The sequence below is a fragment of the Coloeus monedula genome, assembly GCF_965178545.1.
Source record: "Coloeus monedula genome assembly, chromosome: 4".
Lineage (NCBI taxonomy): Eukaryota > Metazoa > Chordata > Aves > Passeriformes > Corvidae > Coloeus > Coloeus monedula.
This window is the reverse complement of record NC_138784.1, coordinates 21,931,271-22,053,166: the sequence shown is the minus strand read 5'-3', so window position 1 is coordinate 22,053,166 and position 121,896 is coordinate 21,931,271. Positions and strand designations below refer to the sequence as shown.

General features: G+C 43.3%; 2 protein-coding genes across 3 annotated transcripts; both read left to right on the top strand.

The window, feature by feature from the left end:
- Window positions 1-506: 506 nt before the first annotated feature.
- On the top strand, window positions 507-8,913 carry CKAP4 (cytoskeleton associated protein 4; the record flags this gene model as incomplete). Its single annotated transcript, XM_082280100.1, has 2 exons — window positions 507-1,391; window positions 5,844-8,913. The coding sequence occupies 2 exons, from the start codon at window positions 507-509 to the stop codon at window positions 7,173-7,175; spliced, it is 2,217 nt and encodes a 738-aa protein (XP_082136226.1). The 3' UTR covers window positions 7,176-8,913.
- A 23,732-nt stretch (window positions 8,914-32,645) lies between these two features.
- Window positions 32,646-79,884, top strand: NUAK1 (NUAK family kinase 1). 2 transcript variants are annotated; one of them, XR_014226324.1, is made up of 8 exons: window positions 32,646-33,028; window positions 55,937-56,057; window positions 66,292-66,443; window positions 67,724-67,789; window positions 74,146-74,265; window positions 74,574-74,706; window positions 75,815-77,309; window positions 78,212-79,884. XR_014226324.1 is itself a non-coding variant. In XM_082279690.1 (7 exons), exons 1-7 carry the CDS (start codon window positions 32,732-32,734, stop codon window positions 76,966-76,968), a joined length of 2,043 nt encoding a protein of 680 aa, XP_082135816.1. In that variant the 5' UTR covers window positions 32,646-32,731; the 3' UTR covers window positions 76,969-79,884. The 2 variants fall into 2 exon arrangements, 1 of the variants encoding a protein (XP_082135816.1); XM_082279690.1 differs by having other exon boundaries at window positions 75,815-79,884.
- Window positions 79,885-121,896: the final 42,012 nt, after the last annotated feature.

Here is a 121,896-nt window from a genome sequence, read left to right as displayed (position 1 = left end):
TTCTCAACCTAAAATTTATTTTTATATGTAATCTATATATATGTAAAAGAAGAACAAACAGTAATCAAAGGGAAGACCAAGAAAAGAAAACGTCTTCCAAGACAGCACTTAGTTTAATTTATTGCTGTAATCAAATAGAGGAACAGATACATTCAGCGCCCCAAGCTCCAGCTGGAGCCCACGGCACAGGGAAAGGCCTGCTCAGCCTTTCCTTTCCTGTCCTGTGCTGGGACGCGCTCCGTGGTGAAGATGAAGGCAGCGGGCTCGTGTCGGCGTGGTGAGGCAAAGGAGCATGCTCGGAGCGGAAAGGCTCCGCGGGCAGACTCGGTGCTGAGCTCCCGGTCTCTCCGTCTCGGACGAAGCCGTCCGTGACCTGACAGGGGCTTGCCTGGAGCCAGAAGTGCTCCTGCCAGCCAGGGCAGCAGCTGTTGGGTCCCCCGGGACCAGCCCGATGCCAAGTCAATGCTTTACACGCACTACAAACGGGGTGAAGAGAGGGGTTACGGATGGAGAAAACTTTTTCTCCACGCTTTTCTCCCAGTCACTCCGGAGCTTGCTGCAGTCATTCCAGCCAAAATCACAACCAAGCAAAACAGAAGTTGCGTGAGACAGAATCCCGCCGCGTTCTGCCACCAAAACTACGCGCGGGGCTAAAAACTGGCAGAGGGACCGGGCTGGGTTGGGGGACGCCCAGCGCCGAAGGCTGCGAGGGTGGAAGGCGCTCCCGCTCCGAGACCCCCGAGCCGGCTTGGGATAGGGTCTGTCATCGCAGGGCTGGGCCGGGCCTTCCCCGCCGCCTCGCCCGCCGCTTCGCGATCCCACTGCTCCCCTGGGGACGGGGCCGGGCCCCGTGCGCCACGTCTGCCCCCCGGCAGGGACGGAGCCCATCCCCGTGTGCGTGGCGGCTCCCCGGGGCGGGGGCCGGGGCGGGGCGGGGAGCGTTGCGCGGCCCGGGCCGGCGCCTCCGCCTTCTCTCCATCCTCCCTCCTCTCCCTCGCCCACTCCCGCTGCTCCCGCTCTGCATACGACGGTGGCGGCGTCCCGCCATGTCGGCCGCCAAGCACCGGGGCGCTAAGGGTGGTAGCCCGCCCGTCGCCACCAACGAGAAGAGCGCGCAGCCCGGCGGCGCCGAGGAGCCGCCGGCGAAGAAGCCGGCGGCGGCGGGGCACGGCCGGGGCGGCAGGGCCGGTGGGGGGGGCCGCTCCGGCGCCGGCCCCCGCCGCGGCTGGGCGCTGCTGCTGAGCGCGGCGGCGGTCCTGGTCGCCGCGCTGCCCGCCGGCTGGTACGTGCTGCAACTGCAGGAGGAGGTCGGGCGCAGCGCCCGGGAGGTGGAGGCCTCCGGCCGGCAGCGACAGGAGCTGGCCGCCACCCTGGACACCGTGGTGCAGAAGGTAGCGCGGGCGGGAGGGCGGGCTGGGGACCGTCGGGGCGCTCGGTGGTGCTCGGCCGGGCGGGGCCAGCAGCCGCCCGTGCAGGGGCGCGGACACGGACGTTCGCCCCTTAAATAAGGAGCTGTGCAGCTGTCCCGCCTGGCTTGCGGGAAAGCGAACGTGTCCCGTTGCCTTCCCCTCCTCTTCCGTGCTCCCTCAAAGATGCTTTCATGGCATTAGAGGGGCAGATGGAGTCAGGGCCGCGGTATTCCCCATGCCTGCAAACGTGGCCCCAGAGCAGCGAGAAATCCCTGCCAGGCAGCGTAGAGCTGGGCGGGACGGGGCGGGACGAGACCCCGCGGCGGTGGCCGCAGCCCCCAGCTCGCTTTTCCAGGGCCTGTGCCTGAAGCCATTTTATGGAATGCAGCCCGCACGCTGCATTACGTGTTGGCAGCGATGCAGACCTGCCGTTCCGAAGGAGCCTGCTGCCCGTAATTCCGTATCTTCGAGGCCCGCAAATCACTTAACCTAGCGGGGCGGACGAGCTGCTCGTCGCTCCCTGTTGAGTGGGCAGGTGTGCACGCCAAGGGACATGGGGTGGCAGCGCTGTCAAAATGGGGCAGGATCCTGCCTCAGCGTCCCCACACTCTAGAAAACAAAACCCATGTCAGCTTCACCGAACAACAGAGCCTGTGCCAGCAACACTGCTGCTGTACCCTGCCTCCCACGTTCCTGCTGCAGTCTCTGGCCAAGGGAGTGAGACTCGCAGTGTCCAAGGCAGTCCAGGACCATGGAAAAGCTGTGAAGTTGTTGGCAGAGGTCTGTGGCTCAAGTGAAGTGAAATAAATGCTTGTTTCTCTAATTTTTTTCACTTAGGCCCTTATTAGCCTCCCAGCTATAGTTTCACAAATAGCACTGTCCACTTGGATACGTCCTGGCGTGCCTAAACCTTTAAAAATGGCCTCTGTGATTGCATATCATCAACATACAATTAAGCTAATTTCCTGGGAGTAGGTAAATTGGTTGGAAGACAGTATGTAAAGTTATGACTGAGTCAGATTAAGGAATAGGAAGTTCCTGTCTCAACTTGACTGCTTTCTGCATGGCAGACCATTCAGATTCTCTGTATTCCCCGCGAGCTTGGGCCTGGGCTGGCAATGAGGGGACAGGCACTGGCGAAGATCTTCTGGCTGTTCAGTGTTGCTTCCAGAAACACAGTGGCCTGCACATGTGGAGATTATATCGTCAGTCTTGGCGTTTCCTGTCCCATAGCGCAAGAAGGAAAAGGAAAATTCACATCAGCAGGGGACAAGAGTTTTAAACTTCAGGGCTGTAGGGCTGTTTCTGAAGCTAATTTTAAATCCTGGGGGTTTTCCTCACTGATGACAGGAGAGTGATTTGAACTAGCAAAGGTTGTTAGTTTTTACTGATTTTTAAGCCATTTTTATAGACTATTTGTAAGAAGGAAGAAATTGCAATGGCAAGATGTAAAACTACAATCCACAAATATAGAACTCAGATGTACATGAAATGTATAAACCCTTCCAGTCAAAGGAATGGGTACAATTTGCTGCCTCCCATCTCCATGTCATTGCAGAAAATCATGTGTTACATATTCTAGGAGAGGAGTATATAACAGAAGTTTATAAATAGTTGGTTTCAAAGACAACTGAAACTTAATTGCCTGTGTATAGCTGGTGGCTGCAAGAATTAAAGGTGGAGGAAAGAGATCACAGGGTTTCGATGTAACCCTTGAAAGCGTCGGCTGCTGTGGTTTGGTGACACAGGAATGTACTTGAGGGAGAAGAGAGCAGGCTGTATTTCATTGCTTTACAAAGGTGTAGGATCCTGCGTTGTTCTTGCAGAGCGCCATCAGCGCAGGCTGCTGTTGTGTGACTTTGCCCTTCGTCTTTGACTGCAGAGAGCTCCTGTCAAGAGTAAGCATTACATAAACTCATCTGCTTTACACATCGAGGAGAAGGGAAATGATGTGAAAGTTCAGTCTTTAACATAGCACCATTCTCAGGCCAAGGTCATTTGGTGTTTAAATGCAAGATAGTATGACCAGTTAGAGAAAACAGTAGTCATTGCCTGAAGATACATTTTTATGTACTATTTGTGATGTTAAATCTTCCAAGGGCTACGGCTTCAAATCTTACCAGCCATGTATGCCAAAAAGGCAAAGTCCCATGTAGGTCCACACACAAACCAACTGCTTTGAAGCTGTGAGTTTTTCCCCCTCTTATGCAAGGGTATTGCTTTGAGCCTGGTGGCTCTTGGTTAGGACAAATCAGATTAGAAGCTGGTATAATTTGAAGACCCCAGTCCTTTTTATTATATCAGAGCTCTCTGATAGAGAGCTGGCCCACATGGGGAATAGCTCCAGCTTACACCATGAGCATTGCCTGAATGCAGTGGAGGAGCAGGTATAAAGTACTTCCACTGTGTGAGGGGGAGGATCCATCTGTCAGTCATATAGTCGCAGAGACCCAGCCCTCTGGAGAGTTCTGGCTGTTTCTGATTTCTTAGACTAAGAAGACAGTTACTTGCAAATATGAATTTGGTGATTTGGTTGAAATATGTCACTGTAATAGGAAGGGGAGGAGAACTTTCCTATGTTATCCTGTTAGATTCCTGACCTCCATTTTAGTGGTACAGAAAAAGCTTTCTGCTCTCTGTGGAAATAATCAGAATGAATGACAGCTAAGATGTAATGAAAATGAGGTTGGTAAGTCAGTCTAATGACTGGTGCCCAGCTGCAATGTGTTTGGCAGTATTACCTTCTCCACCCCTTCCCCTTAGCTCATTTCTAATTTCCTATGGGAGCACTAGAGAATACAGGTATAGGGAATGTAAAGTCATTAGAAACCTTTTTGCTGAAGAGAGGGAAAAGAAGTCGTCTTTATAAGTATTCTTCAGACTGCAGGGATCTATTGGAGCAAGGGCAAGTCTCATGGCCAAACTCTACGATCCTTACACAGTGTAGACTTTCTTGAAAACTAAGGAGAATTTGGCCAGGGATTTGCAAAATTACATAGAAATAACTTGATTTCTAATTAGAACGTCTGTTAGGTCTTTTGAAAATAAGTTTTAGGTTCAGAGTCAGTCAGGAAACTGCTGGAGCCTGCTTCAGTTGAAAAAAAAGCAGCTCTGTTTATTTCTTTCTAAAACCATATAAAATATGCTTCATTCTATTTATAAAATAAAACCACCCCTCCAGCTGTGTATCTAATCAGTAAACATGGCAGCCCATGTGGCATGGCTGATTAATATACCCCTCTGATTCAGGGAGTAGTGTGAGGCAAGGCAACATGCATTACTCAGCACTTGCCATCCTGCCAAAGCCTTGAGGTATTTTCTGTGTGATGGATTCCTCTTGCAGTCAGTGGGAGGTCTTACGTTGCTTTACAAAGTTTAAGAAAGTACAACCCACACATGCACAAAAAGATTTCTCCACAGTCTTAAGACAGATACTCTGCTTGGCTTCAAAATTAAGTAATGTGTGCTTCCCTGGCCTGGATCTTACCTTTAAATGTGAGAGCAAATGAACGTGGTAGCCCCTCACCCCTTGACCTTTTCCCTCTGGCTGCTACTAAAACCAATTGTAAAGAGAGTTTTTCTAACTGGGAAGTTTCATAACGTACCTGATGCAGTGGTAGGAACTTTCTGTTAACCTGAGCTAGATGCAAGGCAGGCCCTTGGCAGCTGCTGTGCTTTTGTTCTCTCTGTGTACATGCATGCGCCCTGCTCACTGTGAGCGTGTGGGTGTATGCAGGAGTGGGAAAAACAAGCTGCTAACTATTTAGAACATTAAACACTTTCTAATTTTTTCTAGTCTTAAAAAATAGTTAACAAAAAAAAATCTCGTGTTTCCATTGGTGTCTAGGAGCAGCAAAATGTCATGATTACTACTCCCATTCTTCAGCCCATCCCAGCTCTCTTGTCCCCTGAGTTTTTCCTGTCCCTCTTTCTTGTCTACTACTAAACTTCTTTTTCATGGTCAGGAATTGGTCTTTGGTATTCTTCCTGATAAAATCTAATCCCAGCTTTTCTGTATTCAGAAGCTGATGGTAGATGTTCTTTTGGTTGGTTTCTTTTTGCCCCCTCCCTTTTCTCCCTTATGGACTTGTGGTCTTTAGAACCAGGAATCATATAGAGGAGGGATGGTTCAGGGGTCTGCATGCAGACTCTGGAGACCTGGGTTCCTTTTTCACTGCCACAGCTTTCCTGGATCATCAGTGGCAAGTCAGTGAGGCCAAGGACTCTTTTAACAGAAGATGTATGTACCATAGAGCTGTAAGGCTCTAGATGCTGGGGTTTTTGTGCCTCCCATAACTGTGTGCCACAGGGTCACTTCAGGTATGGGACATGAAGGATTGCAAGGTAATAATTTCGTTTGGTGACAAGGGCTATAAGGATCTTGGACAAAAAGGGTGAAATTACTGGTATTAACCATGTGTATTTCTGGCCTAGGTACGTTCTCTTCAAACCACATTTGGAGAATTTGAATCCATGATGAAAATTGTTCAGCAGAAGCAGGAGGTTAGCGAGAAGGCTGTTAAACAAGGGGAGAGTGAAATAAACCGGATCAGTGAAGTGCTTCAGAAGCTGCAAAATGAAATTTTGAAAGACTTGTCTGACGGCATTCACATGGTGAAGGATGCAAGGGAACGAGACTTCACATCTCTGGAAAACACAGTGGAAGAGAGACTAACAGAGCTAACCAAGTCTATAAATGATAACATTGCTGTATTCACTGAAGTCCAGCAAAGGAGCCAAGATGAAATCAACAATATGAAAGCAAAAGTTGGTTCACTAGAACAGGCCGATGTATATAAACATGAAATTAAGGTGCTAAAAGATGCTTTTGATGAGATGCAAGCATCCATGGAAAAGAAAGAAAAGGACATAGAGACCTTGAAGAGTACAATAGACTCCATGGAGTCTGATGTGTACACTGAAGTGAAAGAGTTAGTCAACCTCAAACAGGAACATGAGAAGTTCAAAGAGGCTGCGGACACTGAACACCTTTCATTAAAAGCTTTACAAGAGAAAGTTCTGAGAGCTGAGGATTCTATTATGCAGCTCCCTAGTGACATTAAAAGACTTGATGAAGATTTACTGCAACTTAAAGCCAACCTCAACAAATGGGAAGAGAATGAACTCTTCAGAAAAGCATTAGAAACTTTTGGGAAGAACAGTGAAGGATTGGAGTCTCGATTTAGGCACATAGAAGACAGCCTAGAGTCTCTAATATCTGCTGCTGCTCAAAACAGTGAAAAGTTGGAATCTTTCCTTTCTAAAGAGGCGGAGTATGAGAAGAAGCTCAATACCCTAGAACAAAGCATTACTGCTCTTCAGGGACTCTCAGATACAGACATAACTTCAGTCACAGATGTTCTGAAAAATCTTGGTGAAGCACAGACTTCACTGTACAACGACATGGAAAACTTAAGGAGAAGCATCAGTGACTTGCCATCGTCTGGTGCTCTCCAGGATGTCCAGAAGCAAATTAGCACTTTGTTGGATCAAGGAAATCTTCAGGCAGGTCAAGCACATTCTCAAGGCTACCTTGAAAAATTTTCATCTATGGAAGGCTCTGTAGATGAACTGAGATCTTCTGTTAGCCAGGTTGATTCCGATTTGAAAATGATAAGAACTGCAGTGGATAGTTTAGTGGCCTACTCAGTGAAAATTGAAAATAATGAGAACAGCTTGGAGTCTGTGAAGAGCTCAATAGATGACCTGAGGAATGATCTGGAAAGGTTGTTTGTGAAAGTAGAAAAAATACATGAAAAAGTTTAGGCAGTGGTACTCCTTGGGCAAATAATGGGTTAAGGAGAATAGCTTTTGTATGCCCTGTTTTTTACTCTTTTTAAAAGCAATTTGATACCTCCAAAGAGAATAGAGACAGTTCTGCTTATTTCCTTTATTTCTTATCTGTGTAGTGTTTTTGGAGTTTTTGTTGTTTGGTTTTTTCTTTCCCCTAAATTTTGTTTTAAGAAAACATGAGCTTAGTTGGGGGTTGAGTTTCTTAAGGGCTCATCTTCTCTATGAAGTTGTACCACTGTAAGTGTAGTGGTGTAACTAAGGCACTACCGCCTCGTTAGCATGGGCACATATTTAATGGCATGAAGGTGTTTCACACTGGCACTAGATACCCCACACGGAAGGGCTACAGCTGTTCTGGTACCCAAAGCATACTGCCGCACTCACTGAGGATTTTACCGGTATGTTTTGGTTTAAGAAACAAATGAGTGAAACTACACTCTATCTTAAGCTCTTCACTGTGGTGAACTTAAGAGTGGAGCAGGTGTGGAGCACCTCATCTGTTTCTGCAGTTTGGGACTCAGATGTGTGGTCGGTTTAGTAAGGGTCAGCTGAGCTGTAGTGTGTTTCTGTGAGATCCTAATCTGTACCAAGGAACTAGCAAGGTCTGAGGTAAGTGGCACTGCCTGGGGCTAAGGCCTAAGAGGTGTTCCACCACGTGGCTGGAGGGATTCATTCTTTGTGATCACTGGCTTCTTTGCCAGCATCTTCAGCTGCTGGTGTAGAAGATCGGTGCTTAAAAGGGACATCTGAAGGATGGGATTAATTTCAAGAGGGTACAGTAATAGTTTTGTCATAGTTTTAGATTGTTTATGTGATTAGGCTGTGTCTTTCTTGGAAAGATCTAATTTGGTCTTTGATATGGGATTTTTCTGTAAAAATGATCACAAATTTGAGGAAAGAGAAAGACCAAAATTGCACCTTTGTTGTGTTCCATATATAACAAGCATGCTAACAACAGCAATAATACGCTCCAAAACACACAAGAGGGAAAATCACCATGAAATCAGCAGAATTGCTTCTATGGCATATACATTTCCAAGTTTTCACACAGCTGACAGTGACCTGAACTTTTGTTATGTATTCAGGACTTGGTGCCTGATTCTTGTCCTATTTTTGTCACCAGGTGTCTGGCTGGGGCATTGGTAGCAAAGGATCCTTCTAGGAGACCCGCTCTAGGAGAGTGGGGGAAAAGTGTCATGATTCTGTAGATGGTCTTTTAAAACCACTTTCTCGTGGAGCTTCTTTGGTTTTCTGTCTTTTTGGAAAGGATTTCTAATATCCCTCCTTTTCAAATTTACTTTTGAACTTTATCCAAATAATTGGTAAAGAAGTCTGCCCTTGGATACCTTGGAAATAGGCCATGTGCATCATCCCCACCTCAGCCTGGACCAGACAGATCCTTGACTGTGTTAGATGAAAAATTCCTAGAAATAGCATCTCCCAGAAATGGGAACAGCACAGGTGAAAAGGAGTTCTCCTAGGTAAATAAGACACTGAACCATATCCAGTGTTGTTCCCACTGTAAACAAGAAAATTGCTGACAAAGAGGGAGTCATGGCATTAAGGCAACTGTTGTCACTGTTGGAACTGCACTGTTCTTTGTTGACTTCTCAAGTTCTTGAACAATGTTGTTTAGGTTACTGTGAAATGAACTGTATGGCTTATTTGCAGTATTTTTAATACATAATAAACATTTGGAATATTCTTTGCACCTTTTTTTTTTTTGATTGCTGCTTGCTTATTGTTGTGTTTCCCAGGGTGCTTCCAGTGGGGTACAAGGAAGGGCTTGGAGAAGCGCCAGACGTGTTGCAGCCCTGTACTTGTTCTCAGCTTCCATGGGGGAATGTGGAGGCTCTCTTGCCTGCTGTGGTTACAAGCCAAGTCTTGGAAGCAGGGTTTGAGTCACATCAAGGTGTTGCTGTTGAACAGTGGGCTCAGAAGCCCGAGATGGTGATCGTGAGGTGTGACATACTTGATCTGTGCCATGAGTGAGTTCTGTAGCAGACACTGCCAGCAAGGCCTCAGTAAGACTTCCTCAATGCCCAAAGCTTGTAGAGCAGAAAAAATGTGCAGAAAGAACCTGTGTAATATTTCCACGGTGGCTGCTCCTTTTGCTTAACCTGGAATGCTGGACCATCAACTGATACCATTCTCATGATGGATAGGTGCCTTTCAAGAGTTTGGGAAAGGGTAATTTCAGGAGTATAGGCGTCATCATATCCTGGCAATTCTTGAGGCTAATATCACAGAAATAGGTTAAAACTCTTTAATTAAACTACGTATGCTTGCCAAAGCAGGTGAGCACCCAAGCCCTTCTATCTAAAGATGCTTGATATAACCTATTGGCAGCAAGTTGGCTGGCAGCATGCAGTGACTTCATAGTAGCTGCGTGATGCTGGAACTTAGGCTATAAAGCCAGCAGTGCAGCTGGGCTGTATTTGATCTCAAATATTAAACAAAGAATTACTAATTACACTTCTAGTAACTGAATTTTTATGGCAAGCTATTGAAATTATTTATTTCACTAAATGAGAATAATAATTCTCTGTAAATAATAGCATGTCTGGAGGCAGGCACAAGAGACAAGGATCCCTTGGCAGGCCTGTGGCTCAGCTTTTATGTCTGGTTTGACATTTTCATCCAATACAAACATTTCCTAATTTCCTTCAACTTTTCAATAAAGCAACAGAGAAGGTCTTAGTGAGACAGACTGTGTTGCCAGTGTTCCACTACTGGTAGTTCATCAGTAACATGCTGTTACAGTAACAAATTTCAACATAAATTGTCTACCTGATTGATGAGGTACTGATCGGGCCTGTTCATTAACACTTGCCTTCATTTTCAGCTCTCATAAATGGAGAAGCCATTACATTGAGGCACTGGGGACTTGATCACTTGAAAGGACTTGCCCAAATAGCTCCGCTGGTAAATGTGATGGAGATAAATCTTGGGTTGCTGCAGAGACTTCTCCCCGTGGGAATTCAACCACTGTCTCGAGCTAAATTACCGAGAAGGGCATCTGGTGGTCTCAATGTGTGTGTTGGAAGTTTCATTAAAGCATGGGTTAGTGATTTAGTGTTTTTACTGCCTTTTTTGACATAGCTCAGCTGGTACTGTAAACAGCTGCAGAGAAGTGAAATGAAAAGACGGGAAAAAAGTCTGTCTGAGAGGTACAAACACCGAAGCAGCCAAAAAACACCCAGTGCGGACCTTCCACTTATCTGGGCACTGCCAAGGGTGCTCTCTGTCCAGTTTAGAGAAATGCAGGAAAGGAATGGCTGAGCTGGAGCCACTCTCGAAGACAGCAATGGCGATGATGGGAGGTGAGATGTTCCAGGAGAGGAGACTGAACAAACGGGCCTGTTCGGACACGGACAAGGGGGAGGAGGATGGAAGGGAGATCGAGCCCTCTCCGCTCCCGAGGCTGAGGGCGCGGGGCGGTGGCGGCGGGCGCCCCCCGGTGGCGGCGGCGCGGCGGCGCGGCCCGGGCTCTGCGCCCGTCCGTCCGTCCGTCCGTCCGTCCGTCTGTCCGGGCCGCTGGAATTCCCTCCCGGGGCAGCGGCCGAGAACATGCCCGGCCTGGCGCACCCAGCTGGCAAAGGCCAGGCGCCAGGTGCCCCCGCCTCCCCTTCCCAGGTCCCGCCGTGACACCGGCCCGTGTGCCCTGTTTAATGCTCCTCTGCACTACCACTGCCCCGAAAAATCCTTCATCCGCTGCGGGGCTGATTCTACAAGCAACTGCCACTTAACCTGCCCACTTCTGCCATTTGGCTAATAACGGCCCTGGCCCATTTGTCGTGTCACCACCTGCTTGGTTTATACGTGTTTATGGAGGGGGAAGCTGTGGCTCTTTTGGGTTTAATATCAGCTCAATGTGATACTTAGCACTGTGAGATGCTAATCCCTGTTGTTCCTCTGAGTACTCGTACATTACTGCCACCCTCGCCTTCCTGCATGCACTTTAGTCATTGTCATCCTCCGCCAGCCAAGAACAGATATTCACCAATGTCAGAGATGCTGGTTCAGAATATTTACACTCAGTACTTTTTGAACACCTATTTGTAAATCCTGGCATGAGGTTAAACACCAAAAAAAGTGATTCTCTTGGCAAGAACCTACTTAGTCTAACACTAACCAGGGATGCTCAAAGGGCAATTCTGCCTTGGACACCAAAGCAAGAAATTTATTTTCTGCTTGCTCACATAGCAAAACCTCTCCAGAGTCTCTAGTATACTATCCATTGCAAGTTCCCAATATAATGTAATTTGTCCAGAGTCAATGCTTGTTCATGCACTCGGAAAGTGAAAGAACTTGGAAATCTCTTTATGTGAGCAGAGCTCGGTAATTCCTGCATTTATAATGCAAATACTAAACCCCAGAGCTATTCAGAGGTAATACAGCATCACAGTTGTAGCTTGCTAGACCTCAGACAAAGAGATGCTTTTTTTTGCTAATGGAGCAGGTGTTCCCTTGGCTGCCATGGATTTGCAAATAGTACATCTCAAAATCTATTCCAAGATGATGCTACTAGATCCTGTGCTTAGCATCAAGGGGACAAATCTTTTCTCAAAAGACAAATCTTAAAGTGATTCCAATTTCACTGCAAGAGGAATAAAAGCCAAAGAACCAATTTCTCATTTTACTGCATATCCTGTTTAGAAAAAAAAATACTTTGAGGAAACAGTTACTACACAGTTAACTCCTGTGCCTCACCCTGGTGTGCATTCGCAATTCTAGAGGAAGAAGCTAGTTCAAATAAGGGTGGCTTTGTTCCACTCGGAAAGACTTTCCTTTGGCACTCTCTAGATGTAAATATGTCAAATTCCAGTGGATAATCCTTTCCTGTCAATACTGCTTAGGTTGGGGTTGGGATGGAATCCTAGAGTTATGAGTAAGGATGGAAAACATAACAAGTGGAGAAAGAATCAGGGTTACCTTAAAACTTTTGAATATTTTTATTACTCTGACTTTCAAAGTTCTGATAATTTTTTCTTTTTCCCTTGTAACTCCCTTTTCACCAAACTTCTCAACTGTATATACATAGCAGGGGGATACAGAATATTATGCTTAGATTTTAATTGATTTACAAGTAAAAATTTAAGTCACAAACAAAACCAAACCTTAAGATGAGAGCTACTGAAGAGCTACTTGTTTAGAGAGAGCACTGCAGGTGACACGATCTAAACATAGGAATTGACATCCTTGTCAGTGGCAGGTAAAACTAAAACTTTGCAGTTCCCAGAGTGTGTTTGAATAGTTCACACTTCAGTGTCACTCAGGCCAAAAATCCTTACTGACAAGTAGTTCCCTGCCCTGGAAACTCAAAATGCTCTTCCAAGGGAGTGAGATCCAAGCTGCAAGGTGGCATGCCTGTGAACCGGAGACCTGGGAAGGGCAGCAGACTACCTCTAGTCTGCTCAGCCGGGGAAGCTTTTCTTGGATAGCCTCTGCTGAGTGTGCAAAGTCTGTAAATTGAAACAGTATGGTCAAAAGAAAATTTCCACCCAGATGGGAAACTTATACAGAGTGACAAGGGACCTGATCCAGATCCCACTCAAGTCAGTAGCTACACGCCCCTTTTTTTTCCCTACAATATCAAGGCCAAAGCACTTCACCCAAAGTCACATAGATAATGTGTAATATACCCAATAATTTCCAACACCTCAAGTTTGAAAAATCCTCTCCTTTCCCCTGAGTGCATCAGAGTTGCTTACCAGAATACCTAATAGCTAACAAATCTTCCCATCCTGAGCGAGGCTTTCCTTTTTCAAGATCCTTTCTCAGGGTCTGGACACAGCAGCATAAGAGGAGGTAGTATTGGCTCATATGGTTTATGGATTAAAAAAATATGGTTTGTGGTGTTGGGGAAGCAGGCTGGGCCTCAGGGTGTGTTTATTAGCTATTTCTGTTCAAAAGATTAACAAGGTAGATAGCCCAGTGCTCACCATTAGGCTTTTCACCGAGGGACAGCCCTCTCCATGCTGTTGTTTCCAGCTGCTTGAAGTTTCAGGCAGAGCAGCTACCTGGTACATGTTCAGCTGATGCCTTCAGAGATGCCATCACAGCCCTCAGAGCTGGAAACAAAAGGGACATTGATCTGAATGTGTGCCCTGAGTGAATGAAGCTGTTGTTATTCCTATATCATGCGTATAACACCAGTGTCCAGAGGTTTGAACAGGTGCTGGATGAGAAAATTTATGTAGGCACCTGTCAGCTGGAATGCTCTGGGCACCAAACCACTCTCCCAAGGGCATATTTTTTAGGATTAAATGTGGGCTTCAAGCACCCCATTCTGATAATTTTTGCCTCATCCCCATACCAGATTTCTAACATCATACATTCACATCTGAAGATGGTATTGGTCTTAGCACATCCATTGAGGATTCCACATTCTTAGGGTGGTTTCTAAAAGGGGGAAAAAACCTCTCGGTTCTGGCTGATGTGTTTAGCATTTAAAAATAAGATATGCAACAAAAAGAGCAGCTTTTCCATTCAGAAAGGAGATATTTGTATTGCTAAAAATAGCCCTACTAAGCTTTTGTGACCTTGAGATTGACAGAAGGATAATTAAGGTTTGCCAGAGTCTGAATCCTTACATATAATTAACTGAGGTGATAATAACCTCTTAAAGCCATGCAAAATACCTCTGTAGTTGAATGCATTCAGTGATCAAACTGCATTACAGCATCCCAAAAGAATGTCACAGCCTCCCAGTGACTGCAGTTTGGGGACACTACTGGAAAAAGCCCTGTACCTCCTCCCTAAGTCACTGGTTTTAAAGCCACAGCAGCTGTAGAGACAGCAGGGTGACTCCTCATGGCCTCCTTTGGGTTCAGAAGAACCTCTTTGATTAAGTCAGGCTGGGAGACATTGTAGACCTTTCAGAGTGTATTATCACACAAGCACATTTGGGTTAGCCGGTAACAACATGGGGAAAAACTTAGCTGTGGAGCTGTAGGAAGTGAGGGTGCAGGCTACAGTTCTCCTTTGTGTCCCTGCTCCTTCCATCCACTGTACAGACACCAGACCCCCTGCCCAAAGGAGCTGATCAACCTAAGAACAGAGGAGGACAGAGATGAGGTGTGCCAAAGCAGTGAGGCACACAGCAGAGACAGCCACCAGCCCACGTGGCTGGTGGCAACCACAGCACCCATGACATTTTTATAATCTTAACCTTCAGGTGTTTCTGCATCCTCTCCTGTCTCCTGTAGAATCACATCTTTCATGTGATATGGTCCAAGGCATACGGACATAGATAGATCCTCCTCTGCTGATTTCTATGGTCATTGGAGTAGTGTGTGTGGGACAGGAAGAGGGGTAGGTGAAGAAGTACCAATTAGAATAGATACCTGCTGCTTTCCAGCCTTCAGCCCCATGATATATTTTCCAGTGTTTGGGGAGCTTTCTTAGCTTATAAACCTTCCCAAGGCAAAGAATCTTCTATTTCTTCTCTCCATTCTTTTAGTATGGGTAAGGAATACTTATAACGAAGCTGGCAATAGATAGTGGTGTTATTTGTTGCATATAACCCTTAAAAATAGTTTTTGGTTCAGGTCAAGGAGTAAGATCAAGGACTTTAAGCATTGTGACCAGAAGTGCTGGTAGCTCCATAAATGCAAGACAGAAATCACATGTTTGGACTGCATAGAGTTAGTGTATTTTCACCAAGATCCACAGGAACCGCCAAGGGTAGGGTGAGGGGTTGCATTCTCATCTGGTTCAGGGGATCACTACTCACATGTAATCTTGCTGTTGTTGTGGATCATCTGCAAGTACTTTTGGCAGAGAATTGCATGTCTCACGTGACATCTTAGGGACCTGCCCGTTGCAGCACACGTGCTGACTCTCTGCTTATCGTGGCTCATGAGCCAGGTCTGCCCCTAACCTCAAACAGTTGGAGTAAAGGCTGAATCTATCCAAGAGCCTTACTACTTTGTCCTTTGTTCAGATCCTGATTTGCTTTCACTTGCCTTCACAAAGCTCTGCAGTTTCCTCAGGTTTAATACTTCACATTCATTAGAACTGGTATGATTTACTACTTTACCTATAAAATTAATTAAACAGAGCTTCTGTTTCAAATGGTTGCACAGAGCTAAATTCCTGTTTATAAAAGTATGTGATATAACTATAAAAAGTATGTGATATAACTATAAAAAGAAGCACATCTATTAAAAAGAGTTTTTGGAGTGCTGTTTATTGTTCCTTTCAATTTTTTTTCATGTAACCTTAACAAAAAGTTCTCCTGCTCCTGAAGAGCAATGAAATAAATCTAAGTTCTTACAGACTTCGCAGCACAACCCACATTCAGGACTAGGTGTGCGTTCTTTCACTGGCAGAAGAGAACTGAGAAAGGATGTACTGTAGCAAGTGAAGTTCAGTGTTAGCATTTTTGCCTGAACTATTTAGAGGCAGCCCTGATTTCAACATTTCCTGGACAAAATCTGGAGATAAATTTATATTGGGATGATGGCTGAGTCTAGAGATCAGCACTTGATTCCTGCAGAAAGGAATCAAGAGCACAACATGAAAATGTCCATCCCCAGGTGAATCCTGCTCACCTCAGTACTGCTGCCTGCAAAAGGGAAGAGAGTTTTGGAGGGTGCAGCTATACTGTACCTTGAGTGTGAGCCCAAATTTCCTTTATACCTGAACCATTTGAGCAAAAGCCTGTGCTTGGGAGTGGGATTAACTACAGATTTGGGCAGAGGAACCCAGAGGAGCTCTTTCCCTCTCTCCCAGTTTGCATCCAGAAAGCAGAAGCAGGGAATTACTATGGGTTTATACAAGCAAAGAGAGGCTTGAGGGGTCCGGCTAGCAGCTAAGTCTCCCAGCATCAAGACAAAACTCCTAGCCGAAGTGCTGACTCCCAATTCAAAGTGCTTAGGTCCCTCTGAAGTTTGTACTGAGTAAAGATAAACACATCCTGAAGTGATTTCTTAATACCACAGGGACGGGCTTGACACAGGGACCAGGTCTGAGAGAGGAGTTCTTCACTACAAATGAAAAAATCTAGTCACTGGGTGATTTATTAGTCTCTCTTCAATGATACTTTTGTTTTAAGAGGGCTTCAGTTACCCTCTGCTGACTGGAATTTTTCATTTTTGTTGGAGAAGTATTGCTCCTTGACTTGAAAAATTACTTCCAGTGAGCAATAAATGCTGTGGGCCTCATCCTGTGGCTTTGGGCATGACAGCTCACCACCGGTCACTTTGCCACGGGATCCTTGCCATTCTTTCTCTGTTTTCTTTTTCTTGCCTTATGCTTTACACATGTTTGTAATTAACTCTTCTTTTTTTTTCTTTTCTTTTTTTTTTTTAAGTTGCCTTGTTACATCCCCCTCTGTTCCAGGCTGTCAGCTACGGGTTTCCCTGTATTTAAATCCCAGACATTCCTCATCAATGTGCTTGCTGAAATGCTTTTACTGCTGGAAGAAATCCTTTTTTCACATTGTTTCCAGTACATGTGGTAGAGTGAGTCCTTACAGTTACAGAAAATTCCCTCTGGGGAAAGATCCAAAGTGCAGTGAAAGGCTCAAGACCACCAATTAACCTGCTTTCAAAAATAACAGCAACATTTTAGGTGTAGCTGAAATTCTTCTAGTACATTTTGATCTTATTTGCACATTTCTGACAATGAAACCTCTGTCTGGCTGTATTTTTGAGTCTCCTGTGCAGTTATCAAGGAAAAGGCTGGATGTTTTGGCAGATTTCTAATGTAGGTTCTATCAGTAAGCTTTTTAAAAACAACTGTTTCCTTTAATACGAGTCCTGTCCTTGTGGAGAATCTTAATATTGCTCTGCTTTATAAAAACCCTTGGTGTAGGGATCTGTGGGGTCTGTTTGTTCTTGCCCTGCCATCTCCTGCTCCTCTCAGTAGGCACATTTGGCAAAAAAAAAAAAAAATCTGTATTTCAAGGCAGTTCAACTCCACTTACTCTTTTCAAAGTCGAAATGAAACCATTTTAAAGTAGGGTTTTTACTTAACAAAGCAACTCCTTCATACTTACAAAGAAGAAGAAAACAGCACATTGTTATGATGCTCTAATTGTGTAAGGATGTTAAATGTCTGTGAGTAAGCAGCTGTGTGGGACACCTTCCCAGGGCACTTGGGTACAGCAGGGTGCAGAGCTTCACCGCTGCCTGCTCATCCTCCTGCACTGCCTTTGCAGCAGATGGCAAAGGAAAACTGTGGCACCCTTAGGACAAGGTGTATTGCCGAGACCCCTAATTCTGCAGTTTATTTTGTTGAAATCAGAGCCCTCTCTCATCACTGACAGTGTAAATGTACTTTAAAGGTAAAACAATTCCATAATAAGTCAAGAACTATTGCTGAAGATGTTGGGTAGAACAGGTCTGGCAGTGCCTGTCTTTGGGCTAAACATGTTGGTTAACTGCCTCTTGCTTCTCAAATGCCACAGTGTTCTCAAAGTGGGGCAGAATTTCCTATTTGCTGCCCTAGCAATACATAGGGAAACCAGCTTCTGTTGACCAAGCTTTCTGTATAAACATGTACAAATCTTGCCAAGTGCAGTTACCTTTCTAGCTGATTTTCCTGTAGAGATTTGGACAGATCTTCAACACTTTGATAATATCTTCTGACAATGCCTGGAATTCTCCTGATTTTTCTGAATATTCCCTTATATCCTTGTACAGGATAACGAGAGTTGTGCCTGGGGATCCTTCCACAGCATCCAGCTCAGCTACTACAATAGCAATGAGCAGTACTCACTCCTGTGGGAGTAAACTTGCCTCTTGCTTCATGCAAGATTTAGGCTTCAGCTTTCTGCTGAGCCTTCTTCAAAGGCGGCCAGGAAGAGCAAGGTTGCCAAACCTCACTCCAACCCTAATGGGATTCAGTCATCCAATTCCTCACAGCAGCTGTGAAATCCCACTCTCAGCTCCATATCTTGTTCTTTGCATAATGTTCATACCCCCATGCTGCAGTCTGGCTAGTCAGTCCCTAGGCAGCAACTTGTCTTTGGTTGTCTTAAAGGGCTGCAGTTTAGGTTGATGTGCCCAAAGGAAACATAGGAAACAGATTAAAGAAGGAAATCAAGAGAAAATCAGATAACAACACTCATCCTCATTACCCTGAAAGAAATGAGACATAGAGAACAGAAAGAAACGAGATGCAGAGAATGGAAGGAGCAGCCACCAACTAAATAGGTCAGGTTGCCAGCATGAGGCTATTTAGACAGAGATAGCAGGAATGGTGATCAGATATGCAAAGCTTTTGAGATGTAGATTTAAATTCCCCTGGTCAATGGCTCCAGATGTTCTCTAATGTAGCAGGGCACAATTTTTTCCAAAGTAATCCTGATTTCTCCTCCAGGTTTCACTGACCATAAACTTTTCATGAGTACCCTTAACATTAAGCACAGAAGTCTTCAAACTAACACCTGTTGCATCTATTTTTATCAGCTGTGGGACTGATCAGTTCTACAGGGGATTCAAGAATAAAACATATTTAGTAACCACAAAGGTTTTCTATTAACTTTATGTTTCTTTTCCTTTCAAAACTTGGGACTATATAGCCTATATGTGCCACCTGCTGCTGTTCCTGTTTGACATAAACCTCTCTTTGTTTTGCTCCTTTAAACTCGGTGCCAAGATTCTGCTCATGCTTGTGCCCTTGTAGATCCAAAATAACTCCCTGGGTACTAATGGTGCAATTCCAGGTTCTGTCTAGGGTAACTGAGAATAGGAGCTGGCCTTTGTCGATTCAAATTTACCCTTGATGCAACTTCATTGAGGGTGAAGGAGCTGCCACGAGGGTATTTTGGCCTCACTGCCCCGTGACACTGAGTGTTTCCTGCAGGCAGCAAATGGAGTGCTGTCCAGCCAAACGTGGTGAGTGCAGCAGGTCACATACCTCTCATAAAGCTCTGGAGCTAAACTGGGTCAGTGGAGGCACGACAGTCCATACCAGCCACAGAGGGACTTGTGTTGTTTACGTGAAGCAAGAAAAACATGTGCGAACGCATCCATCCAAATCCGTAACTGGAACTGACAGAGGCGAGGGGAGTTCCCCGCTCCACTCTCACATCAGATATCCTCGGTAATAACCCCTGACAGAGAAAGCCTCTTCCTGGGCAGCTGCAGATTTAATTTTGGTCTTTGTCCAGCCCAAGCAGCTCAGATCTCTAAAGGAGTGGATTTTCTATACAATAGAGGTGGGATGCACCGAAGCGTGAGGAGGAGGCGGGATACCAGGTGTCTATGAATGAGCTAACCAGGAGCCTGAAATGCCTCTGTAGCCCTCCCCTGCCCCTTGTTCTGCCCTTGGACTGTAACACGGAGCAGCACAATGAATCAGTATTAGCCCTGGTGCAGCTGCGAGAGGTCAGGCCCTGCGCTTTTGTACCAGCATCTTTAATTTAGGCTCCTCAGGGACTAATTTTTAAACTGAGAAGAGGGCTAATGCTCGAGCTATCAGGGGAAATTACATCAGTTGGTGAGAGGACAGGCTTTTAGGAAAGACAGCTTGTACTTTAACCTCTCCTGCCACACCCTCGGTGTGATGCTTAGGTAGCCTTTTCTGCCTCGGTCTCTTTTAAGTAGCCTGTATAAAGTCAACAATGCAGATCTGTTCACCTATTCTTCCACTGATCTTCAGAAATGCGAAAGTTAAAAAACTTAAAGGAATTGCTTTTGGTGGCACTCAAAGCAAAGTTAAGTCCAGAGACACAAAGTCTGACACTAAAAGAGGCAGGGGTAGATGTGTGCTTTTGCTAACTGCATCATAGGGAGAGTTCAGATTATCTTAATTCTGGTCTACACTCCTGAATAACGAATATGAAGCCCTTTACTTTGGCTCTGATGCTCTGCAATGCTGCCTGCAACCCAGACTCTACTGTGTCGTACCTAGTTTTACTCACGACTCATGTTTTTAACTGCAAGCTGTTTCTCCAGGAAAAATAAGGTTATCCAGTCAACCCACAAGGAAGAGAAGGGATGCCTCATGCACATGAAACAGGACCCCTCTGTCTCCAGTCTTTGAGCAATTAACAAGCAGCATTAATGAACTTCTGTGGGGGCAGCCCTTCCTGGCTGGAATGGTGGTGGTTGCGACAGTGGCAGGAGGGAAATTCTGGTGAAGGCAACATGGCGATCATTAGCAACAGGAATGGGATATGCACTGGGCAAAAGCATTCACTCTAAGGAGCAGGTACTGGATGTGGGCACTGAACACCTGGTTGCCTTTTGTTTGAGACTATGCAAATGTAAAAATGTAAAATCAGAGGAACAGCACCTGCAGAAAAAGTGCAGTAGGCTAGGAAAGGAAACAGGCTATGAAAGTTGTAATCCACCATCTGCGCTGAAAAGCAAAAATACAATTTTTTGCCACTTACATAAATTAGTATTATTCCTACCAAAGTGGAATTACACTGGCATAAAAACAAAGAAAAGGGAGATCTCATAAAGAACAGCAGTCCCTGGACTAAATCCATTACTGGTGTAAACAAATGCATTCCACAGACCTCAAAGGATCATGCCTGCTTGTACACACGGCGAATTTGGTTCATTTTCCCCAGAGGCCTTTTTCCATTTTAAGTGTAGTGTGCATGCAGATGGCCAGAGCTGCAATGGGGTGTCCAGCTTTGTACTATAACAGGCAGCTTGACTTCAGCTTGAACATAGTGCTGTGCTCTGCTGTGATTATATTTTTAAAGTTACATGGGAACAATATTTCAACTCCTCCTGAACTTTGACTTTTAGATCCTCAAGCATCAAGATAAACATAAAAGGGCTTTTAATATTGATGGCTAATGTTGACAGGATCCCTACTATAGCTGTTCAAGCAACGTGAGCTTGCATATGTACATACAGACAGGTATGTAGATATTACCAAACACATTTTTATGTTTACATATATTATATAATATATAAATTTTATATAGTGAAAGATATTATATATATGTTTATATATATTCATATATGCATGGATTTGGTGTATCATGGACACACCTGCACAAATGCAAAGAGTTATTAATGATTATAATCCCTCAGAAATTAGACTCTCCCATGTGTTTTGCCTCAATTTATCTATGTGCCCTCAGGATCAATCTAGCCTTCTTTTCAGGAGTGCTGAATAGCCACTGCTCCCGAACACTGGCAGCCATGCATAATCACCTCCTCTGAAAACCACACTGAGTTCTCACAAGCCTGCTTATGATGGGTCCTGGTCTGTTGGTGCTTCTCTTCAAATAAAAATACTCCCATTATTTGTCTGCAGTATCATACTGGAGGACGAGTCCAACAACCATACCACTGGCAGCTGCTGCTTTTGAAATGGAGCTGTGCAAAGCTTCACCTCAGGTCCCTTTCATCTTTGCCTGTCATGCTAAGAAATGTATTTTTGAAAACATATCTCTGTCATTAGGAATGCTGAGTCCTTCTGCTGCTTTTCCAAACAGCGGCACCTCAGACATCTCTGGCTGTGTTGCAAGTTTGCAGGCAGGCAAACAGAACGGCCAATAAGCACCTGCTTTTTTAATTACAGAAGCATTAGCTGGTACAGAAGAAGGTGGCCTTTTATTCCTACTGGGGCTCTTTTCACTTGGGCAGCCCCCATGAAGGGCAGAGATACCTTTGGTCCCTGCCATTCCTGGAGGTAGAAAGCAGCTAATGCTGCTGTGGCACTGCAAAAGGTCAGTGGTGAACACAAGCCTCAGTGTCCTGCTTTTTGGCCAGAAAATGAGTAGGGATCATTGGCTGAGACTTAATGATACCTACAACTGATGAATGCAGCAATTAAAGGAGGACATGATAGCTGAGAGGAGAATTACACATGTGCCTTTCTAAGGGCTAATCACAACAGACACAAAGGTTTTGCTCCTGCATTCAAACCTGCTTAAATCCATTTTACATGGATGCAGCCTGATGGTCTGATTCCAGGAGCAGTACTTTTAGTCTTTCCACAAGTTGGATTTGTGGGTTCAAAAATAACCTGTGACCAGGACAATGCCAGTGGCTTGGGCTCCTAAGGCAGATGCTTCTTTGCTCCTGACGACCATGTTGGGAGCCAGGTTTTACAAGGGACATCCAAGGCAATCCCTTTGCCTGGAAGTCTCTTTGTAGTGGGGGTGAGCTTGAGCAACCAAGCTGTTACAGGCCTCTCTCCATCATAAGAAGACTCAAGGCAAAGGAACCCTCCTTGAGTAGCAACCCTGAAGGTAGAGCAGCAACAACTTATGTCGTATGAAAGAGTTTTCACTGATCACTTATCACTGGCAAAGGGCAATTTTACACCAGGAGTCTTTCATGGCACCAGGAATCAGCCCCCATCTTTATTTGTGATCATACACCTTTCATAGCTGTTCGAATCCAATTTATAAATTCACACAATTTTTTTTTTTCAGAAGAAAAGTAAATTCTGCTAAAAAAGACATTACATGATCTTGCTTACCACTGATTCTTAATACCATTTCCCAGTGAAAAAAACTGTTGAAGCGAGACCTGTCTCTCACTCTGTTCCTGTAGCACTCCTAATACATCCCAGTCCTGGTTTTCACAGCTCAAGACATCTGCTCACCCACACAAACACCAGATAAGCATTAAGGTTTTGTCAGTCTTCTCCTGACAGCTTTGAGTGCAAGATATCTGATACTGTCTTCACCCACACTCTGGTCAGCTTCAGTGAGGACAATCTCAATTTACATCCAGGTTTACAGACCAAAAATAATATTTACCACTTACAAGACTGTAAAGGAGTTGGAAAATGTTGCTGTGAGGCACTGCTGAGGCTGGTTTTGCAGACAGGTTTTTCCCAGTGAGGCTCAACCACTTGGTGGTGCTACAGAAAGGGGCTGATTCTCTTTCTAAAGCAAAGCAGGTTTCTTCTCTTTCATCAGCAGTAACCAGAGATCACACTAGATAAAGCTGTGGCAAGAAGCACCTTTCTTCCTTTCTCTTTTCTCATTTGAGTATCGTCATTGCAGTGGTCAGGTTGAAATCTTAGAAATCTAGCTATTGTATTTCTCGACAGAACGTGTGTGTAAAGTTACAACCTCAGCCAATTCATTTCCCTCCGTTGGACATTTGATCTACATATTTCCAATGGAGCTGAAAACTGGAGGAGAGGTGGTGCCCTGGGAGAATTCACCCATTTAAAAATGAATGTGCCCCACACTACGCTTGCTTTTCTTGATGATCCAGCTCTAATTTTTCTTTTTCTCTGTCACTACCACTGGCAGGAATCAAGCAGATTCAAGAACTCACACCTCAGTGACACAGAGCAGAGGATGTGTGCCACTTGGTGCAAAACCAATGAGATCTGGGCAATGACACCCCTTCGTCTCCTTGGAATACCCCAGGCATACTTTTAGGTGCCAGCTTGTACACAGGGATGAAAGGTGAAACCCTTCTATTTTATGAAGCCAGGGCAGAAAGGTGATGAAAACCCTAAGGGAGCAAAGTCTAGGTCCTAAGGGAGGAGATGTCTTCAACAAGCCTGCTGCATCTGTCCCAACAAGTGAAAGTGGGCTGGGGACTGAGGGAAGGGAACAGAAGGATGAGACAGAAGACTTCAGACAGTATCATGATGAGGGGGCATGCATATGAAGGGAGAAGATTAGTAATTTCCAGCTGTTTTGCAGCAGCATCTGGTTTATTCTAGGCAGCGTAACTGGGGTCATCTTCATAAGCTTCGGTGCTGGCAAAGGCTCCTGTGTGTGGAGCCCTCATGGAGATTAGTACAAGCTAAGGTAAAGTGAGAAGGATTTGGTCTTTCTAAAGCAATGGTAAGTATGCAGAGGTCATGTTGCTCCTCTTACTAAATTTGAGTACTTTTTTCATCTCGGTAACAGACCTTCAAACATGCGCTTTGAAAATAACTGTCCTGTTCCATTAAAAATAAATCTCTTTCTTCCTTATAACACAATTAGTGTCAGCAAAGCATTCTGCAGATCCAGGAAGATTTATTTCTGCATAATTCTTGGGAGGCAAGAAAGAGTACTCTAGTTCTTTAGGAGAGATAAGGAGACACTAGTTTAAAAGTGTTTTTAGGCCCTGGGCCAGATTTTCTGATTGGCCACAGATCACGAACAAGATGGAGGCATCTCCTCAAACCTCTGTGGACTTGCTGGGGAGGGTGGCTTTTTCCTACAGCTAACATTGCCCAAAATGTTGTGTGCTCTGCATTGACACAGGCAAGCTGGTGGCATCAATGTGTTGTCTTGCTTCTCCCTGGGGGGTTGGGACTGTATCTTAAAGTCTGCGTTCTCTTTTTGGGGTTGTTGGACTGTGACTGTGGTTTCAATGCAGGCTGGAGAAACCTGGGGGTGGCTGTCACGTGGCACTCAGCTCCAAAGAAAATGACCTGGCAACATAGCAAAAACACATTCTCCCACCCTTAAAGCCCTCCACCCCGGGCCTGACACTCACCCTGCTGTGGGCCCAGCAACGAGGACAGTGCTGGAGTCAGAGGGGCTGTCACTGTCCTCTTGGATGACAGTGCACGAGGAGATGGCATCCTCTGCTCCCCTATGCCCACTATGGGGATTTTAGAAATTTGCAATTCCCTTTATGCTGTGTGAGAAGCACAAAGGAAACACAGAGAGTCACAAAACCTTCCCTCTCATGATTCCCTAGCCAGCAAAATGAAATCTGCACGCATAATGAGGCTTTGATCAAATTTGTCACTTAGCCAATTTGCTATTGATTTAAAGAGTCCTCTCTGCTAGCAAACAGGCATAACGAATGGGATTTTAAAAAGATCTAATAGAAAATTATATTTGGTTCTTGGGCATCTATACACAAACAGATTCATTTTCCATTTAACTGCTCTTTGTAGTTTGCTGCCTGAGAATTCTGGGTATGTCTTTTTCCTGTGAAAGTCATGCTGGATTGTTGATACACATCCTAAAGCCATAATACTCTGTTTACATCTTTCTAATCACTTGCCATAAAATTATTATATTGCCATTAACATTTTTTTATTATTTGACCTAATTTTTTCACAAGTCATAGAAAACACTATTTTTTAAAGCCAGGAAACGGCTGCAGACAAATGAAAAGTAAGCAAAATAAAGCTAAAGGAAACTGGCAGTCTCTGTGCTGAATCTGTTTTCTAATTTAGTATTGTTTTGACTTTGACAAATTAATGATCAGTGAAGGAAAAATACAGCCAGTCTTACAGCTATGAATTCCAGTATTTCAGTGGGAATTTAAAGGGAGGCGGGGAGGAGGAGATGATTTCTCCATGTAAGGTTGTATCCCTACCATGGAGCCTGTGACAAGGGTGTGGAGTTGTCCACTATTCCCTAAAACACCTCCAAAAGGGGAAAGCACTGCCTTTTGCCTTTTTAATTCAGTCCTTGCTCCCCTTTGTCTGTGGAGGACAAGGAGGTTACCACCCAGCCTGCAGCATCTGTGGGCAAAGAGGGAATAGAGAGCCATGTTGTCATCTATTCCCTACAGATTTGTCTCCCAACAGGAGTCTGGTGGCACACAGTCCCCATTTGTCCACTCGATTTGAACTGCATACACACACTGCCAAGGGAAGTGATGCATGTTATCAGTCAAATATAACAAATGCTGCTCTGTCTGATGGGGTACATTGTATATCTATCATAACATGGTAATGTCTTGGGGTCCATTTCTGGTAACTGGGCAGGATTTGCTGTCATTATCCCTGATATCTGCCAGTCAGTGACAGTCTCGGGGAAAGGCTTGTTCAGGTGTATTCAAAGGTATGAACATCTGGTAACTCACTGGTGTCACCTGCAACGTGACTTTTAGCAAAGCATCTTGCACTTAATCTTCTTCACTCTAAAAATTATCTATATTTAAGAAAAACAGAGATACTTATATCTATGTCTTTTTTACTTCCTATATTATTAGAACAGCTTTAACCTTATATTTCCAAGAAGATGGGTTACACATCAAATAGCGTCATGAAAAGAGCGATACAATCTAGACACAGATCCACAGACCTCCACATGAAAACGAAAATCTTGTGCAAAACATACTTTTGGTTTTCTTCATCACAGGCTTCAGTGCAATGAACGCCATACAAAAGCCACAACTAAGGCTAAACCTCTCTCCTTGTAGGATCTACCCAATGGCTGTGATATCTCCATTCGATCGGACTGGGCAGGAAATCCCAGCGTCCTGGAGGGATGTATCTGCCCCATCTCATCCGTGAGTCATGCAGGATGAAGGGGTCACAGTGGCAAAAGTTCATGCTTCCCCATTATGTTCCCACACAAACATCTCCGAGCGAAGGCCCTGAGGCGCGCAGCTCCCCGGCACAGCCCCCAGGAGGATGACGCCTGTTCCATCACCACCTCGGCTGCATTTCACTCCCCCCTCTCTGCCCCAGCTGCCTTCCAGTCCCAAACCAACCCATGGCTGCACAGCTCCACCCTTTTCCGCCACAACCCACAAGCACCACTGAACACCACCTGTGTTTACAGGATAAGGGCCTGTGGTTTCACCCCAAAACCCAGCAAGAAGACACATCGCTTGCCTGCACTGCTGCACTGGCAAGTTGGGGCTGGAGGAATTGAGAGATGGTGGCTGGGGCTGACCACTCGTGGTGATGGTTTGGAAGAGCTGGTGTGTATAAGCTGTGCTGAGAGCAGTCATTCCTGGTGTGGGAGCTGGCGGTGGGCAAAACGGGCTGGGTGCAGATCTGGCTGCCTGCACACAGCCTAACAGGCTGATGGCAGAAAGCGATGCCCTCAGTCAGTCTCTCAAAATAAGGGCAAAAAACCAGAAATGACGGAAGGGATGGAACTGAAGGCAAAGAAGGGAAGCGATGACACGACGAGAGCACGCTGCTGAGTGACTCAGCTACATTTTAAATGTCTTTTTTTGCAGTTTGCATTGTTGGAATGCGCAACCCACTGACCGTGACCCAACACAATTCTCTCCTCACAGTGTTGCAACTTGTATGAGAGTTTTAATCCTGAAAGGATTAATGTGCAGGGATAGGGAGGGAGCTGGTAATTTGGATTGCATTGCTAATACATTTAATGAAATTAATATAAAGTAACACAGTAAACACACCATCACAGAGTTCTACTGAAAGAACGTCTAAACTGAAGGAGAAATAGGAAAGCAACAGAAGAAGGCATTATGTGTGCTCAATCCTTCTCGAAGCTGTGCAACAGAAAAGATGCTGAGCCTCAACTGCTACATTTCAGTTTTGTCTCCTCTGCAGCTCAGGTTGTTCCATCTCACTTCTCTGGTTTTGAGGGTCCCAGTGTAGCAATAACAGTGGGGAATTTTGAGGAAATGTTGACTGTAGAAAAGCAGATTTTCTATGGATAAAATCATGTGATATAAGCATACAGGTACACAAGTGCGCATGTAAATGAATTTTCAGATCTGGAGATGTAAATTGAGCAGGTGACTGCTATCCTCTGTGCTATGAATATCCCCATAAAACATATCAAGCAGAAGAAGAAATTAACAGTATTACAGGTAAAAATTATAACACATTAATTGTCTAAATTCTTAGTGAAAGCCACAGAAGTAAAAGCTTGAGGCTTGGAAATGGAATTTTAAAAGACATTTTACAGACATACAGCTCCTCTCCTATTCAAAGTCTTACAGTCTTATGAAGAACCCCAATTTCAATTCCAAAGTATTCTCCAAAAAGGTATTACAAGTATTCCTCAGTTTCTTCACTGCTCATAAAGCTCTATAATGGGTCTGGGATCCAGACTGAGAGGGCTTAATTTCACTTAAGTCTTTATTTTTCCTATTGCATGGACATCTCAAGATTCCTAGAAGCAATCAAAGAACAAGAGGAGACATGTGAATTTAGATGGAATTTTATAACCTCTGAATCTGGGCCTTGTCAGTGATCATTACTTGACTAAAGTATTGTTTTAATAGTGAACTGACATCTCTGGATGCAGACAAGACACACCTCAAAAGACCACTACTTGTCAAGGCAAGGTTTTTTTATATGGCTCACTACAGAGAAAATCAGCATTACAGTCTTAATCCTGAACTTTCTTGACTCCTGAAATTTTCATAAAGCATGCAATTACAAGGATTGGATGTGATCTGCCAGGGCAGATAATATACAGATACCTGCCCCAGCAACCAGATGGATGCCAGCTGTCTCTGCCAGTACTGCTTTCTAAAGGATAATCTCTATCCTCGAGTGGAACACATTAACATGCTTTCACTTTATCAGACCAAAAAGCTGTCTCTCAGCAGGTACTTAACACAGAAGAGACAGTTCCATTGAGAGAATGTCCTCCAGTTTCGCCTGCCAGCATCTTTCAATGATTTGAAAGTCATGTCATCTTTAGATTTGCAGTCTGGACAGTGCTGAACATTTAAGCTTGGTCCAGCAAATGCATACACCTACACTTAGCTTGATCATCAATCATGAGCAGTCAAAGCAACTCAAATGACTTAAAGAACTATGGTTATGTTTTTCTCCGCCTACAGACTATGGAACTCAGCAGAGAGGACTGCAACCTAAGGCAGCAGCATATTAGTATCCAATGGACACATGTCCATTGCATCCAGGAATCCCTTTAGTACTCATTTCTCCCCTTTCCTCTATCTTACACTGTAGGGAACAGTCAAGGAACATATTCCACCTCTTCAACAGCCCCCTGGAAGCCAATCTCTGTGAGGGTGGTAACAACACTGCTAAACAATTCACAAACACCGGAGAATGCTGAAGAGCAAAAAGTCTCAGTACAGATGACACCGTCTCACCAAGTCAAGTTGCAATATGCATAATCCTTGCACAGAGAGTACCTGGCCTCAGTTTGTAAATTAAGTATTTTAGCAAGTATTTTTGAGATCTGGTTTTGTTTTGTTTTTATTTAGCTCAATACATGGAATGAATTAACATCAGCTCTATGAAACTCATGTCTCATTACAAAGCCGTCAATTTTTTGAAGAGCCCTAAATATTTGACTGAGTTCTATTAAGTGAGTGGGCTTTTTTATCCTGGGTGTCTCTATGCCAGATAACAAATAAGTTGCGCTGTTTTGAAAGTTCATGGCAAAATTAATCCTAAAAATGCACTGCATTTTATAATAATTTTTTACTGCTCACATGTTACAATCTTTTAAGATTATTTTCCAACCCACACTGGCTTTAGGAAGGTAAGCCTACTGAAATAAATGGTTTTTTGTTGTTACGGTGATTATCTGTATAGTTTAGATTTGGTACAACATATCCTCCAATACTGTTTTGCAAATTAGAGCCTAATCCTATTTCCTTTGAAGCTGGCTAGCAGAAGTCTGATGGTTTCAATGGGAGGATAATTCCTTTTTGTGAATAAAGAAAAGCAGTTACGTAAAATAATACTGTCAGAAATGAAGAATTCTCGAGTGGTGCCTATAAACTCAAAGAACTGAAATTCTCACCAAATGTTTATCTCAGAAACAATGAAACACTACATGTTTTACACGGACTTGCTAAAAATTGAAAGGAAATATCTATGTATGTTGGTGATACATTCAAACATATGTATACTTCTATACTTTTTTCAATTATCATTGCTATTCCATATGAGCACAGAAAGTTTCTTTTGTCCAGTTTTAAATTACATACTTGATTTGCTTAATGGCCACTGGCTTCACATTTAAGAGCATGGAAATTTAAAAGGAAAAGTGGTATTTCTAATGCTACATACTACCTGTGCTTATTCCATTACAAAATTGGCAGTTTTAATTTTGGAGTTTCTGGTATTTTCTTATGCTATCTCTCCAATCACAGTATATAGCAATGATTTATGACATATTTCCTTGGAACTGATGATTTCCATGAAAATGATGATGTATGCTTCCAAGCAGCTAAAAGGGAACACTCTTGGGGATATTAACAATGCTCATGAGTACGACATAATGAAACCTGTTTTCATCACGGGCATTCATGCTTTTCTGCTATTCAAGGGGCATAAAGGACCTGAATACAGGCTATACTGAGTTTCAGCCTGAAGGGAGCTTCCAGACTGTCTGACAACCATAGCTGGACACTTCCCTGCTGGCCTCTGGGGGGCCCGAGCCAGTCCTGAGCTGCTCCTGCAGCACGGTCAACTGGCACAGGTCAGAACAGGACCCGGGCTACTCTCCTTTTTGGTGGGACTACGGCTTGCACTGGACATGCAAAACCACCAGGCAGTTGTCACTGTCATCTTGACAGACTGCTGCACTCCTGGCACGCTGCAAGACTGAGACTCTGATTTAGTCTATTTTAAGTGAAGCTGTGCAGAGGTGAACACATGCCAGGAAAATTTTTCACTTCTCCCGGCAGTCAAGGGCACCCTTCATGTTCCCTGTGTCACCAGCCCTCTCCTAGGTCCCTCCTGCCTCTTGGTGCTGCTGCATTTCCATCCCTGTGCCAGTCCTCACTTGCAGCAGGTCTGTCCTGCATTCCTTCACATGGATGTCTCTTGAGGCATCCCCTCAAGTGTCAGAAGAGCTACATAAGTGGGTTTCAAACCAGGGACATGGAAGGCAGCCAGGGCAATAGCAGATGTCCCTCTGTCCCTCTCCTGCATGTGCAGGTAGCCCAGCCATTGCTTTATTCTGTGCCAGCTGGGGGGAATGCAGTAACACTTCAGAGCATTAAAATAAAACATCAAAAACATCCAAGCTACAAATGTCATTTTACTTCTTACAAAGAGAAGGCCACAGAATTTTTGTCCTTTCCACATTTAAGATAAAGGAAGGGGCTACCAAGGGAAAAGGTGTGCTTTATTTATTAATTTTTTTTTTTTTGGTATAGTAACAGAGTGAAGCTTCCCTTACCTTTTCTGCTTTGGAATAGCCACTTTGTGGTGCACTCTGTGAAAGAGATGTTAAATTTCAGGCTCCCAGGCTTACACCCAATATCAGGTTTCCAAAGATCAAGAAGCCAGCACAGGAGATGTTTCTTCTGACTGCTGCAGGATTCTTGCTGTCTTCTTCGACCCTTGTGGCATGGTGCTGGCTCCTGCTGGGAACAGGGTACTGCACTAGGCAGACTTGCCTTGGGCCAGCTGGACACTTTTGCTGATCCTAAAACTAAGGCATAGTAATGTAATTACAGAAAAGCTTCCGTTTTCAAGTTCAAGTCAGAGAAGCTAAGGCTGCAACCTCAGGACAGAGTGTTCACAGTCTCAGGAAAAAACCTTGCAGAAGTCCAGCTTTACACACAGGCCCAGTGAGTTAGAGGAACCAAACAAGAATCCTCACCGAAGCCGGTGCCTGGCTATCACCCCATCACCTTGACACTCCAGAGTCAGTTACCTTTGACAGACCTGAGCCTTTGTAGGAGCCAGCCAGAGAAACTGTCTGACCACATGGATCAGCTATGCTAACACTCCCACAGCGAACCAGAGGGATGGGGCTCTCAGCTCCTGAAATTCTGTGCCTTGATATTGCTGTGACCACAAAGTGGAACCCAAGATTTCAAAAAGTCTGTGTGTTATCCTTGCAGAGCAGGCAATCCCAGCTGTAACCTGCCCCTTAAGGTCAGCAGGGAAGAGACGCTGAACCAGGGCTCTCACTTGAAAGTTGTTCTGTTGGTCCAGAAAACTGGCCATAGTGGAGCATGACAGAATGATTCCACCCCATGCACATTTCCCATTTCTGCTACAAGAGACCATCTGCCTTCTCTGGTCATGCACTTGGGGATGGCTTCTTTTCTAAAGAGAACATCCGATTCGTCTTAACCTTGGCAACAATTTGTATGTCTGTATTGGTTTAAGTTTTCAAGCTGTCTTTGTGAAAGAAATAACCCTGACTTTAAAATGAAGAAATCGTAAAACTGATGCATTCTTTGTATTTCAAAGATCCCGAAAGCAGACACGGGGTGTTCCTCAACTCTTGGCGCAGATTTCCAAGTCAACCACAACAGGCTGGGCCCAGGAAGGTTTCTCACCGGCAAAAACCTGGAGCAGGCAAACAGCGCCTGCCCATGCCAAGGACAGGCGGCACCTGGGTGTGCCTGAGTTTTTCTGCCAGTTCCACCAACATGGAAACCCTACAGGAAACCCTCGCCCGCTCGGTGAATGGGGAAAATTAGATGTTTTCTGGAAAAAACTTTCCAGACCTATATTTGGCGCAGGCTCACTCAAGCCCCTGCCCGCTGACTCTGCAGGTGCACACTCCAGACCCAGGGGGCCGGTGCCGGTGCTCCGCCTCGCCTCAGCCCGGCCCCGGGGGACGCAGGGGCTCAGTCCGGGGCCGCGGCGGCACGGGGCTCGGCCCCGCTGAGGCGCCTTCCCGCGGGCCGGGAGAGCCGCCGGGAGAGCCGCCGCGAAACCCCCACGAAACCCCCACCTACCCAGCGCACAAAGCAGGGCCCGTACCAGCACGCCCTGCAGCTGCCGCCCCCGCCCGACCCGCGGCTTTCGGGGCGGGCCGGGCCGGGCGGAGGGGCCGCCCCACGCCGGTGCCGCCGCCGGGGCGGGCGGCGGGGAAGGGGCGGAGAGCGGGGGCGCCGCCGCCGCCCCCCGGCCCGCCCCGCCCGCCGCGCCCCGTGGTGCCGGCGCGGGCGCGGGGCCGAGGCAGAGGCGGCGAGGCCGGCGGGGCGCTCACACCGCGCCCGCCGCCGCCGGGTATGGAGGGCGCCGAGGCGGCCGCCCACGGCAGCAGCAGCAGCAGCCCCAGCCCCGCGCAGCCCCGCTGCTCCTCCTGCGGCCCCGGCCCGCCCGGCGGCGAGGCGGCAGCGGCGGCCATGGAGGAGCCGGTCGGGGCGGCTCCGTCCCCGGAGGTAACGGCGGCGAGGAAGCAGCAGGGGGTGAAACGGCATCACCACAAGCACAACCTGAAGCATCGCTACGAGCTGCAGGAGACCTTGGGCAAAGGCACCTATGGCAAAGTCAAGCGGGCCATCGAGAGGTTCTCTGGCAGAGTGGTAAGGTTGGCGGAGCGGCTTCTCTCTGCCTCTTTATTTTATATATACAGGTATATATAAGGTCAGATTCCAACGCCGATTTCGTATCGGAGGCGGCCGGGTGCATCCCCTCAGGAGCCCCGTCCTGTGCGGGGCTGGCGGGTTGTGGAGAGGCGGGTGGCTGGCGTGGCCGGCAGCCCGCGGGGACCCGCTCAGCATCCCACCCGTGCCTGCGGTCCGGGGCTTTGTTCAGAGTGCCAGCCCTGCAGAGAGACTTTCATCTGGGAGGAGTGGTGGAGGTACTCTAGTAGCACATTGCTACATTTTGAAGGGATGTGTTATTATTGGAAAAATAGGGTGGCTTATTGTTTTTGTTCTTTTTTTTTACATGCGGGTCTACTGTGAATAGTTTTTTTTCCCCCAGTGGAAATACACGTTTTGGAGAAACCTGTCACATCCCCTGGCTAACCAACGCTGCTTACAAAGTACTGTCAGAAGGGAAAACGTTTGCTTCTCTGGTTAAAAATGCCGTGATTCGGTCATACTTTTGTGACCTGAACTTTGCTGACACCTAAAAAAATTGCAGGGACTGCAACCCACCCCATTGGTTTTTACGATCCGTTTCACTGCTCAGTGGTGCCGGCTAGCTCGAGACTTGAAGCAGCCCGGGGGTTGTCCAGCAATAACTCAGCTTCAGCATTTCCTCACTGGTGCAGCGCTCCAGCCGGGCGCAGAAATGCAATTGAAGCAGTGTACACGTTAGTCAGAATTATTGTCATTTTTCCTTCCCAGAAATATGTAACTATCCACAGAGGGCAGGCAAATGAGAGGCAGGCGTTGTTGTGTTAGAGATTGCTCGGGGAAATAGGTGGTTTTCTACAGAGGTCTTCGCCCTGAAGTAGACTAATTGAGTTTTCACTAGACTTCATCTAAAAGCAAAGCATTTCCCTAGTGGTGTACATTTATCTTTCCCTTTCGGTTGCTGAGGAGCTCAACACACACCCAGAGGCAGAAGGATCTGTAAAACAGAAAATGAAATTTCAGATGCTATGACTTTAATAAGGAACACTTAACTTTGCAACTGAATATTTTTGTGTCGACAGTGAAAATGAGAGTTTCAGCCAAGTTGTAGAGTCATATCATATATGCTTTCAGTTTATTAGCTCATTTGGAGGCTGGCTAAAGAGAAACCAGAGATGGACATCTCTGCATATGCTCACTCTAAGTCCATGATTTTTAAAGTTTGCTGTCTTGGCTGTTTTACAACTTCAGGCTAACAAAAGCTTCAGGGCTGTATTATATGCTAACTATTATTTTTTAAGTAGATTAGTTTTGAGTTGCATTATAAAATGTAGTAAATAAGCAAATAAATTGAAAACATCTTTTTTCAAGGAGTTGAGAAATTAACAAAAAAAAGGTGACAGTAATGTACCATGAGATTTGGCTTTGGAAGGAGTCCTCACAGAGGAAAGGATGCACAGTAGATGTGTGTCTCATCTAACTTAACAACACACTAGGTCTTTCCATATTTTGCTAAGTATCAAGCTATTCAGCTGCACAGCTAAAGGATACTTTGATGATATGGTCTGAACTGAATTTATATGGCTAATGCCATCTAGAAATGGAGAGAGCAAAAATCAGAATACCTATGCAATTTTAAATGCAGTAAAAATGTAACATTCGCTGTATCAGCTGGTATGTAGAAGCTGAACAAGTCCTTACCAGGGTGTGAGTTTTTTACTGGAGTAATGCAAGCCTTGGCATGTGGCACTTCATAATTATTAACTAGTCTGCAGGCAAGTTCTGGTGTAACGTGTCTATTTGAACTGTAACATCTGTGAGTGTATGTAAAATATCCACAGTTTGTCTGCTTGCAGAATAAAAGCTAGTTGTCAGGAATCCAGCCAGATCTCGGTGAATGGCAAACACTTCTTGTTTTCTGACAGTTCCCTCGTCTGGCTGTTACAGTGAACACTGATTGCTTTCTGTGGGCGAGATAAGAGAACCGACAGGATGACTGATCAGAGAGAGGCAGTTTTCTTTTGTTTTTTCCACCTCTCTTTCTCTTCCCTTTCCTCTTCTCAGTTCTTATTAGTGGGCAGTGTTTGCATCATCTGTGAGCAGGTTGGACCAGATGCTGCCGTGTCCAGCAGGGGATGCACAGAGCAGGGAATGTGGCCGGCACTGTCTGTTGCACCATGTCCAATGCCAATCCTATTGCAGCCGGCAGCGAGAGTCCCAAGGTTGCTCTAGTCCAGGCTGTTTGCTTCCTATTCTGCTACTGGTTTAGCTGATCATATCTTTCTTTACTCAGTGGTAAGCAGGTATTTGAAGCTGTATGGTAACAGATTGCAAAGCTGGACCATGTGTTCAAGCAATTCTCCTGCTTGGCCTTTTCACTTATCTTGTCTGTCAAGAATTTCTTTAGCTGTATGGCATTTAATAGAGAGATTTGCGTGATTAGCCAGGCTTTTAATGTGAAGCACAAACTTTGGATTTGTCATCATCTGTATAAATAGAGCTCAGAAATGAAATAAACTGGCAGGTTTGGGTAAATAAAGTAAAACCAAGGTGAGAGGACTGTTCAACGCAAAGTACAGATACGCTTTAATCCTGTGCCATTGGAAATCAATAGCAGGATTTCTGTTGACTCGAATGAAAGCAGTATTTGGCACATGTTAGCAGGTTACAGGTTTATTCAAATTGTTATTCCTCTTAACTTTAAATTTATTGTCTTTCCTTATAATGCAGTGGAACGTGATCATAAAGTTTCCTGCCATAAAGCTCCAGGGTAGATTGTATGATACATTTGGTTTGTTACTGGAAACAACTTATGTGAATTTGTGCAGTAGTTACCACAGTAACTACAGACAGTATTGCATGCTGCATGGAGCAGTTAAAATGTTGCCCAGTATATGATGTGTGAGGTGCCTAATTTTGCCAGCAAGGTTTCTTCATTAGTACTGTCTCAGTATACACAGTTGTAACTTACGACATTTTAAATTAAAACACCTGTTAGCAAGTGTAAGGATGAAGAGATGATATCTCAAGCCTGTGAAGTAACACTCATGTTGATGTTTCTGTGGGTGTTTTTTCCACTTGTCATCTTGCACATGTTAAAGCAAAGAACGGAACTTTTGTTCGTGTTATGTATTCAGTGTTTGTTAGCCAAGAAACCCACAGTTACACTTATTTCAGCCTTATTTAAGGTGTGTATTGACCACCTCTGGCTGATTCTGTGCATGGTGCATGAAGATGGTAAATGCTGCTGGATTCTTCTTTGAGTAAATGAGTCCACTGGAGTAAATACTCACTAGAATGCAAATTTAAATTACAGATAGGCGTTTTCTGTTTGTCGTTTGCAAAAGCCAGGAAGTTTGTCTTCCTTTCTCTCGTTAGGCTGCACTTGGGAGGTGATGGGGAGTAGTTGCAGGAGCCTGCTTCTCCTCCACCTTCATCTCCCTCTTTCGGCCTGAGCCACGACATCGTTTCTTCCTCCTCACCAGCAGGTGGAGGAAGCACTATTCTCCTCCAGCCGTTCCTTCAGAAAGTTAATTATTTTGGGAATTGATGACAAGCAGCAGCCCAACATGAAGAACAGGCACGTGGTGCGTATTTGGACAGGCATGTTATGTGTGGTGGCTGCTGTGTGTTATTCATCTCTCGCATAATAAGTGCACATAGAAAGATGTTGCCAAATGAAATTGGTTTCTGAATCAAAATCTTGTGAAAAACCCTCAAACTTTAAAGCAATCAATCTTTTTATTTACAACTGCAGTGTACATCTTTGCTTTGAAACAGGTCTGCTTCTTGATGAGTTTGAAGGGCTGCACAGGGTCTTTGAAACCTGGACCAGCAACAGATTACACAAAAGGAGGACCTTTACTTTGCTGATTGTATTTCTCCATATCATGACAAAACCAAAACATGAATACCAACAATGACAGCTCTGTCATGTCAGTAATTAAGGCCTTGTTGGCCACACAACCATTTGTTTGTGGTGTGGTTTTTAAGGGTTCCTTTTAACAGAATAAAAGTGTGCTCGTGGGTCACTGAGGGCAGTGAAAACCAGGTGGAATTTTTGTTCCGGTTCTCTCACCTGTGCTGCTGATACCACAGAAGATGCCAGTATCCCTCTGATGCATGTGAATTCTTTTATCTTTATTGCTGTATTTCCATTTTTTCCCCTGAGAACTTCTTCAGTTAGCACTTGGGTCACTGCTTCGTATTGATTTTTATCTTGATTGCTCAGTGTGCATCTTCTGCAGGGTAATGTCCAAATCTGACACAGAACTGTTTATTTCTTTTGAGGTTCTTTGTTGCTCTTACTAAGATATCTTCCTTTGTTGCAGACACAGGTATAAGTATCTACACAGCACTGCTGTGATGTGAAGTGTCTGTACAGTACTTTGCACAGCAAGTTCCTGATTCATGAATGTGGCTTCCACAGTTCTGATAATACAGTTGAATTATAGTAACAATAGCTTGTATTGCTACCCCTTTTTTTTACATGGGAAAGGGAAAACTTGCCAATTAAATCCAAAATCATCAGAAGTTCAGCTGGTTTTGAGTGCACAACCTAATGCCTGATTCGTCCACGTAGAGTATGTAACATCAGGGTCCTATGGATGACACCCTCTTCCTGCAGAGCTCGGTCTGTCCTGCCTCTTGGCCTCTCTCTTTACCCAGGGCTTTTGTCCCTGTGTGACATCCAGCTTTGGTCTCCATTCCTGGCCCTTTTGTACTCTGCTGCCTCCCGCTTTGTTGTGTGTGCCAGCGCGGTGACCCGCGCAGGGCGGGCAGCTTTGCTCCCTGCTTCCAGGCTGGCAGCTGCCAGCAGGATCTGTGCAGCCTGTGGTGGCTGCTGCGGGCACCTCTCCTGCCATGCTACACTTACCTGGGGCCAGAGGCTCCTCAGGGCAAAAGGGATTTTTGCAAAATGTATCACCTAAATCTTATGCGTGTATGTATGTGTGTATGTATTTATTTATTTATTTAAGGTGTTCAAACTGAGTTCCTTTAGGGACTCATAGTGTGACTAAATCTGGACAGTGTTTTCATGGTGCTGAAGGCATGTCAGTGAAACTCGGGTCATCCTCTGCATGCATGGAAATTCTAGGTCTGGAATGAATAGAAGTTGGAAAGAGTATATGGACTTGAAAATAGTTTTGCTGTTAATTTGTTGTGTTCCACCTTTAACTATTAGATGTGTTCTGAGATTGTGGTTTTAAAAAAAGAAAAAAAAGTAACAAATGGAGAAAAACCCACCGGAATTATTCTAATGTAATTCACAGTGAATATTGGGGGCTTATTACCATAGGAGTTACTACCTGGTCGTATCAAATTGCTACAGTCTTCATATAAACACTTGGATAATTGAAATGCCAAAGAAGACCTTAACATTAAGAGCTGCAAACAGAAATAACTGATTACAGCATGAAGGTCATCAAGAGAAAGGCACTAGAACAGTTTTCTGCTCTGAGAATTTTTGTTGGAGAAGCGGATTTGTTCAGGGGAGTATGGGTCAGTGGTATGAAAGTCTGGATTAATGACTAGCCAGTAAGGGGTTATCTGAATACGTTAGTTTGTCAAATCTTTTACCAAATTAAACAACAGCATGTTCTTTGAGCTTTGAGTGAACATCGTGATATTCTTTCAATGATGTTGCACTTTTTTGCAGGTGAGGAAATAAAAAATTTCCAAGAAACTGTTGCCTTCCGCCCCCCCGCGCATTGGATTGAAGAATTTTGGGCAGATAATTAACTTCCCTGTGTCTCAATGTATCCCTTTCTGAAGGGTTAATATAGGAAAGTTACTAATGAACAGGGCACATTTTGGCTTGATACATACCTAGTGTGATTCCCTCTACATGTGAAATTTCACAACAGAATTTGCGCCAATGCTTTTAATGCCACTTTCAACTAAAAACACTATAAAATGCCTAAGTGTTTTTACAAATGGTTTCACAGCACCATGTGCTAGAGAACACAAGAGAATGGAAATTGCTTGTACAAAATCTTTCATTAGATATTGCTAAAATGTACTGCATTTTTTAGTGGCATGTGTTCTAAAAATTATTATTATTTTTTTAGGAACCACAATGTGGATTTGCCATGTGGAGACAATTATTGTATATATTGTGGTTCGGGGTCATACATGTTGAATAAAACCGTGTGGAATGTGCAGTTCTTTTGAACAATTGTTTATTCTTTACAGAACTGTGTCTGTAGTTAGTCTGTGTTTTGTCTGGTAAATAAGTAACTAGAGAGTCTTTGCTGGAGTGAGGAATTGGGAGGAGGCACACGGTGGCCACAACAGTGCCAAGGAAGGATGATGAATGCTCTACATATATCAGCCTTGAACACCAGCAGGTGAAGGAGTGTACAGCCATGGTTATCCAAATGTAGAGCATGTGGGACACGTTTCCAAAACCTGCATACCAGGCATTTGGAAATTAGTTGATGACCTTTGATTTGACATGGGCATCTGCCTGGTTCTAGTCTCTGCCTCCTGTACCATGCTTAGGTGCTCTCTATCTACATGAGCTGGGATGCTGACACCAAAGCACCTCCTCTTGCTGTGCAGCCATGCTCCTCTCAATAGGACACTGTTCCCCTTACTGTTGTCTTGTATGTTTTCCTGTACAAAGCGGGACGAAACAATGTTTTCTGCCACAGCTCTGAATGATCTGCTGAAGCCAGAGGTGCAGGTCTGCCTCCAGGCTTGGGGTGGGATAGGAGCTCACAGCATGGATAACTAAACCCAGTGGTGGCTCCTCTGTGTGCTGGCCAGAGCCTCAGCAACTCCTGACCTGGGTAAGGCTGGAGGCTTCAGCCAGTGCCCAGCTCGGGTGTTCTGTGTTGATGGTTTGCATGCCACCAGTGATGGGCACATTGGCATGGGCATCTCTGACCTACAAAGAATGTTCTTTTTGCCTCCTCCATAAGTTAGGATTTGTCCCTAAATTGCCCAGGTGTGCACCAGACACTTTATAGAAAAACCTCTTGTCATTAGCACTGATGGGTCGATGTACTTAGGATAGTTGATATGTCAGAGGAAATGTCTCAGATGAAAAGGTCTCCAACTAAATATGTAAATGATATTTGTCAGCGTTTCCCTCAAATATCTTCCAGCAGATGTGAGTACCATGTGTGTCCATTTAATAAACTAAACTCAAAATAATTTCCACTTTGCTAGATATATGGGGAATAGCTGGGGAGGGCGGGGAGCGAACTACAAAGCAAGGTAAAACTGCATATGTGTGTTGTTATATTTGATGACCAATTCATTAAAGCCATAAGTGTATCCAGGCTTTCAATAGTGTTCTCCTGCTGTTGCTTCCTGTACTCCCTGGCTACAAAATCAGTCTCTGTGGCTCTCATTTGTCTTACCCACATGAAAGACTTCAAGCATCTGCAAGTTATGATTTGAGAAGTATCTGCTTTTAAACAGAATATATTTATCACCGTGTCTTCACAGGCAGCATAGTACGTTGTATAAATTAGGGGATCCTAGACCTTTGAACACTCGGAGGCTGGGTGAGGTACTCTGTGTGCATACTGTGTCTGGCCATACCCATCAAACATCCTGGACCCACACCAAAAATGCCAGATGTTCAGTCGACGTGGAGGCCCTCCTGTAACCTTTGCTGTGTGCTGCAAAGCATGGAGGGGGCAAGCTTGTAGCCATCCCTTGCTCTTCCATTGTTCTTTACTCTTATTCGAGCTCAGTAATTTCTATATTTTGAACTGTAGACCATGGGCCAATCCTCAATTCAGTCTGTTAAACTATTGCATGGTATAAGCTCATTATGTCCCTCAGCTCTCCGAAGATGGATGGGACTTGCTTAGCTCTGATGGTTTGTGAGCCATTAGTCCTTAAAGCTGCCACTGATCCATGATGTGATGGAAGTCCTGGGTCTTGCTCAAGTATGGATTTTTCCAGGCTCTGTGGTTCCTTTCATTTGAAAAAAAACCCAGTCAGAGAGCAGCTGTGGGACAAGGGATTGGCATGGCTGGCATGTGTGAAACCATCCCAGCCAGTTGTAGATGAATGCAAAAATCACAAAATAAATGCAGATCTTGTTTTTATGTGTTAAGAAGACAGCTGAGGTTGCTGAGTTTAACATGCACCTAATGTAACTTAATTTCTGGATTCCTTCTCAGCCTTCCCTTCTCACTGTCAGCATGTTCCACTTCACCTCACCATGCCTTCAGCATGGTGCCCAAGAGCCCTTGCTGTTGGGTCCCTGGGATGCCAGCCTGGTGAATGGGAAGGTCTGCTGCACCTTGTATGTGGCTGGCTGCCTCTGTGACAAAGCATCAGTGCCTGGCAGTCTGTGCTTCTCCTGTTGCCTTGCCTTCCTGGGGAACGTTGTCCTGTGGTGATCCCAGAGCCCCTCGGCTACTCTGATGCAGCAGCCGCATGTGGGACGACTTAAGGCTGGAGCAGTGTCTTTGTTCTGAGGTCTGGCGGCTTGAGGGACTTGCAATTATCCTAATGTCTGGCTGGGCCATGGAGCTGCGTCAGCGTGTTTGGTCTTGTGCAGCACTGCCTCAGAATAATGACACTAGTTAAGGGACATTAGGCTTAAGAAAAAAAAAAATTGTTCCTGTGAAAAAATACTGAGTTCAGGGACTAAATTTAGCTATTCCTGGGTAGATCAGAAGAATTGGGGTCCTGCTGTTGATGGAGATCTCAAAGCCTTCATATCATGTTTCCTGTACACAATAAGGCATTTGATCTCTGCTGATATTTCTAATCTGTATTAAATGCCTGATGGTAAAAGATATCTCCCTTTATTTGAGGTACAAGTGTTATTTTAAAAATGAGTGTGAATATTTTTTTAATCACAAAAGATAGCAATGAGGGTTGGGTATAAATACCTTTTTGAGCTGTGTGGTAACTAAATAAATGTTCTTTTTTGTTAAATGGTGCTTTGCTGTTGACACAGAAAGGTTAAATCCTTTGCACACAAGTCTGACAGGGGAAGACAGCAAAGCATTTGTTAAAGAAACAGTTCCAAGGCACGTGTTCAGAGCTGTCACTTATTTGCATATTTTTGCCACTCTGCACAAATCAAGCATTATGGCTTCCCCAGCAGAGTGCAGCTCAGGCAGGAGGAGCGAAGGCGCCTGGAGATACCTGGGGACACCTGACGAAGAGGATTCAGCAGGGCAGAGCTGCAGGCTGTTGTTTTGGTGTGAGGAAATAAAATAGCCTTTGGGAGGAGAAGAGGGGAGAGTGCACCTTCCCTTCTGGTGCATGCTCTAATGCCATTTGGCCTGGAACCTGGAAAATTCCTGTAAATACCTGCTGGAGGCAATGCAGGCTTAGCTGACCTGTGTAGGGATGTAACTAAGAGACATTCACATTGCCCTCTTGGGAAGACACATTTTTAATCAGGACTATACATGAGGAATAGCATCCTTCATGCTACTTCCTTTGTCATGTTTTTATTCTCTTCAGGGTGCCAAAATGAGGTGAAATAATTAAATGGTGATCTGTGTGTTTAAGCTCCAATTCCTATAGGAGCCAGTTGTTAGAGCTATTCTTTGGACGTCCAGGAGGTGAGTGGTTTCCCTGAGGTTTATCCAGAAAGTCTGTGGTGGAGCCACGGGGAGAACCGAGGTCGACCACAGCTCTAGCACTGTGCTGAGCCATTCCTTGTGTGGGTATAACCATCTTAGGAAAATTGCTCTTAAAATGAATATCCTCTTCCATGGCTATAGTCATACTTTGCAGGGATGGTGCCAATTTTTCAAAAGCCCACCATCTTTTGTGCCTTGGAGACAGCTCACCACTATTGAGCACCACTTGATACAACTTGGTCACTGTTGTGTCAGCACAGCCTGGGAGGAATGAGGGCCTTTACCTGGACTGTGCAGTGCATTTGCATCCAGGCCAGAGACTAGCCATCCTTTTCAGTTACAGGGTTTTTTTCTGTGTACAGTTGGAGAGTTTTCTACTGGGCTCTCTGTTTCAGTAAAACAAAGTATTCTCCCATTCTGTCTGGCATTTTATTATGTAAACGCAGTCTAAGGGAACCTGTGATAGGCCTCGTTGTGGGTTTTGCATTGCTCACAAGGAATTCATCAGGGAGAAGGATTTCATGCTGTACTTCAACCTCCTTCAAGCCTTTCTTGGATGAAAGGAAAACTCTGCAACCGTGAATGTAACTGGTTATCATTATTGGATGTCATTACTCACTCACTCTGAGCATAAAACAAAAAAAATTGCATCCCCTGTTATGCATGTGGGTAAAATGCTGCTCTCAGTTGCATTAACACTTGTAAGCTGAAGAGTCGAGTTCGGCCCTTTGTTTCCATTGAAATATTTGCTTAACACAGGCAAGGACTAAACAATACACTTGAAAGCGATTTGTGTTATTGTCTGTAGAGCAGAGCTTGTATTTTATGAACTGGCTGATCATAAAGACAGCATAAATCATGCAAAGCATTCTCATTTGCTTTTTCTTTCTTTTTTTTTTTCTTTTTGCAGATGGGGCTTGTAGAGTAGAGTTGCAGTCAAATGTCTGCTCCAGGATATTTTAGTTGAACTGTGCAAGTCCATTAAACAAATGTAATGGATTTTTGGAAAGAAGTGCTGCGTGTTTCAAACCAAATGTTTTACATAGAGAACATCTGGTTAGTTCTGGGTGTTTGTATGTAGAGCACATCAGACAGCAGCCGTAGTGAGTTCAGCTGGGAGGTTGCCTGGGATGTAGTTGTAGGATATGACAGTTCAGTTGTTATGGGGAATAATTCCTATGAAGTATTGCCATAAACTGAATGTTTGGCACAAACAGCTATATCTTTGTTTTACTGCACACCCAAGTTATTCTTCTTATCTGCCCAGCAAAACTCTAAATGCTGTTTAAATAACCCAGTAAAAGCTGGCATCTCAGAGCTGTATTAAAGCATGCCTGAGGAAGGGAAATGAAGCTTGCTCTGTTTTCAAGGAAGCACTATGGATTTCTGCCATGGGCAATGCAGTGCGAGTGAGCGATGAATGCAACATGCGCGAATGGTTTGTGGGGTTGAGTTGGAAATGATCAATGTTCCACTGGTGTTGTGTGGTGTTGCTTTGAGCAATGTGAAAATGCAAAACTGGTGAAATGCATGTAATTAGCCTGACATTAGAGTTTATTGGGGCTACTGGAAGAACTTCAACCTGGGTAAATTAGTAAGTCTGCTTTGGCTTCACAGCATTGGAAATAATATACTTCCAAGAAATGTAGGAAATACAGAAAAATGTCTTATTTGGGAGTTGGTTCTTAAATTATTTCTGCAGTTAACCTGAGGAATGCGTGGTTCAAATAAGATTAAAGTTGTAATTTCCAGAGTAGCAATGCAGCTTCCCCTTTCAGGATTGTTTAACTAAATGTTAAACAAAGTGGGTTAGGCAGCCTCTTGGTCCGGTCCCTTGTGGACAGCAATGCACATTATGCAGCACTGCTTTAATAGTCCTGCTCGGTCTGACATGATTTGTGGTATTTGCTGAGATGAGTTTCTGGACTGAGCAGCATGAGAGGGAATTGCTCCTCACTCTGAGGAAGGGGGTATGTCCAAGTCTGTGCGAAGGTCATTGGCAGGGTGAAGTGGGAAGCCTGGGCTGCTGTTGTTACACTACCCAACAGCTTAGCTTCTGGCAAGGGGATCCCAGAAACATGAGTTCTAACTCTCGCTTGTTCAACTGACTCCAGCCAAAACACGTGCCAAAAAAGGTGTTTGTGCGTGTTGAAGAAGGGGGCAACAGTCCTGGAGCTTGCAGGGTCTGGGGGAGTTCTTAGGCAAAAGCTTTCCATCCTGAAAAATAATTGCTTTGCGCTTTCTCCCCTCCAAAGCTAAGTCTCCTAACTACTTAGAACAACTGCCTGCAGTTGTGAACTCCTCTTCTAGCCGAGGAAGCTGAAATTATGAAGCTGAAATTATGCATTTAAGGCTGCAGAATTGCTGGATCGCCAGCCACTTAATTGTAGGAAAGCGTAATTTATTCCTCACCCTCTCACATCCATTCTAAGCCCAACTGGCTGCAGGGAGCAAGAGTGTTCCTGTTCCTGTGTTACTCTCTCCACTGAGCCATTAGGGTGGCCCTGGTGATTTACTTTCAATAAATAGAAGGGAACAACAGGAGGTTCCTCTACCTTCAGGGGTATAAATATGTCTCAGAAATCAGAGACGGATGGGGAAGAAATCTTAGCAAACTCCTTTCCTCCCGCTGTAGTAATTCCACCACACTTGGTCATAAATTGTAAGACGGTCCCTTCCCAGAAGGGACCATTAAATAGGTAATGTCCAGGCAGAACAATGTAATACTGAAGCAGTGCTTTAACAAAAACAAATTTAATATTGCAAAGCGATCTGTAAGCCCTGGAGCAAAATAATCTGGGTGAGGCTTTGATACATGATTGCCAATCTTTTTGTTTTCCGAGAGTATTTTTCCAGATAGGATGTGGGTTTATGGTTTGCTAGATTCCCACCAGGATGTGGTGTTTATATTTTGATCCACCTTAGATCAGTTTAGAAAAGTATACTAGATACAGGTGCTTCTGATAGTTCTGCATCATTAACCCTTCCATCTGTGCTGTTTAAACACATCTGTGCACCTTCATATAATTCCTGTGGCCCACCATCTTTGCACAATGAATCCTTGCTCATCAATGTTAATCCAAAAGACTAAAGTCTGTAAGTTCAACTTTAAAAGTCTCTCCAGACTTCAAAATTCCATTCTGTTAATTAGGAATTTGAGGTAGTCAAACAGTATGGTGTTGGGTTTTAATGAGCACTGTGGTGCATGAAAGTACAGACATTTCTTTTTAAAAAGACTCTTCCCAAGTTTTCCTTGTGCTATTGTAATTCTCATGGTGAAATAGCACTTCCTTTTTTTCTCTGAAGGACTGCAGAACCAGAGAGCAAAATCAAAAGATCCATACAATACCAGCTGACTTCACATTTGTGGTGGAAGAGGCACTGTAAAGATGTGCAAAGGTCTCAGTGGTTCTGAGGTTTCTCTGAACTTACAGAAGCTTCAGTGAAAAAAAGAGAATAAGCCGAGTTACATTTCTTTATCCACAGTTTTCTCAGGCAGAACGTACCAATGAATGAAAATGTGCTGCGAGGTGGCTTATTGGGAAAAAAATGGTTCTAAGAGTTCAAACAGTGTCTAACCCTCTTCCTTGTTTAATGTGAATTACAGCCTTGCACTGATGTAGTACCTTTCGCCTAAACCTGTAAAATCACTTTAGAGACTCTGGTAACTGCTGAGGTTACCATTATTTAGCAGCACATTGTAACAGTTTGCAGCAGTTACTTAGAGGGTGTGAATAACCCCATTTCCAATTTAAATTATTGGAGGAATTTCAGGAGGCTTTTTAGTTTTCAAGTTGGAACTAGATCCAGGTAACAGGGCTTTATACCTGTCTTCTTGAGAAAGTCATAAAGGGTTTTTTATAACAACATAGCCAAGATCTTGGTTTTGTGTTCCATCCCCAAATTGATGCCTTGAACAGTGTGTGCTCCTACTTTGGAGGATTACTTCAGTGTGGTTCACTGCTTATTCACAATGAAAAAACAACATTGAATTAAAGTCCCTCTCTGCTGCCTCAGGTTAGCATTTTGCATTACATCAGCAGCTGTGGTAGCTGTGAGATCAAGCCTCAAAATTACTGTGAAATCTATCTTCCAGTTTTTGGAGAGTGGATCTGTAATACCCATGTAACATTGAGAACGGTAAACTTGGGGCTTGTGAATTCTTTCACTCCTCTTTATCCTGACTTGCCAGTAATTTAATTAGTGCTAAACAGTCTGCACACAGACTTGCAGAAGTTAAAAGACTGACTGACACAGGATTTGCTTTCAGTGACTTTTCCTCTTTTGCACATGTGCTGGATGGAGCTATGCTGTGTTTGGAAGTTGATCAATAATGATTGCACAATTCTAACCTCATTTAAACTATGATATAAACAGACATGATAGAAACGGATGCTACCAGTTTTTTTCCTACTTTAAAGTGAAGTCAGCGCTTTTTTTCCTGCTTTTTTTCCCCCTTCCTTATTTTCCCCCTTTTTGGTTCCAACAAAATTGTAACCTGGAAGAAAAGCAATTAGACTTTGTGAAATCCCAACTCAGTGTAGCATTTGGCTTTAGTAAATGTGGAAGCCAAAAATAAACATCTGCTTGGCAACTTCACTAGAAGTTAACTGTAAATGCAGTTTTCATCTTTTCAGTGAATGTGGCATTCAGTGCTGGTTAACATCTATTAAGGAGAATGATCCATAGTTGAGGCTGTAAAGCATTTTTTTCTTCTTAATTACAGTTATGAACATCCATTGCCTCGGGGAAATCCCTTACCCCGGTTTCTTTCCAGATACAATTTCTTATGTGCCAAAGCATGAACTTTTCTTGAAAGTTTGAAGGTAGTTGGATGGGATATTTGTGAGTTATTAGACGTTGGAAAGCAGATGGTCTTCCATCGATCTGTGCATGATATGGAGGATATGGAGTTACATTTAGAAGTGTATTAGAAAAAATTTAAGCAGAACTCTTTTCTCCAGGAAGGTGAAGTCTGCAGATGATAGGGTCTCTTCCAGGACGCCAGACTAGCCTTGGGCTTCAGTACTGGCAGGCCACAGCTGCAAACATCTTTAATAACCTGGTCACGTCAGATCTCTGCTTTTCAACAAATCCTCTGCAACCTCTGCTCCTACCACAGCAAATTTGTTTTACTGTGGATCAGGGAGAGTTGAAGTGGATGCAGATTTGTGGTAGCATGCTATTGGAACAGTGGCGAGGGGTAAGAAGGGGCAACTTGAAGCAGCACTATGGGAAACACATCATTATTGCTAGGGATGGTGGTTATTGGTAGGATCTTTCTTCTAGAATTGAACAGTGCTATAACTTGGGACTTCAGTAATGTGGTGTAAAAAACTTTCGGGAAGGGAGAAGTTTTTTAGTATATTTTTGACATACATGGCTTGAGGCAAGGATTCTCAGTATTGAATGAAGAAAGGTCTGCCAGGGAAATTTGTCAGAGAATGCATGGTGTAAATATGCCAGGCTTTTTATACATAGATGAGGGTAGCAGGTACCAGACAATGAAGGGATGCAAGTTTCCCAGTGAGGCAGTAGTTACTCAGGAAATGTGCTCACAAATCTTGATAACAAACACCGTATGCGGGGGTGAGGAAAGAAGTGGAGGAAGGGTGTTGATGTTCCTCCTGGCACCCACTTTATATATGTACAGTATAAATGTGTTCATCTGGTAGCTTCTACTGCTCATTAAAACTTGATTCCACAGACATCTTTCTCTGTGAATAAAAGCGAACTAGAGAGGATATATAATTCTCTTGCTGAGTGTTCGTGAATAGTTAATTCCTCTTCCCCACTTGGTGAATCATCATTTATGATATGATAGCAGCAACTATGTCCAGCAGAACTAGAAAAGGAAAATTAAACCTGAGGTAATCATACCTTCATTCTCCCAGAGACAGTGTCACATTGTGCCTCAGCTTATGCATATAGAATTTTGATTTAACATTTATCACACCGACTTGGGACTTCTAGTGCCTTGGCACAAGAGTGAGTTTCTCTACAAGTAGTGATATCAGCTTTGGTTTTTATAAATATAATCTGTCTGGTACATTGTGAAGAGGGGAATGAAACAGGGAGATGCAGATGTTTGCTATATGCTGTTGCCATGCAGAGTGGGGCAGCTATAAAAAATACCTTTACCTCATACAAGCACATGAACCTGAGAGGTGCATCAAGGCACGTGTATCCTTGCCCTTTAAGTGTGCAGCTGCTGGCTTTGCAACAACAATAACAGTGTTTTGTCCTTGGTAACATCCATGACATGAACAAACATGTGATGAAACAAAGTAATGAGCAGAAGCTGAGATTTAAATCAGCAAAGGCTCACTTGGGTGCAGATGGCGCTGGTTATTGCTTTGAGCAACTCCCTCGATTACTGCATAGTTTGCCCACGTATCAAACAACAGAGCTGGGCTCCTGATAAATAATTAATAAGGATTTTGTTGAATGCTTGTCTCCCAGGCAGTATCACCATGGAGATGATCTGGCTTTTAGGATGTGAAAACTAACAATCTCCAAAACAATGGCACTGTGTCAACCTTACTCTTTCCCTGAAAGGGAGAGCTCTCAGAGATGTGTTAGCAGATTGCACGACGCCAGGCACTAATTTTGCTTACACTCACAGTGGCCTTTTGTCCCAACTTTTCAGTGACTGCATGAAATGTTTTCTGTGACTGGGCAGAAGCTTGTTCCTAGAATTACACATCCTGCATGATGCTCTTTAGTACTGCATCTGGCCCAGGGTTGGAGTCTCAAGGTAGCTTTTTTTCAGCAAATGGACACTGCAAAGATATAATCATGTGGGAGGAGGCTTACAAAAAGAAGTCTTCATAAGAATACTCTTGGAGAACCCTTTGGATGCTTTACTTCCCTGTAGGAATATCTGTCCATGGCTCCTTCTTCCCACCTGGAAGGTCCAGAGGCCAGATAGACAGTTATTCAGCCCATCCCCTGCCTTTCCTTTTTCTCCTTTGTGCAACTTCTGGAAGTGCCATTTCAATGCAACTGCATTATCAGCATCCCCCTCCTTATCATTTGATTGCAGCCACCTCAGGGACCACACAATTTCATAGCTTTGTTTCTTTTCCTCTTGGGTTGGTGATGTCTGGGCCAAGAGCCATATGCAGAGACTCCCCTGGAAAAAACATTATATGGTGCCAGACTTTATTCTTTCTTGCTTGGCTCTGTGGAGCTGGAGAAAGAACAATGTACCTTTTCCCTCCCCACCCCCAAACATCCTCCGCTTTCCCTTTCTCTTCCTCCCCTGGTTGATCAACCTATTCTTTACCTCCACACCCCTTTGGCCCTTGGCACGTTGCACTTCCCACCTTCAAGTCTCAAAGAAAGGAAGCAGAGCTGTGAAACCGGCTGGGCTCACCCACTTCCCATTGCTGGGTGGGGATGAATTTAGTTCACAGCTTTCAGAAAGGAGAGGTTTATGTGTATTTAACCTTCCCCTCCCTCTTCACCCCCCCAAAAAAATTAGTAATTTTCTTTAAACTTCTTTTCTGACACATTGCTCAGTGGCAACAAGCTGGTTTCCCTTTACTCAGGGAACTTCACTCTCTGTCCTGATGCTGGTTTTTTGACTCTCCACAATACTATTGCAAGAGCCCATTGGAATTTGTTCGAGCATGGGTGGTATGTACCAGTGCTGGAACCAGCTTAAAAGTCACAGCCTCCCTTGGTGGAAAAAAGCAGTTCATATCTCACTATGGTCCTGAAAATAGCCTTGGTAGATAATAGAGAGTGGAAGATTGTTTTCAGTGGGTCTGAATGTACTGCATGCAGGAGTTGCTGGGGAAGGGTCAGTGGTTTGTGGCATTTAAGTAGTGAGGCTCAGCTACAGCACTCACCAACTTAAAAATCTGTGACTGCACTGTGGCTAGTTCTACCTTTGTTATATTCACACAACTCAGCTGGAAATGAGGCAAACTTAGGTTCATTAGATTAAAACAAATACATGAACCAACTTCCTGAAATCAAGTGAAACAGATTTTCCCTTTGATGAAAATACAGCTTTTTTTGGCTCATGCCATAAATGATGATGCCAGCAGTGACTCAGCAGACACGGAGATTTGATATGGAAATGGGCACCTACTGCCTACCATGCCCTTTGCAAGATGCTTAGACTTGGAGATGCTTTTCTGCACGCAGTGGTCTTGATCAGGCTCTGCAAAAATAGATTCCACCCATTTAACTGCTAAGAGGCCAAGAAGCTTGAGAAGGAAGAAAGACATTCTCTCACAGATAGGACTGAATGTACAGAAACCTTTGCAACTGTCATACTTTTGAAGTATTTATAGTTGAATTCCAGTTATTTGTATGAAACAAAAGCAAAGAAGCACGAAGTGTGTTGGAAAATACTTTATAATCTCCCTACACCAGTTCAGAGAGTGAGTATAAATCCTCTTTCCAGCAAATGGAAACCAGTAATTTATTGCAACCTTGAAGAAAGCAATTTATTTCTCTACGCTTCCTGCCCAGCACACTCTGCAAGCTGACTCACGAGGGGATGGGAAGCCAAAAGCTGTGCTCCCTCTTTCCTATCTGCTTCTGGAAGGCAGAGCAGCTATGAAGCTGGGGCTGTGCTTGTGCAGAGCAGTTTGGAAGTGCCTTGCAATATTACAGGCTCACAACCCTTGCTTTCTCTCCCTTGTGCCATAGATTTTGGAGAGGGTGTTCTCTTTACCTGCTTCTGAGCAGAAACTGGTACCAGAACTGGCAGTTCAGGTGGAGGTGGTTTCATCCCTCTGACCCCACATGTGGGACCATGCAGCCATCAGAGCTGCAGAAGATACTGGGGATGGTTTTGGTGCACACAGCCAGTAATGAGCCTCAGAGGGAAACATCACATGGCCGAGTTTTGAGCTGTGACCTTGGTGCTTATGCATGTATTTAGCTTTGCATGTGTGAGCTGTCCCACAAAAGTCAAAGGCCTGCTCACATGTGTGAAGTTAGGCATGTGCTAAAGTGTTTTGCCAGATTGGATACTGTGTCTATAGGGGCTTTGGGTGAACTTGAACCTGTTTTGTTGGGGTGAGAGGCTTTAGATTTCATTATTAGGAATCTGATATGTTACTCTCTCTGAGTGCAAGGTCTTCGAGTTATCTGAAATTCTCATTAAGACAAGAAGCTAGGAAAAATACAAATTCCTCCACTAGTAGTGTTACTAAAAATACTATAATTAAATTATCTAAGTCTTAAACCCAGTAAAATATATTGAGAAAGCGTGGTGGAGGTAAAAGTACAGTGTTTTGAGAGTACCACAGGGACTAACAGCGCTTTCTCTGCAGATATTGAGATGGAATATTTGGAGTAGTTAATGTAGCTGATGTAAAAAAGCATGTTGCTTTTTTTGTACTCTTGATTCATAGGCTGTGACCCTTAATAAATTTTGATGTTGCACACAGTGAAGCCACTGCTTTCAGAGAAAGCAAGAAAGCAGGCTAGAAAAAAAAGAAAGAAAAGGACCTTAAGAATGAACAAACAAGTTCTTTCATAATGTATTTCTCCATTGACATTATTTCCTATTATGCTGAAGTTATTCAGGTTCATCATGCAGCAGTCCTGTAAGTGGGGTTTAGAAAAATTGAGCCAGCTCTGTCTGGTGTTAAAAGCATAAGCGCACTTTGAAAATGTATTTTCTGGAATATATTTCTGAAAGAAATACATTTCATGAAAGAAGTTACATTACTGATACTTTAGAATACCTGGAAGAGAGGCTTGTTTTACAGTCCGACACCGTAACATACAGCTAGGGGTCTTATTTTGCTCAGAGATATGAAAACAATGGAACATGTAATAAATGCCTAGAATGCAATTGGGATTTGTAATGTTTCTGTGAAATACTGAATAAAGCCCAACTGGGCTACTTTCTTGTTTGTGTTGGTTTTTTCACGTCTGTAGACTTGAGCCCAAGTATTCTTGCTGACATGGTCTGAGCAGACTGGTGCAGGTAAAAGACACCTGACTGGCAGAAATCCCTTTCTTAGAAGGGAAGAGCTAGAATGAATGCTGTCCTGCTCTGCTAATCCTGCTTTGGGATGCCACCTCTGACTGTGACAATCTGCTGACACCAATCACTCTCTGTTTGGCCTTTCGGACCAGGTCACCAGCAAGACTGTGCAATCCTGGTAGCCTTTGAAATGTGGAACTTATCCACTGGGGGATTGTGCAGGCCATCAGGCAGATGGCATGGGGTGAAAAGTGTTTGTTGAGATGCCTTTGAACCTTTCACTTTCCTGATGCCCTTTCTGAGGAGAAAAATAGCAATTGAACATGAGGAAAGGTATCAGAAATCATCCTTTAGTAGCCAGATGGTTTGTTGAACAAGGCACTTCTGTGGTGTATTGCACAGTTTGGGAGGGAGAGGCAGGCAGCAATTTCTGAGATGCTATTGTCCTTGTTTCCTTTAGGAGTCATGTTGGCTTTCTGTTTCGATTTCCTCATCTTCTGAAGGCAGATAAATTGTGCTGTTCCACCACTTGCCTGTCAAACCTTAACTAATAAATGGCTACAGCTTGTGTGCTGTGCAAATAGACAGTGATAATACTTTGTTAGTGCATGTGAGTAAACCTTACTTACGTATGAGTGCTTGTACTGGTGATGTACCAGGGGCACTGCCTCCCGCACAGCGCTCTTACTGTTTGTCAGGATTGCAGGGGATAGTCTGACTGTGGGCAGGTGGGTGCTTGGAGCTGCCCTGGCTTCACTGACACCACTGGAGTAAAGATATTTCACACCTGCCAATTGTCTTTCCTTGTTTCCAAGTGCTGGTCACCATGATCTGAAGGAACTGAGTGAGGGAAGAGAAAGTCTTGAATGTTAAAACCCAAGAGATGTGTTCAGCATGTATTCTTTCCTTACATTGGGATGAGATGTTGCAGCCTGGATGTCACTGACAAAATCCCAAGTACTTTGGCTGGGTTCTTGAATTTTACCCCTGCTACTGGGAAGTGATGCTTTCAGGAGAGCTTAAGTACCATCTTTGAAATTTGGGTAAACTTCTAGGAACAGCCTCTATAAATTGAAGTGCCTTAACCACTTTCCAGCATGGGCTGTGAGACTGTAAACTCTCTGGTCCTGTTACAAAATATGTTCCCAGGCAACACATCTGTTTGCATTAGAATATTAATACAAACATATATTTATAAAGTGCCACGACACTTTTCAATCACATTTGCATTTTTATACCTAAAAATATGTTTTCTTATATACAATTATTCCACAGAGGCAAGTTGCAGTAGTTATGGGTAGATGTGCAAAAGTCCTGTATGTGGAGCACACAGTCAAGTTAGCAGGAGATTGGCATGTCCTCTGGGCTGCCGTTATTACTTTACCAGTTGTGAATGGCGAAGAATTTGCTCCCCGTTGTATATTTGACAATGAAACCCTTCTTAAATTCTTCCTCAGAGCCAAGTACAAGGCTGTCTTTTAATAAAAAATGTGTTTTTACCCATGTCTATATTTATTTCTTGCAGGAATGCACATACTGCTCCAAGAGCCACCCACATCCTTCTGTATACAGAGTGTATTTGCATTTGCAGTCAGTCCCAGTGCAAACGTGGGAAGGGGAAAAATCCAGTGTCATCTTTAGAGCTGGTTGCCTTTTCCATCTCTAGAATTACTTGGAGACTATCTTGGTCACTCATTCAATTAAGATCTGTTGTATTACCTTTTCTAGAAATATGTGCCATGTAAATAAGATTGTAGCTATGCTGTTACTTTTAAAATCTCTATTCCAAATATTTGGGTCAAGAGGAAAAAAAGAATGGTTTTGGTTAACATGCAAATCATTTTGTCCCTTGTCTTCTTTTTGTTCTGCTGTACCAAGGTAGGGAAGCACTTGAGCAAGAGCTTAATTTTAAGCATGTGCAGCAGTCTTTGGGAATTCAAGGGTATGGGGCATGTGCTTAATGCTTTTTTGAACAATGTTGCTTTTCAGAGTTGAAGGCTTTGTAGGAAACCTGATCCTTTAAACTGGCTCCTGTTTATGTACATTTCAATTTTATAATATTGTAAGTTTTTCTCTTCTTTCTTCAATATCCTCAATGTTACATCATATAATGAAAACAGTACTGGTCATGCCACTTGCAATTACTGAAGTAGGCAGTGAATTTTTTTTTTTTCTAGAGTAACTAGGGAAATAACATAAATCATAGATTTACAAAGGTTTTCCCAGCAGAAGTCCACAGTAGTTGGCTGCAAAGAATGACACAACTTTGGTTTACCCATAAAAGGGTGGTCATCTCAGCAGGTCAGTGAAGTTCTTCAAAGAGGTATTGTTGATTTTAAGCTAGCTGATAATTTATTCCCTGAACTCTAGCTTAAAAAAACAATGCAGGGTAAATATTGAGTATAATAAAGGCCATGCTGCCATTCAGTATGCACAATGCCCTCACCTTCCCTCTCCACCAGCTTCTCTACATTGTTGCCTTCTGCGTTTCTCATAGGGCATGAGATGACCTCCACGACTATTTATGGGGGTGTTCAGATAAGCCCTTTTTTCACAGGCAACATACATACACACAGTCACAAGGACTGTTATAATTTGAATTTATATTTCAAGTTCAGCTATCACTTCCTCTGTTCCCACCCTGCCTTTTGGAAAGCTATCCAGTTACATGATATGCTTGTAAAAAAGCTTGCTGATTGAGGAAGGATGCAGGAAGGATATGGTTTTGCAGTGATTGCGTAAGTGTTGTGTAGGACCTGAAGCCTTGGGTTTATATGAGGACGAGTTTAGATGTGAATTTCAAAGATTTATTTCTTCTGATTTTTGAATAAGTCATAACTCCTGAAGAGTTTGCCTTCTTTAGAGAACCATGGACTAACCTGTGTTAATGGGATCCTTTGTGTATTAACATGGATATCAATACGTAATTGGCACCCTGGATTCCCTGCCCCTGTTCTGTCAGAGATCTCAAAGTTTTTTCAGAGAAATTGTCGCCAAAGTTTCTGTTCAAAATTGTCAGATGCAATCATGTCTTAGCAAATGTACTTCCCATCAAAATCTCTTGGGGAGTTTTACCATTTGCATAAGGAGACTGCTTAGGCTAGCCCAGAGATCATTCCAAAAGATGCTGTGTTCCCCCTCAGTGAAGTCCTAAGACCTGAAGAGCCCAAAACTTCATGTCACTCATTACTGTAATGAGAGTGTATTTATTGCTATACGGTGAGGGAGCTGGAGCATGGAGGTTTGTATTTTAAAGGTTTGTTTTGGTCATTCCATGTTCTGCCAACATCTAACATCTGTATTTATTTTTTGAACTCTTCTTAGTGGATTAGATGCATCTGTTCAGTTCCAAAAATAATGCTTCATTTCCTGAATTTATAGGTTGCAATAAAATCCATCCGTAAGGACAAAATTAAGGATGAACAAGATATGGTTCACATCAGACGGGAGATTGAGATCATGTCATCCCTCAGCCACCCTCATATCATCACCATATATGAAGGTTAGTGAATGTGATTTTCCTCTCTGACTGCTGTGTTACGTTCTTGCAGACCTGATGTTCATGTTTCTTGAGATCGTGCACCAAACCAACCCCTACTCCTTGTGTAACTCATCCCTTACCAACGAGACTGCCTTGAGCCCTGCCTTCCCTCTGAGCTACCAGTGTTTCACAGATGCATAACCCTTTGCTTGGAAGAGCTTCTTCTTGTGTGAGTTCGCTGTGTTGATGGCAGGTGGGAGATGGTTGCATGTATCACCTCACGTCCTTGCTCCCTCTGGACAGCTCAGTTTCATTTCACCCTCACCCGTGAACCAGCCTGATGTCCGTTTCTGTTCCCAACCCCTGAACCAGTCCTCGTTTGCTTTACTTTCCCTGGACTGCACAGGACTACTTTTATCTGCTCTTTGGAACAGTGGCAAGGGGTAAGAATTGGTAGGGTCCCTTCCCTACCAATTAGAGTTGCTAGTTCTGTCATTGCAGCTTTTCCCCCTGAATCCCAGCATGCGCTTCCTGTCCACCTCTGCACAGTTTCCTGTCAGTCTGCTGGCTGGCTTATCATTCCGGTTTCCTTATCCTGTCTTCTCCCTCTACCTCCTTTCTTCCTGGGACACAGCTAGGAAGATTTGCCAGTTTGTTTATGTCCCAGCACTAGCTGGGCGGGTCGGGCCATGTATGTGCTAAAAGATGCCAGCCAAAAGGTCTGTGCTGCAAGGAGGGAGGCTGCGTGGTGGACCTGGAACATGGATTCCAGAGGTTCAGAGGGACCTGGGTCAGGCAGCCTTGTCCCCGGGGATCACCCCTTTTCCTCCATGCAGAATGGGAAGCCTGAATGTAGCCCTACACATTTCCATAGCCGTGAGGTAAATGCAGAAGATGTTTATGGCAGCTCTGCTCTGAGAGTTGATATGACTGATTAAAACAAGGGCTGTCTTGGCGTACTGTTACACTATCGCATATTGAGTTATTCAAAAGCATGTTCTTGTACTTGAAAAGAGATGAGTATCTGTCTTTTTATTGAATAAACTCATAAAAGGATCTGGAAACAGAAAAGGGGAGGGATGCTGTGTCAGCATGTGGGTTGCAAATGGAACAAAAGTTACTTCAAATGTGGATGGGAACTCAGGAAGAAAGAATATTAAGCATGCTGTGGTCCTTTGACCAATTGCCCTTCTCATCCTTACTTTAAATGGTTTTTACTGAGTTAAAACATTTGTAAAAGTGAAAAAGATTACAGCATTTTTAGGAAGCAGAGACTAAAGTCCTGTGGGAGCAAAACTTCCCTCTTTGGCCCTGTGGAGGGAGGAGCAGTGCTTCTGCAGCAGAGCCAGTTGAGCTCCATGATGGAGAGTTCATCTTGTCTGAGGAGAATGAGCACCTCTGTCAGGTGCTGGTGTGTTTTCCAAGCAGTCAAGAGTCAGTATTTGGCCTGTAGCAGCCAATGCTGTAACTTAGGTATGGTAGCACTGGGAAGATGCATGGTTGTGCAGCTGAACCTACAGGAGCTGCCCAGTGGTGAGGGTGTGAGCTCAGGGACCCTTGAGCATGTGCTTCACTTGAAGCTGAAGAGTACTTGTAGTGAAGTTAAGGGACTACATGAAAGACTGAAGTATTTGTATCCTCTTGAAGTTGGATTTTAAACACATAGCTGTTCCTCTTGAGTGATGCATAAAGAGTGATAATATTGCTATCCCCTGACACAAAATGTTGAAGTCAGTAAATCCTAAGAGATGGGCCAAATCTCACCAAAATTAAGCAATCCAACATTTCTGCAGTTGGTGTATGCTACAAGTCTAGTGTCCCTTTCTAGTCAAGAGGGATCAGCATCTTCACAGGGTGGTTGGCTCCCTCCTGGGAGACATTTTTTTCAGGTAAGTGGGATAAATGACATGTTGGAGGCTCCTGTTGGAATCTAGCTGACTAACTTAGATCAGATGCTTAACTTTTAAACTGAAGACACTCTAGAGATATTTTACTGCTCTCTCACAAATTTTTACTGTAGGTTTTTAGACTGCCACTGCACGTCTGACAGCTCTCTCAGTAGGTGCCAGGTTGCACAGATACCTAGCATGGACAATGCTGGCTCCCTGTAATATCTTCGAAAGCTCTTTGTATTGCATTTACAAACATGTGTTTTCCTTAAGTAGGATCCTTGTTTAGGTATCCTTTTGACCTTCCTGCTAATAGCAATTAACCTCTGAATTTGTCTACTTGATGTAAACACAAGCTTATCTTTTTTATTGATACCAAGCAAATTCAGATGTGTGGAAACAAAGCTTTCCAGTTTAGAGGTACTTTTTTGTAACCTAATCAAAAGGCACGTACCTTGCCCATTACTGCCAGGGCAGATGTACAGTTGTGACTAAAGAAATTCCATCCTCTCAGCAGGGCTGTAATTGGCAATCTGTCGAGTGTGGCTATGAGGGAAGTGCTCTTTAAGTGACTTTAAACTCCTTGAAAGGGACTGGATAAACGAAGTTGGCTTTGCTGGCAGTGTTCTGATTTCAGCACATAAATTTTAGTTTATAGAATAATGCCTCTGTCCATTCATCTATCTGTCTCTCCCATGCCCCTCGCCCTTCCTCTGCCCTATTGCTTTTTTGCCTTGAAAACTCCAGGATTTTATAATAAAGCCTTTAAGAGCTAACATATTTTTCCAGGGGTAGCTTGAGTGCAAAATCTACCTCATCTGGCAATACTTTATAAAAGTTAAACCAGGGAAAGAACATTCTGCAAACATTTGAACACATGTTGGGCCAATCATGAGGGTGAAGTTACACTTGGTACATTTAGGAGTGAGCTCTTGAGTCTTTGTAGTGTGAAGTACAGTTGTCTATGTAACTGTTTCTGTGCTGAAAGAGTTGTCTTTGGTCAGCATAACCATACAGAAAAGTCTGCCCGCTTGCAAAATGCACTTAAAAATGAATAGACTGTTAGCTAACAGAAATAGTTTACTGAAGATCTTCCCTGAAGAATGAATAAATATTAGGATCAAAATTTGGTGCCAGTGGAACATGATGGCATTAATGTAAACTAATAACTTCAGGAAAGTGAGGGCTCGAGTACTCTGCTGAATTGGGGCCAGAATGCTTATAAGAGATGCTGGACCCTTTGCATTAACAAGGCACAAAATATGGATCTCCAAAGTCAGATGCACTTCTTACTTTTGTTTTCTACGTTGCCATTTTGGTACTCTTAAGAAAAAGCAGAGAGATTCTCCATCATGTGTCTCCCAGTCCACAATGGCTTGAGCTAGGTTGCATGCTTAATCAGGAGACTGGTTCAGCTCTGCTTTCAGACCCCAAAGGCAATGGGAGATAATCTGACAGTGTGTAACAGCAGTGGCATAATATTCCAGGATACTCACTGCACTTGCCAAATACGTGCTCAATCTCACATTTTGTGCCAGACTTCGTGCAACAAAACATAAACACGCTTGGTGTTTCACACACACACAGGCCTGTCTCCAGTGTGGGGAGCTGTGTCAGTCAAGTCACCACATCATCAGCAAAACCAGCTGCACTGTCAGAAATCTGCCTCTGTGGCAGCTGTTAAGGTGTGTGGACATGAGCCATTGCTAGGGAACTGCATCCCTGCAGCAACACCAGCTCAGACAAGTGCCCCACGCCGTCAGCTGCGTGTGCACCTGGGGTGGGGCAGGCAGCCAGGGGCCAGGGCGGCAAAACAGTCACCTATCTCAGGCTGTGACAGTTCAGAGCAGTCCCAGCCTCTGTCCCAGCCTCTGCTATCTCCTGGTTTTCAGACATAATCAAAACAAACTTTGGTGCCTAACGACCCCACCCCTTCTGTGTGCAAAGTACCTGAAAAAGCCACAAGTCCATTAAAACATCACGTGGGTGACTGGGCTTTAATCAAGAATGTTGGAAGTTGGAAAGCTGGAATGATTCTTTTTTTTTTGCCAAGAGAAAGTACTTCAGCAGTGATACTGTTTAACCACATTTCTAATTGATTTCCTCTAATTATGTAGGCTTTTGACCTTCAAGTGCTTTATTCTCATTGTTTTCGGTTGATAACAACCAAGAACATCAAGTAATATTTCAAGTGTCTGGAGATACTAATGAAACAAGAATAAACAAACTTAACTCTTCAGTTACCATACCCCAGCTTTATGAATTTCCTGTCTTTCAGGGTGATCACCTAAACAGCACTTCATTGGACATGACATAAACTCAAACGTGAGATCACTGGCAGGTCCAGTTTAAATGTCAAACTGATTGCCCGCAGCGATGAAATTTACTTCCATCTTCCCATTTACACAGTCCTACTGTAGCAATGTAAATATTTGCTTGTCTGAAGTTCCTTGACAGTTTTAATCATAATTTAAATAAAGGGGAGTTAGCTCTTTTATTCTTTGCTGAAACAAAGACAATTAGTGTAACGTTATTGTGGCCAAATTAGCAGCTGCCATTTTTCCTTCCTTTTAAAGAGCAAACCATCACAATCTGCATATCCTCAGTCTTGCTCTTTGAGAAACAACCTCACCAAGGATAATGGTTCTCATGCTGATTTAATCTCCTCTCCGGGGAGTAAATTATAGCATGCTGTCTGATTTAAAAAGATTATTGCAGGATCTTAACTACGTTCCTTTAATTTAAAAGGAGATACAATTTGGCTGAATAAGGCCATAATTTAGGAAAACAATTTAACACAAGTGTAGCATTAAAACACATACTTTATATCTTGGTATCTTCAATTATAATTAAGCATATGCATAAATTTATGTGTATGCATATAAGTGGTTTTCTCACTGGACCTGGATATTTTCATGTCTGCTGTATGCTCTCTTAAAAACAGTAAAAAAATACTACCACTACTAAAAAAACCAACTAAACAAAAATTATGCCAAGGGGCTGTAAAGCAGTCAAGAACACAAAAGCTGAATCAGGTTGAATTTCTAAGGTAAAAGACATTTTTCAGTACTTGCATGTCTTTTTGAAGAATAATTGAAGCCTTATTACAAAAGTGAGGTAATTGGGTCATACATGAATTTTCTGAATGAAAAGGTTATTCTAGTCTGCATCTCCAAAATTAAAAACAAACTAGCTTGTTCTTTTGATTTGGCTGACCTTTAATAAAAGAGCATTTTGTAGCAGTGGAAAGGTACTTCTGTCTGCGGCTGTTAGGAGAGTAATAAAAATACCGCTGAATGGAAAGACACCAGATGGAAGGAATGTCAACATACTGGAACTAATTTAGGAGATTGCTCTGATAGAGAGCAAAGGCATGAGGAGAATTCAAATGGCTCCAGTGCGAAGAGATTGGCCGCCCCTCTTAAACTAACAAACTAAAATCCTTACCCCAGGGTTACATGTAAACCAAACGGAATCAGCCCACAAGGAGGTAGTCCTTTAGGGGGGGAAAAAATCCACCCCCCTCAGCACTCACTCTGACTTTAGTATTCTACAAGCTTGAAGGAAGGGCAAAAGCTGCCTGCATTTTTTTTTTTTTTTTTTTGGAAGTAATTAAGTCCAAAGTGAACTAATAGAGAGGCGTACAATGTACCATTAAATCTTTCTGACTGATGTTTGCAAACCATGCCCATCTGGGCTTTCAACAATTTTAGGGTGAAGCACATCTTAGCAATGAAGAAATGTGAGTATGCTCATTTGGTGTCAGACTTGTCCCATGAGTTTCAGAGGAGGTGGCTTTGGTGTAGCTAAAGGGAAGAATTTGGCAGTAGGGTTAAAAAAAAAGAGTGCTGATGAGCAAGAGGTCAACCAGCACTATTTGGAAAATGGAAGGCTATAGATATAATTTCACAGCCTCTAAATGGAAATAAGTGGAGAGATTATATGCAAGAACTATTACTGTAGTAGAAAAACCTGTAAAAGAGGGACAGATTATTCGTGTTACAAAATGTACTTTGTCTCAGATGTGTCTTTGATAGTGAGGAGTGAAATTCTTTCCCAGTTCCACATTTATGTTCTTTAAGAAACTTTGAAGTCAGCAGATTTGGGTTCAATTACCAGTCTGGAAGTATAGAATTTTTTTCTGTCACTTTTAAAAAAGAAACAAACACATTAGAGTTAAGGGTGGAGTTTAAAGAAAAGTTGTAAGAAATCTTTGACCACTGTATCTTAAGCACCCCTTGCTGCTTGGGTTCCCAAGGCTTTTGGAGTGACCAGACCAAGCCCAGGCAAGCTTGTAGCCTCTTGGAAAATGCTGTTTCTCCACGTTGCTGTGGCCAATGTCCTAGTACTTTGCTCATCTCCTGGGGTTACAATCACGTTGTTCCTCACACCTTGAGGTTCATGCTGTTCCTGCTCTTGGTTCCTGATGTGCTCTCACACCGCTGTCCCTGCTTCCTCCCCTGTGGCCACATAAAGTGTAGTCATCTCTGAAGTCAGTCCCTCAAACAGCAGGCTCTGTCTGCTAAGGAGTAGTAGTGATTTGCAAGCACTACTCTGCAGCAGCACTTGACCACTATGACTGAGGCAGTGCAGCAGCCCTCCTGCCACATCAAGGTCTTGCTGCAGCTCTCCATGTAACTCAGCTTGCAGAGTGGTGAAGATAAACACAGTGGCTCAGAGATAAATGATACACAGCCCATAGCAAGCATTTCTCCTGCTGCCATCCCCTCTAATACGTGAAGCTCATGGCTTGTATCTAAGCAATCCCCTATCTTGATTTTTGATTGACAGGCCATCTCCCCTGCTATCTATATCTGGATGTTGATACTGACAGTTCTCCACTTACCTAATTTGGCCAGCCAATTACGGAGTATTGATGGTTTGAAAGAAGCTAAAGCAGCCCCACCTCACTTGTACATGGCCTCCTTCCCTTTACCTTGCTCAGGGTTGAGGAGCAGGCTTGTATGACATGGCCATCCCAGAAGCAGCAAGCTTTGGGAGGCTCCTGGGGTTCAGCATCCTGCCAAAGCCATGCTTCTCTATTGGCAGTAGGTGCAGCCAGGGTTCAAGCACACTTCTAGGTGGGGGTGAGCTTCAGAATGAATATGCAGTAGGATGGAAGATAATAAATCATCTGCAGCAAAAACAAGGAGTGAACCAAGCAGTCCCAGAAGCTATATGGAGGCAACCCGTCCATCATCAGCCCACAGGTTACAGCCCAGGTGCTAACAGGGCAGTATATTTATTACCTCATTATTCTTTGCTGTTAGTCAATCCAGCCTTTAATTAATGCCCTCCTCTCTTCCCCCAGCCATTGGCCACAAGGCATTCTTGAGCATATGTTTATAAAACTACACGCTGTGCTCAGAAGGGAAATTCAGAAGTGCCTGTGTGAAACCTGCCTGACATCCTAAATACTACTGTGAAAATTCATGGTGCACTTGGCTGATGGTTTGAGATTTGCCAGAATACCACCTTGTCATTTGCCTGATAGTCTTGACCACTGAATTCCTCTTCAAGGTTGTGTGTGTGTATAGACATAAATCCCACTGCCTTTCAACCTCCTCTTCTTTCAGCAGCACCTCTCATTTTAGATTTTTTGTCTGCTGTTCAGTTCCCTCTTTGCAGGAAGTAGCTGTGTGCCCACTCATGAGGTTCAGCTGATACAGTGGAGGTGCTCTGAAGTGAAATGATGCAGTTATAAAAAAATACCTCCCTACTCACCTCTGCTCCTGGGTGGAGAAACAAATTGCTGTTTAATTCTGTAATTGTTCAGCTGTGGTGATGGTGAGGAGGCCTCTGCAATGTCATCTAAGTTCAAGGATAGTTTCCCTCTCAAAATTCTCCCTTATGAAGAAGAATGTGTTGGTAAACTGAAAGCCAGATATGAGCTACTGGAATGATTATGTTCTCATTGATTTGAGTGTGGCTTTGTGACAAAAATCTGAAATTTGGAACAGGGATTTACACTTTCCTAAATTCAGCTTGATGGTGTTATCTCAGTTTCCTAGTGGGTATAAGAGAAAATTTGAAATGGAAAGTGCCTTTGAATGCACATTTCTCCAAACCAAATGCTTTCTGCCTCATTTCTATAGAAATGTTGGAAAATACATCTGGATCAGGACTTCTTTTACTATGGCAAATTTGAGTAAAACAAAATTAGATTTTAGAATTTAAAACTTCGGATCATCAAGGATGATTTGAGAAAACTCTTAGGGCTGAGTAATGAAGGCAAAACTTTAATAAAAACACAGCCTGGAAGAATACTCTATCATGTCAGGGCTGTTATTGCTGTTATTGTCATCAGCAGAACTGAACACCTGGTAGGGCATCAGCTTTTGGGGGAGTGGGGCAAGAAGAGCCAAGGGCACATGTGCCTCTGAGCTGAAGGTGGTTCTCAGCTGGAACTGCTTGGGATGTGCATTCCCATGAAAGTGCACTGAGATCGTTTGTGCCATGTGGCATCTTCACTATATGTGCATGATACATGCATGTGTTTCATGATAACTCATGGAATCAGCTGGGGTTTTGGGGGGATGTTGTTGTTGTTGTGTGGTTTATCTGTTTGTTTTGAGTCAGATCTCTTATATAAGAGCATTTTCAGTGATTTGTTTCAGCTTACTAAAACTATTTCTTTTTGCCTTCTTAAACAAGCCTGTACCTAACAAGCCTTTCTGAGCTTAGAGAAATGAATGTGTGCATTACTGTTTTATTGGTAACACATCACAGCACTTCCCTCTATGACATGGGGCATGTTCAGTTTTTCCCAGACAGTATCAGTCTGTCATTCTTGGAGAGGATACTGTATGTATAATCCATCCAGAGACGGCTTTTCCAGTTTCCGAAGTTTATTGCTAATGAGGATGCACATAGGATGTAATCGCTGGCAGGAGCCTCTGCTTTGGGGTACAGTGAGGCCAGCAGACAAGTAAGCAGCCAATTTTATCTGGCTGTTTGCTCTCCCTTTTATCAGAGCTGTTTGGCTGGGGTTCAGGGGTGTTAGAGTGAACTGCAGAGGCTTTGGCTTGTAGATTTGAGTGACAAGGTGTGAGAGGACATGAGACAAAGCCTAAGAGAAGCAAATATCTGTGTGTTGAGAAAGGCAGCTTCACATTTCACTGCAAAAACCGAAGCTTAATTCTGTTTTTTTAAATCACCAAAGACCACTGGCTGAGCTTTGATGAAGAGATATAGGAAGGCATCATTACAGTAGGGCTGATCAAAACTATGTGTAATAAACCCTTTAACCTCATTAATTTGTATATGTCTTGCTGCCAGTGTGACCAGTGCTGCCACAGACAAAAAGAAAAGGAAAATGTTTTCATATAGCAGAGGTTATTTATGGCAGGTGCAGGAAGTTTCCAGTGGGTTGCAGTGGATTTTCAGTGACAAAAGAGAACTATCCAGGACATTTCAGCAATTCCAGACTATTAACAGCCTGCTTTACTAGATTAAATATTAGTTATCTGCCATTCACAGTGAAGTCCTTGACAGCATGTGACACAGCATACTCTGGGCCCCAGAGAAGAGTCGGGCTGTGGTGTGTATTAGATGCATTTTCCTTGCTCTGCTTACGCTGGAGTTGTGCATTGCTGCCGGCTCTGCGCAAGCGACAGAGGATTGCAGCACGCAGTCTGTGCATGTGGTGGGACATATGGTAGGGGCAGGAGATAAGGAAGCTTGAGGATGAGCTGGGTGCATGAGATGGGGTATAGAGCAACACTGACAGGAGCTGTACAGTTCTGGAGACGTTGCAGCCAGGTGCTCATGCCCGCCATGCTGTCGCACAGAGCTGGGATGGAGGAGGACACATCTATCAGTTCACTGGTTGGATTTTGGTGGTAGGTGAAAGCCAACCAACAGTCATTGTAAGCCAAACGGCAATCCTGTATCAGTCACTGAAGACAAGAATTCATTATGCCTTCTATTAACCCTTTCCAAATGATACGAGGGCTCCAGTTTGCTTCTGTTCTCTGGCCTCAAGAGGGCTACTGGTACAAGGAAGTCCCTGCTGGAGCAGGAGCTAGTATTCATGTGTTACTGACACAAGTGTCCACCTCACCTCACCTCACTAAGATAAGTTGACTTTGCCACTCTGTGACCTCATACTATTTGAGACAAAGAGCTTCATGTAGCCGTGTGAAAGAGAGGATAACCTCAGCTTCCTTCTCTTGGTCTGAGATGTTGTAATCTTCCTCTGGTAAAAAGTAGCTTTGGAACTTGATTTTTGCAGTGGGATTGTGAGTACATCTTCCAGGCTGCAGTGGTGGTTCAGACATCCTGAGTCTTCTTCACTCTTCAAAGTGTCAGTTTTCAAATGTGTTGAATCAGCTGTGGCGTTTTTTCTTTTCTTTTATTCTGTGCAGTGTTTGAAAATAAAGATAAGATTGTGATCATCATGGAGTACGCAAGTAAAGGAGAGTTGTATGATTACATCAGTGAGAGGCGGCGATTAAGCGAAAGAGAGACAAGACACTTCTTCCGACAAATAGTCTCTGCTGTGCATTACTGCCACAAGGTGAGCAAAGGATTTCATAGTAAAAAATGCTGTTTCAAGGCTGATTTCTGGCATATATTTCAAAGCATGTCTGAGGCAACAGCCTTCATTATTAAGTATCAAAGCACGTGATTTTATCAGTACAAAAGGAGATCTTCATTAAAAGTACTACACTGAACTAGGGCCTTTTTTTAATCATGTTTTCCTGTGTTATGGCAGATACCAGACACACCCTTACTTTAGCCCTATGTTGCATTTTTGCCTTTGAAATAATTCTCCTGACATTACAAACTCAAAAATTACAGCATAAACTAGAGAAGGCATCCCATATAACCTCTACAACATTAATATTAATGCATTCAAACAAATGCCAGTTTGCAATTTGAATATGCTGGTAAACAACTTTAGAACAGGAGATATATGAGAGAAAAATCCAAGAGAAAGCTATGAGGTTCATGTATGAGCTTTAGTGCATACTCATTCTGGATAGGTAAAAGTAACTTTACCAGATGTAGTGGGAAAGATACCATTTGCTAATGACCTTATCCATCATGGTACCCACTTGGAATGACAAGCAATTAAACCCAAGGTAGCTGACTGGCTGTCATTACGGACATTTTATCCTGTTTATGAAACAGCTGCATAGACCCAAAACTTTTATGAGGCTAAAGGCAATGAGCAGCTAACACAGTTTTTATTGGAATTCTTAAAACACTTAAATCTCTACTTGAATTCTGATAAACAAGGGTGTTTCTCAAAGTCCTCACTGCGGAGTGCTGAAAAGCTGCAGTGCCATTCCTAATGCAGTTAATTTTCCCAAGTTTCTGTAAAGAAGGCTCTGACCTAGACCCAGTCTGTTTGCTTCCATCCCTAATATTTACAATCCTTTGGGATTATAACTCCCCCGATCCACGTGGCTGCTCATTGGAGGAATGGGGGCTTTTGTAGGGGCTAACGTCATTGGCAGATACTGGTTTCTGGTGCCTGGGAAGAATATACTGCTTTCACGCAGTGGGGGCAGGATCCAGGATGGAATTAAGTTCCGAAAAGACACCCTCCACCCCCCCACCCCCCACCCCCTGCTGTTTTAGAGTCTTTGTGGGAGGATGGATTCCAGTCATTCTTCCCTTAACCACACACCAAGTGACTAATACGGTGCCTGTCACTAGTCACTGGGCCATGAGTGTTATGACAGTGAAACCAGCCCTGAAATGTAGAAGCAAAGACCACCCTGCCAGCTCACCTTTAATTTTCCCAATATTTTCTCATGTTCTTCCTCATTTTTTTCTTCCTTGTTTCAGAACGGTGTTGTCCACAGGGACCTAAAATTGGAAAACATTCTTCTCGATGACAATTTTAATATTAAGGTAGGATTCTTTTTCTCAGCTTCTCAGAATGGATTTGCATGTTTTATAACATTTTTACCCAAGGTATTAGAAGAGCCATTGTTATGGTAACAGCTACTAAGCAACAGCATCTGGCAAGAGGCTTAGAGGCTTGGAGGTTGGGGGAAGAGACCACCGATTCCCAGTAATACACACTAAATGAAGCTTTGCAGACTATGGGGGAGAAAGCCCTGTCCTGCCACGCAAAGGCCGTGATTCCCAATGCAGTATCTATCCACTAGTAGGAAACAGCAGAGCATTTCGTGCAGTTGGGCTTATTGTACAAATGATATTATTGCTGCCTGCTTCTGGGGCTAGGAAAAAACTGTTCTGGTCTACAGAGTTCAAGTGCCTCCTACAGAACACTCTGAATGTTCTTTTGATCATGGCTGGAAAATAAGCAAATAGAGTTTCAAAATAAACCTAGTAAAGCACATGTGCTTCATTAGGAAATGGCCTTGGAACTTCAGACACAAACGTATACTTTGGATGGTGATGTCAGTGATGTCATTTCCATGCCATTTCTCCCCAGTGAAAGCATGGGAATGACCTTTTTTCCTCTCTTTTTCTTCTATTGTTTATAGCTGTAGCACAAAGTTAAATAATGCAGAGATTTAATTTCCAGTGTAATTTCCTATATATATATCCTATATATATTCCCTATAAAATAAGTGTAATTTCCAGGTGGCTGAACCTGTTTCACTTTCAACTTTGTTCCTCCTTGGGTAGCTGGATGTAAGGGTGGCTGGATGTGCTCATCCATGGGCAAACAAGCAGAGCGAGGAACACCAAAGAATTTCTGCTGACACTTTAGCATCCTTATTTAATTAAAAAAGTAATCAAGGAGCTACTTGCGTAGCCCAGTATCTAAATAGCCTGGGTCTTCCTTTTGTCTCCTCTGAAAGCCCTGGGGCTGCAGGCACTGCCTTCTGTGCTTCACACTGGAGAGATTGTCTTCATTTCAAGCTGATGTGCAATGGAAATGGAAAGTAACATGTGGTAGCTGCCATCTGTGTAACGCTGATGACAGAAGCTAACTTGGATCAACTAGTGGATTAAAGGCACATAAATATGTGGTTTCCAAAAATAGTCTTTTACAGAAGGCCCATCTAATGCAATATTTGGATGTTTTGCTGTTAGCATCCAGCGTTGGAGCAGACCTCCCTTCTCCTGTTCCTACAGGGACACTGTCTGCAGCAGCCAGAGCTGTTCTCAGCAGCACTGAAAACAAAAAGTAACCTTTCTAGGACATTGTATACAAATCAGGCTTCCTCAGGCAGGATGACCTTTCTTTCCACATTACATGCCAAACTATCTTCCCAGCTAATCAGAGAATTCTTGAGAGAAAAGAGGAATTTGTGGAATTTGCTAGCTGTGGTGGGCTGGATCTCTGCACTGTGGTCCTCATATGCAAAACCAATCACTTCCTCAAACCTCTGGGGAGCTGAGCTTTGTTAGAAGGCTCTGTTCCTGCCCCTCTCTCCTTTATGGGAGTCGATCTCCTGCGGGTAGAGCGGAAAGATGGGGCAAGGACAGGTAGCTTTGTGTTTGGTCTGCACTTGGAGCTGACCCGGGGGCTTCAGAACCACAGATGCATTTCAGCTGCCATAGCGAGTGGCACTGCTGTGGAAGAAATTCAGGTAGCTGTACCTCCCCACATACCTTCCAGTCATTTGGACATCTTTTTCTCGAGCGTTTCCCTTTCCTGACTTGCGTTGTGTTTAAGCTGCTGTAGGTATTTTTCATATTTCCAGCCTTTCCTCAGCTACATCTCTTCAATCTTAAGGCCTCTGAGCAGGCAAGGCTGCCTTGGCATGGGTAAGTGGCTGCTTTGCTGTCCCCTGGTAACTACTTCTGCAAAGGGTCTCATGAAACTGAAAAACAGACTGAACTCAGGAAGGTGTTGGTATTTCATACATCTTACAGTCAATAGTGATTGAATTTGGATTGCTTCAAGAGGTGACTTTTGGTATGGTTTTCCTTTTCCTCTGTCTTCTCTTTTTTTAAACCTTGTGACTAAGGTCAGCTTTGAATACTTGATGTTAAGCAGACAGCCACTATTTCCCTGATGCTGAAGCTTTGAATATGTTGCTGTGGTTTCTGTGTTACTTGCAAGGAATTTTACTTCCCACTTTTTCTTTGTTTCACTAAACAGTAACCGTTGGCAAGGAAAAACATATGGAACTGTAAATTATTTATTAGGAGTACATTTATCAGGTCCTCATTCTGAGAGTATTTACATGTGGTTAATTCAGGCAGAAAAAAAATGCAGTTTGGGGTTTGGTATTGACTGATGGCTTCACATATCCAGGGGAAGGCATTTTCTAGAAATGGATTGATAGTCTTATCTGTACTTTCCCAGTATTCATATTTAATTCAGTGGATTACACACACAAAATTGGCAGTTTGATTTTAAGAATGAGAAAATTAAAGGAATCTCTTTGTTCTTGGGTGCAATGTGCAATTAAATACATATTTCTGATGAAGCCAGTGATCTATGCATTATGATTTACAATAACATGTCATAATAATGTGAAGAAAAAATAATGTTGTAAAAATAGATCCCTGCATAGCAGCTTAAGCAATACTTTTAAAACAGGAAATAAAAAGGACAAGTAATCCATTAGAAATTATTATCTGACCTAAAAGGGCCCCAGGCCATTTTACTTGCTACTACAGTAACTTGGAAACCTTTCTTAAGCTTTAGATAATTAAATGAAGGTCATGGAGGAGTGTATGAAGACATAAGAAGGGGTTTTTTGTTGTTTTTAAGAGCTGTGATGGTGAGTAAAAGTCTCTGGAAGCAGAGTCGTGTTAGAATACAGCAACAAGGAAACACCAGTGTCTGGAAGCAACAAAAAATTACACATTTTGAAGAGTTCTGCATATCCACATGCCAGAGGTGGTGGGCAATGAGGGGAAGAAAGTGATCCAATCTGTGGTGTATTTTTAGGTTTTTCATGGACTTGTTGTATGCAGTACTATTTCCTGCAGACTTTTACCGAAAACCACTAAATGCAGCAAACATAAATGAATCAAATGAGCTTTAAACACTTGTGAGATCCAACATGCACACATATCTAACATGCACAGCTGGAGGTGGGCAGGGTCAGACAGGCAGGAAGGCTAAGGCAGCTCCAAAGCATTGAAAAAGCTGCCCTGAGTTGGGGAGTTAGGAAGCCTTTTGTGGGAAGAGACTCACAATGGCTTTAGGCATTTGCCTTTGGTGGTCTTTAAAAAAGCCTTTTGGTGGTGCCTGCTTCTCTTCATCCGTTTTGCAAGGACTGAGCATGCTAGTGTTTGGTTCATTGTAGGCATGAATTTACTGGAAGAAACAGCAGCGGGGCAAATAAGTAGCTGCCTCCATCTGCCCATAGCTCCTGCAGTTTGGTCTGATGAGGACCACATGTCCTCAAGCACTGCAGTTCTCCCCAGTGCCTAAATCTTCAAAACTGCATGCAGGGACATGGGGAGCAACTGCAGCCTTGTGTGGTGGCCAGGAAATTAATGCCTCTTGCTGAACTATCCAAATACTGTGTTCCTGCCCCATGCCACAAGCTACCCCCCAGGGACACCTGTGTCACACAGCCTGGCACGATGGAGGGGCCTCCTTGTTCACAGTAGGGATGAGAAATGGTTCCTGGGCTAGAAGAGATGTCTGGCAGAGGTTGATGTAAACCGTATGATCAACCCCGAAGTGACAGAAGAGTAGAACAATGCAAGTGTAACAGTAACATAATCCTGCTCACTGCACGTTCTCTTGGGCTGGTAAGGGGTCACCAATCAGCCTAACCACTGAAAACCCACGAGGGTTTCGCATATACAGAGTAAGCGTGTGGAGTTGGGCTTCACTTCACCGGAAGGCTCACCAACTGCACATACACTTCATTTGCTTTAAGAGACCTAATTATTTCTCTAGCTGCAGTGCAGAGAGACAGATTCTTAAGTTGGATAAAACTGACAATTTCTATGAGTGTGAACTTTGTGGAGTTTATATTCCACACTTCAACAATAATAGCTATATTATATTTACTGTTATCAGAGCTAACAGTAGGTATGAACATACACTCCTGAAGCAAGGAGAATAAAAGTCTACTTTTCTGCTCCTCCCAATTTAGGAAGTTTTTTTGACTTGATGCCTTAGTTCCATTTAAGTGCCAAGAACATGAAGTAATTCTGGCTTCTATTAATCTTGTTTCGGGGGGCATGACAGTTTTAATGGGAAAAGCTGATAAACATCAGTCTGTGAGCATGGGAGTGGACTGTAACATAAATACTCTTTTCCTGAATGGTCAAAATGAAAACATGAATGCCCAAGTCTGAGAGTTTCTTAGAGTGAACAATGGTATGTGTATCCCTATATATATATTCATGCACATCCACATGCATTTTATACATTCCATGGTGGTAAGGGAATGTATTTTCATAAGGAATCACACTGTGCAGTGTTTGTTCTTGTCTTAGCTGCATCCTGAACTAAAATAAAAATCAATGACCAGCACGAATTTATAACACTGAAATGATCCCATTCTTCCCCTGATTGACAGGGCACACTTCATAAGGCTTAAAACCAACTTCCTGCAAGCCAGGCAGGGTGACTTGATAAGAAAGTGGAATTTAAGGCAATTAAGTGCAATCTGAGCCATGAGAATATGTTTGCAGACTGCAATTGTACACCAGCTGTTTTCAATGACATTCCAGCCATACAATGAAGATTTTACAAACCGCATTTATTTAAGGGTTGACTTTTCTGCTGTGGGTTGATAATACACTGTCTGAGGGACCGAGTGAATTCAATCTATGAATGGATGAAGTGAGATGAATTAAAATTAATGAGCAGAAATCAGCTGCTCTTTGAGCGGGATGAGTTCAGATTGTCAGTGAAACACCTGCACAAGCAAGGCATCAAAATAGGGAAGGGTGAAGCATGAAATCTCATCTCTGACTTATGACTTTAAAAAGTGTATAAAAATGATATATTAAAAAAGTTTATATTTCTAATGTGAAAGTATCTAACAACTATATGTATCTATTTATATCTGTTTATAGAGTGTATCTATGTTCCTGTTTTGGTCTCAACTGTGTCATTTTTCAGTGTAGCTGTAGAAGCTGAGATTGTAGAGACAAAGACTTTACCTCTCCCAAGAGTTCACTAAACATTGCAATTCAACAGGTATTACAGGCATTGATGATATATACTTCAAAAAGCCAAGAGTGAATGATGGTGCTGGCAAATCCTTTTCTTTCCCACTCACTTTGTGTTTTCTTGAATTTTCTCTTTTGAAAATTCCTGGGATTTCATTTCTTTCTGGTAGAAAAGACATGAATAAGGTGAAGAAAACCCTGAGAAAACTTCTGTCTTTAATAGCTATAATACCTTTTTTATGCTTGTGCTTTATGTCTTTTATGTAGGCATTATGTTGATTGTGGGCAGTAATACAAGTATCTCTGGGAAGCAGAAGCAAGATAAAAATGAGATGTGTTGCCTTGTGCTAGAGAACCAAAAAATGCAGAGGTTGTGGGAGTATTTGGTGTTGCTATCCTCAGCCTTTGTTTTGTAAGAACAAGAACAGAGAATTGAAGTAAACAAAATATTTGGACCTGATCCTGCAATTCCTACATGGGCAAAATTCCCAACAGTCCCAAGGGAAGTTTTGTTTGTGTTGGGAAAGCCAGATTTGGGCCCATTGTTTCTAATTAGGAACCAGACTTGTGTTTATTATCTCGTGATAGACATCTCATGGGCTTAACAGCTCAGATTCCTCAGCCCCATGTCCCTGAGTCTGGAGGAGAGGGCGACTGCCTCACTTTGCCCCTAGTTCAAGCATAGCTACATTCCAGATGATTTCAAAAATCACTTTCTTCAGTAATGCTTAGCTTCCTGCGGCACTCCTGCCTGCCTCCTCCTGTTGAATGTAAAGGTCTTGGCTTTTGGCTTGCATGTGTGTGATAAGAAGGGTGGTACTTTCTGCTTGCTTCCCTCTGGTGTTAATGACTATACAAAATTAAGAGCAGTCAGTGGACAGCGGGCTTCCCAGTATGAGATTATCTTTGCCAGCATATGCAATTCATCCAGGATAAAATTACCAACTGATGGTTTGCAGTCAGTTGGTGGTCTGTCTGTGAATGGAACCAAAGCGTCCTTGTTCCTAATCAGGAGGATTTAACCTGGGGAAGCCTTCTTCTCTGAGGGATCTTGAGAGAGAAAAATAAAATCCACATCGAATTCCTTGCCCTACGGCAGAGACAAATACAGCTAAGTCTTTCCTGATAAAGGATATTCTGTTACTTTAAGAAATCATTAATATTACAAATGCCTTGTACAATTCTATTTGCAGATTGCTGATTTTGGACTCTCCAACCTCTATCATAAAGACAAGTTTCTGCAGACCTTCTGTGGAAGCCCACTGTATGCTTCCCCTGAAATAGTTAATGGACGGCCTTACAGAGGCCCAGAGGTAAGAAGGGTCAGTTTTTCTGTGGTGGTATGGGGATGCTTTTGGTGATAATGTTCTTGAGGGCTAGTCCTAATGCAAATGTTACTGTACATGTGAGTTCACTTGGGTCTGTCCCGTATTTGAAGTTCTTAAGCTGCCTTCACTTGCTTTTGTTTACATTGCCTGTGGGTGGTTAGTGACATTTTAGACACCAGTTTGCCCAGCAGTAGGTGCAGCTGGACATGATGCTGCTCTTGTGGTGCTGATGGAAGAGAGAAGGGCAGGGATCAGCTTTCCTGGGCTTCACATGTGTTGTGTCTGTATTTCAGGTTGACAGCTGGGCCCTCGGTGTATTGCTTTACACTCTGGTTTATGGAACGATGCCCTTTGATGGCTTCGATCACAAAAATCTCATCAGGCAGATCAGCAGTGGAGAATATCGTGAGCCAACACAGACCTCAGGTATGAAAAAGGAGGGAGAGCCATGTACTGAGCTGACAGCAGTTCAGAATGGAGCATTTTGTTTGGCCCCTTCCAACATCTTACAGTGTCATATTAGAATGATGTACACAAAAAAAAAATCTGATTCTCCTACTGAGTTCATGTGCTATAAATTGCCATCTGGGTACAGCACTTTCCAAAAGCCCATTTGAAATTAAAGGTTGGTAGCAGATAGATTTTGTTGCCTTGGGGAAGCTGTAATGGTCTCTTTTAAGTACAGTGGAAGGTCTGTTAGCTATTGCAAGTGGAATTGCTCAGACAGTGGAAGGTCTGTTAGCTATTGCAAGTGGAATTGTTCAGACGAGCTGTAAACTGATACAACATACATGTACAGATCAGTCCACTCACTACACTGTGGTCTATCACAAGCAGAGAGAAGGAGAATGGTCAGAACAACACAGTCTCTGATTAAAGAAGGCAGGCCAAAATCTGAATTAATGCCACTGTGTTCACTTCGGATTCTAGGATAGCACATTAAGCTGTCACGTGACTGAAAAGTATCAGCTAAGTCTGGCTCACTGATTATGACTCCTTCCAGCCTTAAATATCTATGCATATATTATATTTAAATGAATATTTATTTTGTATCAGTTGTTTGCCATCCTTTTCAGCTTCCTGCCTTCTCGCTCTCTGTATGAAAATAAACCTTCACAATACACAGAAGACTGCGTTGTTTATGGAAAAAGTAAATACAGAAGCGATAATGTGTAGATCATTTAAAATATCCCAATTCCATTTTATTTTCTTCTAAGTTTTGTCATTTGAGTCAATAGATTGGTGACTTCCTTCAGTAATATGGAACTATTCACTGTCTAATACAGTACAAACATTAATTTATTGGATAGCCCAGTGTACATTTTCCAGAGTGAATCATATTCTTCTGATAAAAAGTAGTGCTCAGAGGCATTTTCCCTCATTGACTGATAGTCAAAGCCTTGTTCCCTTTCACTTCTCCTGTTGGATGGAGCATTATTTTTGCTTGTTTGATTGGCTTCACACTTCCAGTTTAAACTGACAGACTTAAGAATGCTATGTTCTAAAAATGTTATATGCCATTCTTCATCTATAGATGCTCGTGGTCTTATCAGGTGGATGCTGATGGTGAACCCTGAACGACGAGCAACCATTGAAGACATTGCCAACCACTGGTGGGTTAACTGGGGCTACAAGAGCAGTGTCTGTGACTGTGATGCCATGAGGGACTCTGAGTCGCCACTGCTGGCAAGGTTCATTGATTGGCATCACCGTTCTACTGGCCTCCAACCAGAGACTGATACCAAAATCAAGTGCCTTTCTAAGCCCAAAGGTCCTGAAGTCACACTAGAGAGACAGAGGTCTCTGAAAAAATCAAAAAAGGAAAATGACATTGCACAGTCCATCCAGGAAGGAGGAGCTGAAAATGCAACCAAACCGACCTCCAAGAGACCCAAAGGCATCCTGAAGAAAAGGAGCAACAGTGAACATCGCTCTCACAGTGCAGGTTTCATTGAAGGAGTTGTCAGCCCAGTGTTACCCTCTGCTTTTAAGCTGGAGCAAGAGTTGTGTAGGACTGGTGCGGCCATTAAAAGTGTTGTAGAGGGAGAGGTAGCTGGCAAATATGGCACTAAGCAGTCTTCACTAATGCCAAAAAAAGGAATCTTAAAGAAGACTCAGCAGAGGGAGTCTGGCTATTACTCCTCTCCAGAAAGAAGCGAATCTTCTGAACTGTTGGACAATAATGATGAGACAGTAAACAGTGACACTTCTCCAGGGGTCACAGAGCCATCCAGAAATGGGTCTTACAGCCATTCCTGCAGGCGTAAGGGCATCTTGAAACATAACAGCAAGTATTCTACCAACAGCACTGAACCTCCTTTGATTAGCCCTGACACACCAACGCTGGAGGCCATGGAAGAAATGGTCTTGCCTGGGGACGTATTACCTCGAAGTTACAGTCGCCCTTCCAGCGTGATTAGTGACGACAGTATTTTGTCCAGTGACTCATTTGATTTGCTGGATTTGCAAGAGAACAGGCCAAACAGGCAGAGAATACGGAGCTGTGTCTCTGCTGAAAATTTTCTCCAGATCCAAGACTTCGAAGGACTTCAGAACCGCCCACGGCCACAGTATCTAAAGCGTTACCGCAACCGTCTGGGGGACAGCAGTTTTTCTCTTCTCACAGACATGGATGATGTGACTCAGGTCTACAAGAAAGCCCTAGAGATCTGCAACAAGCTCAACTAGCAGAGGGAAGATGGAAAAGGGAGGGAAGGGAGTTATTCTGTGTACCTTTATGATGGAGTAAGCCAGGTCACTGATTTGCTGACAATGGTAGGTTTTGATTCAGAGGAGCTGACTGTACCTACTTAGCTGAACTCTGAGTAAAGTTGCCCCAAAGTCATCTCACACTTCTCTAATTTTGTGTCCTCAGAATATTACCTACCTGACCAGAGAAAAACCTTTGGTGTTTGTATCTGTGATGAAAGCACATCAGGAGCTAGCAGACAAAAGCATCAAGATTTGATGGCTCAAAGTCAAAGCTAGACAGAATTAAAACTGGAAGTGAGGGACACATGTTTTGAGAGGTTTGTAATTAATATGAGATAAGCTTTATCAAGAGATGAACTGAATTCTTCAAGTTAAATTTGGATGCCTTTTAGACAAGAGGCTTTATTTCCCTCTGAAGTTATTTGTCTGGGTACAAATGATTGCACAGTGGGAATCTTTGGCTTGCGTTATGCAGGATGCCAGGCTAGGTGGTCACCATGGTCCCTTCCACCAGGATGACCTGAGAGGTTCTGAACATGTTCTAAGATAATTTGAGAGACTTGCCCCAGAAAAACCTCATGAGGTGTTTGTGGACAAGCGATGGAGCAGGCATTCATATCTGGACTCTCCCACAGTGTCCAGAGCCATTGCTCTTCACTGAGCAGAAAGTTCTAAAATTGTTTCCAACTCCTGCTCCTACCAGCAAAAACAGAGCCACAGAAATGATAATGGGAACTGGAAGGAATGGGTGTTATCAGCAGCTAAATGACCTTTTAAGGCATTTCAACCCATATGTTCAATCTGTGACTCTTGCAAAATGGCCAGCCAGATGAATGCCCAGACAAAGATGGGTCTCAAGGGTTAGCTGACCCTCTAATCTAGAGTTCGGTCACTGTCAGCAAACGGTGCCACCTTGCTGCTAACTTGTAGTATTTGGGGTGACAGTAGTTTGCAACCAGAATGTTAGGTAAGGAAAAGGTTGTAGAATGTAGGAAATGGGTAGAGGTCAGAAAGTTAGTGGGAAGATGCCTTTCTGCAGATGAAAATGTTCCTAGGTTGGTGATAATGGAGCAGAAAGAATTGAGTGATGAAATGATAATGGTAGATTTAATAACGGAGTTTGCATAAAATTGTGGGCCTGCCTCTATCTAGTGTAGCTGGTACTGAGTGTGCAATGTTACCAGTTTGAAAAAAAAAGGATATGTGTTTGTGTTCTCAGACATGTCCAGCTATCCAGACTGAAGGCTTCAACTCCCATAAAGGTACCACATGGGTCTACTGGATTACCTGAATGTAAGTCTGTGTCAGAAAGGCACTGTGTGTTTGACAGGCCTGGGCAAACTGGAATCTTCAGGCCCATTTCAGTCTCATTTCCATGAGCACATAGCCCCTGGCTTTCTTGGAGGTGCACTGGTGCGATTAAATCACAGGTTTCAGCCGATGATGTCAAATGATCCACAGCTGCAAAACTTGTGTTGACACTCATACCCAGAGCAGAGGGGCATGGGGGCAAGTTCTGGTCTCACTCCTGCCCTGTAACTGGAACTGAAAGCAGAGTTTGACCCACTGTGTCTCAAATCCTAGAGATGGTGCAGAAACTAAATAGAGTTCCTCTGGGGATTCCTTGGGAATCGGGGATAAGTGCATATATCGTTGGCATCTGGGACAGGGAGCTATTTCACTTGCAGATTTCTCTTATTCAGTGTATCATGGTACTTAAATCTGCCAGTTCCTCCGAAAAATCAAGTGGGCTGCCTAGCATAAAGATGAACCAGCTTGAGTTTCCTAAATCAGTTAATCTGCCTCTGTGGAGAACCTTTACTTGTTACTTATTTACTTACACTGGACCGAATTTGGCTCTGAAATAAATGGCATCAATACCATGAAATCTCTGAGAGACGTGCTCTCAGGCGGTCAAGTGAAATCTGGCTCACTGTCATTTGCTCAGGAAGGGCAACTGCAGGTCACTTCTCTACAGATGTGTACCTCTCTGTATGATACTCAGACGTCTCATCTTCTCTCACAAGCCCTGCATGTGCTCTTTTACCCCATCCCAAACCAGCACCCCATTTTGCAGTGTGTTGAATTAACAGGTTTGCTGTGGTGCATTTTAAAACAACTCAGCTTAGTCTCCATGGCCTTTCTGAAACAAGGATGGATGTGCCTTGCAGCCACGGCTTTCAACTCATGCCCTGGGGTGTAAGAGCTGCATCCTCAACTGGTGTGAGTCAGTGCTGTCCCATTGAGGCTGGAGCATCACACCTTCCCTGCACATCTGGCACTAAACCTTGAGTGGATTTATAGAGGTTTCAGGATGAAGGGAAGGGAACTCAGCCGCCTGTGGCAGGGAAGTCAGGAGCACCCTGAAAGCTCCTATCTCCGAGGCTTTTGCCCAGGCCTGCTTCCTTGTGTACAAATGTGAATGAGTGAGTGACTGCTTGCTGCCAAACTGGAAACGTTATGTAGGGATTTACTGGCATGTTACTGGCATGTTACATGTTTACTGGCATGTTATCATTCCTAGAAGAGAAGAAAAAAAAAAACTTGACTGCACATTGTTACTATTAGTGTTGTGATTCTTATTTAATTTTTTTGTAATACAAAGTCAACTTTTTTATTTGAATTTGTCTTTTTTTTAATTTATTGGTCTGAAAGCCATTTCAAAGTTATAATAATATATTTGGTGTAATTTAATTGGTGCAACATTATTTTACAGCTCCGGCCAAAATTGTTTTGGTGTTATTTTTTGGGTTTTTTTGTTTTTTTCTCCCAATCCTTGGTTGGTTTGAGCTCTACGAGGCACACAGGGAAAAACGCTGGATAATCACCCAAAGTGTTTGTATTTTTAATCTGACACTGTTTTTTATTAAATAAAATGAAATTAATGTAACTGTGAAAAGTCTCTCTCTCCCCCTTTTCTTTTTCACTGTACATCAGCATGAGCCAATGCCAAGTGGTAATGAACTTGTCATGCAGAAATACGGCGGCATCTCAGCACTTTGTACCAAGTTGTTTATGCAAACCTTCTTGGCTCATTTCTGCATTTGAATATGATGTGGGTGGCCACAGAGACTCCCTTGCTGTGAAGCATTTGGCACTGCAAAGCACGCAGAGCTTTCAGCTCTAGAAAAGTTTGGTGGAGAACAGCTGACTGGGGGTTTTCTGTTGAAGATAAATGAGGTTTGTGTGCCTGGTGTGCTGCAGGTGAGACAGAGCTGGCTGAGCAGACACAGCACAGCTTATTTGTAGCTCAGAGACAGATGGTCATGGTCCTTTCTCCTCCCCATCTGGAAAAGGGACAGTTTATTGACAATGCTCTTGTTGGTGAAATTTACGGGGTTTGAGCAGTAATTTGATCAAAAAAGACTGATGGCCATTCACTGCTGTCGAGTGTGAGTTGACTTCAGTCAGATGGCTTTGAACAGACAGAGTAATCAGCTGGTGAGAGGGGAAAAAGGGGAGTCAGTTTTCATTTTTTTGGAATCCCCCTGATCACCAGAAGGCTTTAGATTGTTTTTCTTGGAAAACAGGTGGGCATCATAAGGGCAGCTGGGTGTGCTGGGGACTTGTTACAATAAAGGAAGTGGTTGGCAATGTCTTTGTATTGGCTCTGAGCAAGACACCATTAAGCTTCACCCTTGATGCAGCCAACCAAGATACCTGTGGTGTATATTCTGCTTTTTTAAATTACAGGCAGTTTGGATTAGGATGCAAGGTTTGGATATTATGGGGAGGGGAAAGGCTGTAACAGTTCTAATTCATTTTCTCTCTCTTGAGCTTTTTAAAACAAGCAGCCATGGCTGTAGGTGCTAGATTACGACCACGTAGAAACCAGTGGGAATAAAGGGAAGAAGCCAATGATGTAGAAGGGTAAGCAGGCATAAATACATTGCAGAAGGAATGATTATCTGCTGTGTGCTAATTGAGTCAGGAATTATGAGGTGTATATTCAAAGTCAGCACGCCTGTTCTTGCACCTGAGGTGAATAAGGTCTAATTGTGCTGGTGGTGGAAATTATACTGCAAGTCTCTTCTGTAATAACAATTATGAAACAACTTTTTTTTTTATTCTTTTTTTTTAAACACACTAGTTAAAAAGTGAAGCTGAGGGCAAACTATTTGCTTCATTTTAAAAATAATGACTTTTAGAAAGTTCTGGATGGCTGGGCATGCTGCACATTTGTGGCAAGCTCTGAGGAGTAATTATGTACATGTTTGTACAGCTCTGAGAGTGCACAGCTCTGGGGTGGGGTGGGAGCTCAGAGTCTTAATTTTCCTATTTATTACAGAAGATAAGTGCAGAGCGATGTCTTAGCAGAAGTCACACAGTAAATCTGTAGACAGACCTGGTTTTCTTTTATGTTTCCTGCATAGGCATTCCAGTGGTTCTAAGAAATTGTTGAGTTTTTATGGTTTGAGCAAAACAGGAGCAAGGAAGCAAGACAGGAGCATTTTTAGTTATTGCAGGCAAATGAGTTTGCAGATAAATTTGTTATTGACTCCATAATCATGTGCAGTAAAACTTTGCAACACCAGAGCCTCAGTTATAGCTACAGGGTAAGTCATAACCAGCCTAATGAAGGGAGACGTCTGATACTCATGTAAATTCAGTATATATAAGGAGCTTATTGGTTTAATTCAACATTCATCTCAGGGATTCACAGCTCATTTTAATGAGCTGCTTCTGGAGATGAATCTGCAGGAATGCTTTTGTTGAGCCAATAGAAATTCTGATGTTTGCTAGCATCAGCCCAAGGTCTCTAGTACCTGTCCCAGGGTGACTGATTCCAGGGTTTCAGAATTCAACTGGAGCTTTTTTTTATTATCTGGTGGAGCTGTCTTCTCCTCCTTGCCAAACCAAGACATCGTTCTCATAAAAGACTGAGTAATTTGGCTGGAGAAGCAACTTTTTTGGATAGATGATCTGAGCATTTTGTTTCTGGCTATCTCTCTCTATTCCCTACTCCCCGCCCTGTATTTCCTGGAATTTCATCAGTGCAGAAAACCCTCTGTTTTGCACTTCATCTGACCATACAGAGCCCTGAACTTTTAAGGAAATTAGATTTATTTGCACTGATGCTTAATTGTTCCTTGAAAAAGCATTTTGTAAGACAATTTTATGAATCTCCAGAAGACTCCTTCCAACTCAAGTGCTGGGCTTAGAGTTCACACTGAGTATTGCACCAGGCCCAGGGCCATGAAGGAATTACATAGGTGACTGCTATCAAAATAAGGAAATCAGCTGTGGGTGCTGGCTGTAAGAGCACTTCTGGGTCAGGACATCACCCTACTTTTTCATTCAGCAAAGCACCTCGACTGCCAGTGTGAACTCAGGTTTTTTTAACACTGAGCACCTCTGAAAATCCATGCCCGATCTTTCTCACAGTGAGCACCCTGCACTGAAGCCTTTGCTGTCAGAGACCATGTGGGAATGCTGGCGTTCACCCGCCTTGACATTTTCTTTTTTGCCCTTTCCCCTTTCACTTTATCCTATTTACTTAACACAAATAAAGCATGTCTCTCTCTCACGTAGTCCAAACCCTGCTTGCTGTCCTGTTTAGCTTTGCTCCATAGACTGCATAAATAGCCTGTCAGGACGGTGGGTTGAACTTTGCTCACAAGGTCCTTTCGCAGCTCTAACCCTGGCGGTGGCATCGCTCAGCCTCGGAGGCTGCTGGGATCCATCTCTGCAGTGGTGGCTCTGGTGCTGGTCCTTTGCAGCAGGAAGCTTTTCTTCCAGGATGCAGAAACTGTGGATGGGACTCTGAGCTGACAGCAGGAAGCTCTCTGAAAGAGGCACCAAGCTGTGGGACAATTAAAAAGCTGGGCTGGCAGGACAAATGGGTTAGACTAACCCAGTCTAAATCCCTGGAAGTTGGTGGTGAGATTATACCCTTCCCAGCAGGAATCCATTTAGAAAACTGTGCTCCTTTCATAGGCTGGGCAGATGGCATTTAGAAATACAAGGAAGGAATAACTGTAGAAGAACTGTCTGAAAAGCTGTGGAGGAGGGAGAATTTTTCTTGTGGCTCTGCAATACATAGAGTTTATTAAGAAACCCTTCCAAATTTCAGCCTCAGAGATAATAGGACAAGACATACTTTAAATAGAACCAAAGGGAAAACAAATTCATAACAGATGTAGAAAATATGTAAATATATATTTGTATTTACATATAAAGCCCCAGCCCTTGCCTGCCAGGCAAGATTGTTAGGACCAGAGTGTGTGTCATCATCCCAGCTGCACTGGGAATTGTCAAAAATATTTCTTTAAATGTTCCTTCAAACTCTGTTGCTCTCTTTAGCTGCACGTCCCACAGCTTGACGGTTTAATCAGAAGATGTCTTGAGACAAGGGATCTGCTGCCTGAGAAGAGATCTTTGCTAAATTCCCATACAACTCAGTACCACAAGGAATGTTCAGTTAGCTCCAGCCCTTAGAAACCCCAAGGTAGTTAAGACCCTTGCACTCCCAGGAAAAAATTGTGTCAGAGTGGAAAGAGGCAATGGGTAACAGTCAAGTATTACATCCCCAGATGGTGCAAACTGATGTTGACCCAACCTGGACAAGCTTCCAGCCTTAAAAAACAAATTCCTATCATTGTGAAACTGTGGTTGAGTTGAGTGGGAATGGCTTCCGGCCCCACATGCTCACCATTTGCTTTCTCATATGGGGAATTCTGTATTTTCAAAAGTTGTGTTAGAAATACCTGTTTCTGAGAAGCCAATTTCAGCTGCCTACACCTGAATTTTTGAAAGCGATGGCCACCATCTACTCTCTGTGACCTCAGCCTGAGCTGTGGTCCCTTGGTGCTTACAAGGATGAGGCTTACTGGACCTCAGGCTGGACATTTCAAAATAGAGATACTCCAAGCCAGTAACTGAAATCTTGAGCCTTTCCTTAGCTGGCTGGGGTCTCTCAAAACATGACACAGCCAGGGCATTGTAAAATTTTGGGGAAACAGAACCATTTTAATGCTGAACAGGAATTTTATCGTTAGTGGTGGATTTTTCGGAAATCAAAATGTTCTTAATTTCTCAGGAATGTATGACTGCGAGTACTGCATAGAAGGCAGGAAGCTTCAGCCCCTTAAAAAGACACAAGACACTGGCAAAGCTTTCAACAGCCCAGAGCTTGAGTGTTACAGTTTAATATGTCTGTCCTTTCCTAAGGGAAATGATGCTTTAGTCAAGTTTCTAATGTGGTCTTATCCCAGTGAATCCCACCAGACTAGTCTGGACGGGCATGGAAATTGTCCTCTTTTGACGTTAATAGAGAAGAGACAAAAAGCCCAGATAAGCAGCACGTGAACAACATCACCTGCTCTATGAAGAAATAACTGCAGTTGCTTTTTACTAGAGCCAAAATGCTGTTTCCTGCGAAGTTCCAAATTATTATCCTGATCTAGCAATGACTTAGGTAGGTGACTCTGGAGGAAACAGAACTACTGGTGATTACAGAAAATGAGGCAGAGTAGGGGCAACTTTTCGTCTTGGTGAGAGAATAGAGGGACAATCTCCTCTTGCACTGGATATAAGTGAATAAATGAATTTCCTCCTGGTGTTCCATTCTGAAATTGGAGCAGATTTACTGGACCCTCCCTCATTCCTTTTCCCATGGCAAGTACAAGTAGTTAGGTTTGCTCTCAAGAGCTGCAGATTTGTCCCTTGCCACTGTTTGCAGCAGGCCTGCAGTTGCTCAGAGAATGGGACCCTGCTGGCTGACATGCTGAGGGAGAGCCCTTAGAGCCCCTCCAGGGAGCCCTGCTACAAAGACAGCTTTAGCGTGAGAGAGGGATCAGAGCCCTCCATGCCCTTTAATGGGGCTGCCAGGGACAGCTTTTGTTAAAGTTCTGCCATGCAAACAAGGGAAGATTTGCGTATTTTCCCCTCTGACATCAGCACGCTCCCCAACACCTGCAAAAGCCCCCCTGCCACAGAGGGCATCTCTAAAAATACTTCAGAAAATACACATGTTGTGAGTGGACCTGATTGCTTCAAATAGCAGAAAAGCCTTTTTTGTCAACACCCTCACTAAACCTTAATTAAAACTGCACTGTTCCACCACAAAGTTATCTGGCTTTTCTTCTGGCAAAGCTGGTGCTACTGAGCCAGGAATTCCTGCATTAGTTTATCTGCCTTCCCCCTTAGACCTTTTCTTCTGAAGAAGCTTTGGTCAAAAGCTGAAGCAAGGTCCTCCAGTTATAGAAACTATGCTCAAGTCAGTTGGAGGAATGGAACAAAAGCGACATCACTTTTGACCAGTCAAAGCTTGTCCACACTGCCTGCGTGAACATTCCGTGTCTATGGCAAATTCCCAGAAATACTGTGAGGCCATACCAACTAACTGCCTGCTAGAAGGAAGTGTGTTGGAAGCATCAGAAGGCTCTAGATTAATAGAGCCCCCTGCCCTGGTAGATACACTCCTCACCACAAATGAACACTTGGTTGACTGGTTTTTGAGAGGACAGTAGAAAGCCTGCAAAGCTCAAAGGAGAGATTTGGCTTTTCACGACTAAGGCATCCACACTCTCCTTTGCATGCATGGGAATAGAAAGCCTTTGTTCAGATCAAGCCAAGAAGAAATAAACTGTTGTTGGAAGGTGATTTCAGCTTGCTTCGAGGGGTGAGGAAGAACTAGGAAAAATAACCAAACGTGGTCTTCTTGCCGGTGATTATAAATACCGTCTTTCATCAGAATAGGCAAGGTTTTGTTAGAAATACCTATTTTTGTGTTGGACTAATTCATTGTAGATTCAGGCTAGAGGTTTTATAAAACTTTTAGCTACCACTGTTCCTGAGTGTCCCACTTGAGGCACCCTGGGGAGGTTTGATTTTTAAAGAACGAGTGGTTCCTACAAGGACACAGCAAATGTAGGTGTTCAATCTGCCTTGCAGGTCTTGGTGGTTGCTTCTTTGACTGGTGCCTGTCAGCATTCAGGAAATTATGAGTCCAGCTAGCTGTTAGCATAGGAAAGATCTCCATTAATCTGTTCTCTGTTGATATCTGGAGGCTTTGCTTGGATTTCATACTCCACCATAATGTAAGTCTACTACCAGGTTGGTAAGCAACCATGTTAAGCACCACCAAAACCAGCAAAGCACCGCCACTTTTATTAAGAAGAGTTTTGCTACAACTGATGAATTCATTTTAAAGGGAGGGTAGGGAGAGGGCCCATGTGGCATTTCAAATATAACTCTGCCAGGATTTCCTGTAGTTTAGTCTTTTTTATGAAATCTTCCCCTTTATCTCTCTCATATGAACCCTGATTCACTACATTACTCCTATAAATAACTTTCACATGTTTAAAGGTAGGCCTGCCTATTCCTTGCTGACTCAGAGCCATGGCTTTCTATCTGACAGTGAAGTGCTACCCAGGAAAATCCCCAAAGGTCAGTTTTCAGTATTATTTTTTGACATGAACTCAAAGAGGTTGGCAAAAATGCTTCAGTAGTGGTTTTCCTGAAAAAACTGAGCAATATTATATATCTGTCTTTCAGCAAATACGAAGCTTTGGTACAAACCACAGCTTGCCTGGCTATGTCCTGTTTTCTTCTTCTATTTCGAGTATTTATTTCTGCAGATAAATGGCTTGCAGTAGTCTGTCATACAAATGGTCATTAACAAATCAAAGCTGGGATTTTCAAAAACGTTCAGCATAACCCTAGCTCTACTCTTGTTTAAGTTACTGGCAAAACCCCTAGAGATATTATTTTTCTTTTTCTACAGAGAGCCTCTCATAAGCCTATCCTATGCCCAGAAGAGTATTTCCCCATTTCTGGTAGGATCATTACAGGAGTTATTGCATAAGGAATGAACACTTTCGCAACATAATAATGATAACCCTGACCTTCTTTTATATAATTATGGATTCAGAAGGAATTAAATCAGCAAGCTTAGTGATGGAGAGGAAAACTGAAGAGGTTGTTCTAGGACATCCAGGGTCACTGTCATATTTAATTTTGTAGCCCATAAAATCTTCTCTGCTGTAGTGGACAGGTCATCCTTGGCCACAACTAAAATGGCTGGCTTCATGTGCTGATTTTTCTTTCCCAAATGGCTCCTTAGGCTGTGGCTTAAACTTCTTTAAAAACCCAACAAAAATAATAAAACTGACCTTTAACCTACTTGATTTCTTTTTAAGTGCCAGAGTAAAGTAAATAGTCTTTGAAGGAAAGAAGATGCAAAGTCAGAGCTCAAAGCAAATGGATACTGTAAGGAGTCTCTCCTCACCTCTTTCCGTACTGGGTTTCCCTAACACCCCATGGGCTATGCAGCACTTCCTAGCACAGGCACAAGCTGGGCACATCAGCAGCAGCCTCCACTGCAAGCCCACACCTTGCTCCGAAAGTGCCATCACACCCAGGAAACCTCCAGGATCCCTGTCGTGTTGTCCCTCACAAATATCCTCTGCACCACACACACCTTGAGCTGAATTACTTCAGGGATCCTCCTGGCATGTTGTGGTACCCCACTTCGGCCACTGTTTTGTTTTTTCCCCTTGGAGCATGGCCGGCCTGCTGCTCATTGCTACTCAAGGGCCAGGGTGCCTGGAGCATGTTTTCCTCCAGTCTGTTCAAGGTAATTTGATCTGTGGATTTGCACAAACAGCAGCAGAGACTGATTCTTAACTGGACATCCCACCCCATGGTTCGTTCTCACTGGCTCCCCTAAGCCAAGGCTAATTCACACCTTCTGCTGTGTCTGGCAGTTTGCTTTAAAAGTAGATAACCAAACTGAGGAAGGAAGGAGCAGCTGGGGGGATTGGAGCAGTTGGTTTCCGTTCTGGGAATCCCCATTTGGCTGAACAAAATCTCTCTTGCTTGCTGAGCAAGAAGGGAGAGTCACTTCAGGTGCCTCAGACCTGCACTAACCTGCGGAGCTTGCAGGCACTGCCCCGCCTGCTGCAGCAGATGGGGACGTCAGCTCGCCTGCATCCAGGTGGACTTCACTCAGTCGAGCATCTGCTCCTGGCTGCTCACCCAGCTTTTTCCTGTACATAAAAACAAGTAATGATATAGTATTACTTTTATTTTAAAAATATGAACTGAGGAATCAAACTGCAGTCTGCATGTCCCATGCTGTTCGATGGCTGCTGTTTGTGTGGGGCACACTGCAGGTTGCGAACTCCTTGTGGGAGTACAACACGTACACAGCTATGCAATTTTTATGTGCATTTATACCACAGTCCTTAGCTGAGCACAACTCTGATCGCTGATGTCATCATTACTCATGTCAGACATCTCATGGTGGCTTTCAGGCCTTTTGTTCCACTTTTATGATGACTATGGGGAGTGGTACTGGGCAGATCTTGCAAAAGAAGTACCATCGTCAGCAAAAGAAATTAATATCAGCCAGGATTTTGGCTTTTGTCAGTGAGCAAAATCTGCAGTTCAGGACATTTTGAGCTATTGTTATAACAAAAGCAGCTCCCTCTCTTTTAATTTTCATTTCCTAGGACTTGGATCTTTCTCTCAGCTTTTCCACACTTGAATTCCTTATGAACTTACTGTGGGCTAAACCAGAGAAACTGGAGACCTACTGAATACAATCACTGTCTCACTGATTTTGGGTACAGACATATTCTCATAGGAAAAGTTGGGAAAACACTGTAAGACACTGCAAAAAAAAGAGAATTTTTTTCCAGCTTCCCTTAAATGTATAAATTTAAATTTCAAAATATCAAAAACTTCAAGCAGCACACTGATCAGTCATTCTGCAGCTGTATTTAGAGGAGACTTGAGAATTTGTACGTAAGAGGCCTGAAGAACAAAGAGGTCTGCCCTCAGGAAGGATATTAATATTGAAGGAGGCCTACACTTGAGCATGCTTCTATCCCTGCTCCAGGGGATTTTCTTCCAGCAGGGATTTTCCTGCTTTGGTTGATAATTTCCCTGAAGACATTATGACAAGTAGGATGCCTCTTTACACTTTTTGTCATAGCTATGGTATTTGAGGGAGACGAAGTGAAAATCTACAAATCTGTGCACATACAATGAAGGAAGCAGCTTTTAGTATGTGCTTCAGGGCAAACAGAGGATTATCTTCTAATCTGCTCATTTTGCTAAACAGAAGTTGTACAGATTTACCAGATATTACTTGCATCTGTTTAAATTACAGCTTATCTTTTAAAAAATAACCAGCCTTGGTACAAGCATTCCAGTGGATGAAGAATCAATTGCATTCCTTGGGAAATTGTCTCAGTCATTTATTACTAATACATGAAGCTGAGATTTTCAGAGTCACCTTGAGAAGTGAGCAACCAAAACCTGGTGGCAATCCATCTTTAAAATTTCCATATGGAGGAATTTCTTCAGCATTCTGATAGTGTTCCTGTGGAGCCTATCTGAAATTAAAGTGCTATTAAGTCCCTGAAGTCTTTTGATCTCAAGGAGAAATTTAAAAATGGCTGGAAAATACGAATACTCAATTCATGTTTTCTTTGTGCCCTTAATCCCCTGTCTCTTTCTTCCCAGACGACACAACACATACACACACACATATATAATACATATAAGTATATAAAAATAATGTCTGAATGAGCAAACAGATACTGCCTGTGACCAGAATCAGTGAGTACAAAACAATGCTCTGGTTAAGCTTCCATCCAGTCCTGTGGGATGCATATGATGGGAAATGCTTCCCTGTCATCTACATAGATCTGAAAAATGGGGTTTTGGCATCCTGTAGCAAATGCTCAGGGAGTGAGTGCTGGGACATTGGAACACTTGTTTCACTAGTGCCAAACAAACAAAAAAACCCCCCAAAACAGTCCTGGATAATATTTTCTAATTGGTTTTTTTGTTTGTTTGTTTGGTTTGGTTTGGTTTGGTTTGGTTTTTTTTTGGGGGGGGGGGGGGGGAAATAATTTTTTCCACATCAGCTAACACATTGTCAAGACAGGTAAATTAATTTTCCAGCAGTGTTCTACTGTTCCAAGTCTACTCATAGAATGTGCAAAAAATTCCTAATTAATCTCTTACAGCAATTAGTTTTGAAAGTACTCTACAGGGTTTGAATTCTGTGAATAGTAACTGATATAAAAATTCAAAGAAAACCCTAAATTATTTGACAGTGAAGCTAAGCCTGTGTTACAAAAAGCAAAGAAAATTGACCTAGACAAGAAACCATCCCTGATCTGCTGTCTGATTTTCTGATGCCTCTTCCTACTGGTATCAGTGATGGCGTGTGAAAAGTAACCACAAAATATGTAGCTTCATCATACCAAAAAGACACGTAAGTAGGAGAAGGGGACTGGATTTCAAGAAAGCAAGCTGGATTTATGGAGGAAGATTAAAAAAGCTAATTATGTTTAACTTGGCTGACAGACAGCTAAAAAAGGGGATATGATAACTGCCTACAAATATTTGAAAGATGCATACTACACCAAGGAAAGAGGGAAATAGTTTGAGACAAAGTCTGGTAAAGCAAAATTTAGGCTGGGTAGAATGCTAACAATGAGACCTGTCAGACTGCACAAAAATTTCCCGAGGGAATTAGTCAACACCTCATTAAAAAAATACCTTGGACAACATGCACTGAGGGGGATTGCAGGGAATAATCCTTCAGTGAGAAAGTCAAGGACCAGGGACCTTCACAGACCACATTCTGCTCCATTATTGCTGCTGTTGTCAATAGCATATGATTTTAAAGGTTTTCCCAACAAATTTTTTGAGGCACAAGACTTTTATTTCCTCCCTGACAAAGAGTAGATGGAGGGAAATTCTCTTTGAGGGAAATTATTCTTTTTATGGAAAATCTGAAACATCAAGGGAAAGTCACTGGATTTGGAGCGGGAGCTGTGGAACGCACCAAAATGGTGTCGTGCCAACCTTTCCTGTCCCCAGGAAAGTTTCAGTGCAGCTGACAGGAGTGCTCTCATTGAAGTGCCAGGGAATTGGAGACAATCTGGGGTTTGGATCATGTATGTAGCTCCTGTTCAACATAAGCTCCGTGGTGGACTTGCACTTGAGCAGCTATCCTGTGTCAAAAGCCAACCTGCCTTTCCTAAATCAGCTAATTTGATTTTGTCAACCCAGCTCCAGAGCACATTATTTTTTTGCAATCTAGACCTGCCTTCACTATTAGGGGTTGCATTTCTATGCCAGAAATACCAGCCTATATTTTTCCCCAGGACTGGCTCCCCTGCATGATCTACCACAACTGAGACTTAACATAGCTGGAGTGGAGCAACTGTGAATCTACTTAGCATCAGTTTTAGAAAGTCAGTGGAAACAGCTGATCCCTTAAAATGAGAAGGGAACCAGTGTTTCACTCCACATTTATGCCGATGTAACTCCTCTGCCTCATACTAGGATAAACTGAAGCTAGGCAGCAGTGAATCAGACCTAATATGTTTAGTACTTGTATGCTAAATTTATGAGGCATCCAGTGACATTTGCCTTATGTATAATGGTAGCACTCCCAGCAGGATGATCTAATCATTCATGAGGAATTATGGTACAATGCTGGAGTTTATTTAATGCTTTATGTTCACAACAACCTCCAGCATTGATTTTAATCTGGTTACTGCTCACATTGTGAAACAGATCTCCACGGAGCAGCAGCAGCAGCAGCAGCAGCAGAGGAGATCAACCACATCCCGTGCAGCGTGGCATATATCAGCAGTACAAGGTTGCACTGTTTTTCTGACAGGCAGAGGAAGCAGAGTTGATTCACACACCAGAACAATTCCTCTCACCAAGACACTTAGGAATGCATCAAAGGAAACCGGTCTCTTTCTGCAGGCTTCCTCTGAGCAATGGGCTTACTGTAAATCAAAGACTAAAAAAATAGCACGTTTTAAAAATGGTGCCCTTGACAAATGGAGCAGGAAAACCTGTGAAAATTTGGATGCAGCAGAATGAATTTTCAAGGAGTGCATGCCAAGGTGTTAACTTTGCAGTACATATTAGGAGTGGTACATTTTTCTGCCTCTAACGTTGTATTCCCTCCAGGAGGGAAACTGAGGCCAAAAAAGGTTTGCCACCTCCAGGAGACAGACTGTCCCTTAAAAAGAACCAGGAATAGAGAAAAAAAGGAGGAAAGAGAACTTTCATCCAAGTTTGTTTCTCAATTTCTAAGGAAAAGGCTTCAAATAAGTGAATGAGCTTTTTATAACCAAAATCTTCTTCTGGGGTGCATCCAGCTTGGTTCATGTTGCCTTCAAGTCATTTTAACAGCAAATATTTCCTGAGCAGGAAGGGCAAATTGTTCTTCTAGTGGAATTTAGTCACAAGGTTTTAGGGAAATGATATTAATATTCACAGCTGCTGTGTCAGTGCCCCAGAGAAGAAGCAGATTCACGAGGATGGCTGGTTTGTATCCTGTCCAGCCTTCAATCCAAGACTGGCAAGCTCATTTTGCTAATTTTCCCCTGGAGAGATCACTACTTTATCCCCTCAATGATTTCTTGAGCTACTTGCTTAAAAGATGTATTTACATGGCATCTGTTTGTGTGATTGACTGTTTTTATGACTTGTTGCCTGGCAGCGGCTTAAATATTACATTGAAAAAAAAACCATAAGAAATTCCTTCCTAGTAAGTTAAAGTTACATCAAGGAGGTTCTCACATTTGAGACTCCTCCTGCGACCACATGTGACAACATGGTGAGCAACAGGACCCATCCAACTTGTTTGCCTTGGGCTGTCAGAGAAACAAATGACTGTGGACTTTTCTTAAAGAAGCTTATAGCATCCTTTCAAATGTCGTGGGGCAACAGCCAAGGCTCATGTGTTCTCCAGAAAAAAACACATCGCCTGTTAGCACTACCGACACAGATCCTGCTTTCTGGCTTGGAGGAAAAGCAACCACACTGCACCTCCCACAGCTGTAGAAACAGCTGGCAGAGCATGACAGCCTCATGTGGATCCTCTTCCCAGCTGCCCCACATTTGCAACACAGTGTTCCAGCTGCCCCCTCATGCTGCTTTGCTCAGTGAAATGACCCTCAGCGTGCCACTTCTAGGCAGGTCTCTCTGTGTACCCTGGCCAAGGGTGCTTTGAGGTAGGGACATGAGCCCCCAGCCCAGCATGCAGTGGTAAGTGCCCATCATGAACTCCCCTGAGCAAGAGTCCAAATTGCAGCTGTGTCCTGGGCTGTATCATGGGGAAATAGGGTCATCTGAGAGTGGGACGGAGAAGGGAGAGGATTTACTCATAGCAAGAAGCTCATGAAATTGGAGGGAGTCAATCTATGACTCTTCATTGTTGATTTCTGGGGTAACTCTAACGCAGTTCATGGTACACAGCATTATTGGGTACCCCTGAGCTTGTCCCTTGGGAAGGCTTGGAAGGCTTGATCTCGCCACTGGCAGTGGCCGTGGGACTGTGGGGAGGGATGTCCCTGCAAGCCTGGCAGGTAGCGCTAATTATCAGTCACTCTGCAGATACTTTGCAGGGCATCGTTCCTGCGAGCCGGCGCTGGCAGCACAAGCTGCCGAGGAGCAGCGCCATTATCGGGTAACATGTCTGGTTACTTTATAGACCCAGTTAACAAGAAGGGAGGTGGGGGAGAAATTCCTACATTGTGCAAAGGACTCTTTTCTCCCCCCCTCCCCCGTCGTTTGGATCTTTGCCAATGTTTAAATTTAAGCAGATTTGCTATCCCAACATCTGCAGTTTGATTATTTGACTATTGCCTGGCTCTGGGTCAAACCACAGCAGAATACACTAGTCTGTGATTTACAGCCTGGGCTGTGATTATAATGGTTTTATTTTAGTTGGACCCCTATTTACAAGCTCATTTGTATTAGTGCACAGTGTTGTAATAACAATGGTAGAATTATTAGGTCTCGCAGAAACAATCGCACACAGTAAATGGCTGCAGCTCACAGGGTGCTGCCTAAGTGCTCCCGCAGCCCGGCGATGCTTGCAGCACAGAGGTTGCCATTTTAATAGCAAGGTGGGGAGGGGAGCGAGAAGGGGACCGGAGAGGGCGGAGGAGGAGAAACGTGGTTGTTATTCCTTCTTTTCTAAGTAAATAGAAAGGACGTGTGTTTCCTGGATAAGCTACTGAAAACAAATGCTGAGAGGGGAAGGAGCTGGTGTTTCCCTCAGCAGGGTTAAATAAGGTACTCTGCCTCGGCGCCGATGCCCGACGGCTGCTCGGAGCCGCCCCGCGTGCCGTCAGGAGCCCCTCGGCGGCCTGCCGAGGGGAACGCGTGGCAATGGGGAGGGTTCTGGGTAGCCCTGGGTGTCTCGGCTTGCCCTGGAGAGCCCATGGCCATCCGTGGTGGAAGTGCCTGAGGTGCAGAAGCTCAGCCCCAGGGGCCTTTCCTGGCCGCAGGTGGGTGGAAGGACGAGATGAGGTCGGGGGGTTTTGTGGCACCTCTGAGGGGCCTTGCTGAGGCCTCCCCACAAGCAGCGGCCCGGGTTGGCGTGTGACATTGTCAGGGTGTCCTGCCACCACACAGGGCTGAGGCACAGCTCCACAGGCATTTTTGGGACTTGCCTTGGGACCCTGTCTCAGGGACATCCTCCCTTGTGAATAGCAGGAAAGGATATTGAGGGTTTTACCTGGCAGACCACGGGTGCCGACCCCACCAGACCCCAGCACAAGAGCTTGGCCACACATGGCTGGAGCCGACCACTGCTGCAGGCCTCATGTGTTCGACCTGCCAGTGTGAGGAGCACTGGTAACTCCTACTGCAGACTTGCGGGTGTCAGGCATTTCTGAAAACTAGGTCCTTTATGTGATTTGTGGTCCTGGGGGGTCAGTGGCAGGGTGGACAGGATGGAGCGGAAGCCAGGCTTCAGTCCCTGCCACTCTCCCGCTCTTCCTGAAGGGAACTGGGAAATAACAGCTTACCCACTCTGTGGCAATCCTGTCTGAGGACTTCCATCTCCCGCCCCACCACTGGCTGAAAATTAAATACTAAAGAAGTGACAATTCTCTACCATCTTCAAAATCAAATACTAAAAATCAAAGGAAGAGTAGGACCAAGAGTTATTATCGTGCATTGTGAAGAAGGTAAGACAAGGAACCAGCCCTGGTCCGACTCAGAGAGCTTAAGGCCTTTCTCTGATGCGACTCCCTCAGCCATCACCTGAGTCTGCACATAAAGAACAGATGAGCTGAGTCATCCTCTCTCCTGACTATGAAAGGAGCATAGACCACAAAAGCATTTCTTATGGGTGTTTCAGATAAATTACTCAAGATGCCTGAGATTAAATCAGATTTAAGATATCCTGTTTAAGATGATGGTTATAAAATTCTGTGTCCTCGAGATGTGTCCTGTGCTTAGCTACCCTTCCTCTTACAGGTGTTGTTTGGTATTGCTGACCAGCTCTGTTCAAGGGTAAAACCCTTCAAAGCTAAGAGAAAAAGTAGTATTTCTTTCTCTGTCTGTGTGCCTCTCTCTGTTTAAAAGCTGCTGGTTTCCTGGGTGTTTTGGTCTTTTAGAAAAGAACCTTCTGACTAGAATTCTGTATAGCGAGAGTTTTTAGGGGTTTCTGCAGTCCCTTTGTACTAATTGATTCCCCAGTGCATTAGCATTGCCAAAGCTAGATTAATCTTCTTTTCATTTTAGTGCTGAGATCAATGTTTCTGTCAACATAGTTTATTGAACCTGGTACAGTTTTACCACTTGCCTTTACCTCCTCTGAGATGGCTTTTCTCTTAAGTATGTCCTGAGAAAAGATCCCACTTTAAAACTCTCTCTGGCCAAGCTGCTGAGCAGAATTGCTCTCCTGTGGGGCCCAATCCACTGCCAAAATTCCTCCTGCTTCATCACAGATGCAAAATTTCCCAGCAGCTGGCATGTTGTCCTGTAGCTTTAGGAATCAAGCTGTGTCTTTTTGTCAGGGAAAAATTAGGATGGACTCCTCTGCTAAAGGCAAGGACTAGCAGGAGATAGATTCACACATAGGCTGTACAGCCTGGGCTCTTCTCGTGGACATAACACAACAGTTCTGCAGTACAAACTTGCTTTCTGATGGAGTCAAATATCTTCCCTGTATTTTTCAGGAGCCATTGAATAATCAGCCTGAGAAGTAATTCCTATGTAATTACCCAGCCTTATAAAAGGGCCTGCAAAGAAGAGGGTTTATAGACAGTCTCGCCTGAGCTCATTTATATCATGCCCCAACAGTCTGGGAAAAGCAATCTTTTTGCTTGTTTTTGTGGATGGCACAGACAGCAAAGGGTCCAGCCCTGCCCTTGGCACTGTGCCTGCTGAAGCTGCTGCTAAATTGCCACCAACTCCAGTGGCAGATGCACACAATCTCTTTCAGATTGGGTTTGTGCTGTTTTCTCTTCTCTTGGCTTAAATAAAGATCAGTCCTTGCAAGCCTTCTGTGCATCGACTGCTTCCAGCAACCTCAAGGATGTATTTGAGAGGATGAAGATTATTTCCTCGTATGTGGCTTGCAAGATTAGAGCCGAAGATGCACAAATCCTGCCTAAGAGGGCTGAAACAGAGCTTAGTTTACTCATCTGCTTCTGCCACATGCAGTGAACCTGACTTGTAGCTCTGCTCTGGCTTCAGCATGGTGCTAAATACTTTGCAGCACAGCACTTCCCAGAAATGCTGGGAACCCTACATCTGCAGGGAAAATCAAACAAACAGATTGGAGAAATTAATTGTAGCGTTCCCACACACAGTTCTGCATTTAAAATGAGTACAAACAAATAGATCTGACAAGCTGGGCTACTTGAAAAAGAAGTGAGCAGTGCAAACCAGAGAAAAATCTGTTTGCATTAATGATATTTTAATCACTTATACTTTAATTAAACAAAATACTTAAGTAGATCTTATGCTTCAATGAAGTTGAAGGGACTTGAGTATATGCTTTAAATTCTGTAAGTGCTTAAAAGTGCTGCCAAGCAAGGATGCAGGTCCTCAAAGTGCTTGGGCTGAGAGTATACTTAAGTGTTCTGCTGAATCAGATCCATGGTGTCACAGAGACTCAAAGTGAGCTCAGAGGTTTCAGCTGAGATGAAGGATAAAGCCAAACAGTATAACAGGAAACTCTCAGGATTTTCCAGAGTCTAGTGCATAATTAGATTAAATGCACAATCCCATTTTGGGATTATGAGTGGGTTTGGGGTTTTTTAGACCATTAAAAAGAGAAGGAGTCTTCCTTTGCAGACGTACACAAAATCTACCAGGTAACTTTTCCTATGCTTGCACTTTCCTAGTATGTGGCATTTCAAAATCAAACAAATGTCAGTGACACTGCAGTTTAGTTCTGAGTAATAAAAAACGCCCAGCTTGTAGAAACAATTTCTTCTCCTGTGTTCATCTAGACAGCATTAAATTATTTCCCAAGTTTTCCCTGGGAAACTAAGTGGATTGCAATGGTATTGCAAGTAGAACATAACACTGCCATAGCAATTACATCTGAGCTTTGCTAACTGTACGTTTCAGCAAACAATTCTTAATTATATACTTTATGGTGCACATAAGTATATTTATTTTAATATAAATATTTAATTTACAGGTTTTAAATGTTTCTCCTACCTCTGATCTGTGTTAGCCACATCCATTGCCTGCAGAAATGCATTAAGCAAAGCAGATTGAACAGTTTTGTCCCACTGCTTCATGTCTTCATTCCCCTTAAAATTCTATCCTGTTACTTGCCCACAGCTCGACCATGCCCTTCAGCACTACTGAATTTCAAAGAGGTGATAACTGCTTTGAAATTGATGGAAAGAGCCATAAAGGAGACTAAAGACATAAAAAAGTCTTGTTACCTTCATGCTGACTTTGTCTGCAACTGCTATGTGATTCCTTTCCATTGTTTGAATGTATTCAGTCAAACCAGAACAAGTCCTGAAACTGTACACTCGAGCATAACTTAATTGGTTTTATCAAAGACAATGCACCTCTAAGGAGCACTAGACAATCTCTTGCACTTATCTACACTAATCTTACGCTTCATTCATCCTGTTTGCTGGTGTTCTGTAACCTCCCCAGTCCAGGGCCAGGGCCCTTGGGGCAGGAATGTCTGCCAGACCCAGTTAGCTGGGCTCAGGTAGTCCCAAATATGGGTGACCTGCCAGGAGTTGAGCTTGAATGACCCAGGTTGACAACTTGCAGAGACACTGGGGTGTCTGCACTACGCGCTTCAGGTGGCAGCTTTTCCCTTTTCTGGGATATCTCAGCAGTCCCCCATCACCTTCCTCCCTCCCAAGAGCTGGCTGGGGAACAGAACTTGATATGCACTGATGCCTGGAGTTGGGATCACAGACCAGACTTGACTGGCCAGGGCTTTAGCAAAAATGAAAGCAACCCTAAATTGTAAAAGCAGCTTCATTTCCAAGATGTTGTTGGCTTCCTTTGCCTTTCACACTCCCTGTATATCTGACTTTAAAGTGGGTTAGCACTATGGCTTAGCATCCAGAAGTTATGAAGATATGTGAGGGTTTGATTCTCTGTGGGCTCCCCTTCCTCTGCTGTGGCTCCTCCAGGATGTCAGAGCAGGTCTGTGTGATGTAGCCCAGACTCAGGATGAGCCCCCTTTATCCAGCACATGCAATCTGTGCCAAGGGCCCTCCTTGGGGGTTACGGGCAGCTGCTCTGTCCCAGCTCCTGTCTCCTCACCTCACTCTGCACACAGTTGTGTAGATCCCACACTTGTCCTTTTTCTCAGGCTTCAGCTCCACAGTGCAGTAGCCAAATGCAGGGAAAGCCATAAGTTGCTATTTTCTGCTGTCCGAAAATTACTGCACATACAAATCCAAAAGGAGGTGTGGAGGCAAGCACAAAACGTTGTTTGCATGGTGCTTGGTTGGTGCTGGCTGCTGCTCCAAAGGGGGCAAAACCTGGGCATTGACTTCCCATATACATCTTTAAAGGTTGACTGTAATTACTTTTTAGAAATACCATTATATCAAAATGGATAATATCCTGCCATGTCAGCTTTAAAATCTACTGAATGCAGGACCAGCCAAGATCTAGACCTCCTGTGAGTGATAGGGTCCTCAGTAACAAGGAAATTAGCAGCTGGAGGATAAAGATGCCAAGGACAAATGAACCAAATAGACCTTTCAAAAGCACTTGAGAAAATATCATTGAGATTGCTCAATTAAATTTGGATATTGTTTAAAATGAATGGGCGGAGGCAGCAACAGGCAAGGAACAGCTGTGCCTGTTGAATCCCATCCCTTTGTTTGAGCAACAGCACAAATCCCCACACACGTGGGATCTTTTTTATTATCTTTGCCACCACCCCACATAGACTTATCTTTATTTATAGGATCTCTAACAGCATCTCAGGTTGTAACCTTGATTTATAATACTGGAAATGCTGGCGCCCCATTCCATTTGCGTGGAAGTGAGGTAGGTGGATTGCATAGCTGAAGTGTAATGTTGCTGTGAAGAATAGCAGATGTTTAGCTGTTTTCATTTCCACTCCTCAGTGGACAATCAACAAGGTCTGATAACTTCTCTTGCTTGCTGTGGGGTGGCCCAGAAATCTAAGTGGGGGGTCTGACCAGAGAATAGCACACTCTACTGGATCAGCAGCATACCTCCATCAGCATTTACATAGGCAATGACAATAGATAGCTCAGAACTGGGGCACTGTTTAAAGCTTTTCTTGTACTTCTGATTGCCCTCGGTCTATTGCCAAACTCTTTTTGGGTTGTTTTGCATATGTGATACTGTCCTCTTTTGAGACTTCCCACAGGAGGTCAGGCACCTTTCTTATCTCTTTTCAGGAACTGAAAGTACACAGTACAGACGGATGAGAAACATTTTCCCCCTAGTAAATATTTTCACTTAAACAGAAACACCTTTATATAACTGAATTTCCTGTAAACTCTTGATCAGAAACCTCCTGCTTTTCAGAGGAAAGCAAACAGGCAAGCAAAATCCTCAACCCCCCTTGTGTTCAGCAAGTTCCTCCAGGTAGGAGTCTAGCCATATCTGCAAAAACTGTGTTGTGTAACACCAAGGAAATGCAAGAAACCAACAAGCATTCTCGTTCATCCGTCAGCCAAGCTTTCTTCCCACTCTTTTCCACTTGATTTAAACTAATACCTGTCTAGTGACTGCAGGGGAGCTTCTCTCTGGGGAAGTCATAGGCTGCATGATGCAGGGTCTGTGTCACCCAAGTAATGTCACTATTTGCGCCTCTACAAATCAGCTTAGCTTCTCTCATTACTCTTGATTGATCACATGCATTGGAGCCTCACTGAATTGTAAACCAGTTGATTCAAGCCAGTATCAAAGATGAATGAGCGTAGATTGATCTAAAATTACCCAAGAAGTGTGGCTACTTGAAAGGGTGTTAACTTCACCAATGTCAAGGGAGTTACTCTTGTTTTATGCCACTATAAACAAGAGCAGAGCTAAGCCATGAGTCATCACTCAGTTCTCTTTTGCTGCTTCTATTTTCAGAGCAGATCTGGCTTTGCTGCTAGATGAGCTTGCAGAGATGCTTTTTGGAGCTTCTTGCTGGTTAAGCAGGGGTAGACTTTGTTCTCTGTGGGAGAGCAGAGAGAATCAGGATGTTATGACCTGGGAAAGGCTGAAACCCAAAGCCTCACATGGTATTTTTAGTAGTATTATAAAATACAGGTGCCCCAAAGCCTAGGTTTTATCTCAGCTGGTAACAAGCATTTGAGGGCAGTCATTCTGTGGCCATACTGTGTTCCCAAAAAAAAGTGCTTGTCTGAGCAATTAAAATAGAGGTACCAGGAAGAAGTGTTTATGATATTACTTGGACCTGGACAAAGATGCCTGAGGGGAATAGGTGCTTTGAACCCCTGAAATATCTTTGCATTGTCATATAATCAGAAGGTCTTTTTTGTAGGGACAGCTATTTTTAAACTCGTTCTTCTGACACAGGCATGCACAGGCAGGATGCATCCATTTTCTAAGGCAGGCAATGTAGCAATCTGTCAGCTGAGAAACATCTGAAAAAGAGTGGTTTTCCTCCAAAGGAAAATGGCTAAAGAAAGCATGTGGCTTTCAGAGGAGGAATACTTTATTATTATTATTATTAAAGAATCCAGTCTCCAAAACATTTTTGGTCTGACATTTAGCATTTGAACTGTACCATGTGGTCCAGCATTGTAGCTATTAAAATCACTTGTTTGCACCTACCAGCCAGCAAGTAATTCTGTGGCCAAGGTGCTGTGTTCTTATCTTCCTTTTCCACCCAAGCTGTCCTTAGCTGTCTGGTCTTGGCTTCCATAAACCACTCATTGCTTTCACCAGGCCTGAAAACAAGATGCGGTAGGAGCCATCACAAATTAACAGATCCTGTTTGCAGGGATGGATACCGTGACCACAGGAGCTAAAGAGAGTCATGTCTTCCATGCTCACATTGCTTTTGGGTACAGTTTGTCCTGAAGAATGCCATGCTGGCAAAGATCTGCAAACTAGGATGAAACTCTCCCCTGTGCGGGCAGCCAGAATGGGATACGTGCTTTACCACAGTCTCCTTTGAGCTTTATTTTGACAATACAGTAATGTACAGCCATTCTGTTGGTCCTCTGGAAATGAGTGAATTCCAGTCTCAGAACTTAACTGGTGTCATATTGTTATGAATCACCACTTAAATATTTTCAGTGCTCCTTGGAAGAAATAGAAAACTCAAGCAAAAGCAGAAGAGCTAAATAGGAATTTAGTCCTTACATCAAGAGCCATAAAATTACTCTAGTTAGAGCCCTGTAAGTCTTGATATAGAATATTCTGACTAGAGTTGCCTCTTTGTTTCTTTCAGGCTACATTTCCCTTCATTTGCAATCAGGCTGAGTTGGGCTGATTTGTGTTACTGTGCTGCAGCCCAGCAATCAAACAAAATAACATACCATGCTAGCAAACATAAAGAGAGCTTGTGGACTGCAAGCTCCACTCTGGCATGTGTGCAGGCATCTGTAGATACGCCTGGCTCAGGAGAAATTGGAAGAGATCCTCCTACCACTAGGATGGGTTGTGCTGCTATTGTGCCCAGGCATTCTTTGTGCAAACCTGTTGACCTTGGTGGAGTTACTCCATCCACATGGCAAGAATCCCGAAAACCGAATTTGGACTGCGGCAACTCGGTGGGAACTATGCCACATCCATTGGCTTCAGGAGGAACAGGGATATTGTCAGCTTAAAATTACAGTCAGCTTTCAATTTTTATTTCTGGCTTAGGAGGGAAGGACTTAAAGAGGAAAATGGATAGAGAAAAACATTGATTAAAAGAGTTTGAGAGCTTTCTCAAAACAATAGGAACAGAACACATCTCCAGAAGAATGTAGGCTGAAGTCAAATTGCAAGACTTGTATATTTTTCCTTAGGAAAAATGCTGTGGTGAAAAAAGTTAATGATTTTTAAATAATGCTCCATTTTGCAGAGAACAATTTTCCAAGCAGTCTTTGCCTCCAAAGCAATTGCTGACCATTTAATGACATAGTAAGTATCAAATACTGGAAGAAAGTGCATGTGGTAAGGACCATATAATCACAAAGTAAATTCACCAGTATTTTTGCCTTTAAAACCAGCACACGTGTTAAATGATATTTTTGGATCTACCGTGTATAATTACCAAGCATTGTACACTTTGGGAATACATAATTATAGGTATACTCCTTGCACCAGGAGTATACAATTACTCCCTGAGTATCCCTTGGATGCTGTGACTGCCCTGCCTGAAGGACCAAGCATAAGCCCAAATATAGGACCCTTAGTGACTAGGATTTTTGGGACTGTCACATAAAGAGCCAAGTCAACATCTTACCCTGTTATGGTTTCCTTGAGAATACTTTGGGAGGGGCCAAGACCTGGAACAAATGTTGCAAAGGAACTACAGGTTGATTTAGTTGCTTTAGCTTTATTACAAAGATGCTTCATCTGTCTGTGTCTTCCTCTTGCTGTTGCATTACTGCACTGAACGATGCTGTGCCCACCATCAAAAGGAGCTAGAAAATTTAAAAATAGGTGCAGGAAGAAGAATGACACTGTGGCTGGAAAACATGCCTGACATGCAGACACTTCAGGCATCAACAGGAAGTTCAAAGGGGTGACTGAAGAAAACACTGAGTACAAAGTCAGCTAAAGGCACAACAAAATGGGTGCAGGCAGATTGTATTGATGTATCTGCCTGAGGCTTAACTTCTCAGACCCTCCACCTGGGCAAATAAACCATTATGTGGAAGGAGAGTGGTAAAACCACCAGTCATGCAGCTGCTGGACTCCTAGAGGGAAGAGACAGAGAGCTGGCTCCTGGGCTGAACAACTGAATGAATCCCTCAGGGATGCTGCTTGGTGCTGTGGATGTGATAGCCAGTGTCAGTATTTTACAAGAGAGAGAAAACCAGAACTATAGCCAGGCATGATATCACACCAGATTTCCAGAGAATGCACAGTATGATTAACTGGAATAAAATATTTTGCCAGAAAACTGCCAGTTCTATAAAGCTATTTTCTATTGACTGCAAATCTCTAAAGACCTGTTAAATCCCCTTGGTGAGGAAGAAGAATCCCTTTTATCTGTAAGAGAAATAACTAGATGATTTTCATCTGATATCTTTCAGTCCTGGGAATGTTCATTGTGGACTTTTTTCAGCCAAGTTCCCAAAGCACTGAGTGAAAATATTCTCTTTTTTTTGGGTTCCCACTTTGAGATGTCTTTTCCCATATGGTCAGTAGTTGACAAGAGGTCACTTGTCATTTCTGAGGAAAGGAAGAACATCACTTGAGCAGGTGAATATAACCACAGGACTGTAAACCCAAGTCACTAACACTCTGCTATGCCTTCCTGTGACTTAGTGATCCTGGTATATCTGAGGCATGTCCTGGCGCCCTCTTTATCATTGTCTCACCAAGTACTCGATGCCCGAGTTTGAGAAACCTTTATTAGTCAGAGCTGTGCTGTATTGTTGGAGGTAGATAAGGGCTCCAGGTCACTGCAATTCACTGTGTGCCTGGCTTGCTTAATCTGAAGCCCATTATATGAGGGAACAATAATCTTGATTTTCTCTGTCTTCACATTTGTAAGTCTGCAGTCTACGGATCTCAGAGCAAATGCTAATTAGTAAAGCTCTCAATTTAAATTTAAAATGTACTATAAGATTTTGAGAGAAAGTAAAATTTTGCTTCCACAAGCACACTCCCACTAGTCCTAACCAAATCCTGCCTGTTCCTATTTTAAAAGTCTTCTGTATAAATATACAAACACTAATTATTTTGCCATCAATTGCCAGTGGAAAGCAACTGAGTGCTGTTTCAGTGTGAAGCATTTTGCCATGCATCTAAGTAGGTGATATAGCAAATCTCAGGCTAATGTCAAAGGTCCAGATGGCTCAAACATTTCAAGGCTACTGCACTTTGCACTGACTGATGTCTGCGGTGGCTCAGCTGCAGAGATTTGTTCGGGATAATGCTTGTAAGTATTTCCTTTGATGTTAGATAGCATTAAGTGAGTAAATGAAAAGGAAAAAAAGAAGAAGAAAAGCCAACCCTGAACCTAGAATCCAATCTTTTTGAAATATTCAAGATAACAGTCTGTTTTCACAGTCTGCCTACAAGAGACTGTTAATATCACATTAGTTCCTTATGCTGATTAGTACTCCAGCACCAACATACATTTTGTAATAATTTCAAAACTGTGCAGAAACTAGGGTACAGTTTTCAGCCTGTGCTGAGGAAAGTTTCCTTGTGTCATTCTCCTTGTCAGAGCCTTGAGTCAAGCCTGATGTGAGCAGGAGCAAACTGAAGTCTACAGTCTTTATTTGTGAAGAAATAAAAATAGCGGCAACACAGGAAATATCTGGAGGCAGTGTGACTCAGGGGGTTAATAACAGTGACAAATGGTCCTTGTCAAATTACAGCTACTCACTTTTGGTCCTGTATCACAGCCACTGCATTTCCTTTGCCCAGATGTAAATGACCCAAGGAGAGGCCTGGCAGTGGCAAGTTAAGCCCTACATGAATATCTCAGATCTTGTGGGTAGTGACAGGCAGGCAGTGTTGCCTGAGGTATGTGGTGCAATACCCCTCGGTGCACCTGGACGCTGAGGCATTATGGAACAAATAGTGCAGGCAAAACTGGATTGGATCTGCCTGCAACTACACTGAGCAGGATCATCGCACGGGAGTGCCGGCAGCTGGATGGGAACTGTGGGTCAGGAAGAACAGAGAGACAGAGTTAAGAAAGACCGTGGGTGTTCAGGAGTGCCTCAGAGACAGACAGAGAAGTTGTTTTGGCAGAGAAAAGGCAGCAGGAGCCTGGACAGCACAGCCAGGTCTTCAAGGTCTGGGGAGCAGGAGGGAGCATCTGCATGAAGTGCAGCCCTTTGCAGCTCTTTTTGCCAACTTTGTTGTTTTTTCTTCCTCTTCTCAAAATAGTTACTTGTTAGAACAAGCTTCTTGCCAGGATGTCGCAACTGAGATGTTTGCTCTTGATCCTGGCTGTGATTCCTGTAGCACAACTATGCTGGGTAAACCAACCCCCCCCGCTACAAGTGGCAGAAAACACAATCCTAGCTGCACTGAAAATAACAAACTTTGACTCACTTCCTCTTCAGAAACTCTTCAGTATGCCCCATTATGCAATTCTCCAGTCTCCTGGTACCAAGAGAGAGCTAATATCCATTTAATCCCTGAAGAGTAAGCTTCTAGGGGGCACTTTTTCCTGCACAGATCCTTCAGTTGCGGTCATGTTAAAGTGGTGAAGCCCTGTGCTATCCAAGGAATGCTCTGCTACTATCACCAAGTATTTTTTGTGTGTGCGTGTGATCCAGATCTCTTCTTGCTATTTATTTCACAGTAGATGTGAGGCGCTTGGCATTTTAGTTAGAGCACCTCAAATCCATGGCTTAGACTCCAGTGGTTCAACCTTTCAGCTTTTCAGGGGTAGTGCAGTCTCTAGGAATTATCCCAACTCTCTGTCATCAAACCAGCACCTGACATTAAAAACAATGTAGGTTCTACCTCAGTGAATAACATGCATTCCTCGGGTGACTGCTGGGAGGTAAGCAGGGAAAAAGAGATGGAAAATTGCTTGCATATGAAATATGCATGAAGAATATTTTCATGAGCCCAGACTGCAATCTTTCTGGGTTTCACATCTGTCATTAAGCCCCTCAGACTTCTGAGCTGCAGCAATAAATCCTTTTTAATTTTTTTTTTGGTTGTTAATGGCATCAAGACAGCATGGCAACTATTTAGGCAAAACTGTCCTGCACGCACACATACAGACACATGGCCTTTTGGTGACTGGTAGTTGGAATAAAAATATTCTATAGATCAAGGGCAAATGTGCAAAAGTAAAAATACCTTCTTAGTCATTGATGTGAATGAAGCTTTACTAAATAAATGGCACGGGTGAAAAGAATTTCCATTAATTCAGGTGCTGGCTCAGCAGCTCAGTCTGTAACAGGACTGCTCCTCTGCTGAAAACTCAGGCACATGCATATGACCAGTACTGTATCCAGGGAAAACCAGGCGAGTCACAGCATCCTTTTTAGCCAAATCACCCCCATGTTACCTGCAATTTCCCACTGAATACAGCAAAATGCAGTACCTACCCCAAGCATGAGGAAATGTAGCAACATCGATACATCGATCATGTACCATGAGGATCAACCTCTGAATTCAGTGCATTGTATTGTGACATCTTCTGGTGTATCATTGTGGAGTTTTAGCAAAGCAGAAATACCTTTAATAGGGGCAGAGGACAGTCCTTTTGTAAAAACCCCCTATTTTCATTGCCACCCAGAAAGATGCCAGAAATCCTCCTGCTCATAGGAATCTACTCTTAACTCCTAGTAAAACACCTAACTGCTTTTGAAATCTGGACTTCTGTGCTTTATTAATGCCCCCACCACAAACAAAACCCTATTGCCCCAAGCTCTGTTCACACACACCTCTAATCCTCCAGAATTTGTAATTTAAATAAACATATCAGAGATGTTAATCTAGATCATCTGAGAGTCTCTTTGGGGGTTTTATTTCAGATTCCAGTCAAAGAGATAAAGAGCTGGGATCTGGAGTCTTCTGTAGTCAGGTATTTCTTCTAAAACTGGGATAGGGTTAGGAAGAACGCCTCTGGCTGACTCTGGGCAACTATATCCCCTCTCAGATCATGTCAGCTCTGCTGCATGATGAGTTCTTATTTGGGGGTCCCACACAGTTGGGACTGATGAGGCAGCTGGCAGTGAGGTGGGCAGCCTCTCCCTTGTGACTCCTCCAAGGTGCTGGTGGTTTGGATGCAGCCAAGCAAGCTGAGTGCTCTTGTGGAGATGCACACAGAAAGTTAGCAAAACATGCACACAGAAAGTTAGCAAAGCACCTGCCTTGCTGAAGAGGCCGGGTTGCTGGAAGCACACGCTCAGTGGGCAGAAGCCTGCTCCTTCCAAATCTGGAGGCAGCTGTGGCCCGGCTGACTCTGTGACAGGCAGCCCACGTGCATATGTGCTGCAGGGAAGGACCAAAAAGGCAGTGGCCCACCTGCCTGGGCTTGCCTGGAATGACACACCCAACTCCTGCACAAAACCATTGCCTTCATTGTCTCAGAAAGGTAAAACTACCACAGTTGATGGTTGCCTTTGGAGAACTTGCTTACTGTGCCCATTCCCGTGGAGAAAACACCATTAACATTTATGGGGCTTCCCATAGATGGCCACGACACCAGGTATAGTGACAATCTGAGCTACCCATCCTTCTGCCCCACTCTTTCACAGACCCAGGTGACCCATGCAGGTTCCCACTGAGATGCTCTCCAAGGTTCAGTCAATACCCATACCTGGGACCCTCCTTCAGGGCTGCTGAGGATCTGCACCATTTCTGGTGCCATCTCACGTTAGCAAGGGAAATGCAGCTTTGAAGCGGCAGTTTGATGGCACAGTCACTGCCCAGCTGGAAGGATGCCCTGAAGGAGGGAGGCTGCTCTGGCTCCAGCATAGCTCAGTGTCTTCAGTAGTGATGCTGAAGGTTGGTAGTGATGGTGTTTGATTGATCTGAGGAAGACGCAAATCTGGGAAATCTGTGGTGCATCAGGGTGAGGAATGGAATTTAAAATTATCTCATCACCATAGGAAAACTGACTGGAGAAAGTAGGATGAAATTCAGTAGAGACACTTGCAGGATGTTGTACTTACTGACCATACAATTCCTTAAATCTTTCACCTTGAAAGAGTAAAAAGGAATCATATTCTGCTAAGCCTTGGAAAAACTTCAGCTGGATTCTCATGCTCAGTTTCATGATCATCTGGAAGATCATATCTCTACAGAATTTCTTTATGACTCAGTGTAAAACAGAGACTTTGTAAACCAAAAGACAGTAGCTGTTTAAAGATCTGTCATCATCCCCCTCTGGCACAAATATTTCTGCTGGTTTGGTTGACAGCATAAGCTTCTGGGACTGCAGTCTGACAGCAGCAGTATTAAACTTTGAATTTCTCCTGGAAGGTGGTGACTAGGAAGTGTGTTGGAGACACCCTTTGAGTGGGAGAAACCATGATGATGTGATTGTGCTGGGGAATATGTGGGGAATATGCCTTGCTTTCCTCTGGTGCTTCTCCAAGGCGGTAGTGTTATTACTCCAATAACATCAAGGGAGTTAGGCTTGTATGAAACTGGAAATAATGCAGTGCTTAATTAGATGATTTTGATAAGAAGAACCTAGGGTAAAGTGTAGCTAGAAAAGATTAATTGCAGCTTCATTTTCCAGGGTAATTCCACGTAGGATTGCCTCTGGTCACAACACAGTTTCACTGTAATGGTGCTGCGCATTGTTAAAAGTCAGCAGTCATTTATTTTGTGCTGAACAGACTACATTATGAAGGAGATAATCCAGTTTGCTGTCATTTTGGCAGCTTGCTAATGACACAGGGCAGCGTAATATTGCATGGGTCCGGAATTCAGCTGCTAAGCTTCAAGATTTATACTTAGCACATACTGTCATTCTTCAGAAATAGTTTTTGCTTTATCCCAAAACTCTGCTTTAAATTTATTGTCACTTTCCGGCTAGTGTCTAAAGGGCAACCAAATGACATTTTTCTTCATGCCTGGTAAATGATCTAGTATTGGGTGAGGGCAGGGGGAAAACTCTGGCAATTAACAAAGCCAGAGCCTTTGCAAGAAGCAGACAGAATGGAAAAGAGAACAGATTTGAACTGACTCACTCAGAAGAGGTTTTTACAAATCATTCATTGCTCTAAATCTATGTCCTTCATCTAGAAGGAAAGAAAGTCCAGTGGTGTAGATATTAGCTTAGAACCTGTGTATGGCTAAGAACTGCCTGGGCCGTCCCCTCCTTCCCATACTCCATCTCTGTCTCCTGATTTCCATGTAATGAGAAGTCAGGCCTGTGGCCTAGCCAGGAGCCAGGTGCACTCAGATGGCCTCAGGTTTAAGGCCAGAGAGCAGGGGAAGGTGAAGCTTTACGAAGGTGAACTTCCATAGTATCCTATGGATATGCTGGCCCTCTGCTCTTTGGCACTTAGGGGGATTGCCCAGCTCTGCCCTCCAAACACAGCCTGGTGTCCTTCCTAGGGCATGGGAAAGCATAAGAAGTTTGTGCTGGGGCATCTGCAGCTCTTGCTGGCACGGTGTCTGTGGGCACAGTAAAGCTTGTCTCCTAGTTCTGGTTTGCATGAGCTTATTATATCTTCTAAATTTTACTTCAATTTTCAGGAAGAAAAAAGGGAAAATCGCTGAAAATGGGTAGCTCATTGGCATTTGCGCCACACATCATCAAGATTGCTCTGCGCTATATTGAGCTCTCCTTGGCCAATTTTGCCATAGGTTTGGTTTCTCAGTGTATTTCATGTTTAGAAGTAGTTTCAGGTTCACAGACCATAACAAACTCTTACGGGAATCCTGCAGAGTTTGTTTGGTGACCTCTTGGGTTTGAGATTTGGTTTGGTTCATTAGTTTGACTTGGTTCATTGTATATTTGGAGGTCCCCAAGGAGTAGAGGGCAATGGGATCTTCTGCTTGCTTCTATTCATAAAGGGTGGGAACTCAGGCACCCTCTGACAGTGCAGGCCTTATAAGGGCAGGTAGGCAGAAAGATCAGGCTGTGGAGAGCATTCAGAGTGGATACAAAAAGCCTGACCTTCGTGTCCTGAAGCCAAGGGAGTTTGAAGAGTGAATCAAAGAGGACAGGAGGAACTGACAGTGGGCGATTGATGGGCAAAGAATATGATCTCAGCAACTGCATTTTGAAGGGGGGAGGCCTTCAGGGAAAAAAAAAAAAAGAAAAAGAAAATGAGATCAAGCATTAAAGTGTTATCAAAAAAGGTTGACCTTTACTGACGTTAACTGCTATGAATAATATCAGTTTGTACTAGCAGAGGAATTGGGCCTGAATTTATTTTTCTCATAGACTTCCCTACTAGATTAATTCATTGGTGATGAGATAAAAGTAGGAGGAAGCTGAATGCTGATATTGCTAACAGCAAAGTTCACCTCTCAGGCCAGACTTTCATACAAAATAGCTGTGATCTCATACTTTTGTGCCTTATGAAAAAGACTGAAATAAAGTCAAAACTGTGCTGTGCTGCACTGAATGGTATTTATAGCAGTGGGAGGCATACCAGGATCTTGATTCTGTCACCCTTCTCCCTGCTTCCCACCCAGTAAAACACAGCCAGTGAAAAAGGTGTAATATTGACTGAGATGAGATCTGGATTAGGTCCTCCTGGACATGAGTGGGTTGCCATGCTGAGTCCACTGGGGTTTGTGGCTGGTGTGAGGAGCAGAAGCTGAAGTGTTCAAGGCCAGGTTGGATGAGGCTCTGAGCAACCTGATCTGGTGTCCCTGCCCGTGGCAGAGGGTTGGAACTAGACAATCTTTAAGGTCCCTCGCAACCCAAACCATTCTATGATTCTGCAATGATTCTATGATTACAAGGAAAATACTTGAGTGGCACCATAAAATGGAGTTCGGCAAAGCCAGGCTCTCAGCTCAGAACAGGTGGTCAACAAGTTAAAACATGTCCTTTCAAATATTGCAGTCAAAACAAAGAAAGACACCAACTGGTAGTCTTAGAATGAAGAGAGGAAAGAGAGGAAAAAGGAAGTGTATTTTAATGGTTGGAATGCTCTTAGATACAAAGAGTCACCCTGGATAAGACAATACAGAGTAGGCAGAAACAGCAGCATTTCTGAATGGCTCAGGAACAAGGAAGGAAGGAAAGCTAAGAGCTGAAGATGACTCATTCCAAGGACCTGAATGAGAAGGAGGATGGGGTATTCAGCAGTTTCCCACGAAGTACCTTTAAAAACAAACCCTACCTTTCAAAGAAAAAAATGTAGGAGAAAAAACGCCAGAAGCCTCTCATGAGATTTTGAATAATTTATAAATGTCTTTTGCATTTTTCTCATCCTTCGAAAATTCCTTAAGAAATCAGTGGATCATTATTGTAGGCGGGAGCTTTCATCACCATATTGAGTGAGCAACAATGTTCATGTCAATCTCGTGCCTTTGGATCACGTAAGGGACTGTGTGTGTCATCACTACAGCTGCGTTTGCACAATGCCTTAAGACACTGCTGCTGATGCTTGTGGAAAGTACAAAGCAGTCCCCGGAAGGCACTGTGCCCCATTGTCCCATACATCTTTTTTTCCACTCTTTATCAGCTGGTGATAGAGATAAGTATTTGTTTTTCTCCTAACATTTTTGGTTCCAGATTTGTATAGGGTGTGAGTGAGAAGTATCTCCATCAACACTCTTAGATTTACAAGGTTTTGAATTAGTATGCTGAGAAAGTGTAACCATTCTGGACTCAATTTCTATAACCCCTATTTTACAGAACTGTTTTGGTTTTTTGGTTTGCTGTTATTGTTTTTGTTTGGGTTTTTTTAATCTTTCTCTCTCTGGAGAAATTAAATTAACAGTATGACACCATGGTTTGAGATGCCCATATCTTTATATGCAGAATAAGGAAAGATCATCTTAATCCTTCACCCATTAAGACAAAAAGCCCCCCATTGCTTCATGCAGTTTGGGATGTATGGGCATCTTTTCCTCTCTCTTGCTGGCTTCTTAGTCTCCTCTGCCATCTCCATCTGGAAAGACCTTAAAACTCTACATACTCTGTAGGAAATAAGACTCAAAGCATTTCCTATGCTTCTTCCCATTACCCTTTCTCCTGCCTCCATACACCAGCATGCTCTTAGTTCTCTACTGCTATACAGGAGAGAAATGAGTGCATTTCAGGTAGGTATCTGTGTGTAGGACAAGATTCCCCACTTTATGTGGGAAAAACCCTGCAAGAGGGAATGCAGTGAGTCTCTGGGGTTTCCCGTGCTGTGGAAACCTGGGTGGTCTTTTTGATGTGAGGTGATAGGTATAATGGGGAATTTTGAAGCCGCTACCATTGCTCCCTCTCGCAACTCCTCTTCCTCACTCAGGTGTGTTAAAATTTGTCCTAATCAAGCTGAGCACCATCCTCCAGGAGCAGCTCTTGTTTCTCGTGCCTGTTTTCGCTGAACAACAGAGCTGTACATACCACCTTGCAGCACTGCTCTGTATCACATTTACAGGGCTACTTTATCATGCTCATCCTGTTGTTCCTAGATAAGTAATTCCACTCTCCAGTGAGTGCTAAGCCCTTGCAAATATTTATACACACCTCTCCTCCTACCATCACTCAGCCAGTGCCTTCAAACTTTCTTCTAAAGGCCTTCACATTTCTGGTAATTGCTGCTATTCTTTTCCTCCACTCAGTACTCTTCAGGCAGCAGCCTGACCACTATATACATTTCTCTTTAAACTTCTTATAGACCTACCCCATAGGCTACCCCTTCTTCCATAGGCAAAAGCTGTTGTGACTGTGATGGTGACATCCCTGCTCTTCTGTGACCAGAACAGGTGCAGGTGTTCCCAAACTGCACATCTGGGTGTTTAGAGTCCTGTGGTGCTCAACTGCTATCTGTAAACCAACAATCTCTTGCAATGCTCCTGTGTGGGAAATTATTTCCTCCCTGTGTCTTCACCATGTGTTAAGTTGTAATGACAGAAAGTAAGTTGCTCACTGTTCTGGTTCATATAATTATGTATTTGGAGCTTTAATTAGAACGCCACGAAAATCAAAGAAGGCAAATGAATCTTACTCTAAGACATTATTTAATCACCTAGATGTATTTTCAAATTAAGACAGAGCTCTTGATAGCAAAGCCACTTCAAGCAACCCTCATCAGTAATGTTATTTACTAAGGGATCATGCACACGCCACCACCTGCATCCATCAAAACTAAGGGTGTTCTAAATCATCCAGTGCCAAAATTAATGCAAACAGCCAGGAAAAAGATAAAGAACAAAGAAAATAACATGCCAGTCCTGGGGCTTTTCTCTCTAATCTTTGGAAGAGCCTTAGGGTAGACACGTCAATTATTTTCTTTGTTCCTCCTTCTGTACACTGTTTGCATTACAATTTGGCATAATTATTTAAGAAGCCCTGAGTTGTGTTGGATGTGGGTGGTGGATTCATGGCCTGGAGACTGTAGTGTTGTTGTTGTTGTATATTACTGCCTAACTCTCAGGAGGCTGAGCTTACTGTTCTCCGTCTGCAATTAATTTATCACTTTGCCTGTGTGTTTTTATATAGTGTAGATATTATGTATAATGCAGCTATTAAGCAATGCAATTCTATTTTCCCCTTATTGTTGTAGACAGCAAACGTCTGCCTAGCCTTCTCCATTTTTGATCACCTAAAACATGACAGAGTGAGTTTTGCGCCATGTGGTTGAGTGAACAGTAATGTCAGTTTTCTTCTCATGGTAACTGTTCTCAAGCTGCAATGGCATAACTACAAACAGATAGCAAGACATTGCAGGTACACAGCAAGATCTGCAGTTTATAGGTTTACTTGGGTATTCAGGCAGTTCATCCTAGTTTTCCACTGCTAAGGATTTGATTCCAAAAGCTGTAATCTGGAATCTGTGATATTTCTTCTTAATGAACATGATAGCAGAGACATTGAACACATTGAGTCAATAAAATTGTGCTGGAATAACTAAAAGAAAGATATGATCCATATTAACTGCAGGCTGTACCATTGGCACATCATCCAAGAAAGCTGAAATAGTTGCATTCTTCTAAGATTCAAGTATGCTTTGAGGTGAAAATACCATTTAGCAAGCACATATATCAACAATTCGATTTGTGGCCCTCTTCCTTAGTACTGCAGACTCCAGGCCAAATTCAAGACCAATGTCTGCTCCCTGGCTTCAGTGGGCTTTCATCCAAGCTAATATTTGGTGTCTTCCACTTAAACCAGAACCGAGCTCCTGCAGTGAAACACATGCCAAACATTAAGGGCAGTACTGGAATATATGTAGGTAGTGAAATTGCTACTGAGGAAACTTTATGCTCTAAGTGTAACTGGACACTAAACAGGAAGAGAAACTAATCATTGAAAGCATTGGTAATTCTCTCCTGAGCTGACAGGACAATCGATTTGGTAAACTGATCCTTTGGCAGCACGGCACACAAGCCCCATCACTTTACAGAACAGATATTGACTGGATTTAGTCACACCTGTTAGGAAATGCTCTGAGCTGTACAGCAAATAGAGCAAACTGTAGTTTTTCAGTATTGTCTGGGTAATAAGGAAACTCTGGGAAAAGCAACTTGTCTGTCCTTCCTAAACTGTTGCACTGGTCTAGTTCACCATCATACTCTACTGAGTAGGTGCGTGGAGGAGAGCAGAGCTGATCCCTCTCCACTAAACTCCTCAAAACCACAAAACATGGGGTACACAGAAGCTGGGAGTTAAACCAGCCACTCTCTTGGGGCCACCTTCTTCCTTGCAGATGCAGGGACTGATAATAACCTTGGCCTGGAGCAGGCTTTGTGGAACAAAGGATCACATCATGCCCTGCTGCAGGGAAACCTGCAGATGGTTTCTGCTACATTGGGGCAGGTAGGAAATGAGTAGACAGCAGATGCCTGGCAAGTTGTGTCACGGCGCTAAAGAAACGTGGGAGGAAGTTCTGCTGCTTTAGTTTTATCTTCATCCTCCCTGCAAAGCAGATAGTTCTGGATCATACTTATTCCAGAAACTAGACAGAAGACCTACGGATAGAGAATCATGTCTTTTGTATGAGTTCTTCAATGTAGGAAAGTAAGAGGCCTCCAAGACATGATCTGTGAACATTTTCTGTGGTAGTACTATGGTAATAACATGGTTTTTAAATTCAGAGGTGTAGAGTCAAGCCCTCAATGATGCAATAAAAAAGTCATGTGGCAGCACAATGCTTCTAAAGAGTAATTGTTTGGCCATTACTGCTGTGTAAGCAGAGTATACAATTCAGACATTAATAAAATTGTACTAAAGTGTGAAAAGCAAATCCTCTTATTTACAAGGAACTAGATAAGCCCAACCCTCATTGAAAATTTCTGTGTAATTTAATCATTATGTCCATGGCTATAATTGAGAGGCACAAAAGGGTATCACAGAGGATATATAGAGTTGTTACATGTCAGGGGTCTGATTTTCATTACGTTTGTAAGGTGTAGTTGTGTAAGTTTCTGCTTACATCCTAATTTATGAGGATGTGGGTCAAAGCCATTTTCTACAGCTCAGAGTAAAGCCAGGAGATATGTCCTTTACCTATTATGACTAATGTGACATCTGTAAAGAGTTAAATAAAGAGCATCTCTCCTCCACGGGTTTTTTTATCACCCTTCTGCTACTGTAATGTGAAATAAATTCCGAGTTAAAGAGTCATTATAACACTAAAACCAACAAAGCAAGGACAACCTCACATGTGTGTCTGAAACCTAATGAGCTTCCAGAAGAGCTCTAATGTCTGAGCCAGAGTATGGGGAAGAAGTTGAAGAAAAATGGAAATTGTGTGCTTGATTCTGTACTCAATTATACTAGTTGGAAAGATGAAGTTTCAACAGTCTGATTCGATGATTAGAGAGTGATAGTGTGTTCTTTTAATTAAAAATGTTGCTGACCAGTTGATCAGCAAAGCTATGATACAACCCTAAAAACTCAGTAAGAAAGTAGATGCACTATGTAAGAAAGGTATTGCATCATAAGATTATGAAATCTGCTCACCCAGGTTCAGCTCCAGGTTCTGCCACTGGCCTCTCCTGTCATCTCAAATCAATCAAGAGGGTTCAAATAAGTGATCATTATTTTGCATCTTACTGTCAAAGCCCTAAGCCTGACTTTTTGCAAGTCCTTGAAACTCCAGATTAACATGAATATTTTTCAGCTGGGCAGAGCATTTGAAAATCAGGACCAAAGTAGTTTGATTCTGAAAATTAGAAGGCACTTATTACTTACATATGCACATCACAGACCTACTTCAAGGCTGAATCAATGATATGCTTTAAATCTTGGGCTGGAAAATAATTCACACAATGAGTGGCAGGTTTATTCTTCTGCTGGTGCCCAGTCTTTTTTTCTCACACACAAAGAATTTTGGTTTAAAATGTGGTTTATTAGCCATTTTGATGTTTTAAGGAGTGGTCCAAGCAATTATAGGATTATACCTACACATGATGTCCTAGGAACATTTTAAGAAATGCAGTGAGATTTGAACAAGAACTTGGCCTTGATGCAAAACAAATAGCAGGATAAAACATCACCTCAAAACTTGAGATGCTGGCTGTGACTTGTGTTAAGTAGGGTATTTACTGTCTTGTGACCCAGGTGAAATGTAATCACCTGGTGCATATGTCCTAAAAAGAAGTTTTGCAAAGGGTCAGCCTCTGGCATCAATTTACAGCTGATGCTTACCCAGTGCTCATGAAATATTAAAGAACACAACTTGCCTGGGCAGTTTGTTCACAGGATCCTCTGGATTTTGATATTTAGAAGCCTCGCTATGCCGAAATATTCATATTGATCAAGAGGAAAGGGGTATTCACAAAGTTAAACACTGGATCCAAGAACGACCTTGTTATGCCCATTACACTGCATGGAGAAACATGAATCACCATGAATGAAGCCACTTGTGCCTGTGTTAGCACTGTTCACGTCCCAGAGACTCCTGTTTTGCTTACCCATGACTGCTCAGATGAGATCTGGGCGAGTTGGGTCACAGTCAGTGAGGATGTGGTTGCTCTGCTCTTGAGCATCTCTCCCACTGCTGCAGCCACAGTTGTGTTTCCCTTTTGGATCATACTGTCCACCCTTGCTTATTCTGTATTTTTCTGTCTGACAAAATTTAACTGTCAAAAATATCTAGTCTGTAGATTATAACAGAAGTTTCTCTTGTATTGCAAATGAAGGTTTGTATCCATGTGTGCTGGTTTCAGCTGGAGTTGAGCTGATTTTCTTCACAGTGGCTGTTGTGGGGCTACGTTTTTGAGCAAGTGGCTGTGTGGTGCCTGGTTGCTGACTGGAGTTAAACCACGACACCATGCAACTTCTCTTGGGTGATTGACTTCTTTTAAAGAGGCATTGCTTTGAAATTCTGTGCTGCCAAAAATGCTCAGCACTTTTGTCATCCATAGCAGCAATGATTTCTAAACTCACAGCATGTGTAATAGTATTTGAGAAATCTGACATCAAATTCGAAAGGATTTTTGCCTTTTTCTTACTCCTCCAAAATTTCCTCTGACATTTCCAGCTCTCTTCTCTTCCCTATTCCTCTGAGATTTTTCCTCAGGGAAAAATGTCACAGGGAAAAATTTCCTCAGGGAACTATGTCACGGTGATTTCATTAGCTATGATACTGTTAGCTCTGCTTGTGATCTGGATTTTCTCAGAAGTTTCTCATTTTAAAGCTTGTAAAATTTTTTCTTCTGGCTTACAACATCCACTACATGATATCACAGGAATAAAACTTGTAATGGGAGACATGGGAAGGACAGACCTCTTCTGCCCTGTCTCCAGTACTTACTACATCAGAGTTGGACACAAGCTCAAATCTTTGCTGCAGTACAGCTCCCAGATGTCAGGACTCACATAGTCAATATGTGTCAATTTTTGAGAAAGGCTGTGAAAATTTGGTATTCCCAAACTGGGTAAAAATGCAGAGCCAGGTGAGGTTAATTTTTGAAAAGTCCTTAAAAGCAACCTTTATGTTTTTACGACTTTAATGTGGAAGCCCACAGAAAAAAGTTCAGTCCTGCAGAGGATCCTGAATCTTTCCATGCTGACAGTGACGAACATGTACAGATTATCCCTATCCCTAATGCTGAGTGATTTCACCAACCTAGTGGGAAATATCCTCCTCTTAATTACACAGGAACAAGTAGGGAATTGCTGTAGTGACGTGAATGGAGTTATTTTGGATAGACACCAATACAGGAGAGAACACAATCTGGCGCCTTGAATGCTGCCAACAAAAGCTCAGTTGTACTATCCCATGATTTGACTGTGGCAGGCAGTCTCACTGAAGTGATGTCTGACCTAGCTCCCACTGAAGTCAATGTGAGCCTTTGCACTGATTAAAATGCTTTTCAGGAGACCCTCTCGGCAGCCGGATCAGATTTCGGATCGTGGGCTCCCTCACTAACTTTGATTGAAACTCACATCCTTGATGGCGCTGACCTAAATGTCATCTTATCTCAAGACTGGCCCAGCTTTGGCTGGGGTTGTCGAATCAGGTAACCTTCTGAAGGCTTCTCAGGTATGAAATACTCTCTGTGACTTGGTAGTGAATAGGGCTGTGGAAGACACAGCAGTGCTCTCGTCCATCAGCCCAAGCTGCTCTTTCAGTGGAAGAAAGATTCCTGTACAAGCATCCTTGGGAATGCCAGGCATTATTTAACCATTGTATTAGCATACCTCTGCTTATTACCTTACAATGCTCTCATCGTGTTACAACATAGATGAGGACAAGTCCCAGACCCCAGAGATTTATCTTCTCTAAAGGAATGTTTCCAAGACTTTAGCCCAGTAAACACTGGAGTTTAGCTGGGATTTAGAAGGAATGTATTTTCCTATTTGATTTGCAAGGTTTTTGTTTCCTCCCTCACTACAGATTTCCAGAATTTTGATTGATAGGGTTTCATTTAAATAATTCAGACTCCCAAGAAAAAAAATCAAGCACATTTAATTTTTCATACAGAAAATATCTCAGATGACACAGTTTTGGACCTATGTGCCGGTGAGACCAGACTGCTAAAAAATAGTTTCTGCAGGATCCATCCAATCACTAAGGTTTGTGCCCAGCAAAGTTTGCTTTAAATATTCACTTTCAGGGCATCTGGCCTTTGCAGTTTGTTTCCTCTTCCATCCTAATGTGAGTTTTCACACATTGAAAAAAGCTATTTTTTTTTCCTGTGGAACTTTGGACCAAGGATGGGGATATGGTAGAAAGATTAAGTAAGTGTGTGAAAAGGAGTACCTATTAAAAATCAGAAGGGAAACAAAAACATAGTCTCTCTAGACCTGACCTTTCTGCCAGATTCCTCTGTACATCTTGGATTATGGAAAGACTGATGATCTGTCTGACTGACCACTGAAACATATTCTTCTTCATTACTGCTTTTGACCTGAAGAACATCTTCTGAATTGCTGACAATGTTCCCTCCACTAGGCAGATCACACACTCATAAAAGGCAGGCTCATCTCTACCCAATCCCTTTCCTTCCTCTCAGGATTCAATGTCACTGTCCTAATTTAGACAGGTTTTCTGTAAAACCATGTTGCAGTTTGGAGAATGCAGTTCTTTGCTATCGAAGAGATCACATTGGGGTATTTAATCTTCTCCCTTTCCTCTTGAAACTCCAAGCCCACAAGTGGCACATTTATAAAGAAATAAATGGTCCAGACCACTCCAGATTACCTATAGAGTTGGCTAAATTAAAAAATAGAGGACTCATAGCTGTTGTTATTTAAGTGGAGTATGAAATATTCATAATTAATGTTGAACTAGTCCAAAACTTACCATAATTGCAACGTTCTGACTAAAGAAGACATGCGTCCAAAACCATGAACATTTTGGCAGCCAGCTTGGTACCATACTAAGACACTAAGACAAGCATATCGCATGCAGGTCCGATGAGATTTCGTATGATTATGCTTTTAAACTGGCAGGGTTCTACGCCCTAGTTGTAGTCAGAAGATCCAGGGCCTGAGATTACTATAATTTCATAGAGTAAAATCTTGGGCAAAGTTTTATTTAATCTGATAGGGCCCACTACTGAAATCCTTACATGGTGAAATGACTCATTGATGTCACTGGAGTTTTGCCTGAATAAGAACTTCAGAATAAGGCCCAGAGGGATTATCTGTGCTCTTCTCTACTTACTCATTAGGTAAATCCCATGTAGACTCTAATGAATGTAAAATGGCCTAAATGGAAATATGGGTCTTATATAAAGTTAAAAAGGATTTACTGGATTTATTGCAGAAACCTTAATTTAGGTTACCTTTTTTTTTTCCCCTCAGCAGAGGAGTCTAAAAAGAACAGGAACAAGAACACCTGTAATCCAGATGTTACAGAAAATCTCTCAAGAACTGTGATTTTTCAACTCTTTTTCTTGATGTGGAGAACTCAAGACAACTTCCAAGGGAAGTGCAGATCTGCTAAGGTACTGTCAGTTGAAAGAGTTTTCTTCATTATTTTTCATGCACCTTTTGAAAGTTGCTTACCCACTGACCCTTGGTTTAAAATCAGCGCTGTAAGAGGCTGACTTTTTCTAAAGAGGCAACATCTGCAGATACTTGGGTTGGATTCCATAAGCAAAGACACAAACATTTGAGGGGGGAGCATTTGGATCCAGTGCAGTCACCGGCCAACTGGGGCCTTGTGGACAACCTTCTTGCTCCATAATTGTCCAGTAGGAATTGTCCTGCTGGACAAGAATCAGGATCCAGCCTTGACACCTATCCTTCCTTCCCAGTTGATCTCAAACTGAAGAACATGGACAACAGAAGGAGAACACACTGCTGGGGAAGAGAACTCTCCTCCTTTCCCCCTCAGAACTACCGATAACCTTGCAATTTGCTAGCAGCTGGAGGAGAGTAAGATTTCTAATTTCCCAGGCATGATGGTTTTTTTCAGAGACAGTTTCCAGCCATCCTGAAGGAGGTGGTGAAAGTGTGAAGTCAAAAGGATACTTTATAGTCTGACCATGGCATGTGCCCACACTAGATTATATCAGGAGCGCTTGACTTCATGAGGGACTCTGGCCCCACTGATCCTGGAAAATGGTCTTTTAGTTCCCTAGGTCAGGTTCCTAAAATTCTTGTGGGCTGGTAGATGCTTTAGTATTCATCCTGACAGGTGTCAACATCCTGACAGCTGTATGTCATTCTACCTTGACAAGGCTTTTCTTTGCCTTAAAACAAAAAAAGGAACAAACAAACAGCACCAAAAAGCCGTGAAGATACAAGAAGCACTCAATGGCAACTGTAGCAGCATTAAATTCACTGCCTCTGTTTTCCAGTGCCACAGAACTTCCCATTCCACAGCAAGTCAATGCTGAGAGGCTGCTCAATCCTCCCTGGTGCCTTCACAGCACAGGACACCCTCTGATCCTTCTGACAGGCTGTTTCTGCTGCATCCTTGGTGTGTGAAGGTGCTGAGCACCCTTCCCTGTTGATGGCATCAAGGGGAACATCTCAGTTACCCAGCTTGGAGATTGGACAGACAGAAGTAGAAGGGACACAGATAACGCTCAAACCTCTCCCTTCCAAAATTAACACTTTGATTACTTACACTGACATTCAACTAAGATGGGGATGTTAGACCAGGCCTATAAAGTACTAGACTTTTCTGGTGAATACTTTTTTGTATCTCTCATCTTGTTTGGGACAATTCCTTTCCTCAGCCTCTCAAACAAACCCATAAGTGGGAGACTAACCTGAAGTGTTATCCCACTCAATGGCAAAGTAGTTTTTCATATTCTTCCCTAGTACTAGGGCTCTGTTTTTGAAGGCAGAGAACTTAGCTAGCCTTGCTATGTCCCAGCAAGTACAGAAACTATGTTTGTTGTGTCATGAAAATAAACAACATGTTTTCAATGTTAAATAAACATTTATCCAAAGGTTCAATGTGACTGCTTAAAACTTAAGTAAATCAATTACTGTAGGTTAACCTT

What these genes read in the sequence shown, in the direction of transcription:
- NUAK1 (XM_082279690.1), top strand. Translation starts at nt 32,732, where the DNA reads ATGGAGGGCGCCGAGGCGGCCGCCCACGGCAGCAGCAGCAGCAGCCCC. An exon ending in TATCATCACCATATATGAAG is followed by an intron (nt 56,058 to 66,291) that starts GTTAGTGAATGT and finishes TATTCTGTGCAG; the next exon opens with TGTTTGAAAATAAAGATAAG. An exon ending in TGAGCCAACACAGACCTCAG is followed by an intron (nt 74,707 to 75,814) that starts GTATGAAAAAGG and finishes CTTCATCTATAG; the next exon opens with ATGCTCGTGGTCTTATCAGG.